Raw genomic sequence first — 144179 nt, 5'->3', positions numbered from 1 at the left:
ATTGGTGTCAAATAAGTCCAAATAAAAAGTTCAGAAGTGACTTTGGTGCATAAGAAAAAGCTTCAGTGCCAGGTTAGGGAAAGTGCAGGTGCTTTGTGCTGGGTCCTGCAGTAGTTCAACTGCTGGTACTTGTGGTATTGGCCTTGTGGAATAATGGGGGGTATGCACTCACCAGAAGTTGTGGTTCTTAGTTACCGTACGGTAGAAAGACCTTTAGAGCCTTGTGGCCTCCTGGGCCAAGATGGTGACTGCTGGGCTTTGTAGTCCCCTATAGACGGGGTCCCTCTCCTGGATAATCTGGATCAACCACTTAAATCCTGGAAATCTGCCAACTCATCGGACTTGTAACTTCACAGTTCTACATCCTGAGAATACATTTTATAAGACTCCTTGGTGACCTGAGCCCCGGCTCTGTGCAGACTGGAGGAGGAGGAGGCACAGCAATGATCAGCACTCAGCATTGACCATGCAATTGTTACTCAAAGTGCGACAGCGCTGAAAGCTGAAAATTGGCCTGGGCAGGAAGGGGGTGATAGTGCCCTGTAATAAAGTAGTTCATTCTGAATAAGCTGTCAATGCACCAAAGATCAGGACAGCATAATTTCTTTTATTGCAGCAAAAGAACAATAGTCCCAACTGTACTTGTATTTATGTAAAGCCCAAAATATCCCAGAATAACAAAAAACATTTTCTGTAACCGCTTATAAAGTGTTAGCTGGAGTTCAGCTTTAATATGTTAGTGAAGCTTAGTGAAATCTGCTGATGCATATAACACTACCCTCTCCCCAGACTGACAGTGCTGCTGTCCAAAGGTGTCTCTGTTGCTCCTCTGGTGGAGTGGAAAAACTCCCTAAGACAGGACGCGTGTTACTAGCTACATCACCAGGCGAAAAAAAAAGAGAAAAAATGCTTATAAAAAGAAATGCAGCCGCCATATTTAGGGATTAGTAAGCTGCAATATTTTACTTATTTGTTTTTGGGCTGTATATGACTGTTAATGACATTCAAAAATACTGTACAATTGAAGAACTTTTACCTGCACACACATTTGAATATCTATAAAGCTTAGAGTCTAAGGTGTATAGGTATCTCAATATGTATACAGGTAAAGCCTTGCACTGAGTATTTTAACCACTTGCCGACCGCCGCAAGTACATATACTGCGGCGGTCAGCCCCTCACAGGAAGATTTTACCCCCTTCCTGACCAGGGCCTATTTTGCGATTCGGCACTACGTGACTTTAACGGACAATTGCGCGGTCATGCGACGCTATACCTAAACGAATTTGACATCCTTTTTTTCCCACAAACAGAGCTTTCTTTTGGTGGTATTTGATCACCTGTGCGATTTTTTGATCATGGGCTATAAACAAAAAAAGAGCGTCTATTTTGCAAAAATAACAATATTTTTCACATTTTTTTATATGAAATTCCCCCCAAAAAAATGTAAAAATCAAAATTTTTTAACATTTTAGGCCAATTTGTTTTATGCTACCTATGTTTGGTAAAAAAAATCGCAGAAAGCGTATTTTGATTGGTTTGTGCAAAAGTTATTGCCTTTACTAACTAAGGGAAAGATTTTTGTCTTTTTTTTTTTTTTTTAACGAGTAATGGCGACGATCTTCAATTTTTTTTTTGCGGGACTGCAACATTGCGGCAGACAGATCGGACCCTTGACTGACATTTTTGACACTTTTGGGGTTACCAGTGACATTACTGCAGTAATCAGTGCTATACATATGCACTGTTACTGTAAAAATGATACTGGCAGTGAAGGAGTTAACTTTATTGGAGCGGGAGGGGTTAAGTGTGTCCCTAGGGGCGTGTTTCTAACTGTGATTGGCTGTGGCTACTAGTGTAAGAACAGAGATCAACGGTCCTACATAGTAGAACCGTGTGATCTCCATTCTTACACAGGGAAGAATGACAGGCGGCTTTGTTTACATTAGCCGCCTGCCTTTCTCCTGGTGTAACAGACGATGGCGAGTGCCCGGCGGACATCGGGCCCGCCCGGCACACGCGCGGGGGTGTCCGTGACCGCGCGGGAGCGCGCCTCCGGCGGCGTGCGCTCGCTCCCTAGAGCCTCACAGGCTAGCGACGTAGTCCTACGTCGTTTTGCCTGTGAGGGGCTGACCGCCGCAGTAAATAGTCGTGCGGCGGTCGTCAAGCGGTTAACATTTTCTGAAGCATTGACCTGGAACAAGTATGCAGATCAGGAGGAGTACACTGCGACTTTCTGATTTGCATGCTTATTTTTGTTATGTGAAATTGTTGAAGCTAGAAACAGGAGGTAAGTAGTATATTCTGAACGGGGTCAGCAACGGCAGACTACCTATTAGGGATGTAACGATATCAAAATCTCACGGTACGATACAATTTCGATATTGACCTCACGGTACGATATTTATTGCGATATTGTAGGAAAGCTCACGGTATTGTTAAATAGCTAAATTTAATGCAAAAAAGGGATTCTAGTAATGAAATTAAAAGCCTAATTGTTACATTTACTAATTATCGTTTGCATCAGCCTTTTTAAACTGCCATTAAACAAGTCTAATCACAAAATATTGTGCAAGACTGATTCATATGAAAGCACATTCTTTCTACATAAAGTTCTGCAGTTGTGAGTTCATTTTACCTTGCTAGTCCATTATGGGTCCATACACAGCACCATATTGCTGAAATAAACAGCCACTTCCTCCTAAAATGTTGCACAAGCTCACTTTACACGTGACATTACACTCACCGGCGGTCCGGTGTCTTGCTTTTGCCTTAGTGTAGTGGTGCTGTTTCCTGGTGCCTGCCTGCCCTGGAAGCTGCTCCGCCGAGTCCGCCGCTCTCGTGCGCTGGCTCCGCCTCCGCCCCACAAGCCCGCCCACCCACACTGCTCCAAACCAACTGGCAGCAGCTCGCCTCGGCTCGGCCAGTAGCAGTGCAGCATAGAGGTGAGTGACCGTGACAGACAGGAGCCGACGAGACACAGAGACGGCGGCCAGACCAGTCAATGAATACTCCGAGACGAGTCCCAGCCGCAACATTTACTGTGTGTGGCAATTATTATTTTTTTCTTCTAGCGGCCGCTCTGCCGCCTGCAACCGTGCACCCACCACGACGATATCGGGCCATGTTAACCACCGCGATACCGCGATAGCGGCAATATCGTTACATCCCTACTACCTATGTCTTTTAGCAATAGTTTCCTTTAATGTACAGGCAAAGAGGAGCAATAACCAAGGTACAAGGATTCCAGTTCCTGCTGAACACCTGAATGGGGCCAGCAGCTGAATTGTGAGCTCCATAGCCCAACCCTGGAAGAACTCACCTCTTCATATTTACAATACACTGTAATGTGAAAATTCTGGAAGTTTCTAAAGTATGTTCTTTAAAATCTATTTCTGAACATACCAGAAAAAAAAGGAACTGTTTAAAGCAGAACTTCAATGCTAGGTATATATTCTCATTAACAAAAACCTAAATCCTAAAACAACCCTCATGTGCAAAGAGCAAAAAGTTTAAATATAATTATAGTCAGTGAACCTGCAGTATACCCGAATGCGATAAATCTGTATACAAAAAGAAAAAACAGGTATAAGGGAATACTGCAAATAAAAACCTTTATTCCAGTTTCACATACTGTATATTACAAAATAAATAGAAATCCCCTCCAAAATATCCCACAATATAAATGTAAAAGGAAAAGTTGACAGTGAACTATAACACAGCAACACACATTCTTGCCTACATGAAAAAGACCACAAGGTGCAGTCCTGTAATACTGGTGACAAATGTCTTGTCCTAAGAAATACCTACTCTTACAGATGAATGGTTATAAGGTCAGATATTGACATTCACAACACTATGATAGTTCCATCATTTATGGATGATGAGGGGGCATTTGTGCGCAGTCATGTTGGAACAGGAAGGGGCCATCCCCAAACTGTTCCCACAAAGTTGGGAGCATGAAATTGTCCAAAATGTCTTGGTGTGCTGATGCCTTAAGGCTGCATTCACATGTCAGTGTATAATCGCGGGCAGAACCGCCGCGGTTCCGCCCGCGATTCGGAGATTTATTGCAAATCGCGGGACGCCTAGCGTTGCCTGTTGATTTGCAATAGCCCCCCAAACGCCGAGCGATGTTGCCGCGATTTACACCCGCCGAATCGCGGCAACATCGCGGAAACAAAATCGCGGGACGCAATACGCTCCAAAGAAGCTCTTGTACTTTTTTGGAGCGTATTGCGTCTCGCGATTTTGTTTGCGCGATGTTGCCGCGATTCGGCGGGCGTAAATCGCGGCAACATCGCTCGGCGTTTGGGGGGCTATTGCAAATCAACGGGCAACGCTAGGCGTCCCGCGATTTGCAATAAATCTCCGAATCGCGGGCGGAACCGCGGCGGTTCTGCCCGCGATTATAAGCTGACATGTGAATGCAGCCTAAGAGTTCCCTTCACTGGAACTAAGAGGCCAAGACCAACCTCAATAAACAACCCCACACCATAATCCCCCCTTCACCAAATGATTTGGACCAGTGCACAAAGCAAGGTCTATAAAGACATTGATAAGTGAGATTGGGGAGAAGGAACACCTTTGGGATGAATTAGAGCTGAGACTGTGAGCCAGGCCTTTTTTTCCACATCAGTGCCTGACCTTACAAATGTGTTTCTTGAAGAATGGTCAAACATTCCCATAGAACAGTGTTTCTCAACCTTTTTCCAGTCGGGGCACCCTTAAAAAGTATTTTCAGTCTTGAGGCACCCCTGTCCAAGGCTTGGTTCACGTTACTGTATGTCGCGGACACGTGCACGCTCGTTCCTGACTCACAGACAAATGCTCTGCTCTTTAGGGGTGCCAATAATCCTTAATGGTAACCCACACATTGGCAAATGTGGACAGAGTTGTATAAAGTACTCAAAACCCATGCTTGAGTAAAAGTACAAGTGCTCGATCAAAAAGTGACTTGAGTAGAAGTATAAGTGCTCGATCAAAAAGTGACTTAACCTCCCTGGCGGTATGATTCTGTCAGGAATTCTGTACCAAAAGCGGTACAATTCTTTTCATGGAAATTTGGCGTTATGTATTATAGGCCTACAATTCTTATTAATTACTGACTTAAACCTGACCAAAACAAGACTCTAGTAGACATCCCAGATGTGATAAATTTGAAACACAAACGCATGAATTATAATCGAATCAATAATATAATTTTATTATATAATATATATAATAAAATTATATTATTGATGAGATTATAATTCATGCGTTATATATTATATATATATATATATGTGTGTATATATATATGTGTGTATATATATATATATATATATATATACATATATATACATATATACACACACATATATATATATATATATATATATATATATATGCATATATATATATATATATATATATATATATATATATATATATATGCATATATATATATACATATATATATATATATATATATATATATACACATATATATATATATATATATATATATATATGCATATAATATACAGTGGGTACGGAAAGTATTCAGACCCCCTTAAATTTTTCACTCTTTGTTATATTGCAGTCATTTGCTAAAATCATTTAGGTTCATTCTTCTTCCTCATGAATGTACACATAGCACCCAATACTGACAGAAAAACACAGAATTGTTGACATTGTTGCAGATTTATTAAAAAAGAAAAACTGAAATATCACATGGTCCTAAGTATTCAGACCCTTTGCTCAGTATTTAGTAGAAGCCCCCTTTTGATCTAATACAGCCAGGAGTCTTTTTGGGAAAGATGCACAAGTCTTTCACACCTGGATTTGGGGATCCTCTGCCATTCCTTCTTGCAGATCCTCTCCAGTTCTGTCAGGTTGGATGGTAAACGTTGGTGGACAGCCATTTTTAGGTCTCTCCAGAGATGCTCAATTGGGTTTAAGTCAGGGCTCTGGCTGGGCCATTCAAGAACAGTCACGGAGTTGTTATGAAGCCACTCCTTCGTTATTTTAGCTGTGTGCTTAGGGTCATTGTCTTGTTGGAAGGTAAACCTTCGGCCCAGTCTGAGGTCCAGAGCACTCTGGAGAAGGTTTTTGTCCAGGATATCCCTGTACTTGGCCGCATTCATCTTTCCCTCGATTGCAACCAGTCGTCCTGTCCCTGCAGCTGAAAAACACCCCCACAGCATGATGCTGCCACCACCATGCTTCACTGTTGGGACTGTATTGGACAGGCGATGAGCAGTGCCTGGTTTTCTCCACACATACCGCTTAGAATTAAGGCCAAAAAGTTCTATTTTGGTCTCATCAGACCAGAGAATCTTATTTCTCACCATCTTGGAGTCCTTCAGGTGTTTTTTAGCAAACTCCATGCGGGCTTTCATGTGTCTTACACTGAGGAGAGGCTTCCGTCGGGCCACTCTGCCATAAAGCCCCGACTGGTGGAGGGCTGCAGTGATGGTTGACTTTCTACAACTTTCTCCCATCTCCTGACTGCATCTCTGGAGCTCAGCCACAGTGATCTTTGGGTTCTTCTTTACCTCTCTCACCAAGGCTCTTCTCCCCCGATAGCTCAGTTTGGCCGGACGGCCAGCTCTAGGAAGGGTTCTGGTCGTCCCAAATGTCTTCCATTTGAGGATTATGGAGGCCACTGTGCTCTTAGGAACCTTAAGTGCAGCAGAAATCTTTTTGTAACCTTAGCCAGATCTGTGCCTTGCCACAATTCTGTCTCTGAGCTCTTCAGGCAGTTCCTTTGACCTCATGATTCTCATTTGCTCTGACATGCATTGTGATCTGGAAGGTCTTATATAGACAGGTGTGTGGCTTTCCTAATCAAGTCCAATCAGTATAATCAAACACAGCTGGACTCAAATGAAGGTGTAGAACCATCTCAAGGATGATCAGAAGAAATGGAAAGCACCTGTGTTAAATATATGAGTGTCACAGCAAAGGGTCTGAATACTTAGGACCATGTGATATTTCAGTTTTTCTTTTTTAATAAATCTGCAACAATGTCAACAATTCTGTGTTTTTCCGTCAATATGGGGAGCTGTGTGTACATTTATGAGGAAGAAGAATGAACTTAAATGATTATAGCAAATGGCTGCAATATAACAAAGAGTGAAAAATGTAAGGGGGTCTGAATACTTTCCGTACCCACTGTATATAATATAAAATGTGTAATGTGTTTTGTGCAACGTTTATTTATTTATTTTTTTTTGAATTTCCCTCCCTAGTTCCGCTCCCATGCAGCATTGCTGCTGCAGGGAACGGAACTAGGAAGTCATCAGACCAACGGAGACCGACAGAAAGCGGCGGGGATCTCGGCTGGCGGTCACAGCAATGAGAGATCATCGCTGGATCGCCAGGAGAAGGTAAGAGAACACTGCTGCGCTCTCTGCACATTCACCCCGAGCGTGACTCGGGGATACCGATCCTGGTATGAAAAATCCACCCCGAGTCACGCTCGGGGTTACCGCTAGGGAGGTTAAGTAGAAGTACTAAAGTATTCAACATGTTTTGTACTTAAGTATTGCAAGTAGTTTTTTAAAAAATTTTTGCTACTCAAGTACTGAAAGTAAAAGTACCAGTAGTTTTGAAAAAAAAATTGCTACTCAAGCACTGAAAGTAAAAGTACAAGTACTGTGTTATGTAGTTATTAACCACTTACCGCCCGCCGTCATATGACGGCAGGACGGTGCGGCTATTACCCTGGGCGGACGTCATATGACGTCCGCCCATTCAAGCAGGGCAGGCGCGCGATCGCGGGCGCGCCGCCGTGCACTGCCGGTGTCGGCGTGTCCCTCGGGACACAGCCGGTCACCGGCAGGGGGGAAACAGCCAATAGGCATGGCTGTTTCCCACGTGATCGGCTGTGTTCCAATGACACAGCCGATCACAATGGAAGCGCCCGGGAGATGACCGCGCATGCGCGATCGGGAGCGCGCAGCATGGTCATGTCGGTGGCACTGTGTTCCGTAGGAACACAGCTGTCACCGGCGGTAGTGAACAGTCACTGACAGTGACTGTTTACTAAGTGATCGGCTGTGAATCCATTCACAGCCGATCACAAAATGTAAACAAAGAGCAGTAACTCAGTGTTACTAGCTCTTCTCCCCTCATACAGTTTCCAGTATGAGGGGAGAAGAGATAGAAACAGTGAGTTACTGCTCTGTACACATGTCAAAGTAAAATCACACTAATAAAGGTCCCCACACACAGTCCTCACTCCTCAGCCCCCCCCCCCCCAATGTCCCCTGTCACCCAACAGTCACCTCATCAGTGCCCAGAAATTGACACCCATAAGGCTACGTTCACATGTGAGCGTAGCGATCGTAGGCAGAATCACTGCGATTCTGCCCGCGATCCGGAAATCATTGCAAATTGCGGGGCGCCTGTGCGTTGCCCGTTTTTTGCAATAGCACCCCAAACGCTGTGCGATGTTGCCGCCATTTCCGCCTGCCGAATCGCGGTAACATCGCGCAAACATCGCATGACGCTCAAAAAAGGTACAAGAGTTTCTTTGGGGCGTCATGCGTTGTTTGCGTGATGTTACCTCGATTCGGCAGGCGGAAATCGCAGCAACATCGCACAGCGTTTGGGGTGCTATTGCAAATCACGGGCAACGCACAGGCGTCCCGCCATTTGCAATGATTTCTGGATCACGGGCAGTATCGCAGTGATTCTGCCCGCGATCGCTGCGCTCACATGTGAACGTAGCCTAAAGTTCACCGGTCACCAGAGGCTGCCATCAGTATCGCCGTGCACCATCGCCCGTCACCTGTCACCCATCAGTGACCATCGCCCGTCACCTGTCACCCCATCAATCACCGTCACCTGTCACCCCATCAGTCATCGTCACCTGTCACCCCATCAGTCACCGTCATCTGTCACTCTATCAGTCATCGTCACTTGACACCCCATCAGTGATCGTCACTTGTCACCCCATCAATCATCGTCACATATCACCCCGTCAGTGATTGTCATCTGTCACCCCATCAATCATCGTCACTTGTCACCTCATCAATCATCGTCACCTGTCACCTCATCAATCATCATCACCTGTCACCCCATCAGTCATCTTTACCTGTCACCCCATCAGTCATCGTCACCTGTCACCCCATCAGTCATTGTCACCTGTCACCCCATCAGTCATTGTCACCTGTCACCCCATCAGTCATCGTCACCTGTCACTCCATCAGTCATCGTCACCTGTTTGCCATATACATGCAATCACTTACTGACCGCCTAACGACTATATGCGTCGGCCATTAAAAGCTAAACACTGGGGTTATGGCAGCAGATAGCCCCCATAACCCCGGTATTTTTTGAAACGGCGGGCGGTCGGCTTTCAGATAAGGGTGGTCCCAGTGGCGGAGCCGCCCCCCCCCCCCCCCCCTCCTGCCGCGTCCCAGACGTTTTCCCAGCTTACCGGACCTGCCGGCAGCGGGGAAAACTATCCGGTCCCGGATCCTCAGAGACAGGAAGTCGAGTGAGGGCAAGATGGCCCTCACTCAGCTCTATGGTCTTGGAGGACCGGAGCTACGTCAAAAGACGTTGCCTAGCAACCGGTTTAAAGGGCCGCTTTTTTTTTTTGCTTTTTTTTTTTTCCTCTTTCAACAATTTTTTTTTTTTGCTTTTTTAGTGTAGTTGTGAGGTGTGAGGTCTTTTTGACCCCAGATCTCACAATAAAGAGGACCTGTCATGCCTATTTCTATTACAAGGGATGTTTACATTCCTTGTAATAGGAATAAAAATGATCAAAACATTTTTTTTTTTTAACTGTGTAAAAATAAAAAAATAATAAATAAAATAAATAGGAAACAAAAAAAAAATTAAAGCGCCCTGTCCCCATTAGCTCGCGCGCAGAAGCAAACGCATACGCAAGTCCCGCCCACATATGTAAACGGTGTTCAAACCATACATGTGAGGTATTGCCGCGATCGTTAGAGCGAGAGCAATAATTTGAGCCCTAGACCTCCTCTGTAACTCTAAGCTAGTAACCTGCAGAAATTTTTAAAATGTTGCCTATGGGGATTTTTAAGTACCAATGTTTGGCGCCATTCTGTGAGCATGCGTAATTTTGAAGCATGACATGTTGGGTATCTAATTACTCGGCGTAACATTATCTTTCACATTATGTAAAAAAATTGGGCTAAATTTACTGTTTTCTTATTTTTTAGTTCAAAAAAGTGAATTTTTTTAAAAAAAATCGCATTTGGAAGACTGCTGCGCAAATATGGTGTGATAAAAAATATTGCAATGATCTCCATTTTATTCTCTAGAGTCTCTGCTAAAAAAAAATATATAATGTTTGGGGGTTCCAAGTAGTTTTCTAGCAAAAAAAATGATTTTAGCTTGTAAACACCAAGTGTCAAAAATAGGCCCAGTCTTAAAGTGGATAAATGGACAACTTTGTGTAAAGCGCTACTTGGATGTTAGGCCTATGTATATGGCCAGGCTGTGAAAAAGTGTTACACATGTGGTATCGCCATACTCAGGAGGAATAGCAGAATGTATTTTGGGGTGCAATTTTTGCTATGTACATGCTATGTGTTAGAAATATTGCATAAATCGACAGCTTTGTGTAAAAAAAATGTGTTTTCATTTTCTTTCCACATTTTCCAAAAACTTGTGGAAAAAAATGACATATTCAAAAGATTCATTATGCCTCAAAAATTATACGTTGGGCTGTTTGCTTTCCAAAATGGGGTCATTTTATGGGGGTTTCCATTGTCCTGGTGCTCCAGGGCCTTCAAAAGTGCGATAGGTTGTCAGGAAATTATATGTGTAATTTGTGCTCCTAGAATGCCGGACGGGGCTACTTGGATGTTAGGCCTCTGTATGTGGCCAGGCTGTGAAAAAGTCTCACACATGTGGTATCGCCATACTCAGGAGGAGTAGTAGAATGTGTTTTGGGGTGTAGTTGCAAGTATACATGTGCTGTGTGAGAGAAATAACCTGTTAATACGGCAATTTGTAAAAAAAAAAAAAAAAAAAAAAAAATCTTCATTTTGCAAAGCATTGTGGGAAAAAATTACAACTTCAAAAAACTCACTATGCCCCTTATTAAATGCCTTGGAATGTCTACTTTCCAAAAAGGGGTAATTTGGGGGGTATTTGTACTTTCCTGACTTTTTAGTGTCTCAAGAAATGAGATAGGCCTTCAGTACATCAGGTGGGATCAAGTGTGATCAATTTTAAATGATTCGCACCATAGCTTGTGGACTCTATAACTTTCACAAAGACCAAATAATATACACTTACTTGGGTTATTTTTACCAAAGATAAGTAGCAGTATAAATTTTGGCCAAAATTTGTGAAGAAAAATTACTAATTTGCAAACTTTTATGACAGAAACAAAGAAAAATGCGTTTTTTCATGATATTTTCAGTCTTTTTTTATTTATAGCACAAAAAATAAAAAACCCAGTATTGATCAAATACCATCAAAAGAAAGCTCTATTTGTGTGAAAAAAGGACACAATTTTTGTATGGGTACAGTGTTGCATGACTGAGTAATTCTCAGTCAAAGTGTGAGAGCGCTGAAAGCTGAAAATCGGTCTGGGCGGGAAGGGGGTGAAAGTGCACTGTAGGCAAGTGGTTAAAGAAAGAAGTCAAAAGTTTGAACATCATATTGTTTTTTATTATTTCAAATGCAGCTTTTATTTATACATACAGTAGCATTTATTTTCGTATGCGCTGATAATACACATGTTTTGAGCTTCATGAAACCTGCCATCTACTGTTCTGGCAGTGGTAATTTTTATAATTGTAATGAGTAACTATGCAGCACAAAAAAAAATATCGGAGTAGAAGTATTGAAATCATTGAAAAAATGTAGTGAAGTAAAAGTGGAAGTAGGAGAAAAAAATTCTACTCTAGGAAAGTACAGATACCGCCTTTCGGTACTTAAGTACAGTAGTGAAGTAGTTCTACTTAGTTACTATACATCTCTGCATGTGGAGTACTTTAGGTGCAGCACAATTTTAACAAAAGGTTCAGGGACTTCTTTCCCTGCATTTCTGCGGGTAGGGAAGCCCATTGAAATGAATAGGCTGTCTTACACGCAGCAGTCAGCACGCAGCACGCAGCCACACAGATGTAAACCAATAGCTTGTTCACATGTCAGGTTGGAGGGGCAGTAAAACCACATGGTTGAGGTGTTGTTTTTTTTTACCACCCCAACTTTTCCCCCTTTAGCTGCAGAGGCAGCAGCTGGGGGTGTACATCTGCTGTGGTTGCAGCTGGAGGTATACCCACAACTACCCCACAACTGTGTGCATTGCACGGTTGCTGTTTAGTAATGCTCCACCTTCGGGCTTAAAACAGGTGGTGAGGAGACAACAATTCGCCTCTTTACTGCCTGATAAATGCGATCTGAGCATTGATTGCTTTTCAGAGGAGCAGCAGTCCTTGCTGCTATCACAAACAAGCCCTACAAAAGCTGTTTTGATGGTACAAGAATAGGGGTGTAAGGATTAAAATTAGCATACACACAAACACATACAGACACATGTATATATACACATGTATACACACATACAGACACACACACACACACACACAAAGTATACACATTCACATGTACACACATACACACATGTTCACTCATATTCACACACACACACACACACACACACACATACACACCTACACATATGCATGTACACACACACATACATATACACACACACACACACACACACAAGTACATATACACACACATGCACGCACGCACACACACACGTATAATTAGAGATTGCCTTGCGGCTCGCCCAGTGGTCGGTTCGCGTCTAACTTTGCTTGTTCGCTGTCCGCCAATCATGCGAACATATGGCAATGTTCGCGGCCGCCATATTCTTTTACATTGTGAAGAACTTTGACCCATGACACATCCATCAGGTGGTACAGGACAGCCAATTGAGACATTTCAGCACATGGACATACCCCCTACCTTATAAATAGACCTGACCTGGCTGCCATTTTACATTCTGCTTTTTGTCAGTGTAGGGAGAGGTTGCTGTGTGGAGCAAGGACAGACTGTCAGTGACACAAATCGCTTGGCAATAGGTCCACAAAAGTCCTTTTAAGGACTGGTATAGGTGTACTATTGTTTGGCCTATATTCTGTCTTTTGTCAGTGTAGGGAGAGGTTGCTGTGTGGAGCAGGGACAGACTGTCAGTGACACAAATCGCTAGGTAATAGGTCTACAAAAGTCCTTTTAAGGACTAGTATAGGTGTACTATTGTTTGGTGTGCAGTATATAGGGGTGTAATACACTTATAATATACTTTCTAATATAGAAAGCATATTATAGTGGATTTGTATTATGCAGCATTGTGACTGGTGAGAGGTTGCTGTGTGGAGCAGGGACAGACTGTCAGTGACACAAATCGCTCGGTAACAGGTCCACAAAAGTCCTTTTAAGGACTGGTATAGGTGTACTATTGTTTGGTGTGCAGTATATAGGGGTGTAATACACTTATAATATACTTTCTAATATAGAAAACATATTATATTGGATTTGAAGTGGGTGTTATATAACAATATACTTTCATAATAGTGTATTTGGGTACTGCAGATATTTTGCCTGTTTTGCTGCGTTCCCTCTGCTACACACAGTGACAAACGTTACTGGGAAAAAAGTATTATAACTGGTGTGATATAAGAGTGGCCCCCCAAAACGACAGATTAAAGCGGGGTGTTATACTTTCATAATAGCGTAATTAGGTACTGCAGAAATTGTGCCTCTTTCGCTGCGTTACCTCTGCTACACACAGTGACAAAAGTTACTGGGAAATTTTTTTTTTTATAACTGGTGTGATATACCAGTGGCCCCCAAAAACGACAGATTGAAGCGGGGTGTTATATAGCAATATACTTTCATAATAGTGTATTTGGGTACTGCAGAAATTGTGCCTCTTTCGCTGCGTTACCTCTGCTACACACAGTGACAAAAGTTACTGGGAATTTTTTTTTTTTATAACTGGTGTGATATACCAGTGGCCCCCCAAAACGACAGATTGAAGCGGGGTGTTATATAGCAATATACTTTCATAATAGTGTATTTGGGTACTGCAGAAATTTTGCCTCTTTCGCTGCGTTACCTCTGCTACACACAGTGACAAAAGTTACTGGGAAATTTTTTTTATAACTGGTGCGATATACTGTTGGCGCTATATAAATCCTGTATATTAATAATACCAGTGGCTCCCCAAAACGACAGATTGAAGCGGGGTGTTATACTTTCATAATAGTGTAATTAGGTACTGCAGAAATTGTGCCTCTTTCGCTGCGTTACCTCTGCTACACACAGTGACAAAAGTTACTGGGAAATTTTTTTTTTTATAACTGGTGTGATATACCAGTGGCCCCCCAAAATGACAGATTGAAGCGGGGTGTTATATAGCAATATACTTTCATAATAGTGTATTTGGGTACTGCAGAAATTTTGCCTCTTTCGCTGCGTTACCTCTGCTACACACAGTGACAAAAGTTACTGGGACATTTTTTTTATAACTGGTGTGATAGACCAGTGGTTTCCCAAAACAACAGATGGAAGCGGGGTGTTATATACCTTCTTCCACATATACTGCGCTTCTTCTCTAGAGACTTTTGTCATTACTATGCAGATCCCTACCTATTCTTGTCCGACCTTTGAAGAAAGGAATAAATACAGAGTGTTAAAAAAAATTACAAAAACCAGGCTTACCGGTCAGTATTTTATGTACTTGAAAATTACACCTCCCCTTGAAAAGTAGATTCTTTTATTTGAATCTTTGACATTCTGGAAGCTGGAAGATATGTTACATGTATACAGTGCCTTGAAAAGTATTCATACCCCTTGAAATTTTCCAAATGTTGACACGTTGCAACCAAAAACGTAAATGTATTTTATTGGGATTTTATGTGATAGACCAGCATAAAATGGCACATAATTGTTTAGTGGAAGGAAAATGATAAATGGTTTTCAAACTTTTTTACCAATAAATATCTAAAAATTGTGGTGTGCATTTTTATTCAGCCCCCTTTTCTCTGATACCCCTAACTAAAATCTAGTGGAACCAATTGCCTTCAGAAGTCACCTAATTAGTAAATAGAGTCCACCTGTGTGTAGTTTAATTTCAGTATAAATACAGCTGTTCTGTGAAGCCCTCAGAGGTTTGTTAAAGAAGTAGTGAACAAATAGCATCATGAAGGCCAGGGAACACACCAGACAGGTCGGGGATAAAGTTGTGGAGAAGTTTAAAGCAGTGTTAGGTTATAAAACAATATCCCAAGCTTTGAACATCTCGAAACACTGTTCAATCCAACATTCGAAAATGGAAAGCGTATGGCACAACTGCAAACCTACGAGACATGGCTGTCCACCTAAACTGACAGGCTTGGCAAGGGGAGCATTAATCAGAGAAGCAGCCAAGAGACCCATGGTAACTCTGGAGGAGCTGCAGAGATCCACAGCTCAGGTGGGAGAATCTGTCCACAGGATAACTATAAGTCGTGCACTCCACAAACCTGTCCTTTATGGAAGAGTGGCAAGAAGAAAGCCATTGCTGAAAGAAAGACATAAGAAGTCCAGTTTGCAGTTTGCAAGAAGCCATGTGGGGGACACAGCAAACATGTGGAAGAAGGTGCTCTGGTCAGATGAGACCAAAATTGAACTTTTTGGCGTAAAAACAAAACGCTAAGTGTGGCAGAAAACTAACACTGCACGTCACCCTGAACACACCATCCCCACCGTAAAGCATGGTGGTGGCAGCATCATGTTGTGGGGATGCTTTTCTTCAGCAGGGACAGGGAAGTTGGTCAGAGTTGATGGGAAGATGGATGGCGCCAAATACAGGGCAATCTTAGAAGAAACCCTGTTAGTCTGCAAAAGACTTGAGACCTTCCAGCAGGACAATGACCCTAAACACACAGCCAGAGCTGCAGAAGAAGGGTTTAGATAAAAGAATATTCATGTGTTAGAATGGCCCAGTCAAAGCCCAGACCCAAATCCAATTGAGAATCTGTGGCAAGACTTGTAAATTGCTGTTCACAGACATTCTCCACTCAATCTGACAGGGCTTGAGCTATTTTGCAAAGAAGAATGGGCAAAAATACAAATGCGCACCACACTTTTCAGATATTTATTTGTAAAGAAATTTTAACCACTTGCCTTCTGTGCACTTAAACACCCTTCCCATCCAGGCCAATTTTCAGCTTTCGGCGCTGTCACACTTTGAATGACAATTGCGCGGTCATGCTACACTGTACCCATATGAAATTTTTATAATTTTTTTCACACAAATAGAGCTTTCCTTTGGTGGTATGTAATCACCTCTGGGTTTTTTATTTTTTACAAAAAAAAGAATAAAGAATAAATAAAAGAAAATTTTGAAAAAAAAAAAAGTTTTTCTTATTTCCTGCGAGTAAATTTTGAAAATAAAATTTTCTCCTTCACTGATGTGCGCTGATGTGCGCTGATGAGGCGGCACTGATGGGCACTGATAGGCTGCACTGATGAGCACTGATAAGGTGGCACTTATGGGCACTGATGAGGAAGTACTAATATGCCGCACTGATGAGCACTGATAGGCGGCACTGATAGGCAGCACTGATAGGCGGCACTGATAGGCGGCACTGATGAGCACTGATAGGCGGCACTGATGAGCACTGATAGGCGGCACTGCTGGGCACTGAGAGGTGGCACTGCTGGGCACTGAGAGGTGGCACTGAGAGGTGGCACTGCTGGGCACTGAGAGGCGGCACTGATGGGCGGCACTGATGGGCACTGATAGGCAGCACTCATGGGCACTGGCGGATGGCACTGATGGACACTGATGGGTGGCACTGATGAGCACTGATGGGTGGCACTGATGGGCAGCACCATCAGTGCCCACACTCAGTGCCCATAGTGCTGCCAGTCAGTGTTCATCAGTGCCTAGATGAGCAGGCACTGATGGGCACTGACTGTCAGCACTATGGGCACTGATTGTGGGCATTGATGGGGACACTGATGGCGGGCACTGTGGGCACTGATGGGGGGGCAATTTGTGTATTTTTTTTACCTTTAGTAATCAGGGCACTGGTGATCAGTGCCCTGATTACATTGCTGTGTGTCCCCGGCGCTGTGAGGCTCCCCCTCCTTCCTTACACTGCAGGCTCTGTGTGAGGAAGGAGCGCCGGCGATGAGAGATGATCTCATATGTTTACATATCAGATCATCTCTCATTGGACGGTCCGATCACGTGGTGAATGGCCGCTGTGATTGGCCATTCACCACGATCTGTGATCGGCCGTGTCCAAGGGACACGGCCAACACAGATTTTCCCCAATGCGCGCTCGCGGGAGCGCGCGGGGAGCGGGTTACTGGGAGGCCGTATAAAGACGGCCTCCCGAAAATGTGAGTCCGCGCTGCAGCCGTATATAGGCTGTAGCGCGGATGGGGGGTGGTTAAAAACAATTTATCATTTTCCTTTAAATTCACAATTATGTGCCACTTTGTGTTGTTCTATCACATAAAATCCCAATAAAATACATTTATGTTTTTGTTTGTAACATGACAAAATGTGGAAAATTGCTAAGGGTATGAATTCTTTTTCAAGGCACTGTATACACATACATGCATGTAGATGCATGCACTACATGAACCATCGTGTTTTTTGTGCAAGAACCTTCTTCCAGAAAGATCCAGCATTTATACATCACTACTGTGTGCAAGGACATTATAGGGCAGGGATCTTCAAACTACAGCCCTCCAGCAGTTGCAGAACTACACATCCCATGAGGCAATGATTCTTTAAATCGCTTACTCATAACCCAGTTTGGTTATGAGTAAGTGATCTAAAGAATCGTGAAACGCGTCAGCCTGTCCCATGTCTGTGTGATGCACTGTTTGTATTCAAGTGTATGAGGAATTAAACAATTCCATTTCAGTGGCGGCTGGTGCTCAAGATTTTTTTGGGGGGGGGGGGCGCAAAAAGAAAAATGTAATAGGTATTGCTTCGCGGCAAAAAACGCGGTAAAAAAATTGCATGACTTTGAGGTCATGGTACAGACATGGCACAGGTGATGGTATAGGCATGGCACATGTGATGGTATAGGCATGGCACAGGTGATGGCACAGGTGATGGTATAGGCATGGCACAGGTGATGGTATAGGCATGGCACAGGCATGGCACAGGTGATGGCACAGGTGATGGTATAGGCATGGCACAGGTGATGGCACAGGTGATGGCATAGGCATGGCACAGGTCATGGCATAGGCATGGCACAGGTGATGGCACAGGTGATGGCATAGGCATGGCACAGGTGATGGCATAGGCATGGCACAGGTGATGGCACAGGTGATGGCATAGGCATGGCACAGGTGATGGCATAGGCATAGCACAGGTGATGGCTCAGGTGATGGCATAGGCATGGCACAGGTAATGGCATAGGCATGGCACAGGTGATGGCACAGGTGATGGTACAGGCATGGCACAGGTGAGGGCATAGGCCGGCTTCAATCACTTACCTTCTGACGGCGGTGGGATGGCGGGATTCCGGGAACCGAGACAAGCAGCGCCGTGGACGTCCTCCTCTTCAGTCTTCTGTCTTCCGGTCCGGGCGGCGGGAAGGAGATCGGGCGGTGACGGTGCGTGACTGACGCACGCACCGGCACCGCCCCCATTGCGAGTCAGCGATGTCCTGGATGATGATTGATCCAGGCTGGAGACTGGACCAATCACAGCCAGGATATCACGAAGGTGGGGGTGGCTCAGCGCTTTTTCCAGCGCCCAGGGTACGCCCCCAGAAGGCAGCCAAGCGTCGCCTCTTCTGGGTCGTAAACCCCCCCCCCCCCCATAGCCACCAGGCCCAGCGCATAGGCCTGCGAACACGATTTTTTTTTTTCAAAACTTTAATTGTTCTTTTTGTCATTTTTTTTTCTATTTTTTTTTCTTCTTTTTTTTTAGGGGGGGGGGGGGGGGGCGGCTCTCTGGCGCCCCCTATGCACAGGCCGCCACTGTTCCATTTTTATCTTCTCCTGAGTGCGGTCAAACTTTCTCTTTAATTTTTTGACTACTGGATGGCGGATCCGACCTGCACCAGAGTGCTTTGCCTCCACTGAGCAGCTTTTTTCTGTTACTACAATTGTTTCTCTATGAAGGAAGCAGCTCCATAGCAGATTATACTCTTTTACTATGGTGTCACATACTGTGTGACTGTCTTGTGACACTGATAATGGATTAATGGTAGTATAGATAATAGATGTCAATTGAAGCTGCTGGCTCCACATCTAGCTTCATAACCCCTTTAATAATGATCATTGTTACATGTGTTTTCTGTGAGGCTGGAGTAAAGAATGAATTGCAAGCTTATGGTATAGAATAGCTCAGGGCTACCATCTTATTTCTGACAATAGAGGTACTAAAATATTTTACAAGGAGTTATTGCCAAATATTAGTAATTATTATTGCTACCCATTTACATATAAATATACATTACAACTAACACACTCCATACTGTTGCAGCAATATGAAAACAGCAATGGATGACCTTTTCGACAAAAATTAGTGGCCCACATCTAAAATGTAGCAGATAGCCAAACAATGCTCCCAAAAATGTGTTTATTTTTTATATTTTGACCACTATGATCACCTTCCTATTCCATTATAATGAAGACGATGCAATAGCTGAGTGAGGAGACAAAGTAATAGGTGTCTATGTAGATAGCTGCGGGAGCACAGAGGGTGGTGGCAGAGTGGCCTTCAGGTGACTTATCTGGCAGTGTTTCTGCAGGAAGCACATGTTCAGTGAAATGAGATTACTGAAGAGAAACAGATCATGTTCAGGGTAAAATAGAACATCTGCCTCTTCCAGATCTACAGTTCAGTAAATTCAGAGGTGTAGGCGCGCACGGAGGATGTCTGTGTGTGTCTCATGTAGTCCCTTTGAACTTGCAATGTCAGTCAAGCTGGTGGATTTTAATTTGGAGAGCCCCACTGGAACATAATCCTGGAAAATTTGTCCACACAGGTATGAAAAATGAAAGGTTGAAGAACTTTTATATGGCTTTCAGTAGCATCTGCTTTTTCTTGCATTGTGGCTTTCACTAAAGCTTTTAGATTAGAGTGTATTGAAACCCAAAATATAATTTATTGGAGGTTATCAATCAACAGATGTAGTGGCTGCATTCCTTTTTATTTTTCACAATTTTATGCTTGATTTTCACTCTGGAAAGCACACGCTTTTTTGGGCTTAGATTTGCTTTATTGCTGAAAAAAGTATCACACAATTAACCCAGAGGTCTCCACCCTCCATCAGGAGAGATCTGGGAACTATTGTGAACCTGGGAAGCAAACACAACTAACTGGTTCTTTCATGACAGAGCTAAAAATGAACCAAGGTATGCTATGATGCTGCAATGATTGGTGGCCAGGGGTTGTGTTAAGAAACATGGTTTATACCATGGGTGTCCAAACTTTTGGCTTCTCTGGGCCACATTGAGTGTAGAGAAATTTTCTTGGGCCGCATATAAAATATATACTATAGTTAAGGTAGATAAGTAATAAAATGCCGCTGCACCCTTCCCGCACCACCGCACACCCCGCACTAATTTAACACAACTAGAGGATGATCAAATGAAATGGAATCAGTATACAGAGGTTTACTTCTTCTGAGAGATATTAAAGGAACACTCTAACCTATATGACCACTTCAGTGATTTGAAGTGTTCATGGTGGTAGGAGTCAAACACTGCACATGCTCCCCTCCCCTCCGAGGCAGCATCTGCCTACCTTTAGTTGGAAGCCGCTGTGGCCATGCCCCCGACCCAACTTCCTTCCTCCCCAGCAAAAAAAAATTGTCAGGGGGAAGTGGGCCGCATTGCCTGGGGTTCCGGGCCGCAGGTTGGACATGCCTAGTTTATACTAAACATAGGGCCTTGTATGAGATTAGTTGTAAATGAGGAAGTACTTTACAAGATGACCTTTGATAGTGAAAATATGTAAAATACTATGCCACCATCAATAAAAGTCCTTATCTTTAACAAATTTAGCAAATGAGCTAAAATATTCCACAATTGTTCACTTTTCTACTACTGACGTCCTTTGAAGCTCTCTGCATTTGATTGAGAACTGTTGGGAGACTTCTCTCTGCCCAGGACTGTAATCACAGGATTTAACAGGGGGCAGATAGATAAATAACACCTACCAACTGTTTCCAAAAGGTCCTGCTCCAAATGAAGTCTGCTTGGTATCTCCACTTAGGGCCACAAGCCTAGCCCAGTGCTGGGAGTTATTCTCATTTTTTTTTATATAGCTAGACACATTAAGAGTATCTATACCCAAAAATATAAAAAAGTTTAAAAAAAATATAGGGATGAGCTTGTGTTTGTTCAGAAACAGTTTAAGATCTGAACCCAGAAGCCAACTGTCATTCTTGGTCCAATGAGCGGTGTGCGAGAGATAATGGTACAAAAGGGGCGGAAACAGCCAGCCCTTTTGTAACGTCAGCTGCAGGGCGGGGCGGGGAATCCCCCACTCGCAGCTCATTGGACAAAGAATGACAGTTGGCTTTTGGGTTCAATCTAAAGCAGCTTCCACACTAACGCATGTTCCTCCCTAATTGCAGCTAACTAGGCTTTATTCAGGCCCCCTCACTGTGCTATATCTATTTACAATAAGCATTTCACAGAAGGTAGCTTCATTTCAGAGCACAGGAGGTTACAAGGACACTGGAATTCTGGCAAGATAAACAGGTATTGTTTCTTGACTGAAAATAGAAAATAAATGTAGCCAACACATCTAAGGACTGGTAAGCTCCAATACGTACATTTTTTCATTTGTTCTTGGGTTTGGAAATATTTTAGAGCCAATTACAGGTGGGATAATATTTTTTTATACCAATACTTGGTAGTGGCTGAAAATAATAAAGAGTTTTGATTTCTATACTCATCTGATCCCATTATGTGGAGCCGCTCTCTGCAGAATTTAGGACCTGCCACCACCAAAGAGGACCCAGCTGAAGATACAAAACTCTAAGAGCCGGTTCACACTACCGCGACCCATGAAGGAGCGACTTTTTAGCCTGACTTTCAGAGCCCATTCACACTAGCATGACTTGTGAAGCGACTTGTGTAGTCCCAGGTTGCCCCAGGTCGCTTGACATAACAAAAGCAATGTTAATCAATCAGTGCCGTCTTAATTGGCACTACTGAAGTCGCTCCGACTTCAGAAAAGGGTCCTGTACTACTTTGAGGCGACCTGTGATCCGACTTGTCCCATATACTTCAATGGGAGTCGCCTCCTTATCTTAATTGAAGAGACTTGTTATCAGACTTTCCAGGAAGAAGAAAGAGATTAGCCAGGCATTCCCCACAGACAAAGTCGCCTGTCTCTTCAAAGTAGTGCACAAGTCTCTTCCAAGTCTCTAAACAAGTCTCTAAACAAGTCTCTAAACAAGTCCCTTCAGTCACGGGGCGACTTTTCGCGGTTGTTTAGAGACTTGGAAGAGACTTGGAAGTGACTTGGAAGAGACTTGTGCACTACTTTGAAAAGACTTACATGATAGGCGACTTTGTCTGTGGGGAATGCCTGGCTAATCTTTTTCTTCTTCCTGGAAAGTCTGATAACAAGTAGCTTGAAAATATATAAGGATCCAACTCCCATTGAAGTCTATGTGCACAAGTCGGATAGAGGTCGCCTTGAAGTAGTACAGGAACCTTTTCTGAAGTCAGAGCAACTTCAGTAGTGCATATTAAGACGGCTCTCATTCATTTACATTGAATTTGTGATGACAAGAGACTTGGGGCGACTTGAGGGCACACAAGTCATGTCCTAAGTCGGAGTAGTGTGAACCGGCTCTAAGGCCTCTTGTACTTGGGGCCATCCAGCTGCAGTGTGTTCCACCCAACCTTTCGGACCTTATTCAGTATTCCCTGAATGCACAGGCCATAAAAGCGGGTACCGCTCAATACAAAGTTCAGCCCCATCCAGACACAGTCTGCCATAGACTTTTTCTAAATCAAGTAAAGGTTTACTGAGATGTCACAAATTTGTACAACCAGACCTTAAAAGTACATGTAGTTCACATCAGATATCAATTCAGCATACCAGTATTGTAATTCACGTCACGGGAATGCTTTAAATGCCTTTTAGAGCCGTATCTAGGGCTGTGCCCAACCGGGACACTAGAGCCACCATAGCAAAGCAGATAGACAAGCATTAAACATTTGGAAAGCAAGGGCATACAAATGTCAGCACCAATTACCAGCTAAATTGCTATAGACTTTGACTGGCTTGCCTGCAGTGGGGATGGACTCTGCATCTGTCTGTCCTGGCTACACTAAAACGCAGGGAGGGATGCACAGCAGCCAGAAGGTCCCAAGTGCAAGGGGCCTTCGTTTATAACAAAAGCAGCGTGAATTGAAATACCTCAAAATATCCTAAATCCTGAATGCCCAAAAATCTTATTGCCGGGAATTTTTTTTCCTGAATGGAGTGCTCACAGTGACATCAGATTGTGATGCATAGTGGTGCATAGTGCTGAGCAAGGTATTTGGTATACAGTAAAAAAAGGAATGTGACGATATTAAAGATTCCATTTTGATTGTAAAGAAAAGATGAGAGTGAGGCTAGGAAAGGCTATCTAATGACAGATGTCTTTATATACTATGCATAATGCAAGGCCTTTGTGTTATTTGTCAGCTTTGCTTTTGCACACAAGGACACACACCTCAGACCAGTGTCATTATGCAAACCTCGGCTTAAAAATCTCAGAAGGTTTGTGCAAATGATCAGCACTCATAAATATCAGTAATTATAGATGTATGTGTACGTGTGTATATATCAGTATATCCCCTTGAGTGTGGTGGGGGATGGGGAGTGTCCAGCTCCTTCTTCTGTATTCCTGCTTAGGCCAGTGGGAAGGAAGTTTAGGAAGCAGCTGGTGGGAAAAGGGGGTCCCCTATTGTATACAGAGAGCAGACATACACGTCTCACTTTAGTCACGTCTGTTTAACATTTTACCAGTGTCTGACTTGCCTAAATCTGAGTTTGATTAGTTCTAATCCATTGAGGAAAGAAGTATTGCAGCATGAACAAATCCTACATAGAAGTACACTATATTACCAAAAGTATTGGGACGTCTGCCTTTACACGCACATGAACTTTAATGACATCCCAGTCTAAGTCTGGGAATAGCTTCAACAGCTTCAACTCTTCTCAGAAGGCTGATGTTTGACCATTCTTCCAGAAGCACATGTGTGAGGTCAGGCACTGATGTTAGAGAGAAGGCCTGGCTCACAGTTTGCTCTCTAATTCATACCAAAGGTGTTCTATCGGGCTGAGGTCAGGACTCCGTGCAGGCCAGTCAAGTTCCTCCACTCCAAACTCGCTCATCCATGTCTTAATGGACCTTGCTTTGTGCACAGTCATGTTAGAACAGGAAGGGGCCATCCCCAAACTGTTCTCACAACATTGGGAGCATGAAATTGTCCAAAATGTCTTGCTATGCTGATGCCTTAAGAGTTCCCTTCACTGGAACTAAGGAGCCAAGCCCAACCCCTGAAAAATAACCCCACACCATATTCCGCACTCCACCAAATGATTTGGACCAGTACACAAAGCAAGGTCTGTAAAGACATGGGTGAGTGAGTTTGGGGTAAAGGGAACTTGACTGGCCTGCGTGGGGTTGTTTTTCAGGGGTTGGGCTTGGCTCCTTAGTTCCAGTGAAGGGAACTCTTAAGGTGTCAGCAAACTAAGACAATTTCGACAATTTTAAGCTTCAATTCCAACATGACTGCGCACCACTGCACAAAGCAAGGTCCATAAAGACATGGATGAGTGAGTCCTGACCCGAACCCGATAGAACACCTTTGGGATGAACTAGAACGAAGACTGCGAGCCAAGCCTTCTCCTCCACATCAATGTCTGACTTTACAAATGCACTTCTGGAAGAATGGTCAAATATTACCATAGACAACCTTCTAGACCTTGTGGACAGCCTTCCCAGAAGAGTTGAAGCTGTTATAGCTGCAATGGGTGGGCCAACTTAATAATGAACCCTACGGACTAAGACTGGGATGCCATTAATGTTCAATCAAGCGTCCTAATACTTTTGGTATTATAGTGTATATTACTCCCTGTAAAATACTGTATGCCACTGTCAATACCTTGGACTTCATGACGTGGATGTAGAGAAAAGAAATAGACATCTATAAAAAGCCAGGTATGGAAACTCTAGCCGGCCATACATGTACAGATTTTTAATGGATTCCTCCAACCACGCTAAACAGTGGGGAGAGACGAATCTCTCAGTGTTGGCTGTCAAAATACCCAAACAAGGCCAGCATCTACTTGGATATAGATGCTTTTCAGCTAACGATTTTCCTTTGATAAAAGACAACTGTTGGTCCAGGTGCTGCTGTTAACCAAATGTTGGCTGATTCAGCAGGGATTAGGTGAAACTTGATGCTTGTGAGACTATCTTAACCTTCCTATTGGTATTCCCGAGTGTGGCTCGGGGTTAAATTTCAGTGCCAAAAGCGGTAACCCCCGAGCCACACTCGGGCTACCGCTAGGAAGATCGCTGGATCCTGGAAGAGAGGGTACTCACCTTGTCCCTGGGATCCAGCGATGTATCCCGGCGGTGTGCGGCGGCCGGATCTACCTCCCGATGCTCTGTGCCCCGACTTCCGTCTCCTGTGACGTGACGCTCGCAGGGGGGTGGAACCGGCAGCAAATTCAAATAGTAAAACACACCAAATACACTGATACATTACAAAATAAAATAAATTCACATTAGTTTGCGCCCCAGTGCCCTTTCCTGCAGTTTTACTGTACTTTTTATGTATGTATATGTATGTATATATATATATGTGTATTATTATTATTTCAGGTACTTATATAGCGCTGTCAATTTACGCAGCACTTTACATATACATTGTACATTCACATCAGTCCCTGCCCTCAAGGAGCTTACAATCTAAGGTCCCTAACTCACATTCATAAATACATAGTAGGGCCAATTCTTTTTTTATACAGGATCCAATTAACGTACCAGCATGTCTTTTGGAGTGTGGGAGGAAACCGGAGTACCCGGAGGAAACCAACGCAGGCACAGGGAGAACAATAAATAGTTGGTTTGGGCTGCTCATTCTTAAGAATTACATGCAAAATAATGGTACCGCTTTCAGCACCTAAAATCGGAAAGAATTATACCGCCAGGGAGGTTAAACAACCGGACAGATATAATTTACTGATCTGTTTCCTTAAACCTAAAAAGTAATCTGAAAGGTTGCTATGGGATGCTGTACCTCATCATACCTGCCAACTTTCTGAGATGACAAAAAAGGACACCTTTGGCATAAAGACACACTCCCTGGCACGCCCCCAGAGGCACGGACCATGAAGAAGAATGCCAAAAATTATTGGTTAAACTTACACATAATTACCCATAATAACAAAATTAATTTAGGGGTGTATATAAGAGATTTAGGACAGCGTAATACTTCTGGTAGTTACAATGAGGTGTATTTATAAAAAATTGGTATAGCTACCGGTATTTGTCCAGGAAAACTGCATGTACATTCATTCTGTGCGAATAGGGGGAAAACCAAATATTATTAGACTATTTTCTCCTGGTTGAATGTTACTCATTGTTAAAGAGCGGAGAGAATCAGGGAAACTACTGCATTTTGGCCACTAGATGGAGCTGACATTCAAAGTAAATAAATACTATGATCTTCATCTAGTGACTATAATGCAGTATTTTCCTCACCTAACGTTATTCCCTCTATTCTTTGCAAATAAATAACATTAGACCTGGAGAGAAAATAGCTAAGTAGCATTCAGTTTTTCTTATAGAGGTCTATACCACAGCCGGGAGAAGGGACATTTGAGAAGTAATGAGGGACAGAGGGATTTGGTTCTAATACGGGGACTGACTTTCCAAAGCAGGCATATGGTGGGAAGGTTTGCTTCCCATTGACATAATAAAGAAATACAAAGAGTAGTGATTGTGTGCCAAACCTGGTAATCTATAACGGCCAATCAGATTTCAATGTACTGTACTTAAATCAGAAATTTTAGATTTTACTGAGTTACAGTACTTAGAATAATACCTTATTATACAAAGCTTTATGTGCAACAATCTGAAAAGGTCACCACATCAATTACTAGGATCTATAATAATCACATACTAAAGCAACCCATAGGTTTTAAGGATGGTTGAATGTACAGGTATAATCCAACTGCCATTTGTGCTCTACAAATGTATGTGCTCAGCTGTTGGAGGTGAAGACGCTGAGGTATATACTCTCCCTCAGGTAAGTGGCAGCAAAAAGTGGTTTCAAAGGCTGAAGGTTTTTACCTTCATGTATTCCTTCAGTATACAGCCCCCCTGCTGCCCCCCCTTAATGCTTACCCGAGTCTGATCCAGCGATGTACATGAGAGCGGCTGCTGTCTCAGTTCTCTGCCTCCTTATTGGCTTCCCATTGGCTCCCACTGCTGTCAATCACATCTAGTGTGGAGGGAGCAGGGGCAGGGCATAACAGAGCAGGACTCGGGAATGAGCATGCTCAAGTATTTAAGTAGCAAGCGGCTTGCTATGAGGGCACTTGCCAGGGAGGAGGAAACCAGAGGGCCTGCGAGGGACTTGAGTAGAGGAGGATCCGGGCTGCTCCATGCAAAACCACTTCACAGAGTAGGTAAGTATAACATGTTTGTTTTATTATCACTTTAATGGATTGTCTTCATTAAGGTAAAAAAAACCTTCTGAGCAGTGGCGGCTGGTGCTTGAGGATTTTGGGGGTGTGAGCGGGTCCCTCCAGGTCCGCCCCCATCCTATGGCAGAGCCTTCTAGCTGTCACGGCTCCCCTGGTGCCCGGCACTACGGCTTCTGTCTTGACCTGGGTTCTGGATCTTCCTGTCCTGATTGGCTGAAAAGCTGGAAGCCGATTCGCTGGTATCGCAGGGTGGGATGGCTTGGGGTGCAGAGCACTGAAACTGGCCAATTTGGGCCTTGGGATGTGGTCACATGCTTGTGAGAGAGGTGACAGACCTGGTAGAGACATATTGTTCCGGTGTCCCACACAGTGCATGGCCACACAGATGGTGTGGGCTCTGGGGCGGCGCCGTGGGCTGGGGGGGTGGTGCCCTTGGAGACCGGCTGCCATTGCTTCTGAGTTCCATTCCCCTTCTTTCATTTATCCAAGTCAGATATCAGATGTTGATCCAGTGAAGTGCACAAGAGCAGCGTCTTTCTCAGCTCTCTCTCTCTCTCCCTACAGGCTCAGAGAGGGGCAGCAAGAGCCAGGAGCAGGCCTTCTGCTGTGTCAATCACAGCCAATGAAAAGGGAGTCAGGAGAGTGGCCAGGTTGCACTTTTTGTGTCAATGGATACAGAGAGTGCAGCTTGAAAGCAAGACTGTAAGAGTGCCCTCACAGCAAGTGGTTTGCTATGGTGGGTACTCGGCAGGGGGGGGGGACAGAAACTGGGGGCCCAAGAAGAGGAGTATTAGTTTATTCACTTTAACCCCTTCATGACAACCATATGCAAATATGCAGCCCCACTGGACTGGGATTTTTTTCTGTGGGGCCACATATTTGCGTATCTCCCTTGCAGCGTGCTTCCATCACAGAGACCGGGTCTGACGGAGAGCCCCGGCCTCATACTGACGGTTAGGACCCCGATTCCAGGTCACCTGATCACTGTGATAGCCTCTGATTGGCTATCACATTAATCAGTCACTGTGAAGCCCGCCCACATTTTTTTTTTCTTCTGCGAATGGAGCATAAAGATGCATCGTATCTCTCTCTCTTCTTGCAGAAAAAAAAAGTGTGTGCAAAAAATAAAAAAATAAAAAATACCTAGGTCAAGGTTTTGCCCTAGGTCAGGGTTAGTGTTTGGGTCAAGGTCGGGGTAACTTTTTTTTTTTTTTTGACAGGATTTTTTTTTTTTTTTTTTTTAATATTAATCAGTGTCTAATCTAATTAGTGTCAGGGTGTTTTAGGTAGGATAAAAAAAAAAGCAAAATGGGCACTATGGTTTTGGGGCTGTACTACCGGTACAAACAACAACCAACATACACATATGTGGTATCACTGCGATTGTCAGGAGCGGGAGAATTTAATTTGGGTTGTTCTGTGGTTGAAGGTTATGGTAGTAGCAGGAAGTATACAGCTAACTTTTTTAAAAAAATATTTTTTTTTACTATTTTAGGCCAGTTTTCCTTTGATAATAAAAAAATAAAAAATCAGGAGATGTCCATTACAAGGTATAATCTACCTGGATGCACAAAGTAGTTGTGATTATATGCACAGTTTTCTTAACACATGTCAAAGTTTCAAAATTGTGCTAAGGCATTTAGATTTGTTTTACAAACGATCAGAATATCGTACAAAAATACCGCTTTCTAAGCGATTGTTCGATAATCTGATCGTTAGTACACAGCTGTCGTCCGAAATTTTCCAAAGAGACAAACAAGAAAATTTGGCTCATGCATAGTTACATAGTAGGTGAGGTTGAATAAAGACAATAGTCCATCCAGTTCAACCTGTGTAGGTGTGTGTGGCTGTAATCATCTCACATACCCCTGAATGTTCTGATCCTTGAGATGTACGTCTAATAGTCTTTTGAAAGCCACCATACTACCCGCAGAAACCACTTCTTGTGGTAGAGAATTCCACAGTCTTGTAGCCCTAACAGTAAAGCACCCCCCACGTTGCCTGAGGTTAAAACGCTTCTCCTCTAATCGCATTGTATGCCCCTGAGTCCTCATGCAATCCCTTCGACTGAACAGCTTTTTTTCTAAGCTGAGATCCCCATTGAGATATTTAAAAATTGCTATCATGTCCCCCCTCAGGCGTCTCTTCTCCAGGAAGAATAAATCAAGCGATTGGCGATACTAGATCGTACGATTTTCATTTAATCAGTACAGTTTTCGTCCGAAAATACAATACAAATACATTACTTCACTTCCGAATTTTAATTGTGTGGTATGAAAATTTTCATTTAGTTTAATTATGTATTCATTTTCAAAATGGAGACTATCATCCAAAAAAAAAAAAAAAGTTTGATCATTCATCCGATAATCTTATCATGTGTACTAGGCTTACTTTAGGGGTTAAAGAACACTACAGAAAAAAATGGCCGGCTGACAGCTACCCTTAAAGTGTATGTATACCCTAACAATGAACTTATATTATATGCTCCTTTTTGGTGTGCTAAATACACCATTGAAATGCTTTTGTTTCTTCTATTCAATAAATGCAGAAAATACCTGTTGATGATGGTTGCCAGAAATTTTGTGAGATGAGAACTTCCTATGCTCTATGCCTGTACACAAGGAGGGGTTATAAAGTAAGGGGGGGGGGGGTTGAGAAGAGCTCTGTGTTCTTTTCAAAGCATCAGAAATGAAGGAGACATGGCTGATAATATTTGCTTTGAAATTCAGAACTAAAATCATTTTGTCATGTCAAAGAAGAAGGTAGGGGCTTACTGTAATTCTGGTACATCATCAGTCATTTTTCTGTACTTGCAAGTGTTTTTAAGGGATTAAAAAATGGGGAGACTTGCATGCATTGCAGACATGTATGAAATATGTTTTTGGTTGTTTTTTTTATTATGATGCCTTGACATACTGTGTGCATTAAGGTGCCCACAGGCAAGAGGTCATTCGCCTGTCCTGGCTCATTCAAAGTCAGATTGGGAAATATTTGTGTCCAGCGACTCCTTGACTGTGGCAAGCATGCACTGTCTGCACCTTCTTGAGGGGAGAGTATATTGGATGGATGGCTGGAAAGATGGAGAGGTGAATGCATGGATGGATTGGATTTTCCCAGTCAACCAGTTTTGCTTTCCTCTAATGGCACTTTTCCACTGCAAGTACCGGCTCGGCTCCACTCGGCACTGCTTGGCCCAGCTCGGCTCAGTTTGCTTTTCCACTGCGTGGTACGAGTCGGCACCTTTCAGCACTGTATAGGCTCTATTCGGCTCGATTTGCTTTTCTACTGTTGTAGTACTTAGTACTAAGTGGGTGGGATTACAATGATTCTCTGACCAATCAGTGGCTAGTAGTGACAAACAATCAATGCTGCATGCAAAGGATTGTGGGATATGGTATCGGTATGGCCTGCTTGGAACCCCAACCGAGCTGGTACTGTTTAAGTGAGCCGTACCGACGCCGTACCTTGTAGTGGAAAAGCGCTGCTGTACCAAACCGTACCGAACCATTCTAACCCATACCATGTGGTACCATGCAGTGGAAAAGTGCCAAACCGAGCCAAACCGATCCGTACCATGCAGTGGAAAAGCGCCTTAAGAGCGACTATCACCAGGGATACCTGCACAGAGCTCCCATTCCCCGTAGGCACAACCATGCACATTTGCATTATACAAATAATTATTTTGATACCATAATCTTTTCAAAAAAAAAATGTTAGTTAGCCACCATCTAATGTCAGCAGGTGTACAGTCTAGCAGAATATCAATTTTTTTCCCAAATCTGGAGGTTTTAGCACACCTACTGTACAACCTAATTTATATGAAATTCTGCTCAATAATTAGCCATTTCCAAATGATGTTCTCAGTTCCTAACATAACACATTACGTTTCATGCTCAGTAGGTGTGAGCACAGATGACCTTTGAGTAGTCCTTGTATATACATGTGAAGGTTCTACTTCACTGCCTTTCACAGACAAACACACAATGTTCCAAGTCTCCCATCATTAAACACACACACAGTTTGATTTCCCGTTAAATCACAAAGGCTTCAGCTCTGTTCATCTGGCATGCTCTTGTAAAACATGGGACTACACAGCAAAACAATTATAGGGCCTCTCCAAATTTCATCAAACAGCCAGCTATACCATCTATGACAGCTTCCACGTCTGGCTGTTTCCAGCTGGATCAGGTGACAATCCCATGCCGATGGTTGCAGACTGACACCAGCGAGCCAAGATCTCCCATAGGGAGTATTGATCGGCCAAGTTGGGTCCCAATTGCTGTCTTTTTTCTCAATGACAGCGTTTGCCTTTGACACTAACCTCTACCTGATGACTTCTGCATATTGACTATTGATCTTGCTAGATCTGCTGATCTTGCATGTTATAGAAGCATTTTGCAGTGCTCTGAAGATTTGCCTCCCTTCAGGTACAATCCTTCCACCCTCATGTGTCTGTGAACAGCTGATATTATGTCATAACAGGTGCCTAAAAGTTAAATATCATTTAGGCTTTTTATGTAGTTATTTTTGCTATATTCATGTTATTGTTCACTAGTCCTCTGAGTGAATTGAAGCGTGATTTTTAGGAGTAACCAGAAGCGCTACAACACTTCCATTAAATTCAATGATGCCCATTCAAACCTAAGTATAGTATTGGTTGAAGCTTATTGCTCAAAAAAGTACATTAGGCTAGTTTAGGGGCAGAGTGGTGTATTTTGGCCCTTATACATTGAAGGCGTCTTATAATAGCCACTTGATGACCAGCAACGTACCGGTACATTGCTGGATTTCAAGTGGTTATACCAGGATCATGTCCACAGCTGCAGGCATTACTGTTTTTTTAGAGCCGACGACCATCTCTCTTGTAAAAGCAATCCAGTGGCTAACTAGCCACTGGATTGCTTTTACAAGAAGACGGAAGGGATGCCACTGCCGCCTTCCATGGCTTCATTCATCAGGCTGTCCCGTCCCAGCGGGACAAAGACCGGTACTGCTCTGTTCCCCTCTATGATATAGGGAACTGGAAGCGATGACCTTACAACCAGAAGGGACTTTACACAGATGTAAACAGCGCTACAGTAAACCCCCGCTCCATCACGGTTCAGTTTTTGCGGTCCCGGTATATTGCGTTTTTTTTTGTAATGTTATTTTACTATATACAGTGCCTTGCGAAAGTATTCAGCCCCCTTGAACTTTGTGACCTTTTGCCACATTTCAGGCTTCAAACATAAAGATATAAAACTGTAATTTTTTGTGAAGAATCAACAACAAGTGGGACACAATCGTGAAGTGGAACGAAATTTATTGGATATTTCAAACTTTTTTAACAAATAAAAAACTGAAAAAGTGGGCGTGCAAAATTATTCAGCCCCCTTAAGTTAATACTTTGTAGTGCCACCTTTTGCTGCGATTACAGCTGTAAGTCACTTGGGGTATGTCTCTATCAGTTTTGCACATTGAGAGACTGAAATTTTTGCCCATTCCTCCTTGCAAAGCAGCTCGAGCTCAGTGAGGTTGGATGGAGAGCGTTTGTGAACAGCAGTTTTCAGTTCTTTCCACAGATTCTCGATTGGATTCAGATCTGCACTTTGACTTGGCCATTCTAAAACCTGGATATGTTTATTTGTGAACCATTCCATTGTAGATTTTGCTTTATGTTTTGGATCATTGTAATGTTGGAAGACAAATCTCTGTCCCAGTCTCAGGTCTTTTGCAGACTCCATCAGGTTTTCTTCCAGAATGGTCCTGTATTTGGCTCCATCCATCTTCCCATCAATTTTAACCATCTTCCCTGTCCCTGCTGAAGAAAAGCAGGCCCAAACCATGATGCTGCCACCACCATGTTTGACAGTGGGGATGGTGTGTTCAGGGTGATGAGCTGTGTTGCTTTTATGCCAAACATAACGTTTTGCATTGTTGCCAAAAAGTTCGATTTTGGTTTGATCTGACCAGAGCACCTTCTTCCACATGTTTGGTGTGTCTCCCAGGTGGCTTGTGGCAAAATTTAAACAACACTTTTTATGGATATCTTTAAGAAATGGCTTTCTTCTTGCCACTCTTCCATAAAGGCCAGATTTGTGCAGTATACGACTGATTGTTGTCCTATGGACAGAGTCTCCCACCTCAGCTGTAGATCTCTGCAGTTCATCCAGAGTGATCATGGGCCAATTGGCTGCATCTCTGATCAGTCTTCTCCTTGTATGAGCTGAAAGTTTAGAGGGACGGCCAGGTCTTCGTAGATTTGCAGTGGTCTGATACTCCTTCCATTTCAATATTATCGCTTGCACAGTGCTCCTTGGGATGTTTAAAGCTTAGGAAATCTTTTTGTATCCAAATCCGGCTTTAAACTTCTCCACAACAGTATCTCGGACCTGCCTGGTGTGTTCCTTGTTCTTCATGATGCTCTCTGCGCTTTAAACGGACCTCTGAGTCAATCACAGTGCAGGTGAATTTATACAGAGACTTGATTACACACAGGTGGATTCTATTTATCATCATTAGTCATTTAGGTCAACATTGGATCATTCAGAGATCCTCACTGAACTTCTGGAGAGAGTTTGCTGCACTGAAAGTAAAGGGGCTGAATAATTTTGCACACCCAATTTTTCAGTTTTTTATTTGTTAAAAAAGTTTGAAATATCCAATAAATTTCGTTCCACTTCATGATTGTGTACTACTTGTTGTTGATTCTTCACAAAAAATTACAGTTTTATATCTTTATGTTTGAAGCCTGAAATGTGGCAAAAGGTCGCAAAGTTCAAAGGGGCCGAATACTTTCGCAAGGCACTGTAAATCATTAAAAATGAAATATTTTTGTGTTTTCCATAGCTCTTGCTATGTCTCTCAGTATCTTTTATGTGTTTAAATGAGTTTCTATTGTTTTAAAAGTGTGTTTAAAGACCTTAAAATGCTTTTACACGTACAGTGACAGTAAAAAAAAACATGCCTACAATGCATTTTAATAGGGTTTTTCTATTTCGCGGATTTTCACTTTTCACGGCTGGGTCCAGAACGTAACCCCCGCAATGGAGGGGGGTTTACTGTATTTTAAAATATGAAAGCATTTGATTACTCCAATCTTGTAGACCCCAGATCTCTCCATAAACAGTACCTGTCACATGCCTATTGCTGTCACAAGGGATGTTTACATTCCTTGTGACAGCAATAAAGTAATCAAAAAAATGAAAGTGACAGTGTAAAAATGAGAAAGAAAGAAATAATTAATAAAAAAAAATGTTTTAGGTGTCCCTGTATCCCCGTGCTTGCAGGTACTGCTGGTGAGTACTGCTCAAAAGCGTGTGTGCGGGACCAAAAGCATGCATCGGTCCTGCACACACACAAACAGCAATTGCCCCACATGTGTGAATTATCACCTTGAATGTCAGATCATGGGCAGTAATTCTGGTACCAGACCTCCTGTGTAAATCTAAAGTGGTAACCTGTAAAGGCTTTTAAAAAATCACCTACGGATAGTAAAATTGACGTTGTCTGTTGTCGTTAAATGGGCGTGCACAGTTTTAAATAGTGACATGTTTGGTATCTATTTACTCAGCGCAACATCATATTTTATAGCTTATCAAAAAATGTAGTTATGTATTGTGTGTTTTTTGCATTAAAATTCAAAAGAGTGGGGCGTGGCCAAGCAAGGCATGTGAGCGGACACGCATCACGGAGCTCCCGCTGTTACCCTGCTCATTGATCCTTCCTCCGGTATCCACCTTACCTTTCACCGGTACCGACGTCTTCCTCTCCTCCTGGGGAATCCTCCGGTATCCTCTGCGCCTCGATCCGCACAATGCTCACCCGGAATAACCGCGAGGTCCCGGCCGGCCTGGAAATCCAACATGGCGCCGCGGCCTCCATGCCGAAGGGGACGCCGCGCGCCACGGACAAGGGCAAGGATCCTGGGGGTAAGTCTGGCAAACCCCGCAAGGACGGCACCAAGGACATGTTTTATTATGCCCAGAAGCTCACGTATGCCCGGGCTGCGGGCCCGCAGGATGGTGGCGAGGGGGGAGCGGCTTTGGTTCCGGAGCCCGGCCTGGAAGCGGATCCCTCACCTAGGCTGCCTGGTACAGACGTCCCTGCTAACGTGGACCTGGGGGTGGACGAGGAGGTGGTGGATGGTGATTCTCAGCCCACCCTGGGCCAAATACTCTCAGCGGTGCAGCAGTGCACGGCCTCTGTTGGCAAAGTGGAGGAGAAGCTGGGGGGGCTCACAGAGGAGGTCTCCCTGCTCCGGCATGACCTTCAGAAAATGCGGGAGCGGACCACTGCGGTGGAGGGTCGCATAAGCGAGGTTGAGGACAGGCTGCCCTCCATTATCACGGAGACTCGGGCTACTGCATCCCTGGCCAGGGCGGTACAGGATAAAACTGATGATATTGAGAACCGGCTGAGGCGTAACAACATCAGGATTGTGGGGCTCCCAGAGAAGGCGGAGGGCAGGGACCCCACAGAGTTTGTGGAACAGTGGCTGCTGGAGATCTTTGGCAGGGATGCCTTCTCACCCTTGTTTGCTGTTGAGCGTGCCCACCGCACCCCTTCCCGGGCCATCCCGGGCAATGCACCACGTCCTATGCTGGCGCGTCTCCTGCACTACCGTGACCGTGAGAAGGCCCTTAGGCTGGCCAGGGAGAAAGCCGTCATTAAGTTTAATGGGGTCCGGGTGTCTCTGTACCCGGACTTTTCGGCGGAGGTGCAGAAGAAACGTGCTAAATTCCATGAAGTCAAACAACGCCTGCAGAAGGTCCACTTGCCCTATGCGATGCTGTACCCCGCTCGGCTGCGAGTAACCGCTGGCGGGCAAGCTCACTTTTTTCAGACCGCGGCTGAAGCTGCGGAATGGCTGGATGTTAATGAACCGTCTCTGCGGGCTCGACAGCGTGAGGGAGCGGATCCTTGAGGTTGCCTTGACTGTTGGGGTGTTCTCCTACTACCTACCTGTTGGAGGGGACTCTATTTGCCTTACCGGAGGCCTATTATCGTTAGCCTGTTATGGCTGGATGGCTCTATGTTTCCTGTGATGGTGAAGTATGCCAAAGTTATGCGATGTTTACTGTTTTCCTGGCTGGAGTGTGTGTGCACGTTGCCTGCTCCTCGGATGTCTCCTGTGCCATGTTGGCACCGTTTTGTTTTTTACCTTCTCTGTTTTTTCCCTGGACCCGGATGTCTGAACTCTGGGACAAGTTTCTCTTTTTATTTCACACACAGGCTTCGCTTTCTGTTTTGCTGCTGGCATCTACTGGAGGAGGACTGCTTCCCGTCTGCTGTGGGGCCCGTGCGGCTGAGTCCTGCTGCACCCATGTTTGCTACCCTTTCTTTTACTATTTTTCTCTCTTTTACTCCTTACCCTGACTGTAATTATGCACTCTATGGACTATGTCTAGTGTACCTTTAGTGTCCTGGAATGTCCGGGGCTTGGGAGATCCCCTCAAGCGGGCTATGGTGAGCTCTGTTCTGCGCAAGTATCACCCAGCGATTGTTGGCCTGCAGGAGACGCATCTCACTGTGGACACGGTTAGCTGTGTGCGGTATGCTTGGGCCCAACAGATCTACCATTCCACCCATTCCTCCTTCTCTAGGGGGGTCTGTATTCTGATTCATCGATCAGTGGACTATCGGGAAATTACTAAACTGTGTGACTCGGAGGGTAGATTTGTATTCTTGTATTGTACTATATATTCACGTGCTTGTGTAATTGCCATGGTGTATGTCCCGCCTCCCTTTTCGCTTCACGTGTTGAGGGAGCTGGTGAGGTTCACTTTGGACAAGCCCTGAGCGCTGCTATTTGTGCTGGGGGATTTTAATGGGGTGCTAGATCCTGCAAGGGATAGACACCCGCCTCCCGGTGTGGGGCCGGGCACCCGGGGTACCCCGTTGGCCCGTTTTTTGGGAGAGATGTCCTGGATAGATTTGTGGCGGGTCCGGCACCCTGCTGCTACACAATTTTCCTGCTACTCTAAAACGCATGGGTCATTGTCCCGCATTGACCTCTGCTTGGGTACCCCTTTCTCCTTAGCAGCGGTGTCTAAAATTCAATATGCCCCCAGGGGTGTTTCTGACCACTCTCCCCTGATCTGTTGGCTGGAGTTGGGGCCTCAATCGTCCCTATCACGGGTCCCTTGGCGCCTCAATGCCTCCTGGTTGAAACTTTTTCCCCCTGATAGTGATTTGCCTAGAGCTATGTCCCGATTCTTTTTGGATGATGACCTTTATCCTGATAGGCTGGTTCAATGGGATGCTTTTAAATGTTATCTTAGGGGGGTGTTCATTGATGTGATTAACCAGGTTAAATCTTCTACTAGGGAATGGGAGGCTCACTTGACTGCACATGTGAGGGAGCGAGAGGAGGAGTATATTGGCCAACCCACTGAAGCGTCTCGGGCGGCTTGGTTGTCTGCCCAGGATGCCCTGACTAGTTTTATCTCGCATAGAGCGGAACGCAAACGGTTTTTCTCTAAGGTTACATTCTATGAAGAGGGGAAGCAGACTGGCCGCCTTCTGGCAAAACTTGTTAATGTCCACCCTGCAGTCCCTGCTATAGGGGCCCTTAAATTGCCCTCGGGCACCCTGGTTGGTTCTCCGGAGCTGGTTATGGAGGAGTTGGTCCGCTTCTATACTGAGCTCTATGCCTCTAGGGCGTCCTATACTGCTCTGGAATTGTCGGACTACCTCCAGGGAGTAGATCTCCCTGTTTTATCTGCAGCGCATAGGCGCCGATTGGATGCCCCTCTTACCCTGGAGGAGCTTCGGGAGGCTGCCAGCTCTTTTCCCACCTTTAAGGCCCCGGGGGATGACGGATTGCCCATGGAGGTATACCAGTCCTTCCCTGACACATTGCTACCACGACTGTTGCGGGTCTTTAATGAGGCTCTGCGCGGTGGTCGCCTACCCTCGTCCATGTCTGGGGCCAGTATTACCTTAATTTTGAAGCCTGACAAGCCCCCGATAGATCCTGGTTCTTATAGACCGATATCTTTGCTACAATCTGATGTTAAGATTCTGGCCAAGGTGCTCGCACGGCGCTTGAACCTGGTGGTGGCTACCATTGTTCATGATGATCAGGCGGGATTTATGCCCAACAAATCTACAGCTGTCAATCTCCGCAGGCTATATGTGAACATGCAGAGTAGAGCGGACAATGTGGGCTCCAGGGCCCTCTTGTCCCTAGATGCTAACAAGGCCTTCGACAGTGTCGAGTGGGGGTACCTCTGGGCGGTGTTAGAGAAGTTCGGTTTTGGCCCCACGTTTATGGCATGGGTTCGCCTTCTTTACCAGGCCCCGCGTGCGGTTATAAGGGAGGGGGGCAGGCAGTCGGCACCGTTTCTCCTGGAGAGGGGGACTAGGCAGGGATGCCCTCTGTCCCCTTTACTGTTTGCTCTGGCCATAGAGCCCCTGGCAGCGAGGATTCGGGCCAGTGCCTCGGTGGTGGGCTTTCGGTATGGGACACTGCAGGAAAAGATACTTTTGTATGCCGATGATATGTTATTGCTCCTGGGTGACACAGGTCCGTCCCTACGGGCAGTGATGCGCATAATTACGGAATTTGGAGGCTTCTCGGGGCTGACCATCAACTGGTCCAAGTCGGCTTTGTTGCCGCTGGACCGGGGGGTGGATCCCCAGTTGTCTGATTTTTGCCCGGTGCAGATAGTGCAACAGTTCAAATATTTGGGGGTGGTGATTTCCGCTGTCATTACCGACTATTGTCGCCTGAACCTCTTCCCACTTTTGACGAGGTTCAGGGACAAGGTAGCCGTTTGGTCCAAACTTTGGCTTTCAGTGGCGGGTAGGGCTAATTTGGTAAAGATGATCCTTATGCCCCAACTTTTATATTTCCTACATAATTCCCCGGTGGTCATCCCTCTGAGGTTGTTCCGTCTGGTGAACTCCATCTTCCGCTCCCTGTTGTGGAGGTCCGGGGTTGCCAGAATACGCCTTGAACAACTGTACAGGCCCAAGGATAGGGGAGGCTTGGCCTTCCCGAACCCTTGGATCTATTACTTGGCGGCGCAGCTGCAGCACTTGGTGAAGGCCCTTTGTGGGGGGGACCGGGAGAATGGGGACTCTACGGTTCAGGTTATACTCCATGAGGTGGCGGCACGCGGGGTCCCGGAGGCATTAGAATCGCAGCTCTTCCTGAAGTCTAACAAATTGTTTCCTACTTATAGGTTGATGCATAAAATATGGTCGAAGGCGAAACAGTTGCAGGGGGTTACCGGTTTTACCGAATATAGTTTACTATGGGATAATCTGACGTATCCGGAGTTGGCCGGGCTGCCGTGTGCGGCGACTTGGCGAGCTCGGGGAATCACTCACCTTAAGCAGGTGTTCCTCCAGGGACGCTTGCTAGACTTTGCCCAGCTTAGTGCAGCCTACACCCTACCTCCGACTATGCAGTTTTCGTATTTACAGTTGCGGCATGCAGTCCGGGCCCAGCCCTCCTTGCTGAGCCCGGAACTGTCCCCAACTCCAGTTTTTTCTATGATGAGGCGATGTGCTACAACCAAGGGATTTATTTCGGAATTCTACTCTATGTTGTTAACAGCTTACCTGGAGAAAATTCCTAACCCTGCTAAATCTCATTGGGAGGCGGATGTAGGGGTTCTCAGTGATGATCAGTGGGACGAGGCCTTGGAGTCGGTGCGTACGTGCTCCCTGGGAGTCGCGCAGCGACTCTCTCAACTTTACATACTCCTCCGGGTCCATCGCACCCCCCTCCGCCTTTACAGGATGGGTCTTAGAGCTGACTCCTTGTGCACCAGGTGTAGTAGAGATTGTGGAGACCTCATTCACCTTCTGTGGCGCTGCCCCAAGCTCCACAGGTATTGGACGGTGGTGGTCCAGACTGTTAATGCTGCTTTTTCCCTCTCTGTGCCGGTTGATCCGAAGCCGTGCCTCCTTGGCATGGTGGAGGACTACTCGCCTGATGTCAACGTGCGTTTGGCGTTGTCGAGGTCCTTTTTTCAGGCCCGGAAGCTTATTTTGCAGCACTGGACGTCCCCGTCCCCTCCCTCGCTGGAGATGTGGGTGAAGGCAATGGGCGCTACCCTACGGTATGAACGCCTAATTTATCAACACAGAGGTGTCCCGCTAAGATATGAAAAAATATGGGCTGGGTGGCTGGCGCAACCAGGCCTGGCACCAGCTGATCTTATCATGGATCGCTTACTCCAATAGCTCCCTGTATGTTCTGTCTGCAGGTTATGGAGCAGATCTTTGATGGGTGCTCATGTTACCATGCTTGGGTGTGTAGATGTCCTTGCTTTACTGGGAATGCACTTTCTTGAAGATGCCATGTATTTGTTGGTTTATGCCTATACTCTCTTTGTAAGGGAGTCTTGTTGAATTGAAGCCTGTGAACTTTCAATTGTGTTCAATAAACTTTGTTTTTGATTTAAAAAAAAATTCAAAAGAGTGTATTTAAAAAAAAAATCAGTGTTTACAAAACTGCTGCGCAAATACCGTCTGATGTAAAAAATTGCAATGCCCACCAATTTAGTCTCTGGGGGCTCTGCTTTAAAAAAATATATAATGTTTGGGGGTTCTAAGAAATGTTCTAGCAACAAATACTGATTGTTACATGCAAACAAGAAGTGCCAGAAAAGGCCTTGTCAGTGGATAGTGTAAAAACATGCATAATGTGAGTTTTCTCACGCTTTTTCTTACCTAGTAACAAGCCTTCCATTTCCATTGGAAATTCCATTTCCAATCATTTAAAAAAAAAGTCCCCTAAGCCTGAAACGTCCGTAAAGATACTTGTACAAACACTGAGAAAGAAGAAAAATGACCAAACATGTTCAGCTCAGTTGTGAATGGAACCTAAATATAATTCCACTATCTAGCAATGGATCACACTCTAAAACTGGCCATATACTTGGCAATTTGCTAGAATAATGTTTGACTCCATTTTTTGTTGGAGCTTTGTTTTCCGGAGCTTAGTTAATGTGGTAAAGCTTCGCTTTACAAAGAACAACTAATCACATGCAAGGAAAAAAGCATTTTTGTTTGCACGTGATTGGATGATGAAAGTCAGCAGAGCTCTTCCTCATTTACTAAGCTCAGGAGCAACTGCACTTGCAAAAGTGCACACTCTATTTGCCTTTAGTAAATCAACCCCACTGTGTTTTAGGTGTACATTCAGGGCCGTCTTACCGCATGGGCACGCTAGGCAGTGGCCCAGGGGCCCACTTGCCTAGCGACGCAGCGGCCCCAGCCAAGTATTCAGATGACATCCCAAGTCTCGGTCTCCCACGAGCCTCGCATGGTGTTGGAAACTCCCGCATTTGGCCCATTGGTGCGTCTGTGACAGGAGCCATACAGGAAGCATTGGCTCTGCTCTCTACCGCCAGCATTTCCCACTAGCAGTACCCACCAGCAGTACCCACCAGCAGTACCCGCAAGCAATACTCGCCAGCAGTACCCGCCAGCAGTACCCACCAGCAGTACCAGCCAGCAGTACAAGCCAGCAGTACCCACCAGCAATACCAGTTAGTAATACAAGCCAGCAGTACCCGCCAGCAGTACCACCAGCAGTACCCGCCAGCAGTACTCCCCAGCAGCAGCTGCACAAGCAGAACCCACCAGCAGTACTCACCAGCATTACCCGCCAGCAGTAACCGCACCAACAGTACCCGCCAGCAGTACCCATCCTCAGTACTCACCAGCAGTACCCACCAGCAGTACCCATCAGCAGAACCCGCCAGCAGTACCAGCCAGCAGTAACCGCACCAGCAGTACCCACTAGCAGTACTCACCAGCAGTCCCCGCCAGCAGTAAACGCACCAGCAGTACCCGCTAATAGTACCTGCCAGCAGTACTCTCTAGCAGTACCCACCAGCAGTACTCACCAGCAGTACCCACCAGCAGTACCCGCCAGCAGTACCCATCAGCAGTACTAACCAGCAGTAACCCCACCAGCAGTACCCGCCAGCAGTATCCACCAGCAGTACTCACCAGCAGTACCTGCCAGCAGTACCCGCCAGCAGTACCCACCAGCATTACCTACCAGCAGTACGAGCCAGCAGTACCCACCAGCAGTTCATGCCAGCAGTACCCACCAGCAGTTCATGCCAGCAGTACCCACCAGCAATACCCACCAGCAGTACCAGCCAGCAGAATGCCACCTTCCTGAAATGAGTTTGCAAACCTCCCTGAAATATGTTTTTGCAGGTTGGGATGTCTGAGCATTAGTCCTGACTCCCGTGAAGTATCGCAAATTTAATAAATAATTCATAGTTGCTTTCGTACTGTGCCATTTCAGTCTGTAATTTCTTGTTTTTCAATTTCTTGTTTTTCAAGCTCGTGTTATATTGTCCAAACATTGTGTTAATGTTTAACCGGTTGCCGACTGCGCACAGTATATTTACTGCGGCAGTCAGCCCCGGCCAGCAGAGTGACGTAGATCTACGTTGCTCGCCTGTCACTGCTACTAGAGCCAATAGCGGGCGAGCGCGCGCCCGCCTCGGCTCGTTCACAGAGGAGTGCGGGCGTGTGACCGGCGGACCCGATGTCCGCCGGTCACTCTACGATCGCCGGTACAGCGGGAGAAAGACAGAGCGGCTTATGTAAACAAGCCGCCTGTCATTCTCCCCTGTGTAAAAATGAAGATCAGACGGTTTTACTATGTAGAACCGTTGATCTTTGTTTTTACACTAGGAGACCTGTCCCACTACAGTTAGAATCACGCCCCTAGGACACACTTAACCCCTCCCTCTCCAATACAGTTAACCCCTTCCCTGCCAGTGTAATTTTTGCAGTAACAGTGCATATATATAGCACTGATTACTGCAGTAATGTCACTGGTACCCCCAAAAGTGTCAAAAATGTCAGTCAAGGGTCCGATCTGTCCGTCGCAATGTCGCAGTACCGCAAAAAAAATCGCAGATCGCCGCCATTACTCGTTAAAAAAAAAACACCAAAAATGACAAAAATCTTTCCCTTTGTTAGTAAACGCGATAACTTTTGCGCAAAGCAATCAAAATAGGCTTTTTGCGATTTTTTTTACCAAACATATGTAGTGTAAAACAATTTGGCCGAAAATGTTAAAAAATTTAGATTTTTACATTTTTTTGGGGGGAATTTCATATAAAAAAAAGTGAAAAATATTGTTATTTTTGCAAAAATTACGCTCTTTTTTTGTTTATAGCGCATGATCAAAAAATCGCACAGGTGATCAAATACCACCAAAAGAAAGCTCTGTTTGTGGGAAAAAAAGGACATGAAATTCATTTAGGTACAGCGTCGCACGACCGCGCAATTGTCCGTTAAAGTCACGCAGTAAAAAATCACAAAAAACCCCCTGGTCAGGAAGGGGGTAAAATCTTCCGGGGCTTAAGTGGTTAAACCCTGATTTTGTTGGAGGTACCAATAAATATCGCCTTATCGATCATTTGCATTTTTATTCTCGTGGGTGATTGTGTAGGCAGGGCCCCAGTGCACTGCATTGCCCGGGGGCCTACAATGCTGTTAGGATGGCACTTGGTAATGAGTAAGCGACATCTCTAGTCGTGAAACGCGTCTACCTTTTTTGTCCTTGCACTCACAGTTTGATGTTTGAAGTTATGCCTATTTTTTGATGTGGAATAAATACACTCCTGTCTGATTTTACATCGGAGTGCGGTCATCTCTTTTCGCTCATACTGTGTACTTTAACACATGCTTCACCTAAAAGGTGAAGATGGTAAAATGCTGTTGTATTTTTTTGTCTAATGAGGTTGCTATGTGAAGCAGCTCAATATTACCTGGGCTCCAGTTTTTTAACACCCCCCCCCCCACCCCACCCCCCCCCCCCCCCCACCTTCCAACATGGCAATGACTAGTACCAGCCATTTATTGGACAAGAAGATCTGTACTTGTTTTTATTATAGTGTTCCTTGGAACAGAAAAAAATGTAATTATGTGAAGCTAATGAAGGGAAATATCATGAGCAATATTAAAAAATATTATTTTACCAGAGGAGCAGTCCACATGCTGGATACGGACATCACAAGTTAATAAACTTCAAATCAATTCAATTCAGGTTAATTTTATTCAGTGCCGCGTTTAGCTTGCAATTTCATACAGGACACTGTTGTTGATTTTTTACCTTCTGTGCTTTTTAACCATGGCTGCATATTGGCAGTCACATTTTGAGTATTCATCTGGGAGATGCAGTACAGCTTTAATATTATCATAAAACAAAACATAACAATGTTAGCTTTCAGCTAAAAAATTACTTAATGCCTAATGTATTTCCTTCCTCATCCACAAAATAAAAAAAATACATATTTTTTTATATTTCAAAGCTTATACTGTAATTGAATTCAAGACTAGGGTGATGTTTTAGCCTACTCCCGCAGCATCCTGGGATACCCACCTCACATATTCCAAGAGGCGACAGTTTCTATTCAATAGAGGGAATTTGTGTGATCTCATTTGACAGCATGGCAAGAAGATCTGGCGCTTTATCATAAGGTGGCAGGGTGCAAGAACCAGGAAGGGCTACAGATGAAGTGAAGAAGGAAAGACAGCAGTGTGGGGCCTGAAACCGCAGCAGAGCAGTTGATTAAAGAACCATCACTGGACTTACAAGCATATTTTTTCCGTGTAATGGGGCGTTTGCCTTGGGCGGCATTTTTCTGGGGCGGGGGGACAGTGCCGCTCCCAGGCAGGAGGGCAGAGATGGCTCTTTAACCACATTTCGGAGCTTGTTCCAGGTACATTAGGTTCTTTTAGGGGCAGAGTCGTGTATTTTGGCCCTAATACATTGAGGGCATCTTATAATAGCCACTTGACGACCAGCGACGTACCAGTACATTGCTGGACTTCAAGTGGTTATACCAGGATCATGTCTGCACCTGCAGGCATCACCCCAATACCAATTTTTAGAGCCAACGGCCGTCTCTCTTGTAAAAGCAATCCAGCGGCTAACTAGCCACTGGATTGCTTTTACAAGAAACAGGAAGGGATGCCCCTCTCTCCAGAAGCCCCCCCCCCCGCCGCCTTCCATGGCTTCATTCATCAGGCTGTCCCGTCAGCGGGACAAAGAGTGGAACTACTCTGTTCACCTCTATGATATAGGGAACTGGAAGCGATGACCTTACAACCAGAAGTGATTTTACACAGATGTAAACAGCGCCATTTTAAAATATGAAAGCATTTGATCACACCAATCTTGTAGACCCCAGATCTCTCCATAAACAGTACCTGTCACATGCCTATTGCTGTCACAAGGGATGTTTACATTCCTTGTGACAGCAATAAAGTGATTTAAGAAAATGAAAGTGACAGTGTAAAAATAAGAAAGAAAATATTTAACAAAAAAATGTTTTAGGTGTCCCTGTATCCCCGTGCTTGCACACAAGCATGTCTGCAGCTGCAGGCATCACCCTGGTACCATTTTTTAGAGCTGGTAGTCGGCTCTCTTGTAATAGCCAGCAGAGTGTTTTACTAACTGCTCGATTGCTATTAAATGCAGCGGGAGGGGACATCTTCCCCTCCCACCGCCTTCCACGGCTCTCTCGGGCTCTCCCTTCCCACCGGGAGACCCAAGCGATCAGCAGGTGTGTTCGTCCGCTGGCCGGACTGCCAAACAATGCCAGGATCGGATTAGATGGGCTGTTTGTAACACTGAACTGAAAGCGATGACATCACTTCTGGTTTACTCAGAAACCATCAGTGCCAGTTTTTAAAAATCTAAAGCATTCAAAAACACCAACGTTGGTGTTTTGAACCCTTTTAAGTACAAAGGAGGGATCTGGGGACCTTATAGACCCCAGATCTCTCCATAAAGAGTACCCATCACATGCTTATTGCTGTCACAAGGATGTTTACATTCCTTGTGACAGCAATAAAAGGGATACAAAAAAAAAAAAAGGTAAAGCAACAGAGTAAAAATAAAATAAATGAATAATTAAAAAAAAAAAAACATTTTAAGTGCCCCCGTCCTCCCGTGCAAAGGCAAACGCATGTGTCGGTTCCGCACACACGCAAACAGCAATCATCCCACACGTTAGGTATCACCGCGAACGTCAAATCATTGTCAGTAATTCTATATATGGCACTTCCACTAATCATGTCTCAGGATCTGATGAGGAAGCCACAGCTGTTCACTGTGAACGGCTGCAGCTTTCCCATCTGACCTTGAGACAAGAACGGTATACCACGGCTAGGGTGGGACAAATTTTAATAAGGGGGCGCTTGACTTAGTTTTGCCTAGGGCAGCACAAAACCAAAATATACCACTGCCTGCATGAGCTGCAGGTGATGATGGGTTCTATGTTCTGCCAAAACTCTTAAAGCTGCTCGGTCCCCACTGACACACCTGGTTTTATGTTAGAGGCTGCTCACACCTGTGTAACTTAAAGCTGCACATTTTTTCTACCCATGCAGTGGGGCAGTGCCTGCACTGCATGGGTTAACTGCTCATTTTTGTCTAGGGCAGGGATATGCAAACTGTGACCTTCCAGATGTTGCAGAACTACATGTCCCATGAGGCATAGCAAGACTCTGATAGCAACAAGCATGACACGCAGAGGCAGAAGCATGATGGGACTTGTAGTTTTGCAACAGCTGGAGGGCCACAGTTTGCATATCCCTGATCTAGGGGATTGGAGAGCCAAGATATACTTACCTAATCCTCAGATCCTCCCAGTACAAAACCAGTCCCTGTGGCTCCTGCCCCCAAACCCCCCCACCCCCACCCCAGTCAGATCCATATGATCAACCATCTGTTCCCAATACATACCCCACAAAAGAACTTGAATTTTAACAGGAGGAAAAATAAGATCCACTGCAACCAGAAAACATACGAATGCCCAACTATCCATACATTTATTTTTGTCATTATAAAAGGAGGGATGTAATAAATGAAAAGGGCAGGACGGATATAAAGCTTGAATCTTGCAGACATCAGTCCATTCAAACACTGAATGCAAGCCTGATGCATTTCCAATGTAACGGTTGCATATCCTGCACCATCAAGGGGTGAGCACCTGGGCATTTACCTCCAACACAGAGTGTGGAGGCTACCCTTCAGACTGTTTAAAGTAAACTTAATGTAGATGCCCACATGTTGAATCTCCTACTGCCCAGCCCTGGCATCCCTTTAACTGGAATATTATGCCCAGGGATGGGAAGGTCGGTCCAATTACATGACCACTGTGATTGGCTGTCACAGTGGTCACATGAATAGAAGCCAGTCCCACTGGCTCCTGGTAATTACTAGAGACCTGGCAGCTGTCTATGGGAGCGCACAGTGCAGGCTCTCAGCACAGAAACCTCTGCCGTGCATGGATACATATGCGTTACCTGGGAGACAACAGTTTAAGTAATATGGAACCCACGCAGTTAACATTTTTGGCACTGTAATAATAGTATACAGGAATAAAACCTTAAAATACTATTGTGACTTCCTATTCTATTTCCTCCAATTATTGCCTTCCCTCCCGATCATGGTCCTGTAGAATACCACTTGTTACTAAAGCACTTATGTCAAACGTAAACAAGCCTTAAAAATAAACAGGATACTATTCTAAAATACCGGCTATTAATGTGTTTGCACAGTCTCGGCAAAGATAAAAATTAGAGGACCATAAACAAAGTTACTTATTAATGTATTTGTTCTTGATTTTCACAGGATGTATATTTTTAGGTAGAATTTGTGCACAATCACTGAACTACGAGACTGCTGGTAGCCAAGCAGCAAAGTCAGGGTGACCGAGTCCACTCTCCACTGAACACTCTGCAATGTACATACTGTAGTACCACTCCATTAGTTCCCATCCCTGAAGGAGTTCCCGCAATAATCAGAGACAGACATGTATACTGGGCTTTGGTCAGAAGCCAGTTAAAGTGTTGCCAACAGGCCGCTGATAAGGCAGTACAGCCAGCCCTCCTGTACTGGGCCTGGCCCCATCAGTTTAAAAGGGGGACCTGGGTACCTGCTGAGTAGGAGGGCTGGCTGTACTGTCTTACTGCAGGCACCCATCCTTTTATACCCCCCCCCCCCAGCTTCTTCTTTCTCACTCCGGCTGCACTGCAGGGGGATTGGTTCTAGTACATGCATCACTTCCATCTGCTGTCCAGGCCCCTTTCCCTTGCAGCCCTGCTGGCTTCCCTCATTTCCTCTCCCTCTGGCAGCTGCTGCAGGCACATGGATGGATGTTTCAGGATGGAGAGTGGGGTAGGGGCTGGTAAATATGTCATTTCCGGGCCCCTTCCTTTCCTGAATGAACACAGTGATCAGTATCAATCACTCATGTGTCCAATCATCACTGAAGTATAGTAAACTGTATTTACTATGCTTCAGTTTTTGATTGAGTAGGAAGCCTCAGAGTGCTTCTTATTCATTCATCTGTGCAGGTGAGGTTGCAGAGAAAGAATATAAATAGGTGTAGCGCTAATCAAATATTATAGAGTCAGTGTCCATATCCAAAAGGGTGAAACCAGAGAAAATATCTATATATTGAGAAAATCCTCTGTAAATGGTAAAGGGACTGTCACCAGCACCCAATCATAAAGCCTCTTACCAGATCATATTGACCCTCATTACAAAGGTCAATATAGACAGCAACTCCTATGCACAGCAAATGGGGCCGTGAGGTCCTCCTAGCGTTCACCCCGTGGTTCCTCTATAATGCTCCAAGTAGTGTCATTGAGTCATGTAGGAAAAACATCTCTTACCTCAATATATTAACAATAGTTTATTGTAGAGAAGTATAGCAACTTACATTTAAAATAGCAGTCAACAGCACATCAGTCGCTTGCAAGCAGACATTTTCTATCCACAAATGCTGGTTACCAACCAACAAGATGGCCACAACAGTGTCCTCCGCCTGTGTATACGTCACACGTTGTTGGCTTCTCTCTACGCATTTCGTCACTAGATGATGTTGTCAGGGGTGTGGCCAAACATCAGTGATAACCAGTATATATACACCAGAGGATGGGCGGGACGGAATTGCGTGCCAGAAGCAGGAAATAATTTCCCATGCGTTCCAGCTGCCGGATATGAACTCTCAAAAGGAGATAAGAACAAAAACGGCCATAATTGACCCAGCTGTTTCAACCAAACATGAATAAATGAATCTGAACAGCTATTTATAAAATGAAAGTATTAATAAATACAACTAATAAAGGTCACCAAGACTCAAAACGATCTTAATGATTGAGGATACAAAAATTACAGTATATATTAACAGAACAGGGAGCGGCGCCATCTTGTGGATAAAAACCATACTGCTTATAAAAATAACTGGAAGAAAATATAATACAGTAAAACCTTGGATTGCGAGCATAATTCATTCTGGAAACATGCTTGTAATCCAAAGCACTCTTATATCAAAGCGAATTTTCCCATAAGAAATAATGGAAACTCAGATGATTCGTTCCACAACCATTTATTCATAAGTCTTTCAGTTTATAGTCTATATACAAAGATTATAGCAATGTGATAGGTTGTGTCATCATAAAATGTCCATCCACAAATGGCGCCAACACAGATTAGAAGCAAAATCCAGCAGGAGCTACAGAGTATAAAAGAGAAGAGAGGCGCCTCTAAGTGTAGCAGTATGGGGACATTTAATGAAGGTACAACATTTAGCAACTCACATGGTTGATGATTAAAGAGGCACATCTTAAGTATGCAGGCATCCGGGGTAAAGCTGTCCACATAGATCATCTTCTGAACCACTGGCTCTCACCTTTGTCAGTCTGCAATAGTGATTGGGAAGACTTCCCTGCAGTAGAGTGATCTGAAAGCAAGACTTTGAATCGCTCGTGGAGCGCAGTGTGGAAGGGTGTGATGAAGATGGCAGTGCGGAGGATGGTCTATGTGGACAGCTTTACCCCGGATGCCTGCAGACTTAGATGTTCCTGTTTTAATCATCAACCATGTGAGCTGCTAAATATTGAACCTTCATTAACTGTAACAATATTGCTACACTTAGAGGTGCCTCTCTTTTCTACCTAGTTGGGACATGACGCTACTTGTATATCAAGACATCGCTTGTATATCAAGTCAAAATTTATTTAAAAAATGTGCTTGTCTTGCAAAGCGCTCTCAAACCAAGTTACTCTCAAACCAAGGTTTTACTGTATATTCAAAAATGCTGTCAAAAATATATCTAGGATACACAAAAATAGGACTGATAAATATTCTATAAAATATATATATAGAAAAAATACATAAAAAAGTTGATAAAAATTTGCAGAGAAAGAGACTGTCATCAGTCACTTTCAGGCAGGGGGGCTCCTGTCAGGTAGGCTGTATGGGGCCCCTTGATTTCTAACCAGCCGTCAGTATTTTTACTGGCAGCCAGTAAAAAATGGGCACTTTTCTCCTGCCAGTAAATGCCAATGAGAGAAAAAGGTTGCCAGTTAAAAACATGTCTGTGATGCTCGGGTCAGAACTGCGCATGCCCAGTTCCGGCCTGGAGCCGGCAGAGACTATTTGAGTGCCTGCTAAAGTGTGTTCGGGCGGCTCCAGGGGAGGAGGGCAGTCTGGCGCAGTGTGTCGTGTTATGGCATGGTGCAAGAGAGCTGAGCGGAGCGGCCGGAGCCTCGTGTGCGGGTCTGCGGGACGGGAGCAAGGCAAGCTGGAAAAGGGATTATCAGTGCTGTTTGGACAGGAGTGGACTGAAGGGACCACCTGGCATGGAGAGAGACTGTCACTGTGACTCAGGAGGGGACGTGTCGCGTCGGCGAGGTGTCATCATCATCATCTGTGCTGCTGCACACTGCTGTCAGTTATCATTTCTTGCCCTCCTGAGCAGTGGCATAGCGTGGGTTGTCAGCACCCGGTGCAAAGCAAGTAATTTGCGCCCTCTAACCCGTGGAATTTTAGCAGTACCTGAGTCTTTTTCACTAGAACAGTATTAAACCCCTTACCTAAGCACATGTATTGTATATTAAGAAAATACTGATGTCATTTAAGTAATACAAGTGTACTCAAATTTATTCTTATTTGTTATTTTATTTTATGGAGAGAAGTGCACATAGTAGCTACCTACATTGTCAGCCCAGGGGGATTCTGTGTCCCCCAGGAGGTGCAGGAAGATGGTGGCAGGAGACGTGAAACACAGAGTGGAAGTCCTCTGGGCCTTGCACACATCACCCCAAAACCTGCATCTTCCCATCTCAGATCACCACAAATCCTGCACCTTCCCACCTTGGATCAATCTAGATCTCTTTACCATCAGACCTCAGATCAGCTTTAACTTCTGCACCTTTACTCCTCAAATCAGTCCAAATCCTGCACAACAGACCTCAGAACACCCCGATTCCTGCATCTTTACACTTCCGATCAGTCCCAATTCTTGTACCTTCACACCTCAGATCACCCCAATTCCTGCACCTTCACACCTCAGATCAGCCCCAATTCCTGCACCTTCACACCTTAGATCACCCCAATTCCTGCATCTTCACACCTCAGACCACCCCAATTCCTGCACCTTCATACCTCAGATGACCCCAATTCCTGCACCTTCACACCTCATATCACCCCAATTCCTGCACCTTCACACCTCATATCACCCCAATTCCTGCACCTTCACACCTCAGATCAGCCCCAATTCCTGCACCTTCACACCTCAGAACACCCCAATTCCTGCACATTCACCCCTATGATCACCCCAATTCCTGCACCTTCACACCTCATATCACCCCAATTCCTGCACCTTCACACCTCATATCACCCCAATTCCTGCACCTTCACACCTCAGATCAGCCCCAATTCCTGCACCTTCACACCTCAGAACACCCCAATTCCTGCACATTCACCCCTATGATCAGCCCCATTCCTGCACCTTCACACCTCAGATCGCCCCAATTCCTGCACCTTCACACCTCAGATCACCCCAATTCCTGCATCTTCACACCTCAGATCACCCCAATTCCTGCATCTTCACACCTCAGTCCACCCCAATTCCTGCATCTTCACACCTCAGACCACCCCAATTCCTGCATCTTCACACTTCAGATCACCCCAATTCATGCACCTTCACCCCTATGATCACCCCCATTCCTACACCTTCACACCTCAGATCGCCCCAATTCCTGCACCTTCACACCTCAGATCGCCCCAATTCCTGCACCTTCACACCTCAGATCGCCCCAATTCCTGCACCTTCACACCTCAGATCGCCCCAATTCCTGCACCTTCACACCTCAGATCAGCCCCAATTGCTGCACCTACACACCTCAGTTATGCCCCAATTCCTGCACCTTCATACCTCAGATGACCCCAATTCCTGCACCTTCACACCTCATATCACCCCAATTCCTGCACCTTCACACCTCATATCACCCCAATTCCTGCACCTTCACACCTTAGATCAGCCCCAATTCCTGCACCTTCACACCTCAGAACACCCCAATTCCTGCACCATCACACCTCAGATCAGCCCCAATTTCTGCACCTGCGGGAAAAGAAATAGATTGGCTGTGTGGAGGGGAAGAGCCGCTAAGCTGGATGTCCCATGGCAAGCCTGAGTGTAGTCTGAGGATGTGGAGAGGAGCTTACCAGCATTCATGCAGGGTTGCGGCATTGCACACCACCCCCTAGATCTGGTTATCTGCTGCTTCAATTTTGGCTTATGCAAGCCAAGTGAGGTGGGCTGGAACAGAGGCAGGAGGGCAATGAGTTGATCCCAGCTGTGCTCCCTCTTGTGCCTGTCAGCTTTGCTGCAGCGTGGGAGTGTGTCTCAGGGATCCCTTGCGTGCCCACAAAAATATATGCTGGGGGCCATTTCTGGCACGCATGCTGGGGGTTGCCAACCTCTGATCTAGAAGTTCCCAGTTTCCCCTAGCAGACAAGGGGTATGTTCAGATATACCATTGGAAGCCCACACTGCTCTTGGCTGGTCGCTGGTTTTCCTCCTATTCCTTCTTCAAAGGAACTAAGGTTTGGGCATGAATGCATTGTTTGTCCTTTGTGAACAGCTCTGACATGACATGGAAAGCTGTGTAACATCAGCTAGTAAGTCACAAGGTGAGAGGCTGCAGCAGGGGATGATCTGTGTCATACATTTGTGAACACAGCAAAGAACGGCACAGGCACCAGGAATTACATGATTGTGTCATCTCTGAGCTGGAATATCTGTCCGGGAAATAGATTGTGACCCTGGATGATGCCTGAACAAAGGTGGCTCTGTCCTTTCTGGAGAGAAAATCAGATGAATGCAATGTCAGGGGGGTCCTGTGATCTCTGTGAGAGGCAATAAATATCTGGATGTGTTACAATGACACAATACTTAGAAAGCTGCAATCAGTGTGAAAAAAATTCATTGCATGACAGGTTCTCTTTAGCAGTATAAAGTGACAGCAGTCTCTTCTAGTCAGAAACATGTAGAAAACCTGTCCTAAGAGAATTATGGGGGAGGCCCCCCGGAGGCCATTCCTGACTGCCTCTGAAAGTTCTCCCAGTAAATGCTCTCAATCTGGCTGTCTCTGAGTGTAACATGTTCTGCTTGTTGTTTACATGGACTCAGGAATCTAGTAAACAGCATTCTGCAGAAAAGCAAGGCCCGAAGCGAAAAAAAAAAAAAAAAAATAGCGCAGGGCAGACATGACCATGTGAAGAGGGGAGACAGGGCAGGTGTGAGTTAAATTAAATTGTTTTGAGTTGGGGGGTATTCAGGGATTGGTGTATCAGGTTTGGGAGGGGTTGAGGTACAGTTAGGAGGGGTGGCCCCTCAGATTGGAGGTCAGTGGAAGTTCAACGGACGAAGGAAGAAGAAGCTTGGTCACCCACCTTTTTCACTGCAGAGCATCTCACCTCAGCTTCCCTGGTCTGTGATGGCGGATTTGGACGTTTTGCTGGAGCAAATTAAGGCCGCTGCCGCGGTGAAGGGGACTGAGTGGCTCCGGTCCCAGGTCTCCACGTTGATGGGGGTTCAGGACTCTGCACAGGATTCGGAGGGGCTTGCGGTCCCGCGGGCTCGGCGGTCACGGCCGCCGGAGCGTTTTTCACCGGACCCTTCCCCTCGAGCTCAGCGTCATCCTAGGAGCCCCGACAGGGACCCTTCAGGGCCGCCGGCTAAGCGTACTCCTGCTGCGGCCGTGCGCGCCTCTGGGAGGAATCCTCTGCATGGACGGAGCTCTGGGGGTAGTGGGGGGAGGCGGCCTTCGGTCTCTCCCCGTCCCTCTCGCCGGGGTGCTACTGGACTGGCGGGCTCCCCTACTGGCGATGCTCCGGTCGGAGGGGTGCCTCGGCGTGGGAGCGGCTTCATGGCGGCCGGTGGCAGCAGTGATCGGCGGGACTCGGAGTCGGCCTCGGCTGGGCGCAGAGAGATGACGCGGCGGGGCAAGTCACGTGGCCGGGTCATCGGAAGTTCGGCTGGTTCACAGAGGTCTCCGTCGGGCGGAGCTGGAGTACGGGGGCGTGGACGCCTGTCGCTCGGCTCTGCAGATGGCGGGAGTGCGACACCTGGTGGACGGATGTCGGCGGTGCCCGGGGACGATCGTTCGGAAGGCGAAGTGTCCGGATCGGATGTGGAAGAGGATGTCGGTGGTCGGTCGGCGACGAGGGAGGCTGGATCGGCGGCTGGGGGCGCCCCCCCTGGGCAGACAGGTGAGGTCACAATTCCTTCTCTGGCTTTGTCTGATTTGCGGGGCTTGTTTGATGTGGGGGGTGGGAGTGCTGGAGGGGCTCGGGGGGTGGGGGTGTCCCGGCCAGTGGGGGCGGGGACCCCGGAAGGGGGTGATAATGGGGGTTTGAGGGGCTTCCTCCTGGGCTTACGGGACCTCTTGGGGCGTTTGCCCCCGGGGGACGGGGGCCGCTTGTCTCCAGCGGCGGCTTGGGTGCCTCCGGCGGGGGGCTCGGGCACGGAGCCGGGGGGGGCCCCGGGGCTGGCGGGGCCGTCTTCCACGGGGCTAGTTGCGGGGGGGGCTGGGGCCCCTCCCCAGGTTGTTGGTGCTCCGGCAGTGGTGGCGGTGACGGCCGGGGCGACGGGGGACAAGACCGGGACGGCGAAGGAGGGGAAGGCGGACGCTGTTCGCCTGGACGATTCAGCGAAAGGTGAGGTATATGTTTGTTTTGAGGGCCCGTTGGGGGCACATTTGAAGCAGGAAGTCCGGGAGAAGATCTGGAAGGGTGAGTACGTGGAAATCTTCACGCTGTTGCCCCTCGAGAAGTTTCACCTGGACAGGGTTAAACCGGAGGAGCGCAAGAAGGAGGACGAGGAGGCGCGACGCTATCGGCTTATCCCTCGGACCTTCGCCAATTGGCTGCAGGCCTTTGCCATTCTGGCGGGCGTCATAGGGGAAAAGGCGCCGGAAAACTGCTCGGCCCTGTTCTGCTACATGGACGCTGTAGGGGAAGCCTATCGGGTTTACGGGGGGTCGGCCTGGCTGCGGTACGACGAACAGTTCCGGCAGCGGAAGGCGGTTAGGCCGTCCTTGCGGTGGGACCACAAGGACATCAGCCTGTGGATGCGGCTCATGTCGTCTGCGAAGGCTCCGACTCAGTTTTTTCCAGGGGGGGCCGGTGGTTCTGCGACCCCGGGACAGCCGGCCGCAAAGAGGAGGGGTTTCTGCTGGCAATTTAATGAGGGTTTCTGTAAGTTCGGTGGCACATGTCGCTTCAAACATGAATGCTCCGGTTGCGGAGGTTCCCATTCCTTGGCTCGGTGTTTTAAGTCCGGAAAAGGGCGGTCCGGAGAGCCTTCGCACAAAGGGGACGACGCCGGTGAGGGTGGAAAGGCTGCGGCCTTTTCTAGATAGGTACCCCGATAGGGCGGCTGCTCGACTTCTGGGGGAGGGTTTTGCGGTGGGTTTTCGTATCCCTTGCTCTTTGGCCTCGGTGCCGCCGGTGGCGAGGAATTTGCGTTCGGCATTGCGCCACCCTTTGGTGGTGTCGGATACGTTGCACAAGGAAGTGGCTCTCGGTCGCATGGCGGGCCCGTTCTCGGAGGTGCCGGTGCGTGACTTGGTGGTTTCGCCGTTGGGGGTGGTTCCCAAGAAGGAACCCAACAAGTTTCGCCTCATTCACCACCTCTCCTTCCCGAAGGGTGGGTCTGTGAATGACGCCATCGACCCGGAGGCCTGTACGGTGTCTTACATTTCCTTTGACGCCGCGGTGGCCTGGGTGCGACATTATGGGCGGGGGGCCTTGATGGCCAAATCGGACATTGAGGCGGCGTTCAGGTTGCTCCCGGTTCACCCGGACAGTTTTCGATTGCTGGGCTGCCGGTGGCAAGGGGCGTATTATGTGGATCGCTGCCTTCCTATGGGCTGCTCCATATCGTGCGCGCTGTTTGAGACCTTCAGTTCCTTTGTGGAGTGGGTGGTTCGGGAGGTTTCCGGTGTGAATTCGGTGATCCACTATTTGGACGACTTTCTGTGTGTGGGCCCGCCCGCTTCCAACGGGTGCGCGATCCTGCTTGCCACGTTGCAGCATGTGGCCGGGAGCTTCGGCATTCCGTTGGCCCCCGACAAGACGGAAGGCCCGACCACGGTGCTCAGCTTCCTGGGCATTGTCGTGGATTCGGAGGCCATGGAGTGTCGCCTACCGGAGGATAAATTGGGGGCTTTGAGAGCTGAAATTGAAGGGGTGCTGGGTTTGCGCAAGATTCAGTTGCGCAGCTTGCAGTCGTTGCTGGGTACATTGAATTTTGCCTGCCGCATTATGCCCATGGGCCGGGTTTTCTGCCGACGGCTGTCGGCGGCGACTTCGGGGGTGAAGTTGCCCACTCACTTCGTCAGGCTCAACAGGGAACACAGGGATGACTTGCGTCTGTGGCACGGTTTTTTGGCCACATACAATGGTAGATCCTTGTGGATGGCCGGGCCGATCAGCAACTTTGATTTGGAACTGTTTACCGATGCTGCTGGTTCGGCGGGGTACGGGGCTTTTCACCGGGGGGCGTGGAGCGCCGCCCCTTGGCCGGGGGCATGGCAGGTAGCGGGGCTGGTCAGCAACTTGGTGTTGCTGGAACTGTTTCCGGTGGTGGTGGCCCTGGAGATTTGGGGGGCGGAGTTCAGGAACCTGAAGGTTCGCCTCCATTGCGACAATCTCGGGGTGGTTCAGGTGATCAACCGCGCGTCGGCTTCGTCTCAGCCGGTGGTGCGCCTCCTCAGGTATTTGGTTTTGCGGTGTCTACGGTTGAATGTTTTCCTGTACGCTGTGCACATTCCGGGGGTTAAGAATGATATTGCTGACGCGCTGTCTCGTTTTCAGTGGGACAGGTTCCGGGAGTTGGCACCGGCAGTGGAGCAACGCGGAGTCACGTGTCCGGAGTGGCTATGGGGGATTGCCTTGGGGTCCTCGCTGGATGGATCAGGAAGTCGGTGAGCGAGTCCACGTGGTCGGCTTCTTGCAAGGTATGGTTGGAGTGGCTCGAGGTGTTGCGGGTGGCATCGGTGGATCCTCTGGGTCCGGAGGTCAGGTGGGTGTTACTTTCTTTTGTCTCTGATCATTTTGAGAGGGGCGCGTCGGCTTCCGCTGTGGCTCGCAAGTTGTCCGGCTTGGCCTTTCTGTTTAAATTTCTGGGTTGTCAGGATTACACGAAGGACTTCGTGGTGAGACAAGCGTTACGGGGCTATTCCAGGGCTTATCGGAGGAGGGACACTAGGCGCCCGGTGTCCTTCGCTCTTTTGCAGGACGTCTGCCGGCAATTGGGGGAGCACTGCGCCTCGAGTTACGAGGTGGTGTTGTTTAAGGCGGCCTTTTCTCTCGCTTTTTTCGGGGCTTTCCGGATTGGGGAATTGGTCAGCTCCTCCCGGACGGTGCCGGGGGGCCTATTGGGTCAGGATGTCTCTGTCGGTCGGGAGGGGGTTACTATCCTCCTTCGACGGTCCAAAACGGACCGGAGTGGCAAGGGGGTCCGTGTCCGGTTGTTCGCGGTGCCGTCTTCACCGCTGTGCCCGGTAGGGGCGGTTCGGGATTACTGGGCAATCCGCCCTTCGCGGCCCGGTTAATTTTTAATGCATGCGGACGGGTCGTCGTTATCTCGTTTTCAATTTGTATCGGTGTTCAGAAGGTGTGTGGGCTCTTTGGGTTTGGATGCCAGTAGGTTTGCATCTCATTCCTTTCGGATCGGGGCGGCCACTGAGGCTGCACGCTGGGGATTGAATGACGATGCGGTCAAACGCATTGGGCGCTGGGAGTCTAGGAGGTTCTTGTTGTACGTTCGTCCACAGCTGTTGGTGTAGGGTATGTACGGGGGGTGGTTTTGTCGCTGGGGGGGTGTGGGCCCGGCTGGTTATCTGATTATTGGTTGGTTTTCTTTTCCTTTTGTCCCCTTTTCTTGTAGGTTTGGAACCCTGCCTTGTTTGGATCGTGGGACACTCGTATGTTTTCTGGGGGGCCCGGAGAGCTGATGTGCGTCCTAATGGTAGACAACTTGGTTTTTCTCGGCACGAGGCTTGTGTCAGGTGGCTGGGGGTGCCGGGGCTTACTTGGGGCAGGGTCCTTCCCGAAGTGCATCGTTTCGCCCGGTTGGACAGGCAGCCAGATGTTTTGGTGCTGCATGCCGGGGGCAACGATTTGGGGGCCAGGTCCGCGCGGGCCTTGATCAGGGACATAAAGTTGGATTTCCTTCGGCTGCGCACGGCTTTTCCGGCGCTGCTTGTAGTTTGGTCGGATATGGTGGCCCGCACGTCCTGGCGCATGGCCAGGTCGGTCGCGCGCCTTAATAAGGCTCGGATTAAGTTGAACAAGGAAGTGGGGCGCTTTGTGTGTCGGAATGGGGGGTTGGTGGTTCGCCACCTGGAGTTGGAAGTGGACACATGGCGGTATCTGCGGGATGATGGAGTCCACCTCAATGCGGTGGGTATAGATTTATGGGCCCTGGGATTACAGGATGGGATCCAGCGAGCCTTGAGGGTTTGGAGGGGCACGCAAGGGTAAGGTGTCACCCTTGGGTGCTGGTGGCGTTTTGTTGGTCTTTGCTGGCGGGGGAGGTGAACAGTTTAGGATAAGGGTATGGTTGGGACTCATCGTTGGTATGGGTCCCTATGGTGCATTCCATTTAATGTCAGTTTAAATGGAATTCAAAATGGTGGCACTGCGGGGAGTGGTTTGTCTCCGAGCCGGTGACGCGGCTGGAGGCCTATCAGGGCACAGGTCCCGCAGTGCAGGATTTGGAATTATTTGGAGGAGCCTCAAAGACCAACAGGCCTAATGACTGATTGTTTTATGTTTGTAAGGAATGTTTTTTCTCCTTATGTTAATTTTAAGGTAAAAGGGTTAATAAAATGGCTGCTGTGGCCAATTAACTCCAAGCACGGTGTGGTCTCAATTATTTAGGTAAAGGGAAAGGTTTATGGCATGGGGGTGGAGCCTTTGGCTTTAAGCAGCCTAAGAGTTTGGGGGTGACATCTATTCTACATTGGTCAAGCAAGGCCCGAAGCGAAAAAAAAATAGCGCAGGGCAGACATGACCATGTGAAGAGGGGAGACAGGGCAGGTGTGAGTTAAATTAAATTGTTTTGAGTTGGGGGGTATTCAGGGATTGGTGTATCAGGTTTGGGAGGGGTTGAGGTACAGTTAGGAGGGGTGGCCCCTCAGATTGGAGGTCAGTGGAAGTTCAACGGACGAAGGAAGAAGAAGCTTCCCACCCGCCCTCCCTAATTTCTGGGACTGTTATGGTTGATTTTGATTCATGTCTTTTGTGCTTTCTGTCCTTTCTGGGGGAATTTTATATTGTCATGGCAGCTGGGCGTTTTGTTGGTCTTTGCTGGCGGGGGAGGTGAACAGTTTAGGATAAGGGTATGGTTGGGACTCATCGTTGGTATGGGTCCCTATGGTGCATTCCATTTAATGTCAGTTTAAATGGAATTCAAAATGGTGGCACTGCGGGGAGTGGTTTGTCTCCGAGCCGGTGACGCGGCTGGAGGCCTATCAGGGCACAGGTCCCGCAGTGCAGGATTTGGAATTATTTGGAGGAGCCTCAAAGACCAACAGGCCTAATGACTGATTGTTTTATGTTTGTAAGGAATGTTTTTTCTCCTTATGTTAATTTTAAGGTAAAAGGGTTAATAAAATGGCTGCTGTGGCCAATTAACTCCAAGCACGGTGTGGTCTCAATTATTTAGGTAAAGGGAAAGGTTTATGGCATGGGGGTGGAGCCTTTGGCTTTAAGCAGCCTAAGAGTTTGGGGGTGACATCTATTCTACATTGGTCATGTAGAAAGAGTATGCCTAGTGACCAGCCACTAAAATAGGATTGTGAGAAGACATGTCTCCCCCCCCCCCCTTTTAATTCAATGTCCCAGTCATTGCCTGCTCCTCTCCATCCAGCCTGACTCCAGCATGACAGTGCACAGCCACCACTAACCTAGGCGCTTCTTTTCTCCCATGCTGAGTGCAGTGGACAAGATTTGGAGCCTGAAGCCCGCCCAGCCAGCAGGGAGTCCTGGACAGAGAGGCGGGAGCAAGAGGCTGCACCAACCACGATCACAGCCAGCTCCGCCCGCCCCCACAGCAGCACATGACAGAGTGCAGCCAATCACAGAGGGCTTCAGCTAAGCCCAGACAGGCAGGGAAGCTCGGGCAGCACTATCTTACATTATGGAGAGCGGCGGTGTCGGAGAGCACAACAGGGCACACTCTGGAGTCGGGACGGCGGGAGTGAGGACTTTTCTGCGCCCCTCTAGATATTGCGCCCGGTGCCACCCGCACCGGCCGCACCCCCCACACTACGCCACTGCTCCTGAGTCCTATCCCTGAGCTACTTACTTACTTACTGTATATCAAAAATAAAATAGGAAATATGTTTTTTGCCCTAATATCTACCATAAAACCCTTTGCTAATTGCATATTGTACTTGTTTGTAGCCTAAACACTGAAATTTGCACTTAAAATTGTAATTTTGTAACTTTTGTAAATGCCAGTGAAAACTTGGTTGTGCCAGTAAATTTTGGGTGTTGTGTCAGTAAATTTCAATCTGGTAGGCTGACAACACTGATCTATAGTGAAAATGTAAAATCAGATATGAATTTTCACAATGAATCTCAATCATTTCTAGCTTGCTCCTTTTATTCTGAACGACCGTGAAGTTTGTAAACTTACTTTGTGAAGATCCCCACACATTTACTTTTTTGAACTCTGTGACAGGTGATTCACGATGTCCTGAGTAGACATTGCTGTGTCACACATTTCACAGAGCCTGTCTGCTGAACTACAGAGGTGCTGAGAGGAGGAGTTTCAGGAGGCGGAGTCAGTACAGAAATAACAGCTTGTAGGCAGCAATGTACCATGGGATATGTAGTTCTTAGAAATTGAAAGTAAACAGCAGAGGAGATTCTGCAAAGCATGTAGGGAAACCAAGAAGGTGTGAAAACAGAAGGCCAGCAGACAGGTGTTCTATCAGAATACCGCTACCTATCAGATTCTGCAACCGGAAGTGACGTTCAGACAAGAACAACTTACTGCGCAGGCGCCATGCATTCCAACATGGCCGCCATGCGTTCCAATAGGTTTCCTAATAGTACAGAACATGAAGCAGAGGCGGACATCTTCTTACACACACACGCAAGTCTTGAATTTTACATTTATTTTAGCAGCAAACACACGTTATAGACTGAATAACAGTATTCCGTTTCTATTATTATTGTATATATTGTATAGTCAGGGCCGGTGCTAGAATATTTTGCGCCCTAGGCAAGACCAGCTACTTGCACCCACCCTAAAAAACTGTACACATTGCCCCCCTTCCTGCACATAATGCCCCCCCCCTTTAACCCTACACTCCCTTCCTGAACACACTGCCCCCCCTTCCTGCACACAGTGCCCCCCCTTTAACACTACACCTTCTTCCTGCATACACTCCTGTATACTCTGCCCTCTGTAATCCTACACCCCTCTTCCTCTACCCACTGCTCTCCTTTAACCCTACACCTCCCTTCCTGAACACACTGCCCCCCTTCCTGCACACAGTGCCCCCCCTTTAATGCTACACCCTCTCTCTGCACACGTTGCCCTCCTTTAATGCTTTACCCCCTTTAATCCTACACCCCCCCTTCCTATACACACTGCCCCCCTTTAACCCTAAACAACCCTTCCTGTACACACTGCCCCCCTCTCTAGAGGTGACATCCACTGGGGATGAGGAGGTGACAGGAGAGGAATGTGGTACTGGCCATGGCTGCGCCCTAGGTGGCAGTGCGCCCTAGGCGGCTGCCTAGTTCGCCTAGTGGTAGCACTGGCCCTGAATATAGTAAATATAGTGAGAAACCTACAGGCAGAAGGTGGTGACGTCCACCTTGGTACACCCCTCACTGCTCATCGGCAAACTGTTTAAATAGTGAAATAGACTATTTCACTCGGTCGCGGTGAAATAGTCTATTTAAATCTATAAGGTGAGTTTACTACTAAAATAAATGTAAAATTCAAGACTTACGTGGGTGTAAGAAGATGCCCGGTGCTGCTTTGTGTTCTGTCACATTAGAAAACCTAATGGAACGCATAGCGGCCATGTTGGAACGCATTGCGCATGCACAGTAAGTTGTTCTCATCCGAATGTCACTTCCAGTTGCAGAATCTGATAGGTACCGGTATTCTGAGCCTCTTCTTCTGAGCCCTCAAAACCCTTTAGCCATTTTCTGTGGATGTTTTTATCCATGTTGTGATACTGTGGACACTACAGCCATTTTAATGTGACATGCCTGTATTAAGCACTTGTTTGTGAGTGCCTTTCTTTTATTAAATTTAAAAAAAAATTATTTGGGAAAATGCACTAGGCCGGTGCACCCTTTGTCTGTTTCTTGTTTCCAGTAATTCAGACTTCCCCAGTCTTGTGAGGGTAGCAAGGCGGCATTTATCCAAATTAGCCTGGACAGAGATCCTAGAGCAAAAGTATTTTTTGGGGCCTACCTTCAGGCGCAGGAGCATTGTGTTGTGTTTCTTTCTAAACATGTGCATTAGTGACATCATCCCACAATCAAGATGGCTTAAAACTGGCATCGGGAAGAAGACGCCAGCTCCCATAAGGGCCCTCGCGGCAGTCAAGTAAAGTTTTTTTTTAAAGGTTTTTTATTAAACAAACAAAACACAGTACACCAAAAGAAAAATGGCAGTGCAACATAAAAGAGAGGATACAGAACATACAAAGCATCCTCTCCAATCATCTAACAAAATAAAACCACAGTACAGAGAATACCCAGTAATCGTGGTAAAAGGGGGGGTAACACATTATTATAAGCAATATATAACGACACATGCTGAGCAAAAGAAGGCACTGTAGACATCGCCTAGGAGGCGTCAGACACCGAGGAGGCAGTAAGATCAGAGTCTACCCAGAAGGACCAGATTTTATTGAATTTCTTCGGACATCCTCTGGCCTCATACGTCAGTTTGTACAGAGGCAGAGCCTGATTAACAATAGAGATCCAAAATGGAACGTCAGGGGGTGTGGAAGATTTCCAACGGAGAGCAATAGCTTTCCTAGCATAGAAAAAGAGCAAACGCAGAAATAGTTTCGTGCGAGCCGGAGCATCCTCATCATCCACATATCCTAGGAGACAACGAAGGGGGTTACAGACATTGGACAATTGAGAGATATCCGTTATAAAGGCCGTCACCCCTGACCAAAAGGCACGGACAGGGGGACATTCCCAAAACATGTGAAAGAAGGATCCCACACCATCAGAGCACTTAGAGCAGAGAGGGGAGGATAATGTACCAATTTTATGAAGGAACAGGGGAGTGTAGTAAGCCCTATACAGGAATTTTAATTGTATGACTCTATCCCTGGAGGAAATTACAACCGGGATTTGTTCAGGAAGGACGTCATGCCAAACCTCCTCTGTCAAGTCCGGGACGTTTTCACGCCACTGGGACTCAACCACCGCCAAGCGCTTAGACTTAGAATGCAAAAGCCTACGATAATATGTGGAGACCAGTTTCTCATGTGAAGAGTCAGAGAGGAGATATTCCAAGGGGGATGGCTCCAGCGAGACATCCCGGAGGCCGAACTGCGCAGCCGCCGCATGTCTCAGCTGGAGGTAGCGAAAATGAGCCGTAGATGGTACAGCAAAAGTGGACTGCATGTCCGCAAAGGACCGGAAGGTTCCCCGGACATACAGGTGATCAACAGACTTCACCCCAAGACGGGCCCAAAAAATACCGTCGTCCCGACCGAAAAACTCCCGAAACCGAGGATTGTGCCAAAGGGGGGCATTAGGGGAGTACGACCCCGGAGGGTCGGCCTCACCCAATGCGGTAGCCGCAAAAACCCGTAGAGTGACCGAGATAAGTGCAGTGTTCGGCCTGCCCATAGTAGATCTACGGTGCAGCAAATTTTGCAGAGATTCATAGGACGTGAAAATAGCCGCCTCCAAGGCCGCCGCAGCATGATTGTCCTCGGGATGGAACCACCAATGTGCGTGTGCCAACTGGGAGGCAAAATAATAAAGGCGTAGGTTGGGCGCTGCCAGTCCCCCCGCTAAGACAGGTAACTGCAACGCATCTCTGGCCACACGTGCCGGCCGACCCCCCCAGATAAATGAAGTAAAGAGCGAATCGATGACCTGGAAACGACGTTTGGTAACATATATCGGGGAGTGACTCAACACATACAGAAATCGGGGAAGGAACATCATTTTAAAAATATTGATCCTACCCAAAACCGTGAGAGGAAGCTGGGACCAGAGCTGCAAAGAAGATTTAAGTCGGGCAACCAAGGGATCTAAATTATTGGGGAGGAAACGAGACAAGGGAAGTTGAATGTCAACCCCCAAGTATCGAAACCGATCTACCACCTGGAGAGGGCATAATGCGAGAGAAGGGGGCAGAACCTGGGGATCCAGGGGGAACAGAGTAGATTTACTCCAGTTCACCCTGAAACCCGAGAAGTGACCGAAGCGATCAATAATGGACAATAGAGTGGGGAGGGACTGATGTGGATCCGCTAGATATATCAACATATCATCCGCATACAAGGAAACCTTTTCCTCCAAGCCATTGATCACAAAGCCCGCAACAGCCGCACACTGGCGGATCTGCGCAGCCAAAGGCTCAATGGCCAGGGCGAAAAGTAACGGGGACAGCGGGCACCCCTGCCTAGTACCCCGAAAAATGGGAAAGGAGTCAGACACGGAATTATTGACCCTGATACGGGCACGAGGGAGATAATATAGAAGTTGTACCCATTTTATGAACCCCGGTCCGAATCCAAATTTCGCCAATACCTCCAAGAGATAAGGCCACTCCACTGAATCAAAAGCCTTGTGAGTGTCCAGGGCCACCACAACCCTGGCCCCCACAGAATCATGAGTCGTCTGAAGGTTGGTAAAAAGTCTACGCAAGTTGATCGAGGTAGACCGGCCAGGAATAAACCCCGACTGGTCCGCCCCGACCAAGTCCGTGACAACCGTATTCAGCCTCCTCGCGAGGACCTTGGCCAAAATCTTCACATCTGTATTAATAAGTGAGATCGGACGGTACGATTCACAGAGAAGAGGGTCCTTGCGCGGCTTCGGGATGAGTACTATAAGGGCTTCCGTCATGGAGGGTGGCAGACGTCCCTCCCTCAGAGCACAAGTAAACACTTTCAACAAATGGGGGACCAGCAATTCCCTATAGTGAAGATACCATTCAATGGGGAAACCATCCAAGCCAGGTGTCTTATTATGTGCAAACGTAGCTATGGCCTTGTCAATCTCCTCTGTGGTCAAAGGGGAGTCTAAGAAGCGAGATTGGTCGACCGACAATGCGGGCAATTCAATATCATATAAAAAATCATCAAGTTCGATAATAGTGTAATGGGCCTGGGTGCGGTATAAAGAGGAATAAAATTCAACAAAACTATGAAGAATAGCAGGAGTTTGTTCTACAATGACACCGGCCTGGCTGGTGACCCGGGGAATGATACAAGGTTGAAAATCCGGCCTAGCCAAGTAGGCCAACAAGCGACTGTTTTTGTCCCCCATTTCAAAAATTCTTTGATTCTGATATAACAGTTTTTTCTGGGTGCGCTCAATAAGGACGAGATCCAAATCACGGGCTCTGGCCCGCCAAGCGGCGTGATTCTGAGGGGAGGGGTCGTCAGAGTATTGCCGTTCAGCCGTATGCAATGCCCGTTCGGCGTCAACCAACTTGGTCTGATGCGCCTTCCGAGCATGGCCTATGGCAGACGAGAAGGTGCCCCGCATAGTGGCCTTGAAGGCGTCCCAGGTCAGCAGTGCCGACCCCTCCCGTCCATTGAGCGCCCAGAAAGAATTCAATTCCGTGAGCCCCTGATCAGTCACCGCAGGGTCCGCCAGCCACAGAGGGCTTAGTCGCCACAATTTATAATTGGGTGGGGACCCCAAAGCAAGGTCCACCAGCAAAGGGGAGTGGTCAGATACCGCCCGAGGGAGGTACCTGATCCCCGAGAGCGGACCCAGCAGTTCCCGAGAGAGCAAACAGAGGTCAATCCTAGATAGAGTGTGGTGTGAGCTCGAATAACAAGAAAACTCAGTAATCCCCCCATGTTTCCACCTCCAGGCGTCCGTGAGGTCCAATTTGTCTAAGTAGGAGCGCAGGGGGGTATGTTGGGAAGAAGCAGCCCCAGAGCGGTCCAAAGCATTGTCGAGGACCGTGTTAAAGTCACCCGCCATAATAAGAGGGCCCTCCGCCATTTCCAAAACCAAACCCAAAACACGGTCAAAGAATGACTTAGTAAACGGCGGGGGGACATAAACATTCACCAGGGTATAAGGTTTGCCTAAATATTCAATAACAAGGATAACAAAGCACCCCGAGGGGTCCGTCTTTAAATGTTTAATAGTGACTGGAGCGGATTTGGCAATCAAAATGGACGTGCCTCGGGCATAGGAAGAGTAGGTAGAGTGTAGCGCATACGCCACGTGTGCCCGCTTAAGGGCCATAACCCTGGACCCCTGGAGGTGTGTCTCCTGTAACAAAACAACGTGAGGACTATGGCGTTTTAAATAGTCAAACATCAGAGACCGTTTCACTTTAGAATTTAGCCCCCTGACGTTCCATGAGATTATACGTAGAGTAGACATAGGAATATACCAACAATCAGCGTTAGCGCCCCGTAGGTCAGCCCAAAAACAGGCAAACCCCGAAGGGCCAAGGCACAACCAGCATCTGAGAGGAGCCCAGAAAAAGGAGTACACATAAGACATAAAAAAAGTGACCACAGTAACATAGTAAACAAAATCAACTGCATCGCATAAGGAGAGAGCATGACCCCAGAAACAAAAAAAGGAAAAACTGTACCGACTCTGTGGATCAAAATGGTGCAAACAAACAAACCAAAAAGAAAAAACCCGCCTAGACCCGCAGGGTGCGGATGGCAATAGTAACAAACACCCCCTCCCCCCACCCTAGCCCACCCGGCCCTCAAACCCCAACAATTGAGAGCTTTGTAGCCCATAACAACAAAAGGAAGTCAAATGCAGGGAAACGTGGATCTGCTCGTCCTGTAGTAGACAAACGAGAAAAAACAACAAAAAGGAAAGAGATGAGGGGGGAGCCCCCCCACCCCAAAAAATGCCCATCAGAAAAAACAGAAAAATAGGAACCCCGACCCCCAGAAAAAGGGAATAGCCATCTGTCCCAAAAAATCAATCAGGCGAGAGAGGGTCCATGAGGAGCACCAGGACGAGCCCAGAGCCCAACCATACTATCAGCAGACAAACAGTCTTTCATCTAGGAGGAGACCGCCGGTCCTGGCGGCCAGGAGAGCCACGGCCCAAGGAGTCCACCCAGTGCGCAGCCTCCCGAGGATCCTGGAAAAAATGAGCCTTGCCTTGAGAGATGATCCGGAGACGGGCAGGATAAAGCATACTATATGGTAACTGGAGATCACGCAGCCGCCTCTTAACTGCCATAAAGGAGGCCCGCTGCTTTTGGGTGGCTGCAGAGAAGTCAGGAAAGATGGAGATAGCATTATTATTGTAGGAGACACGGCCCTTCTCCCTGGAGGCCCGTAGCACAGCCTCCCTGTCCCGGAAATGCAGAAGTTTAATGAGAAGAGGACGAGGTGGCGCCCCTGGTGGCAGGGGGCGCAGCGGCACCCTGTGCGCCCGTTCAATGGCGAATAATGGAGAAAAAACATTCTTCCCAAAGGTGTCAAGGAGCCACTTTTCCATAAATGATTCGGGGGTCTTTCCCTCCGCCCCCTCAGGGAATCCCAGAAAGCGGAGGTTATTACGTCGGAGGCGATCCTCCATGTCAGTGATCTTATCAATGGTGGCCGTGTGACCCCTCTGTAAATCAGACACAGAGGCCTGCAAGGGGCGGTGTGCATCCTCCAGGTCGCCAATACGTTGCTCCGCGTTGCCCACCCTATGGCGGAGATTATGGACATCCTGCTTCAGGAATGACATCTCCATCCTCACAGACTCAATTTGAGTAGTGAGAGAGGCCTGACAATGGCGGATGGCATCCATGATGGCAGCAAGGGATGGCTCAGGCCTATCTACCCCCACCCCTGCCTCAGCAGTGGGGTCTAGGGGGGAGGAAAGAAGAAGGTCACTCACAGTCTCATGCCGGTGCAGGGAGGAAGAGTCGTCAGGCTCCGAACCACCTCCGTGGGAGAGAGAGGCGGATGGCTGCGAGGATCGTGCAGCAGCAGCTGGCTGGCTCGAGCTCCGTGGCGGGCCGGCGCCATCTTGGGACCGCTCGAGGAGGGAGGCCGACGGCCGGGATCCAGGCGCCTCCGGACCAGGGGGACCGATCTTTACCATCTCCGCTGATGCACCGAGGGATCAGGAGTACACGGGCGTCGGAATCAGGTGAGTAGCGGCTCGGGGTTCCACAGGATCACTGAAGGATCAGGGCAAGCAGGAGAGAGCTCCGGGACCGCGCTGCTCTCACATCAGTAGCCGGCCACGCCCCCAGTCAAGTAAAGTTGAATCTAGGTGTGAATTGGTAATATCTGGTAAAAGTTCCCCAAGGTGTCAGTAATTCCTCAAACATGTTAATGGTTTGGAGTCCCTCTTTAACAAGTAGTAGCTTTGATCAAGGAAAAAAATATATATAAATCTCTCCATCACTCCTTAACAGCTGCAACAAGATGACAGATCTGTGCCAAATGAACTACACAGACTAAGCTTGGGTACACATTATGGACTTGGCTGCCCTCTGCTGGAAGAAAACAATAAAACTTTTTGAATAAAAATTCTGAAGGATGTTAAAATGTACATAAAGGCACTTGAAATGCTGGGAAAAAAATATACCAGCAGGTAGGTTTTTATGGTAGAAGACATGCTGTATATTTCTTCTGCCATAAAAACATGTTACCTGCCTACTAATATTTATTTCACTAATTATATACTGAACCACACATGCGCAGCTCATTGTAAAATAATGGCATATTGTGCCGTGATGGGACAAAATGGCACGTGTTAGTGTTACATCATCCCTGGCTGGCCAATCAAGATGACTGAGAACTCAGGACTGGGAAGAAGACCTGGGGAAATGGCAGATGCTGCGACACTGAGAAAGGGGAGCGCAGATGTCGCACTGTTGGGGAAAGGAGCTTTTAAATCTAAATATAATGTGCTGTGCATATTTGCACCATATAGTAAAACACTGGGGAAACTAAGTGTATTTACTTCCAGTTTGGATGTGGTGGCTGCATTTTTACCATTTGCACGCTAAGTACATTTTCTGCAGGTGCAGAAAAATACCTGTTGATTTCTGAACTCTGGTATCCTTGTGACTTGCTGTGTACTGAACAGAGATCTTTTACAATGCTTCCAGCTGTCATCTGTAAAAAATAAAAAAATAAAAAAAACCCTCCCTATCTAATGGAGAAAAGCGAAGGAGTTTATGTAGTCCAAATCAGTAGAGCAGCCTAGAGTGACAGTGCTGCTTCCAGTGTAATTCGTGTGTTACTGAAGAATAATAATAACAAGAAGAAGAATCTCATAGAGGCTTAACTAGAACCTTCAGGGCCCCGGTGCAAGAAACCGTTAAGGGCCCCCTTAACCCCTGGGGCTACCTAGCCCCAAGCATCAACACTGTACATCTGGACAGGAGGGGTGGCATATAGAGGAACTGATCCCCTCCATTTTCTTCTTGCAGGATTGGTTCCTCTATATGCCGTCCCGCCGCTCCTCCTATCCAGGTGTACAGGGGTGAGGCATGGGCCCCCTGGAGCATTGGGTTAGAATGAGTCGCAGTGGTGGAGGTAGTGATGGAGGAATGGAATGGGATCAGTGGCAACGGGGGTTGAAGTGGTGGGGGAATGGGATGAGAGGAAGTGGTGGTAGGGGGGATGAGATCAGCGGTGGTGGTGGGGTAGATGGGATGGGATGAGTGGCAGTGGTGGTGATAGTGGTGGGGGGATGGGGTGGGATATGGGGCAGTGGTTGGGGGATGGGATGGGATGAGTGGCAGTGGTGGGATGGGATCAGTGGCAGCAGTAGTGGGATGGGATCAGTGGCAGTGGTGGTGGGGGGATGGGATGGGATGCAATGAGTGGCAGCGGTGGTGGTGGGATGGGATGAGGGGCAGCGGTGGTGGTATGGGATCGGTGGCAGCGGCGTTGGTGGTGGGATGGGATTGGTAGCAGCTGTGGTGGTGGGATAGATGGCAGCAGTGATGGGATGGGTGGCAGTGGTGTTGGTGGTGAGGGGGGGTGGTATCGGTGGCAGTGGTGGTGGTGAGGGGGGTAGGATCAGTGCCAGCGGTGGTGGTGGTGGGGGGGTGATATCAGTGCCAGCGGTGGTGGTGGGGGGTGCCATTCTCCTCCACCACCACCACCTCTGCCTCTTACTGATTCCACCCCCCCACTACCACTGCCGCTAATACCACCCCCCTCACCACCACTGCTGCCACTGATCCCACCCCCCTTCACCATCACCACCCCCGCAGCCACTGATCCCAACCCCCCTCACCACCACTGGCACTGATCCCACCCCCCTCACCACCACCACCACTGATCCCACCCCTCTCACCACCACAGGTCTCATTCCTATCCCCCCCCCATCGCCTCTGTTGCAGAGGTGATGGGGGGATAGGGATGAGATCTGTGGTAGTGGGGGGTGGGATTAGTAAGAAGTTAATCAGTTACTTGGTCAGTCAGTCGATTCCCTCTCAGTATTCGCGTGCCTCCATGTATGCCTCTGTGTCAAGGGGTCTCCTCGCAGAGGGGAGAGCTCCTCCCCCTTCACTCAATTGGTGTCAGCTGACTTTCTTCTTCAGTGTCCACCTCTCCTTCCCTTTGACTTCTCTCTATGGAGAGAAAAGACAGGGTGGTCCGGACTCCAGTAAAGTGATAGTGCTCAGCTCATCTTCCCCTTAGCCACAACCCCTCCTGCCCACCCATCCGTCTGTTCGTTCATTCCGCTGCGACGGGAGGGGGGGTTGCGGCCCCTTGGTAGCACAATCAGAACGAGCGGGCAGGCGGTCAGGCCCCCCACAGTGGCAGAACTCAAAGGCCCAGTCACAAATTTGACTGCTGTGACCCTGGTAGTTCCGCCTCTGCATAGTGATAATAAATAAAGTATAAATGGAATCTAATATAGCCACAACATTTAAAGACTGGTTAGCTGCAATAGTTTACATTTATTTTGGGTTTAGCTCATTTGGTTGTACTTCTCCCCTTGATCACAGGAGTGCATTTCGTTTTGCACTCCTGTGACCCATTTTCAGCAGACAGCGTCTTGGTGTTGGCTGACATCACTGAGCTAGGGAAACATTGTGACAATATGGTCAGGATCCACCCAAAACCCTGGACAAGCACCTGGCTCAGCCTTTTAGCAAGAAGCTGAGAGCCTGAGTCGGCTGCTCCCGCCCCCTCCACAGCCCAGCGCTCCAGTGAGCAAGGGGGGTAGAGCCGAGAACTGGTAACTGACAGTTTTGAGAACCGAGCAATCAGAGGTGTTTGATCGCTCAGTTCTCATTGTTAGAGTCGGAGGGAGACAGATGCAGCATCAAACTGATGCTGAATCCAGCTAGGTAAGGTTCTTGAGAAAAAAATCCTTAACTTCTCTTTTAAATATGCTTTAGGGCTAGGAATCATGGTGGTGATATAGTTTAAATTAGTGAATTCTAGTGTTTTCTTTTCCAATAATTTTATTAGAAAATAAAAAGTGAACATAAATAAAAAAAGTTACATTTTTGAGTGCAAATGACATAGCTTCAACAAGTCCTATAAGACTTAAGTTGCATATTTAGATAAAACAATACAAAAATAATCGCAGGTTTACCAAGAAAAATGGTATTAGTCTGTTCTTCTTAGGCAGGGCAGCCATCACGCCTAAAGGTACTGAGTGAGAATATTGGGCACATGAAGGAGGGACTGCAGTGGTTGCAGTAATATCTAGGTTCAGAAAATAGAATAGAGTAGTGAAGGGAGGGCAAGGAGGGCAAGGGAAAGGTAATAGGAAGGAAAGAAAATGGGTGGAGGAGGGAGGGAAGGGAATACGCCAGGAGACAGAATCTCTAATGGGTCAACAAGCCGAAAGTGAGCCACATAATAGGGCCTGCTACACAAGCACTAAGGACCAGGGCCAGATTAACATAGGGGCTATTGGAGCTGCAGCTCCAGGTTCCTACCTTAATATAGGCCCCGGGTTGGCCATATTCACTGTTACCGCTCTTCTGACACTTGTAAACACAGAAGTCTGGCTTCTATGCTCGCTTCCCCAGGCAGCTCCCTCAGAACCTCCCCACACAGCACGAAGGCCGGACAAGGAGGGACAGTTGCCGATGCATGGATGTGTTTATGGGCTTCAGAGACAGCATCCCATGTTGAATTAGGCCTCTTCCTCCTCTGGGTGCATGCCAAGGCACAGCCCTTAAGGCCCTTCAAAATCCTCAGCACCAAGCCCATGATGCTCTTAATCCGGCCCTGCTAAGGACTGGTATAGGTGAATACTAGTGTTTTCATGAGGAACATTACTTTTGATATGTCTTACTTTCTCCCAGACAACAACAAATAAGAAAATGTATTTATTTTGATTACACGGGTTGGCTGCAATCTATAGAATACGCATGTCCTTTCAAGTTGAATTCCGCCTTTATTTTTCACTTTAAATAGTTTGTTTAGGAGGAATTAGCTACATACAGTAAAGCCTAGTACACACGAGCCGAATGTCAGGCGGCATTGGCTCGTTCAACAGAAGCCGGCTGACGTTCAGCCCGTGTGTATGGCTGCCAGGCTGACAGAAGCAGGCTCATGACTGAAAAAGCTCTGCCAACCGGCTCCTGATCAGTGCCCTCAGCAAATGGTCAGAGTGTTCTGGCGGGGGCGTCCCCCTTTCAGAACACAATAGCTTAACAGGGGATATCGCTTTACTAACATCGGATAGTTAGTACAGAGGCTCCGACCAGAGCTGACAGGTCAACGCAGCGGGCTGAACGTAAAAAACCTAGTGGTGTGTACTAGGCTTTAGTGGAGCTGAGCTTTGGCTGCATTATGAGCAGCAATATGGGCAGCTTCCAGTCTGCTGCCACTTGTCGACAGCCTAACTGTAAATGTACGTTATTACTTTGACATTAAATATCGAGGTTATGGCAGCAGCTAGCTACCACAAACCCAGTATCTTTTTTTCAGTCAGGCATTCAGCTTTCATATAAAAGTGGTCCCAGCAATGGATTCACCACAGGGTCACTTTTATAGACATCAGGAGAGGTGCCTCCCTCCTCCTAACCACTTCCTGGTTGTCTCCGGGCTTACCAGACCTGTCGGTAAGCCCGGAGCCAATCCGATCCTTCTGCCTGGGCAGGAAGCTGAGTGAGGGCAAGATAGCCCCCATTTGGCTCTATGCCCTTGGAGGAGCCTCTTGGGCCTAAAGGGGTTTTTTTTTTCCTTCTTAAAGTCAAAATTACATTTGTTATTATTTTTTCTTTATTCTTTGCTTTTAAAGGTAAATGCGAAATCTGGGGTCTTTTTGACCCCAGATCTCTCAATAAAGAGGACCTGTCATGCTGATTTATATTACAAGGGATGTTTACATTTCTTGTAATAGGAATAAAAGTGATAAAAAATAAATAAAAAAATGACAGTTTAAAAATAAAAAGTGAAATAAATAAGAAAAAAAAAAAAAATGAAAGCGCCCTATCCCTTCGTGCTCATGCGCAGAAGCGAACGCATGCGTCAGCTTCACATGTAAGGTATCGTCATGATAGTTAAAGTTAGAGCAATAATTCTAGTGCAAGACCTCTGTAACTCTAAACGGGTAACCTGTAAACATATTTAAATAGTCGCCTATGGAGATTTTTAGGTACCGTAGTTTGTCGCCATTCCACAAGAGCTTTATGCTACAGTGTTAAATAAAATCAGTGTAAAATGTGTACTATGTCACTGCTCCAGAAGAACAGACAGGAGAGTAGGCGGATAATCATCACGGGTTCATTAACTCATTACAATTACATTTTCATGTTTAGAAGTTTATGCCTTTATCAGCCACCCATAGTCCACCTTAGTTTTCACTAATCTACACATATCATGACTGTAATTTCTGGCCTCCTGAAAATGATAGTTGCCTGGCTGTAGCTATATTCACCTACTAGGTACAAGCATGCAGATGAAGAAATTGAGTGAAATATTGGCACACTATATTTCTAGAAGGCCTCATGCTCATGGATGCTTAGCAGCTCCTGTGTGCTAAGCCGCACATGCTGTGTACGGCCACCAATACAAGTGAATGCCTGTACTCGGCACATGCGTGTACGGTGCTTATCCCAGAACGCAGATATGCTGCATACAGCCAATTGCTTTTTTGTATTTCCCTTTTTTGTAGTAGTGTTTCTTCATAGTACCCCTCTGTGCTTTACAGACCTAAGATCTTTTGATATACCAGGACCCACATGCACCCCTTTGAGCAACTTCAAACCAGGTTCAAAACGATAAATGTAACTTTACTAAAGAAATGTGGCAGAACAGTTCAATATGGACAATGTCTTTCCTCTAGCCCTAACTATAGTAGTATAGTGGCCCAGGCATACTTCAGTGAGGTGAGAATCCATTATCGCATTGTCCATGGCCGGATTTCTTCCAATAACCCCAGAGCTTTCAGTAGCACCAGACGATTCCACTCTCAGGTACTGGAACCCACAGGACCCAGAACCCCAGGACCTCAGCCTTCCCCCTTTCTTAAGTACAGATGGGCTGGCTAGGACCAAATTCCCTGGAACCGAGCTTGCAACATTGAACCCTTTCACCACAGCCTGGTCTAATGGCGCTTTTCCACTGCATAGAACCGTACCGGCTCGGAACGCTTTTGTGCTTTTCCACTGCGGTACCGCATGGTATAGGGTCGGAACGGTTCGGTACGGTACGGTATAGGTTTGCTTTTCCACTGCATGGAACCGAACGGTACGGTACGGTACGGCTCTGAAAAAACAGTACCTACTCGATTGTGGTTCCAACAGGTACCAAACTGGTACCATATCCCACAATCCTTTGCATGCAGTCACTACTAGCCACTGATTCGTCAGAGAATCACACCCACCCCGTTGTTATCCCACCCACTTAACTTTAGTACTACTTTAGTGGAAAAGCAAACCTATACAGTACCGTACCGAACCGTTCCGACACTATACCATGCGGTACCGCAGTGGAAAAGCAAACCGGGCCAAGCAGGGCCGAGTAGAGCCGAGCCGGTACTAGCCGTTACTTGCAGTGGAAAAGTGCCATAACTGCTGATTTACTAACTAAACACAGTTCAAGGTGCCTATAGGTTAGTGTCACTGCAATGGTCACTTAGTGTCTGTGTGTCGGTTAGTGTCATTGCGAAAGGCAGTAAGTGGCAGTGTTAACAGGGCTGCCATCAGCCAATACACATGTAGGGGGCCCGGGGATTCTGAGGGGCCCAGCCGCCCAGGCCCCAACAAACGAGATGGAGTTGTTGCTGTTGTAGTAACTAGCAATTGCTAAAGCAGGGTGGCCGCAGAGTAAGCCAATGCAGCTGAAGGGATGTCTCTTTGCTGCATTGGGCTCTTTGCTGAATATTTGAGGCCATCTCTTTGCTGGATTGGGATGTCTCTTTGCTGAATATTTGGGATTGGATTCCTTTTTTATATTTTAAGTTGTAGGAGTGCTAAAATAAAAGTGTGTGCACTGAAGGACTCTGGGATGGCCAGTGGACGGATTCAGTGGGATTAGTGGGAAAACTTTACACTGGCTTTTGCTGTAATTTAGAAATTAGATGAAAGATTTAGCACTGGGAAACACTTTTTAAAAGATAAATAGTGCATTTTATACACAAATATATAGATCAGACTAAAACAGACAAATGAGAAGAAAAGAGGGACAGAGGGACTTTGTTCCAAATCAGGGACAGTCCCTTGAAATCAGGGACAATTGGGAGCTTTGCATGTAGGATACCCAGTGTTAGGCAGGTCATACAGTTAGGTCCATAAATATTGGGACATCGACACAATTCTAATCTTTTTGGCTCTATAATGGATTTGAAATGAAACAAACAAGATGTGCTTTAACTGCAGTCTTTCAGCTTTAATTTGAGGGTATTTACATCCAAATCAGGTGAATGGTGTAGGGATTACAACAGTTGTAATGTGCCTCCCACTTTTTAAGGGACCAAAAGTAATGGGACAATTGGCTTCTCAGCTGTTCCATGGCCAGGTGTGTGTTATTCCCTCAGTATCCTATTTACAAGGTGCAGACAAAAGGTCCAGAGTTAATTTCAAGTGTGCTATTTGCATTTGGAATCTGTTGCTGTCAACTCTCAATATGAGATCCAAAGAGCTGTCATTATCAGTGAAGCAAGCCATCATTAGGTTGAAAAAACAAAACAAACCCATCAGAGAGATAGCAAAAACATTAGGTGTGGCCAAATCAACTGTTTGGAAAATCCTTAAAAAGAAAGAACGCACCGGTGAGCTCAGCAACACCAAAAGACCCATTAGACCACTATGGTTGATGACCGAAGAATTCTTTCCCTGTTGAAGAAAACACCCTTCACAACAGTTGGCCAGATCAAGAACACTCTCCAGGAGGTAGGTGTATGTGTGTCAAAGTCAACAATCAAGAGAAGACTTCACCAAAGTGAATACAGAGGGTTCACCACAAGATGTAAACCATTGGTGAGCCTCAAAAACAGGAAGGCCAGATTAGAGTTTGCCAAACAACATCTAAAAAGCCTTCACAGTTCTGGAATAACATCCTATGGACAGATGAGACCAAGATCAACTTGTTCCAGAGTGATGGGAAGAGAAGAGTATGGTGAAGGAAAGGAACTGCTCATGATCCAAAGCATACCACCTCATCAGTGAAGTATGGTGGTGGTAGAATCATGGCGTGGGCATGTATGGCTGCCAATGGAACTGGTTCTTTTGTATTTATTGATGATGTGACTGCTGACAAAATCAGCAGGATGAATTCTGAAGTGTTTCGGGCAATATTATCTGCTGATATTCAGCCAAATGCTTCAGAACTCATTGGATGGCGCTTCACAGTGCAGATGGACAATGACCTGAAGCATACTGCAAAAGCAACCAAAGAGTTTTTTAAAGAGAAAGAAGTGGAATGTTATGCAATGGCCAAGTCAATCAACTGACCTGAATCCGATTGAGCATGCATTTCACTTGCTGAAGACAAAGCTGAAGGGAAAATGCCCCAAGAACAAGCAGGAACTGAAGACAGTTGCAGTAGAGGCCTGCCAGAGAGGCCTGGCAGCAGAGGCCTGGCAGAGCATCACCAGGGATGAAACCCAGCGTCTGGTGATGTCTATGCATTCCAGACTTCAGGCTGTAATTGACTGTAAAGGATTTGCAACCAAGTATTAAAAAGTGAAAGTTTTATTTATGATTGTTAATCCATCCTGTTACTTTGGTCCCTTAAAAAGTGGAAGGCACAAACTGTTGTAATTCCTACACCGTTCACCTGATTTGGATGTAAATACCCTCAAATTAAAGCTGAAAGTCTGCAGTTAAAGCACATCTTGTTTGTTTAATTTCAAATCCATTGTGGTGGTGTATAGAGCCAAAAAGATTAGAATTGTGTTGATGTCCCAATATTTATGGACCTGACTGTACGTACACGGTTCGAATCTCGGTTGGTTCAGCAGCAACCAGCTGAGATTTGAACCGTGTATGAGCAGGCCAATTGTACCAAGTTGATTGATCAATCAACTTGGGTACAACCAGCATACCGAGTTTTACCTGTGATTATCACTAGTGGCTGCCATAGCCGCTAGCAATAATCACTGTCTTCTCCAGGCGGGGATGGCTTCCCCAGCCCCTCCCCCCTCTTGTATGGCCAACCCTAGAGGTGTCTTTCAATGCAAACACACCTTTGCACACTGGTACGGACTAGTATTGCAATATTTCTCTCCCTCACTCCACTATTGTGACCCTGTGCTGATGGAGGGGGGGGGGGGGGGTGAGGCAACCACTGATGCTGTGCAGGCACTCCACATTCTCCCTAACATTGGTAACTGATGAAAACCTAATCAGTACTGGGCAACAACTCCCAAACTGCTTTTATAGGGTTACCTTTTCTCCCTAGCATTTATCCTGCAACCATTAAGCAACACAAAGGGGGTCTATATATAAAAATTTGTTGGATGAATTTCTCAAGCATTCATCCATTGATCATACATTCTGACCATATTTTACTTTCAAAAGTGATTTCCTGAGATCGTATGCTCCATCTAGTGGCCATAATGTATTATTTTCCTAACTGAGGTGTTTTAGTAAAAAAAATACTGCATTGTTGCCACTAGAGGGAGCTGACGATCTTAGGAAATCCCTTTATTAAGCAAAATACAGTCAGCATTTGTGATGGCTAGGCCAATACTTGTGTGTCCCCTGCTCAGGCCATGTGGAGACATTTTTAATCTTTTAATTCACATTGCTTCTTTTTTCAATAGCTCTCTTTCCCTGTTGTAAATACCAGATTTATGGCTGCAGCTAGATGCCATAACCACGGTATCTTTTTTTCTTTAGGCAGCTGGCTTTTCGGATTCGCCTCGAGATAACTTTTTAAAGGCGGTGCCTTCTCCCTCCCACTGCTTCCTGGTAATTTTTGAGCTTACAGGAGCCATTGGTAAGCCCGGAACCGATCCAATGCGGCCAATGGTTAGGCAGGAAGTCGAGTAAGGGCAAGATAGCCCCGACTCAGCTTTATGCCCTTGGAGGATCGGAGCGACCTCTGACGTCACTTCTGATTCTTGGGCTTAAAGACATGTTTTTTTTTAAAGTCAAAGTGTCAAAAATTTATTTTTTTCTTTTGCTTTTAACCACTTGCCGACTGCCGCAAGTACATATACTGCGGCGGTCAGCCCCGTGCAGGCAAAGCGACGTATCGCTACGTCGCTCGCTCCCACCGCTCTGGGGCGTGGTCCCGCTGATGACCTGATTGGGTTCATAACCGATCAGTCGTCAGGTCCAGGCCAATGATTTTTGGCCTGGACCTGTTGATCGGTCCTACCCAATCAGATTCTGATCTGTGCCTGTGTAATGTAAACACAGGCACAGAAAAGACCTGCTCTCCCCTTCCATGATCCTTTTTGGATTCATCGAGAGGAGAGAGCAGATCTAAACTGTGAGTACTGCACCAAGCACACCCACACACACTTAGATAGGCACACTTAACCCCCTATCGCCCCCCCCCCCAGTTAACCCCTACACCCCCTGTCACAACACACACTGTATACTGTATATAGCATTTTCCTATATACAAGTATAAGTGTGACTTGTGACCACGTTTAGCGCTTGCGGCCATTCCTTTTTTACTTAGGCTACCCGCCACCCCCTAATAAAGATTTAACCCCCTGATCCCCCCTAATCCACCCCTGATCACCCCCAGTTAACCCATTCCCCCCCTGTCACATTGCACACGAATACACACGTAATATAGTGGTTTACTCTATTTTGCATTAGTGTGATTGTGACTTGAGTTAGCGCTAGCGAGTTAGTTTCTGTCCCAAGGAGATTTAGGGTCCCCGCCACCCCCCCAATAAAGATTTAACCCCCTGATCACCCCTACACCCCCTGTCACAACACACACTGTATACAGTATATAGCATTTTCTATATACCCGTATAAGTGTGACTTGTGACCAGGTTTAGCGATTGCGGCCATTCCTTTTAGGTTTAGGATCCCCGCCACCCCCCCATAAAGATTTAACCCCCTGATCCCCCCTGATCACCCCCAGTTAACCCCTTCCCCCTGTCACATTGCACATTATACACACGTAATATAGTGGTTTACTGTATTTTTGTATTAGTGTGATTGTGACTTGAGTTAGCGCTCGCAAATTATTTTCTGTCCCAAGTAGGTTTAGCGCAGATCCCCGGCGCATAGTTAGAAATAACTCCTTGATTACCACATACACACACACACACACTTCCATTACTAGTATAGTGTTTGAACAGATCAATATCTGATCTGATCAGAACTATACTAGCGTCCCCATAGTTTAGGGTTCCCAAAACGCAGTGTTTGCACGATCAGCACTGATTCCTGCCAGCACCTGCGTTTAACTCCTCCGCCCAGCCCACCCAGGCAAGTGTAGTAATCAATAGATTACTGTCACTTACAAAAAACACAACACACAAAACCGCTGTGTTAGCAGAGTCAGGCCTGATCCCTGCTAGCATTAGCAGTTTTTTTTGGTAGCGGTTGAAATAGTCCTCGACAACCAGGTGCTTTTTTTACTTGTGAGTCACACTACTGTACCGGTAAATTTAGTTAATAAAATGACCAAACGTTGGTACAGTAGTGCAGAGGCTTACAGTATACTGACCATGTTAGATGAGAGCGATGGGGAAGCCTCACTGGCAGAATCAGGGTCAGTATACGAACCTGAAGTGAGCAGCAGCTCTCTGACAGATAGCTCAGACGACGGATGGGTCCTTGTTAGAATCAGACGTACCCGACCCCATTCTGGAGTTGCTGAGATGCAGAAATTGCAGCGTGCTCGTATGGAGCAGAGTGTCGGTACTAGTGCCGCTCATCCTTCTGGTGGCCTGGCAAGCGCCAGCGGCCTAGTACACCCTGGACCTAGTACAACCAGCACTGCAGTAACACTTGGTGACGTGGCGAGTCCCATAAGTGCATTTGAAGCTGGTGCGGTGGCTAGCACGAGTAGTGGCCCGCAGCCACCGCGTATTCGAATACAGGCCCGTGGAGCCCATAGTGCCCTCCCTGATGCGCTGGCATATCCTAATTGGCAACCCACTGATACTACAGCGCCAGTACTTCCCCCATTCACTGCCCAACCTGGAATCCACGTGGAAACAGCCAATTTTACGCCCCTAGATTTTTATGAGCTGTTCTTCACGGAAGATCTTTTCAGATCTTTTGTGGATCAATCAAATTTATATGCACGCCAATTAATCGCCGCCAACCCAAATTCTCCACTTGCCAGACCATCCGGCTGGAAACCTTTAACGGTTCCCGATTTTAAAATCTTTCTGGGCCTTTCCCTGAACATAGGCATAACCAAAAAGAGTGAATTGCGGCTATATTGGTCCACTAGCCCAATTCACCATATGCGCCTTTACTCTGCCTCCATGTCCAGGGCGAGATACGAGCAAATTCTGTGATTTATGCATTTCAACGACAATGAAATCCGTCGTCCTCGGGGAGACCCTGAATATGATCGGCTCCACAAAATTCGGCCCCTCATAGACCACTTCAATCAGCGGTTTGCAGCCTTGTTTACCCCCAAACAAGTTGTCTGCATTGACGAGTCCCTGATTGAGTTTACTAGCCGCCTTGCTATAAAACAGTACCTCCCCAGCAAGTGTGCCAGATATGGGGTCAAGCTGTACAAGCTCTGTGACAGGGCCACAGGCTATACAGTTAGTTTCTGGGTCTATGAGGGAAAAGATAGCTCTGTGGAGCCCCCAACTGGCCAGACTACATAGGGAGCAGCGGCAAGATAGTTTGGAACTTGGTGTCACCCTTATCCGGAAAAGGGTACCATTTGTACGTGGACAATTTTTACACAAGCGTGCCACTATTTAGTCACCTACTCGAATTACAAATTGGCGCATGTGGCACCGTGCGACCTAATCACCGGGGCTTCCCCCAACGGCTTGTAAATTTCCGTCTTAGTCGGGGGGAGAGAGCCTGCTTGAAAACAGACAAATTGCTTGCATTGAAGTGGGGGAGGGATACACGGGATGTTTTCGTTCTGTCCTCCCTTCACGCAGACACAACGATCGAAATTTCTACGGCAACTGGCGTTATGGAGAAACCCCTCTGTGTCCACGACTACAACCTTAATATGGGAGGGGTAGACCTTAACGACCAGCTTTTGGCGCCGTATTTAGTTGCCCGTAAAGCCAGACGCTGGTACAAAAAAGTGTTTGTTTATTTATTCCAACTGGCTATGCTGAACGCCTTTGTCCTATATAGGGCGTCAGGACGAACCGGATCCTTTCTAGAATTCCAGGAAGCGATCATCAATGCCTACCTGTACCCAGGGGGTATTCCTGTCCAACTTCCCCTTCCAGATGCAGTGAGCCGGCTGCATGAGAGGCATTTTTCACATGTCCTCCTGAGTTCCCCTACCCAAAGATGCCCCCAAAGAAGATGTCGTGTCTGTAGCAGGCGCGGATTTAGGCGTGACACCCGCTATTATTGTCCCAAATGTCCTGACCAACCTGGTCTCTGCATCGGGGAATGTTTTGAGCGCTACCACACACTAGTAGAGTATTAGTGTAGGGTACAGCACAACATAGTGTAGGGCACACAAACACAGGGTCTCGAAAGATGTTCGATGGCTATCAACATTTTGAGAGACCCAAGCTTGAAAATTGCAGTTTATAGAAAAAACTGTGTTAAAAAAATAAATAAAAAAGCCAAAAACAGTTGTCGTGTCAGTTATTTTTATGTTCTTCTACTCTTCCTACTGTACTTTTACTGTACTTTGTATGTTTTTCATTCTTTTCTTAACCTGTTTCTCTTGCAGGTACCCGTCAGCTGCCACACTTATTTTATATATTCTGACACAAACAGCGTTTGCGCTCAGCGTATATGGATACCTCTGATGGCAGCTCTGTGGTAGGTTGATTTCACCACTGCAGTTAAAATACCTTTAGGTATAGGTGGACTATTGTCATGTATACCCACCATTAAATCAGTGGGTTTGGTTTTTGGGCGGTTAATGGTGTGTAATACTACACAATATTCCTGTGGTGATTTCTGTTAGGTTCTCTTTTTTTCGTTCAGCCCACAGGCTGCATGAAAAAAAAAAAAACCTACACTATATGCCAAACAAGGACCAGCAATGTACTGGTACGTTGCTGGACTTTGGGTGGTTATACCAGGATGATGCCTGCAGATTTAGGCATCACCTTGGTATTGTTTTTTACAGCCAGTGGTCGGGTTACATGTAAAAGCAATCCTAGTGGATAATTGGCCGCTAGACTGCTTTTACATGCTCCCCCCCTCCCGCCTCCTTCCGCCGCCTTCCGTGGTTGTTCTCGGCTCTCCTGTCCCACCGGTTAACCCGAGAGTGCAGCCGGTGGTTCAATTATCTAACCATAGAGCTGATTGGAGATGAGAATGGCTCCAATCATCTCTGTGGCCTAAGATACCGGAAGCTACAACCATTTCATGACTTCTGTTTCACCAGAAATAAACAGCGCCATTGGGAAATTGGGAAAGCATCTTATCACACCAATTTTGGTGTGGTCAGATGCGTTAAGGTCAGAGGAGAGATCTAGAGTCTAAAAGACCCCAATTTTTCTAAAAAAGAGTACCTGTCACTACAGATTGCTATCATAGGGGATATTTAAATTCACTGTGATTACAATAAAAATGATTAAAAAAAAAAAATGAAAGGAAAGGTGAAAAAATAACATAAAAAAGCAAAATAAAAAAAATCAAGCCCCCCTGTCCCCCCCGTGCTTGCGCGCAAAGGCGCACGCAAGCTTTTTTCTAGTGTCATATGTAAACCCCAATTGCAGCATGCATGTGAGATATCACCACGAACGCCGGGTCGAGGACAGTAATTCTTGCAGTAGACATCCTCTGTAAGTCTAAAGTGGTAACCTGTAAAGACTTTTAAAGGCTTTTAAAAACGTACATAAATTGTTGCCGCTGCACAGGCCTGCGCAATTTGTAAAGCCTGTCATGTTTGGTGTCTATGTACTCGGCATAAGATCATCTTTTAAATTGTACCAAACAATTTGGAATTGTATATTGTATTTGTGCATTATCCACCATTTTGTTCTGTAGGGCCTCTGCTTTAAAGAAATATATAATGTTTGGGGGTTCAAAGTCATTTTCTAGTAAAAAAAAATATATTTTTTCATGTAAACAAAAAGTCACAAAAAAGGCTTAGTTTTCAAGTGGTTAGAAGAGTGGGTGATGTGTGGCTAAGATTGAGCATAAAATGCTGGGACAGTTCAAACACCCCCCAAATGACCCCTTTTTGAAAAGTAGACACCCAAAGCTATTTGCTGAGAGTCCATGGAGTATTTTATATTTTGCCCTAAGTTTCGGGAAGGTGACAATTTGTTTTCTTTTTTTTTTTTACACAAAGTTCTCACTAAATGATATATTGCCCACGCATGCCATGGATATATGGGAAATGACACCCCAAAATACATTCTGCTGCTTCTCCTGAGGACAGGGATACCACATGTGTGAGACTTTTTGGGAGCCTAGCTGTGTACGGGACCCCGAAAACCAATCCCCACCTTCAGGTTTTTTAATGGCGTAAATTGTGTATTTTACCTCCACACAGTTTCAGAGGCCCTGAAATTTCAAGATAGCACAACCCCCCCCCCCAAATTACCCCATTTTGCAAAGTAGACACTCCAAGCTATTAGCTGAGAGGCATGGTGAGTCCATGGAATAGTTTATATTTTGCCACAAGTTTTGGGAAAATTATTATTTTTCTTTTTTTTTACACAAAGTTGTCACTAAATGATATATTGCTCACACATGCCATGGGTATATGTGGAATGACACCCCCAAATACATTCTGCTGCTTCTCCTGAGTACAGGGATACCCCATGTGTGAGACTTTTTGGCAGTCTAGCCACGTACAGGACCCCGAAAACCAATCCCCACCTTCAGGCTTTCTAAGGGCGTAAATTGTTGATTTCACTCCATACTACCTATCACACTTTTGAAGGCCATGAAATGCCAAGATGGCATAAAACCCCCCCAAATGACCCCATTTTGCAAAGTAGACACTTCAAGCTATTTGCTGAGAGGCATGGTGAGTATTTTGCAGCTCTCATTTTTTTGGGAAAATGAAGAAAAAACAGGAAATGCATTTTTTTCCCTCTTTTTTCAATTTCAAAAACTTTGTGACAAAAAGTGAGATCTGCAAAACACTCAAAATGCCTCTCTGCAAATAGCTTAGGGTGTCTACTTTCCGAAAAGGGGTCATTTTTTTTTGGGGGGGGGGGGTTGTGCTGTCTTGGCATTTCATGGCCTCCGAAACTGTGATAGGTAGTCAGGAGTGAAATCAACAATTTACGCCCTTGGAAAGCCTGAAAGTGGTGATTGAATTTCGGGGTTCTGTACTCGGCTAGACTGCAAAAAAGTTTCACACATGGGGTATCCCTGTACTCAGGAGAAGCAGTAGAATATATTTTGGGGTGTCATTTCACATATACCCATGGCATGTGTGAGCAATATATCATTTAGCGCCGGTTCACACTGCGGCGACGCTACTTCGCACCGCGACCTCCGAGGTCGCGGTGCGAGCAGCGCGCCGCTACCTCGGAGCGGCCGCCACGGACTTCATAACATTGAAGTCTATGGCGGTCGCCTCCGGGTCGCCCCAAAGAAGCTCCGGACCCTTTTTCTAGGTCGGAGCGACTTGTGTCGCTCCTATTAGAACGGGTCCGCAAATTCCCTATGGGAGGTGACCTGCAGCGACCTGTGAGGCGACCAGGTCGCCTCACAGGTCGCCCTAGTGTGAACCGGCACTTAGTGACAACTTTGTAAAAAAACAAAACAAAAAAAAATAATATATTTCCAGGAACTTGTGGCAAAATATAAAATATTCCACGGACTCACCATGCCTCTCAGCAAATAACTTTGCGTGTCTACTTTGCAAAATGGGGTCATTTGGGGGGGGGGGTTTTGTGCTATCTTGAAATTTTAGGGCCTCCGAAACTGTGACAGGAGGTGAAATGCACAATTTACGGCATTAGAAATGGTGATTGGTTTTCGGGGTCCTGTACACAGCTAGGCTCCCAAAAAGTCTCACACATGTGGTATCCCTGTACTCAGGAGAAGCAGCAGAATGTATTTTGGGGTGTCATTCCACATATACCCATGGCATGTGTGAGCAATTTATCTTTTAGTGACAACTTTGTGTTAATAAAAAATTAAAATAAAATAAAAAAAAAATAAATGTAATTTTTTCCCGAAACTTGTGGCAAAATATAAAATATTCCATGGACTCACCATGCCTCTCAGCAAATAGCTTGGGGTGTCTACTTGCAAAATGGGATCATTTGGGGGAGTTTTGTGCTATCTTGAAGTTTCAGGGCCTCCGAAACTGTGATGGGTAGTGAGGAGTAAAATCAAAAATTTACGCCATTAGAAAGCCTGAAGATGGTGATTGATTTTTGGGGTCCCGTACACAGCTAGGCTCCCAAAAAGTCTCACACATGTGGCATCCCCATGTCACGTGTGAGAAATGTATCTTTTAGTGACAAAAAAATATTCCATGGACTCACCATGCCTCTCAGCAAACAGCTTGGGGTGTCTACTTTCCAAAATAGGGTCACTTGGGGGGGGGGGGGTTGTGGTATCTTGACATTTCAGGGCCTCCTAAACCGTTATAGGTAGTGAGAAAATGCAATGAAAAATGTGCGCCTGTTAGGAACCTGTCAGGAAGGCTCTGGCAGTGGATGAGTTAAGTCTCACAGGCTATTCCAGCTCCACCCCTCTCATCTAGAAAGAGCTCTATTTAAGCTGGATCAGCACACAGGTTCAGTGCTGTCTTGTCTTCAGCTCCTGCCGTTGTTCCTGAACCTGTGACCTGTTTGCTGCTGATTTCCTGTTGACCTTTTGGCTTATTCCTGACTCCGCTCGTCTGCTGCCTGTCCTGACCCCGGCTTGTTTGACCATTCTCTCGGATCTCCCTTGTCTGTTTACCCGCCTTCGGACCTTGATCAGTTCACTCCTGGTGGGGCGACCCTGAGGACCGCGACCTGGTATCCACACGCAGCGAACTCCATCCTCACCACTAGAGGCTCTGGCGAAAACCGGTGGATACTTAGACTCCGCACCTCAGGCTAGCCTGTGTCACTTACCTTGGGGGTTCCGTCCAAGCTCCGCCCTCTAGCGGACATCGGGGCCTATCTCTGTCGCCAGGTTACCACCAGCACCCTAACAGTACAAGACAGCCATGTCGGAACCTGCAAGAGAGGCTTCACCGTTAGAGGAGATCTGCCAACATCTAGCAGCCCTGTCTCAAGCCGTGAGGACGCTTCAGGATGGCTATACACAGTTAGAGGGACGATTACGCTCTGTAACCCTCACGGCAGATTCCACTGCGCCATCTGCTCCCTCCTCCACTGCCGCAACCGCAGCACCGGCCTCCAGCCCCACAGTAGTGATGCTGCCACCGGAACCTCGGGTCCCTACCCCTGAAAAATATTCCGGAGATCGGGGTAAATTCCGAGCGTTTCGCAATGCCTGCCAGCTCTACTTCTCCTTGCAACCCCGGACCTTCTCCCTGGAGGCCACCAAGTGGGGTTTGTTATTTCATTGCTACTATGCGGACCCCAGTCCTGGGCCCATCGGCTCCTTGAAGAGGGTAGCCCCCATTTAAACTCTCTATTGTCATTTTTTGAGGCTATGGCCCAACTCTATGACGATCCACAGCGATCTTCCACCGCAGAAGCTGCGCTACACGTTCTCCAGCAGGGGCGCAGACCCGTAGAAGACTATGTCACGGACTTCCGTCGCCTGAGTTCCGACACTTCCTGGAACGAGGCTGCACTCCGGTACCAGTTCCGTCTAGGCTTGTCCGAAGCACTGAAGGACGAATTGGCCCGGGTGGGCATCCCCGACGCACTAGAGGATTTGATCTCCCAGGCCATTCAAATCGACCGTCGGCTCTGAGAACGCCGGGCGGAACGATCAACGCAGCAGTTTCGGCCAGCCTGGATGTTGCCACGAGTAGCACCTCCTGTACACTTCCCTTCCGCTGGGGCAGTCTCTCCCAGCCCTCCTCCCGCCAGAGCCATGCCTGATGCTCCTGAATCCACGCAACTTGGGGTCATGCGGCCTGTCTTGTCTCCGGAGGAGAGACGTTGCCGCCAGCTGGGTAATCTTTGCCTGTATTGCGGAGAAGCTGGCCATTATGTGCGCTCTTGCGCAGCAAAACACCATAAGTCTGTGCCAGTCTCGCCCTCCAGTTGTGTGGCATCAGTTACCTCCACCTCCCACTTAGCCTTTCCTGTGTCTTTACAACTCCCAGAAGGACCCGTCCAGGTTACAGCAATCATTGACTCGGGAGCCTGCAGTTGTTTCATTGACCGTTCCTTTGCGGGGCAGCAAGGCATACCTCTCCAGACCAAGACCCAGGACCTCACTATCTTCCTGGCCGATGGCTCCCACATCAAGTCTGGACCCGTGACCCAAGAAACCCTTCCTCTTCCAATGGTCTCTCCATCTGGCCATAAGGAATTGATACGTTTGGATGTCATCGCATCTCCCTTATTTCCCATTATCCTGGGATTGCCATGGTTGCAGGCACACAACCCGCAAATCAACTGGATCACAGGAGCCGTCCAGTTCCCGTCTCCTTACTGCAGGAACTCCTGTCTACCCGCTCCATCCAAGTCCCCCCAAACTCTGTTCTGTCTCGAATCTGAGCCTGATTTATGTTCTGTTGTACCCAAGGCATATCACGACTTCCTGGATGTTTTCAGTAAGCGGGGAGCTGAGACCTTACCTCCTCACCGTTCATATGATTGCCCCTTCGACTTGCTCCCGGGAGCCGAGATCCCATTTGGCCGAATTTACCCACTATCTGAACGTGAGCTGGACGTTTTAAAGGACTATGTGGATGAAAGTCTGAAGAAGGGGTTTATCCGTCCTTCCACCTCTCCGGCAGGGGCAGGTATCTTTTTTGTAGAAAAGAAGGATCACTCCCTTCGACCTTGTATCGATTACAGAGACTTGAATAAAGTTACCATTAAGAACCGCTACCCTCTCCCTCTGGTTCCCGAGCTCTTTCAGCGGCTCAGATCTGCTGTCCTGTTCACTAAGTTGGATCTCCGCGGGGCCTACAACTTAGTCCGTATTAGAGAAGGCGATGAGTGGAAGACAGCTTTTCGTACCAGGTTCGGGCATTTCGAATATCTTGTGATGCCTTTTGGCCTCTGCAATGCCCCAGCTACGTTCCAACACTTTGTGAACGATATTTTCCGGGATTGGCTTGATATCTTTGTCATAGTTTACCTAGATGACATCCTAATCTTCTCTACATCCCTGGAGCAACATCGCGAGCATGTTCGAAATGTCCTCGGCCGCCTCCGTCAGCATGGTCTCTATGTTAAGGCCGAGAAGTGTGAATTCGAGCGGAGCAGCATCCCGTTTCTGGGGTTAATAATTTCTACAGAGGGTATAGAGATGGATCCCCAGAAAGTCTCTGCCATCCTGGATTGGCCACCTCCATCTGACAAAAAGGGAGTGCAGCGATTCGTTGGCTTAGCCAACTTCTATAGAAAGTTCATTAAGGGTTTCTCTCATATCATCACTCCCATTAGCTCACCAAGAAGAGTGTTTGCTTTCAATGGACCCCCGAAGCCCAGTCCGCCTTCTTGGTCCTTAAGAAGCTCTTCACGTCAGCCCCTGTGTTGAGTCACCCGGATCCCACCTTACCCTACCTCCTCGAGGTTGACGCTTCTGAAGTTGCTGTCGGGGCAGTCCTCTCCCAAAGACAGGGAACCAAGGACTTGATACACCCGATAGCCTTCTTTTCCCGGAAACTCTCCTCTGCAGAGAGGAATTATGATGTTGGGGACCGGGAACTTCTGGCGATCAAAGCCGCACTTGAAGAGTGGCGGTATTTGCTTGAGGGGGCTGTACACCCTATTCTTATTTTTACGGATCACAAAAACCTTGAGTATCTGAGATCTGCAAAACGTTTGAGACCCCGTCAGGCACGGTGGGCACTTTTTTTTTCAAGGTTTTCATTTCATATCATCTATCGGCCTGGGTCTAAAAATGTTAAACCGGATGCCCTGTCCCGGATGTTTGATAGCCCGAAGGAAACTTCAGTACCTGACACCATCCTATCCGAAAAGAACTTCCTACTTTTATTCACAAATCTGAAGGCCCGTCTTGAGCAAGCCTCTGCCCACATTCCTGGTCCACCCGGAATACCCCTGGTGCACAAAAATGGCTTGTTATGGGTTAAAGACAAGATCTTCGTCCCGGAAGAGGTCAGAACAGCAATTCTGGCTGCCTGTCATGATCACCCTCTGGCCGGTCATTTTGGCGTCCATAGAACCCTTGACCTCCTGCAGCGTTCTTTTTGGTGGCCTGACATGGAAGAGAGCTGCAGGAGTTATGTACTCTCCTGTACCACCTGTTCCCGGTGTAAAACCGCCAGAAGTAAGGCATGGGGCCTTCTCAGACCTCTTCCCATCCCTGATCGGCCCTGGCAAACAATTGCCATGGATTTTATTGTGGAACTTCCACCTTCTGCAGGGTGCTCTGCCATTTTTGTGGTGGTAGATCGACTCTCTAAAATGGCCCATTTTTTGCCCCTCAAGGGTACTCCCTCTGCAAGGGAAACTGCAGAGATCTTCATTAAGGAGATCATAAGACTCCATGGGATTCCCAGGAACATCATCTCTGACAGAGGGGTACAATTTACGTCCCGCTTCTGGAAGGCTTTATGTAAACTGTTAAAGATCGAGCTGTCTATGTCCTCAGCCTACCACCCACAGACCAACGGACAAACTGAGAGGACAAACCAAACCCTGGAGCAGTACCTGCGGTGCTTTACCACCTTTGTCCAGGACGACTGGGTAGCCCTGTTACCATTTGCAGAATTCTCCTACAACAATTCCAAGCACTCTGTTACTGGCCAATCTCCCTTCTTCGCTAATTACGGATTTCATCCCTCCTTCTTACCAGATATTCCATGTGAATCCGGAGTTCCTGCAGTCCAAGACACTGTCAACTTCTTTTCCCGGAATAATAACCTTCTGCGGGAGACCTTAGCCAAGGCCCAAACTGCGTCCAAAAGGATCTTTGACAAGAGAAAGAAGGGAGAGTTGATTCTTCAACCTGATGATCGGGTCTGGCTTTCCACGGCTAATCTCCGCCTAGCCTGTCCGTCCAAGAAACTGGCTCCCAGATTTATTGGTCCATTTCCAGTTAAAAGGAAACTCAATGATGTGTCCTATGAACTATCCCTACCCGATACCCTTCGGATCCATCCCATATTTCATGTTTCCTTACTGAAGCCCGTGATCCCCGATAACTTCCCTGGTAGAAGTTCAGGTACCCCAGAACCTGTGTTCGTGGATGGAGATGTGGAGTATGAGGTTGAGGCTGTGGTGGACTGTCGAAAGAGAGGCAACCAGCTACAGTTTCTCATCAAATGGAAGGGTTATGGTCCGGAAGAGAACTCCTGGGAGCCTGAACGGAACGTCCATGCTGCGGACCTAATCCAAGCATTTTTTCGTGCTCATCCACAAAAAAGGAGCTTGTTGGGCACCCGGAGGTTGCCCTTAAGGGGGGGGCAATGTTAGGAACCTGTCAGGAAGGCTCTGGCAGTGGATGAGTTAAGTCTCACAGGCTATTCCAGCTCCACCCCTCTCATCTAGAAAGAGCTCTATTTAAGCTGGATCAGCACACAGGTTCAGTGCTGTCTTGTCTTCAGCTCCTGCCGTTGTTCCTGAACCTGTGACCTGTTTGCTGCTGATTTCCTGTTGACCTTTTGGCTTATTCCTGACTCCGCTCGTCTGCTGCCTGTCCTGACCCCGGCTTGTTTGACCATTCTCTCGGATCTCCCTTGTCTGTTTACCCGCCTTCGGACCTTGATCGGTTCACTCCTGGTGGGGCGACCCTGAGGACCGCGACCTGGTATCCACACGCAGCGAACTCCATCCTCACCACTAGAGGCTCTGGCGAAAACCGGTGGATACTTAGACTCCGCACCTCAGGCTAGCCTGTGTCACTTACCTTGGGGGTTCCGTCCAAGCTCCGCCCTCTAGCGGACATCGGGGCCTATCTCTGTCGCCAGGTTACCACCAGCACCCTAACAGCGCCCTTTGGAATTCTGAAAAAGTCTCACATATGTGGTATCCCTGTACTCAGGAGAAGCAGCATAATATATTTTGGAGTGTAACTACACATATACCCATGGCATGTGTGAGCAATATATCATTTCAATGACAACTTTGTGTAAAAAAAAAAAATTTTTTTTTTTTTAGTCATTTTTTAAACACCTGTGACAAAAAAATGAAATATACAATGAGCTCAACAGGACATTCCTTAGGATGTCTACTTTTCAAAAAGGGGTAATTTGGGGGGGGGGTTGTACTGCCCTGCCATTTTAGCACTTCATGAAATGAGATAGGCAGTCAGAAATTAAAGCTGCGTAAATTCCAGTATTTACACCATAGTTTGTAGACGCTATAACTTTTGAGCAAACTAATAAAGATAAGCTCATTGAGATTTTTTTTTGTCAAAGACATGTAGCTAAATACATTTTGGCCAAAACATATGACATAAATTGAGTATATTGGATTTTTTTTAAAAGAAAGTTGAAAATGTAATTTTTTCTCAAACTTTCACTCTTTTTTTATTAATATTGCAAAAAATAAAAAGCACAGAAGTGATCAAATACCACCAAAAGAAAGCTCTGTTTGTGGGAAAAAAAGGACGTAAATTTCGTTTGGGTACAGCATTGCATGACCGCGCAATTGTCAGTTAAAGTCACGCAGTGCCAAGTTGAAAAAAGGGCCCTGGTCTTTGAGCAGCCAAATCCTCCGGGGCTTAAGCGGTTAAATGTAAATGAGAGATCTGGATTTTTGACAACAGATCTCTCAATAAAGAGGACCTGTCATGCCTATTTCTATTACAAGGGATGTTTACATTCCTTGTAATAGGAATAAAAGTGATAAAAAAAGAAATAAAATGAAGAGACAAAAAAATAAGACAAAAAAAGTAAAGCGCCCCCATCCCTCTGTGCTCGCGTGCACAAGCGAACGCATATATTTGCGCCCCATATGTAAATGGTGTTTAACGCCCATCAGTGCCGCCTATCAGTGCCACTTATCAGTGCCCATCAGTGCTGCATATCAGTGCCGCCTATCAGTGTTGCATATTAGTGCCACCCCATCAGTGCCTGTTCATCAGTGCCTGTTCATCAGTGCCTGTCAGTGTGGCCTCAGTGCAAAAAACAATTTTTTTTTTCAAACTTTTCGGTCTTTTTTTTATTTGTTTAGCAAAAAAGGAAAACCTTGCGGTGATCAAATACCACCAAAAGAAAGCTCTATTTGTGGGAAAAAAATGACATAAATTTGGTTTAGGTACAGGGTTGCATGACCACGCAATTGTCATTCAAAATGCAACAGCGCTAAAAGCTATAAATTGGCCTGGGCAGGAAGGGGGTGAAAGTGCCCGGTATTAAAGTGGTTAAACCACACATGTGAGGTATCGCCACGAACATTAAAGTGAGAGCAATAATTCTAGCACAGGACCTACTCTGTAACTCTAAGCAGGTAGCCTGTAAAGAATTTAAAACAGTGGTGTCCAAACTTTTTTCAAAGAGGGCCAGATTTGATGAAGTGAACGTGCGTGAGGGCCGACCATTTTGCCTGACATTTGAACCATTAAAATTAAATACACACACACACATATACATACATACATACATACATACACACACACACACACACACATATATATATATATATATATATACAGGGCTAAAAATTTCAAGTCATCAGCTACTAGCCAGGCCTTAAGAGTTACTCGCCACTTGTTGCCCCACCCAAACCCTACCCTGCTCCGCCCCTAAACACGCCCTCGCCAGAGTGACCACAGCATGCCCCCTTTCAATGCAGAGTGCCCACAGCGTGCCCCCTTAAATGCAGAGTGCCCACAGCATGCCCCCTTAAATGCAGAGTGCCCACAGCGTGCCCCCTTTCAATGCAGAGTGACCACAGCGTGCCCCCTTTCAATGCAGAGTGACCACAGCGTGCCCCCTTTCAATACAGACTGACCACTGAGTGCCCCCTTTCAATGCAGAGTGACCACAGCGTGCCCCCTTTCAATGCAGAGTGCCCACAGCGTGCCGCCTTAAATGCCGAGTGCCCACAGCATGCCCCCTTAAATGCAGAGTGCCCACAGTGTGCCCCCTTTCAATGCAGACTGACCACAGCGTGCCCACTTTCAATGCAGACTGACCACAGCGTGCCCCCTTTCAATGCAGAGTGCCCACAGCGTGCCCCCTTTCAATGCAGAGTGCCCACAGTGTACCCCCTTAAATTCAGAGTGCCCACAGTGTGCCCCCTTAAATAAAAGGGCCGTATAAAACTAAAGGATGGACCGCAACTAGCCCGCAGGCCGGACTTTGGACATGACTGATTTAAAACATCGCCTATGGAAATTTTTAAATACCGTAGTCTGTCACCATTTCTAGAGCGTGAGCAATATTATAGCATGGCAGTTTCACATTATACAAAACAATTGAGTTAACGTTACTTTTTTTTTTTTAAATCATTAAAGTGTATTTTTTTCCCCGTTTGAAAGACCACTGCCCAAATACAGTGTGACACAAAATATTGTAATGACTGCTATTTTATTCTGTAGGGCATACAGTATATATATATATATATATATATATATATATGCACAGTATCTCACAAACGTAAGTACACCCCTCACATTTTTGTACATATTATATATATATATATATATATATATATATATATATATATATATATATATATATATATACAGTGGTGGGATTCAGCCGGTTCGCACCGGTTCTATGGAACCGGTTGCAAACTTTCTGCAAGTTTGCAGAACCGGCTGAATCCCTCTAAGCTGGCGGCCAGGGAGCAGCAGAGCAGTGCGCCCCGAGGCAGAGCCCGCCCGTTCTGTGACAATAGCGAATGAAAATTCGCTATTGTCACATGGATCCTCCTCCTGGCCAATCAGGGAACGGGTCCTCCTGCTTCCTGATTGGCCGAAAGGCAAACGCCGTGCCATTCGACCGAGGAGGCGGGGGGACTGAGGAGACGCGGGGGGGGGGGGCGCCGGCGACCGAAGAGAAGCTGCTGTGATGATCGCCCTTGAGGTAAGTAAAGGGGTCTCGCGGGGGGGAACGCTGGCACTCTGCAATGATTGCGGGCAATGCTGTGGGCACTCTGCATGATCATTGGGGGCAATGCTGTGGGCACTCTGCAATTATTGGGGGCAATGCTGTGGGCACTCTGCAATGATCATTGGGGGCAATGCTGTGGGCACTCTGCAATGATCATTGGGGGCAATGCTGTGGGCACTCTGCAATGGTTGGGGGCAATGCTGTGGCGCTCTGCAATTATTGGGGGCAATGCTGTGGGCACTCTGCAATTATTGGGGGCAATGCTGTGGGCACTCTGCAATAATTGCGGGCAATGCTGTGGGCACTCTGCAATAATTGCGGGCAATGCTGTGGGCACTCTGCAATGATTGTGGACAATGCTGTGGGCACTCTACAATGATTGCGGGCAATGCTGTGGCACTCGGCAATGGTTGGAGGCAATGCTGTGGGCACTCTGCAATGATTGCGGGCAATGCTGTGGGCACTCTGCAATGATTGGGGGCAATGCTGTGGGCACTCTGCAGTGATTGGGGGCAATGCTGTGGGCACTCTGCAATGATTGCGGGCAATACTGTGGGCACTCTGCAATGATTGCGGGCAATGCTGTGGCACTCTGCAATGGTTGGGGGCAATGCTGTGGGCACTCTGCAATGATTGCGGGCAATACTGTGGCACTCTGCAATGGTTGGGGGCAATGCTGTGGGCACTCTGCAATGATTGGGGGCAATGCTGTGACTGGCACTCTGCAATGATTGGGGGCAATGCTGTGGGCACTCTGCAATGGTTGGGGGCAATGCTGTGGGCACTCTGCAATGATTGGGGGCAATGCTGTGGGCACTCTGCAGTGATTGGGGGCAATGCTGTGGGCACTCTGCAATGATTGCGGGCAATACTGTGGCACTCTGCAATGGTTGGGGGCAATGCTGTGGGCACTCTGCAATGATTGGGGGCAATGCTGTGGGCACTCTGGAATGATTGGGGGCAATGCTGTGGACACTCTGCAATGGTTGGGGGCAATGCTGTGGCGCTCTGCAATTATTGGGGGCAATGCTGTGTGCACTCTGCAATTATTGGGGGCAATGCTGTGGGCTCTCTTAAATTATTGGGGGCAATGCTGTGGGCACTCTGCAATTATTGGGGGCAATGCTGAGGCGCTCTGCAATTATTGGGGGCAATGCTGTGGGCACTCTGCAATTATTGGGGGCAATGCTGTGGGCACTCTGCAATGATTGGGGGCAATGCTGTGGGCACTCTGCAATGATTGCGGGCAATGCTGTGGGCACTCTGCAATGATTGCGGGCAATGCTGTGGCACTCTGCAATGGTTGGGGGCAATGCTGTGGGCACTCTGCAATGATTGCGGGCAATGCTGTGGCACTCTGCAATGATTGCGGGCAATGCTGTGGGCACTCTGCAATGATTGGGGGCAATGCTGTGGGCACTCTGCAATGATTGCGGGCAATGCTGTGGGCACTCTGCAATGATTGCGGGCAATGCTGTGGCACTCTGCAATGGTTGGGGGCAATGCTGTGGGCACTCTGCAATGATTGCGGGCAATGCTGTGGCACTCTGCAATGATTGCGGGCAATGCTGTGGGCACTCTGCAATGATTGGGGGCAATGCTGTGGGCACTCTGCAATGATTGCGGGCAATACTGTGGCACTCTGCAATGATTGGGGGCAATGCTGTGGGCACTCTGCAGTGATTGGGGGCAATGCTGTGGGCACTCTGCAATGATTGGGGGCAATGCTGTGGGCACTCTGCAATGATTGGGGGCAATGCTGTGGTCACTGTGCATTGAAAGGGGGGCACGCTGGTCTCTCTGCATTGAAAGGGGGGCACGCTGGTCTCTCTGCATTGAAAGGGGGGCACGCTGGTCCCTCTGCATTGAAAGGGGGGCACGCTGGTCTCTCTGCATTGAAAGGGGGGCACGCTGGTCTCTCTGCATTGAAAGGGGGGCATGCTGCGCTGGTCACTGTGCATTGAAAGGGGGCACGCTGGTCTCTCTGCATTGAAAGGGGGCACGCTGGTCCCTCTGCATTGAAAGGAGGCACGCTGGTCTCTCTGCATTGAAAGGAGGCACGCTGGTCTCTCTGCATTGAAAGGGGGCACGCTGGTCATTCTGCTGGGAAAGTCGGAACTGGTTACTAAAATTTTTGAATCCCACCACTGTATATATATATATATATATATATATATATATACATACCTTTTCATGTAACAACACTGAAGAAATTACACTTTGCTACAATGTAAAGTAGTGAGTGTACAGCTTGTATAACAATGTTGTCACATGAAAAGATATAATAAAATATTTATAAAAATGTGAGGGGTGTACTCACTTTTGTGAGATACTGTATATATATATATATATATATATATATATATCAGAAAAGGCCTGGTCTTTAAAGCAGAACTACACTGTATCTGAGCACCACAAACCACTATTTAATTAATTTTTAATATTCAAAGAAAACTCATCCATCCATCCATCCATCCATGTCTCCATGCTTTATTTCACTGAAAAATCACTTGGAAAAATCAAGCCAAGTGATTGCTTTTCAAAAATCGGCAGCACTGTTATACTTTGTGAAGACAGATTGTGAGATTTCACGGTGGAGATAGAGATGTGCTCGATAATTACCTCGCATGTGTGACATATCAGTTGAATGGGTTGTCAGCTATATAGGTCAGTTATCCCTATCTGATCAGCAAAAGAAACTGATCATTAATCGAAGCGTGTATGGCCATCAATAAACCTGATTGTATAGTAAATGGTCACCCTAACGTCTTTGGAGTGTGGAAGGGGAATGTAATGCCATTCGCAGCCCCCTGATCTCAGCTCTGACAGTAGATAAATATATTATCAGCTCTGAGATCTGATCTCTTCCCCTCTCACCACAGCGGCCAGCCCCGACCGGGAACAAACCAATCCCGTGCTGGGGGAGGGCAGTAGAAGGGGGCTCGTCTCCCCACCCCTCCTCTACATGTCCTGAGCTCTGGGATCCAGCTGTCATCATCATCATCATGTCCGGCCAGTTGGTGTCTATGGAGGGGCTCCTGGGGAAACTTCTCCCGGCCGAGGAGCTGAGCGAGGTGTGGAGGATCCTGTACGGGAAGGAGCTCAGGTGAGATCATGTGATCCCCATACAGGACTCTGTATAGAAGAAATCATAGGGATCAGCCTGGTGTCACATGTCATTTCCTAGTAAGGGACAGACAGCTACAGGACTCTGTATAGAAGAAATCATAGGGATCAGCCTGGTGTCACCTGTCATTTCCTAGTAAGGGACAGACAGCTACAGGAATCTGTATAGAAGAAATCATAGGGATCAGCCTGGTGTCACATGTCATTTCCTAGGAAGGGACAGACAGCTACAGGACTCTGTATAGAAGAAATCATAGGGATCAGGCTGGTGTCACCTGTCATTTCCTAGTAAGGGACAGACAGCTACAGGACTCTGTATAGAAGAAATCATAGGGATCAGCCTGGTGTCGCATGTCATTTCCTAGGAAGGGACAGACAGCTACAGGACTCTGTATAGAAGAAATCATAGGGATCAGCCTGGTGTCACATGTCATTTCCTAGGAAGGGACAGACAGCTACAGGACTCTGTATAGAAGAAATCATAGGGATCAGCCTGGTGTCACCTGTCATTTCCTAGGAAGGGACAGACAGCTACAGGACTCTGTATAGAAGAAATCATAGGGATCAGCCTGGTGTCGCATGTCATTTCCTAGGAAGGGACTGACAGCTACAGGACTCTGTATAGAAGAAATCATAGGGATCAGGCTGGTGTCACCTGTCATTTCCTAGGAAGGGACTGACAGCTACAGGACTCTGTATAGAAGAAATCATAGGGATCAGGCTGGTGTCACCTGTCATTTCCTAGTAAGGGACAGACAGCTACAGGACTCTGTATAGAAGAAATCATAGGGATCAGCCTGGTGTCACCTGTCATTTCCTAGGAAGGGACAGACAGCTACAGGACTCTGTATAGAAGAAATCATAGGGATCAGGCTGGTGTCACCTGTCATTTCCTAGTAAGGGACAGACAGCTACAGGACTCTGTATAGAAGAAATCATAGGGATCAGCCTGGTGTCACATGTCATTTCCTAGTAAGGGACTGACAGCTACAGGACTCTGTATAGAAGAAATCATAGGGATCAGCCTGGTGTCACCTGTCATTTCCTAGGAAGGGACAGACAGCTACAGGACTCTGTATAGAAGAAATCATAGGGATCAGGCTGGTGTCACCTGTCATTTCCTAGTAAGGGACAGACAGCTACAGGACTCTGTATAGAAGAAATCATAGGGATCAGCCTGGTGTCACATGTCATTTCCTAGTAAGGGACTGACAGCTACAGGACTCTGTATAGAAGAAATCATAGGGATCAGGCTGGTGTCACATGTCATTTCCTAGTAAGGGACTGACAGCTACAGGACTCTGTATAGAAGAAATCATAGGGATCAGCCTGGTGTCGCATGTCATTTCCTAGGAAGGGACAGACAGCTACAGGACTCTGTATAGAAGAAATCATAGGGATCAGCCTGGTGTCACATGTCATTTCATAGTAAGTGACTGACAGCTACAGGACTCTGTATAGAAGAAATCATAGGGATCAGCCTGGTGTCGCATGTCATTTCCTAGGAAGGGACAGACAGCTACAGGACTCTGTATAGAAGAAATTGTAGGGATCAGCCTGGTGTCACCTGTCATTTCCTAGGAAGGGACAGACAGCTACAGGACTCTGTATAGAAGAAATCATAGGGATCAGGCTGGTGTCACCTGTCATTTCCTAGTAAGGGACAGACAGCTACAGGACTCTGTATAGAAGAAATTATAGGGATCAGCCTGGTGTCACCTGTCATTTCCTAGGAAGGGACAGACAGCTACAGGACTCTGTATAGAAGAAATCATAGGGATCAGCCTGGTGTCACCTGTCATTTCCTAGTAAGGGACTGACAGCTACAGGACTCTGTATAGAAGATATCATAGGGATCAGCCTGGTGTCGCATGTCATTTCCTAGGAAGGGACAGACAGCTGACATTACACTGATTTCTAAGGTCATCAGCAATAATATAGGAAGACACTTTGTTGTTTGGTGTGTGTTATATCAATAAAACCATCTTCTGTATCATAAGTATGGCTTTGAAATATGGGAATCATTTTCCCAGGAAACTAAGCAGTTAATCTGATTCTTTTTTACATTTTAGGTAAATAGAATTTAGATATTACTAAATTGCAAAAAACCCTCACAGGGGCGTAACGACAGATCATCTGACCCCATAGCTAAACACTGATGGCCCCACCCTAGTGACCTATCCGCTCTTATTACTGTTAAAGGGCTCGGCTCATTCCCACCACAACGCATGTCTTAACACATACGCACTGCATTGAATTGTGCTTTTTGTAATGCACTGGCATGCATTTTAAAGTAAACCCTCCTCTACAACTTTTACCTATAGGTAAGCCTATGATAAATAAAAGAAGTGCTCACAAGGCCTGCCCCAATAAAAAAGTGAACAACCCCAAGCGCTCCAGGACAACCCAACTGCCAATCCCTAATGCTGCTACTTAAAAAAATATAACATATAAAAACGGCAACAAAGTGATATGTAAATACATATAAGTGTGACCCCCTGTGACGAAGTCGGAAGGACGAAACTAGTCAGGGCGTGACCTGACGGCGTCAACTAATCAACTTACTACACAGTACTACTGTTAGGAGCGATAGCAGACCCGGAAGGAGCACGGACCACGGCTTGGAGCCTGGGAAATGTCCCCGAACTGTGCATTATATCCTCCGTGATGGTGTACATGCTTTTGTGAATCTGTTCAAATGTGAGTGGCTTTTTAAAAGTGGATGCAATAAATAAAGTGTTTATACAGTATTGCACTAGTGGGGCTTTGTGCTTTGTTTCTTCCACATGGTACGGAGTACACTGATCCCCCCCCCCCTCATCTTGACAAGCATTTGGGTTTATCCATGGTGGTAATTGCTGACATTTGGCGTGTTTGCTTATCCACGAGAGTGGCTGAGCCATTAGTGTCGGTGAGTGTGATCTACTCCCCCTTGCTTGCACGGTGGTGGTGTTAGGAGGTGACCCACTATATCCACTTATCTAATCTACATCCTATCAAGTTCACATGTTTGGATACACTCATTTATGGATGGACATTCTGATGTTATGATGGACTCTTACTGAAGATTATTTCTTAATGTGGTCTCATGTGTAACTACTGAATAGAAGGACTATTCACTCTTGTGGTGGTGTGAGTTTACCACCATTTTTTGCGCTACTGGTCACACTTCTATGCATTTACATATCGCTTTGTTGCCGTTTTTATAAGCCTATGATAAGGCTTACCTATAGGTACTGTAAATATCTCCTAAACATGCACCGTTTAGGAGATACTTACCTTACATGCAGCCAGTGACGTCACTGGCACATGCGCTCTGAAGGAACGGCCGCTGGTCCCGTTCCTTCAGAGCCCCGTGCCGTGACCGTCAGCTCCCGCGTGCATGCGTGGGAATGACATCATCGTGGCTCCAGCCAATCAGATGGCCAGATTCCGCAAACCCGGAAGAAGGGCGACAGAACATGTCGCCCATGGACAGGTAAGCGGTCGGCACTGCGGGGGCTTCGTTCTTGGGTAAGTATTTCATAATGAGCTAGTATGCGATGCATACTAGCTCATTATGTGTTTTTCTTTCAGGTGTTCTTTTTAAAAAAAAAAAAAAATCGGAGGTTTACAACCTCTCTAAATTTTTATTTTTTTGCATTGATTTTTTTTGCAGTGCTTTGCGCATATGTGCGTTTGTGTACATTTATTTGAACATGTTGTATTTGCACTGAGCTGAAAAAAAGTAGTGCTTGCCATTTTTTATTTTATTTTTTTTTAGCATCGGCAGCTGGTATGCACTGCATGCATAGGGAACCTCTTCTTTTTTTTTTGCCATGCATTAGGCATTTTGCCATGCACACCCAGTGCTAATAGGAGCGACACAAGTCGCTCCGACTTAGAAAAAGGGTCCGGAGCTTCTTTGGGGCGACCCGGAGCGACCTGCATTGACTTCAATGTTATGAAGTCCATGCCGGCCGCTCCGAGGTTGCGGTGCGAGCTGTGCACCGCGACTTGTGAGGTCGCCCCGGCAAGTCGGATCGCTCTAATGTGAACCGGCTCTAAAGCAACTCCAGTTATGTGATTGTTACAAAGCTGAAACACAGTGAGAGTTTGTTTACATTTGCCAAAGCCCTTGCAGCCCTATGAAAAGTGGTCAGTGGTGGATCGCTTTTCAGGGGGCAGTTGACAGGTGGCTGGGAGACAATACAGCCGTGGCCAAAAAATTTGAGAATGACACAAATATTAATTTTCACAAAGTCTGCTGCCTCAGTTTGTATGATGCCAATTTGCATATACTCCAGAATGGTATGAAGACTGATCGGATGAATTGCAAATAATTACAAAGTCCCTCTTTGCCATGAAAATGAACTTAATCCCATAAAAAAACATTTCCACTGCATTTGTTAAAAAGGCTTCAGGGCACCCAAGAAAGTCCAGCAAGCGCCAGGACCGTCTTCTACAACTGATTCAGCTGAGGGATCGGGGCACCACCAGTGCAGTGCTTGCTCAGGAATGGCAGCAGGCAGGTGTGCATCTGCATGCAAGGTGAGGTGAAGACTTTTGGAGGATGGCCTGGTGTCAAGAAATGCAGCAAAGAAGCCACTTCTCTCCAGGAAAAACATCAGGGACAGACTGATATTCTGCAAAAGGTACAGGGATTGGACTGCTGCAGGGTCGGACTAGCCTACCGGGATACTAGGAAATTTCCTGGTAGGTCGGCAAGTCCCCCTGCCCTGGTGCTTGCTGAAGATCAGTGGCACCTGTAAAAAAAAAAATGGCCGGCGGCCAGCCCGACACACTGCACATGCGCTGCTGCCGCTCAGGAAGGCCTGGCGGTCGGCGCCATTTTAAAATGTAAGGCACCTTGCCGATGGGTAAGTTAGACCCCCTCCGCAGCCCCTGCATCTCCTCAGGAGATGCAGTGCTGCTGGCATGGTACAGGAGAATCTCTTAGTCTCTCCCTTATTTACAGCGCCGCTGGGCGCTCACATGACCCGAGGTAGGTATTCTCCTCTCCACCCAGTTGACGTCAGCGGCTCCTCACTCTGCAGTGCTGAAAGCGGGGAAGAAGATGTCCGCTCTCATCTGATCCGATCCACTGGACGGATGGAAAATAAGGTTTCCATCCATCCGGATTTCACAGACAGGATCGGATCAGATAGCAGCGGGTGTCAGCGGACATGTCTCCGCTGACATCCGCTGCCCTATAGGGATGCACAGAGCATCCAATCCGATCCACCTGAAAAACTGACAGGCGGATCGGGTCGAATCGCCTGTGTGAAAGGGGCCTAAGACGGCTAAGAAAATTGTTCTCGCTGCACAGCCTGCAAAGGGGAATCTGTGACTAGTGGCATCAATTCACCTCCCATGTATCTGACATCAGCTCATCTTGGTTGGAACTCTCAGAGGGGGTACAAAAACAGTGTCAACAGCAGCCTCAGCAATCCTTCACTATACAGTGATGGATTTGTGTTATCTTCACATGCAAACAGATTTTCAATGTTTATGTAGCACTGCCCCCGCAGGGACTGCTGGATATTAACTCTGCAGGCTCCCCTGGCTACCAACACACTGTTATAAGTAAATAAAGTTCTTGAATCCCTCCTTACTCCTGCTGGCTCTTCCTGGAAATAACAGTCTTGGGGTGTTGGTTTTTTGTTGTTCATTTTATAATTGGGATAGGAGAAGGGAATAGTGGGATACTCCAACTGAATTATTCACATAAATGAAGACTTCTACCTTCGGAACTTCTTTAGTGATCAGGAACAGCCAGGCTGTAAATCCACACCTGCCATAAGTGTAGATGGGGTTAAGCCTCTTGCTCCCTTTACTCTCTGACAAGGCGACTTGGTGATTGATATCTTATCTTCAGGACACTCTCACTAGCATCTTCTTTCTGCTGACACCCGTCCACTGACTATCCTAGGAACAGGGGTGGCTCCCCTCAGGTCAGGCCCTTTGACACGAGTTCCTGTACTCGCGATACTGCAGAAACAGCACCTCCAGTGTCTCCCCTTTCAGCCAGCTTCCCAGGGCCTCTGGGTTCAGCTCCTCTCCGCTACTCTTCCGGCCCTCAGGATGACCCCCTGAGGCTGCATGGCGCCTCTACAGAGGAGGAGGCTGCAGCCGCCCCTACCCTCTGGGACTCTGCTCCCCAACGAAAGACCTCAAGCACATGTGCTCCTGGCTTTTATACAGTATCCCAACATGCATTGAGGCAACTTTCTCTTTGCCAATCATCAGGACTGTATCAAAAGCCCATGCACCAATTCATCAGGTTTCCTCCCACTGTCCAACATGCCTCCCTATTGGACCAGTGTGAAACATTCTCTAGACAGAATGCATGCTGAGCACAATGAGCAGACCTCACTAACAGATCCTGCTCTCTGGTAGGCAGAGAACCATATAGATTTACCTGCAGCTCTTCTGGTAAGCTCAAAACTACACTTTATCACTAACACCTACCTAGGAGGGTGCTACATTTACATTGCTTTAAGCGCCCTCCTTCTGGGGACCCCCTTCCCTGCCAGGCCCCATAGCAGCTGCACTAGCTGCTATGGCTATTGTTACACCAATGCTGGTAGCGCAGACTTTCTGCTAAGTGATATGATTAGTAAGTATATTATTATGTGCAGGTCACAAGTTACAATATTTGTGGGCTTGATTTAAGACTGAAAAGCAGTGACAGTGCCATTGATCTCTCCTAGGAAATTGGATCTTCCCAGCTGTGCTGTCAATGCTGCATCACAGGGGAATTTTGAACTGAAAGGATATGTCTTTGAAGCTGCCTTAGAACAACTACGAAAGCCTCGAACTGTTCGTGTGGGACTGATCCAGAATAAAATCCAGTTGCCAACTACTAGTCCAGTGGCAGAACAGGTATGTTAATCAAATATATCAGATCAGTAGCTTTCAGTGCCAGAATCTTGGCATGGAACTGCAAGGGTTTGGTGCTGATGCCTTCTGGACTCTTGGAGGTTTTCCCTCTCTTGCTGTCCCAAAGACAACATTGTGCCATTACAGAAAATCTGGGGAAGTTCATTTTTTTTCTCTCTTTACCTCCCCTTAAACAGATACGATGCCTATCACCAGCAATAGGTGCCTACACTATCATGCAGCAAAATAATACTTGGGCACAGGTTTGCATTCTCTGGTAGCTTGCAGGTCATAGGTGTGCACAGCCTATTGCATTAGGGTGTGCACCTCAAAGCTCAAACACATACATGTGTAAATATATATTGATGGTGTCAGTAGAGCAATGGACAGTGTCAGTAGGGCAGAGAGTGGTGTCAGGGCAGTGGATGGTGTCAGTAGTTTTTATTTTTTATTATACTTTACAATTTTATTATTTTTTATAAAAATTGTAGGAGCCATTAGAGGGCTTTTGCTGAAATATCAAGGGGGAATCTGCGCCACACAGGGTGATTAGGGTGTGCCCAGGCACACCTGGCACATCCTGTGCGCACGCCTATGTTGTAGGTTAATGGGTAAAAGGACATGTGCACTTTAAAGGCGTGCATTCTGCAGACCCTTCTCCATTTGCTTTTATCTTTCAGGACCCCCCTCCCCCTTGCCTTTGCATGTATCCATCATGAGCGCTCTCCACTTGCATGTGACCTTCAGGACTCCCTTCCCTTTGCATTTGTCCCCCCATTCTTTGCTTGTCTCTTTCACGACCCCCCCTTCCCTTTTGCATGTGTCTTTCAGGATTCTCCTCTTTGCATGTGTCCTTTAGGACCCCTCCCCTCTTCGCATGTATCTTTCAGGAACCCACTCTCTTTGCATGCGTCCTTTAGGACCCCTCCCCTCTTCGCATGTATCTTTCAGGAACCCACTCTCTTTGCATGTGTCCTTTAGGACCCCTCCCGTCTTTGCATGTATCTTTCAGGAACCCACTCTCTTTGCATGCGTCCTTTAGGACCCCTCCCGTCTTTGCATGTATCTTTCAGGAACCCACTCTCTTTGCATGCGTCCTTTAGGACCCCTCCCCTCTTCGCATGTATCTTTCAGGAACCCACTCTCTTTGCGTGTGTCCTTCAAGAACCCCTCCTATTTCTCCCTTCTAACTTGCAGCTCTGGGGTCCTATGTTTAGGTCACAGTCAGGACACTATCTGCAGTTCCCATTTTTCCCCATGTGCTGGCTTGGGATCTCTCGGGGAACTCTGGTTTCCTACCACAATCCAAAGACATGCTGGCAGGTGCATTGGCCCCTGTCCACAATCAGTCCCAGTATGATATTCTTTTTTCTTTTTATTTATTTAAGATATGCAATAGAACATAACAATATGACATGACAAATCCCAGTCAATGATATCCAAGTATAAGCAACAATACAACCACAAAAGGCAGCAATGGATATCAATGAGATAACAGACAAGGTTCCATCACCACAATAAAAAGAATCCTTGAACTGTGAGCCGTAGCCTCCCAGTCTGATATTCTAATGAGCACACCCAATGTAGTTGCCTCAATAGCAGATAAAAGTGCTTTGAATCCCAGAGAGAAAAGCACTATAGAAATATAAATAAATTAGACATGTAAGACATGTAGAGAAATGTCACCATTCCAAGCCAATAAAAAAAATCCCTCGTCTCTGAAACTCGAGTGCTAACCAAAGTTGGAGGTGATTTGACATTCTCACTGTGCGACTTCCAAATAATATACCAGCATAAACTGTATGGCCCCAGTGATCCACTGAAATGAATGTGATCTGCGGCATACATGTGCAGGGAAGATGCACTGGCTGAGCAGGCCACACCATGAAGATAAATGCAACCATGTGGTTTAGGGAAGCATTTAAGTTTGGCAACAATGGAGGTGATGGGGGCAGCTGAAAAGTAAGTGCGCTCATTTCAGGTGATGGGTAAATAGCTATGCCTCTTTCATGCAGGCTTTTCGATCAGATCTGCCTGTCATTTGTTCAGGTGGACCTGATCGAAAGTTCGATGCAGCTTTATGGGCAGGTGGATGTAAATGGACATGTGTCTGTTTACATCAACCTACCTCCGAGTCCATATAGGTCTAGAAAAGGACTGTATCCTTTATCCTTTTCTATTTTTGCAGACCTAAACTTGACAGATCTGAGGTAGCCTGATGTACACAATTCAGTTTTCATCTGGCCGCCCAGGGAGCCATCATGGATTCCAACCAGAGTCTGCTGTCAAAATGTGGACACCAACTGGTCAGGTACGGATGTCACAAAACTGACTTCCATTCTGGTCACCTCTGATCCAGTAGAGGGTCTGCTTACCAATCCCCTGCTGAATGGAGCTGACATAGCATGTGCGAAAGGACCCTTGGGGTTTTGGTAAGGGTAAAGTGAAGTCTTGGGTTCAAATGAACAATTGGTGAGAGGCTTAAGGCCTGGGACATTAATATCTGACTTAATATACATTTCTACAGCTCCCCACTGAAAAACAGTGCCGGGACAAGGTCATCTAGAGCCCAGGGCAGACATACCAGACTGCGCTCCCAAGACGTATGAGCATTATGTGTCGGCAAAAATTCCCCCCCAAAAAGAAAAAACAATCAAGCACTAATCTGCATGCTTGCCCCCTAAGCATAAATTCCCCTGCCACCCATGACAAATCTGCCCCCCTGCAGAAATCCCCCCCTGCCAGCCCAAATCTTTCCCCCCCCCCTCCATGCTCAAATCCTCTCTCTCCAAAACCCTCATCACAACCCTTCCCAAACCCCCCCCCCCCCCCCCAAAAAAAAAAACACCCCTTCTAGCACAAAATAGTTACTCCTCAAATTTCCCCTCCTAGCGCAAATTCCACCCCCCCCACCCCCACCATATCACTTCTTTTAGCATAAATCCCCCAATTTCCATTCATAGCACAGATCCTCTTCCCCCATCCCCCCCTCCCAACACAAATCTCCTTAAATCACTATTCCTAGCACACACCCCTAATTTTCCCTCCTAGAAATATTTGTATCCCCCTCCCTACACAAATCCACCTCTCCCTTAATCTCCCCGAGGTGCCCCCCACCTCAGATGATACCACAGTGCCCTGGGCAGCCGTTCCTTCTGCCCACCCCTTGTCCCAGCCCTGCTGAAAACTAACATAGCAGTCTACAGCTGCAAGAAAAAGTATGTGAACCCTTTGGAATGATATGGATTTCTGAACAAATTGGTCATAAAATGTGATCTGATCATCATCATCTAAGTCCCAACAATAGACAATCACAGTCTGCTTAAACTAATAACACACAAAGAATGAAGTGTTGCCATGTTTTTATTGAACACACCATGTAAACATTCACAGTGCAGATGGAGTGCAGATGGATATATAACATTCCCCCAAAAAAATTTACAAATCAAAATTTTTTAACATTTTAGGCCAATTTTTTTTCTGCTACATACTTTTGGTAAAAAAAAATCACAATAAGCGCATTTACTAACTATGGGAAATATTTGTCATTTTTATTGTTTATTTTTTTTTTACTAGTAATGGCGGCGATCTGCGATTTTTTTTTTTTTTTTTGCGGGACTGCAACATTGCGGCAGACACATCGGACCCCTAACTGACATTTTTGACACTTTTGGGGGGACCAGTGACATTACTACAGTAATCAGTGCTATAAATATGCACTGTTACTGTAATAATGACACTGGCAGGGAGGGGGTTAACACTGTTGGTGATCAAGGGGTTAAATGTGTGCCTCATGCTTACTGACGTGTGTGGGGGTAAGGGGTTGTGTGACACAGACACAGATCGCAGGTTCAGCTATGCTGAATCCTGTGATCTGTCCCTGTCTGTCACAGAGGAGATCCGCCCGCTTTGTTTACACAAGCGGGCGGATTTCCTCAGTCTTTCCCCGACGATCGGGGAAGAGAGGCGGTGATCACCGCCTCTCCTCCCCTGCCCTGATTCCCGCTGTGTCTAAACACAGCGGGAGCGAGCCAACGGCGGCGCATGCGCACCGCCGAAAGAGGGTCGCCACTCGCCAGACCCAGCCGAGCCGCTCTGCTGCAGTAGCAGCAACGTAAGCGGTCGGCAAGTGGTTAAGTTCTCCTGCAAAATGTCTCGATAAACTTGGGAATTAATTTTTCCTTCGATGATAACAATCCGTCCAGGCCCTGACGCAGCAAAGCAGCCCCAAACCATGATGCCCCCACCACCATACTTCACAGTTGGGATGAGGTTTTGATGTTGGTGTGCTGTGCCTCTTTTTCGCCACACATAGTGTTGTGTGTTTCTTCCAAACAACTCAACTTTAGTTTCATCTGTCCACAGAATATTCTGCCAGTACTGCTGTGGAACATCTAGGTGCTCCTGTGCAAACTGTAAACATGCAGCAATGTTTTGTTTGGACAGCAGTGGCTTCCTCTGTGATATCCTCCCATAAAATCCATTTGTGTTTAGTGTTTTACGTATTGTAGATTCACTAACAGGGATGTTAGCATTTGCCAGTGACTTTTGTAAGTCTTTAGCTGACACTCTAGGATTCTTCTTCACCTCATTGAGCAGTCTGTGCTGTGCTCTTGCAGTCATCTTTACAGGATGGCCACTCCTAGGGAGAGTAGCAGCAGTGCTGAACTTTCTCCAACTTTCTCCAGTTATAGACAATTTGTTTTACCGTGGACTGATGAACAGCAAGGCTTTTGGAGATACTTTTATAACCCTTTCCAGCTATATGCAAGTCAACAATTCTTAATCGTAGGTCTTCTGAGAACTCTTTTGTGCGAGGCATCATTTACATCAGGCAATGCTTCTTGTGAAAAGTAAACTCAGAACTGGTGTGTGTTTTTTATAGGGCAGGGCAGCTGTAACCAACACCTCCAATCTCATCTCATTGATTGGACTCCAGTTGGCTGACATCTCACTCCAATTAGCTCTAGGAGATGTCATTAGTCTAGGGCAGAGATCCTCAAACTATGGCCCTCCAGCTGTTGCGGAACAACACATCCCATGAGGCATTGTAAAACTCTGACATTCACAGACACGACTAGGCATGATGGGAATTGTAGTTCCTGAACAACTGGAGGGCCATAGTTTGAAGACCCCTGGTCTAGGGGTTCACATACTTTTTCCACCTGCACTGTGAATGTTTACATGGTGTGTTCAATAAAAACATGGCAACATTTCATTCTTTGTGTGTTATTAGTTTAAGCAGACTGTGATTGTCTATTGTTGTGACTTAGATGATGATGATCAGATCACATTTTATGACCAATTTGTGCAGAAATCCATATCATTCCAAAGGGTTCACATACTTTTTCTTGCAGCTGTATTTATGTCTGTATACTGTATGTGTCACAGTGATGTGTTTTAGTTATGTGTTGGTCTTTAGCAGGGAGGGGAGTTGGTGCCTGAGGAAAGTCCAATGTTCACAATACTGCCAAGATTACAAAAAACAGGAAGAGGTAGAAGAACAGCTCACTGAAGCATGGCGTTTATTTTTCAAACCCCTCCCCCCCCCCTTTTTTTTTTTTTTTTTTGTAACATTTCTCAACCTTATAGTAACACCATATAAAGGAGAGTAATAAAATTGTAGGATTTCTTGGTAGCATCACATAAAGTAGTCAAAATAATAGTTTTGGTGCTGCGCTGTCGAGTCACAACTAAGAAAGGTGATTAATAAACAATATTATCCGTGACAAAATGTGCCTTTTTGGTGCCTAGTGTCCTGTGATAAGCTTCGGTGACACTTGGTAAGTGATAACCTTCTCTTATAACAAATTGTGATTGGATGAGTTGGAGTATTTCTTTTTAATGCTGTATTGTTTTTTTGAACATGAGAGGTTAGCTCTACCTTCCTAAGTCTTAACACATGTATGCATGTTATGAATAGGAGAGTTTATGGAGAAAAAGAGTTAGGATATGTAGCACTGCCCCCTTGAGGGCTGCTGGATAACACACTTTTGGGTCCCCCTGGGTTACCGTTCGCGACTCTGGTATTCACAATTTAACATTTTACTTCTTGGCTCAGTCAATGATCAGTCCAGGGGTTTGTAGTAGTTTTTGGTGTTTTATTCTAAATAGGCATGGGAGAAGGGAATAGTGGGATACTCCAGATTAACTATTCACAAGATATGAGGACACCTGTCTGATGATGCAGCCAGGCTGCTGATTCACCCTGCCACTAGGTGAATTTGGATTTAGTCTCTATCGAGAAGACTTGATTAACCAATTCTCTTCAGGATACTCTCCTAGTATCCCCTTTCACTTGACACACTGACACCGGTCCTCTGACTATCCTACTCCGGGTTGGCCCCCCTCAGGTCAGGCCCCTTGACACGATCCCCTGTACTCACTATGCTGTTTTTCAAGGATCTCCAGTGTCTCTCTCCCTTTAGTCAGTTCTCCTGGACCTCTGGGTTCAGTTTTGTTCCTTTGATCCCCAGGCTGACCGCCTGTGACTACGTACCACCACTACAGAGGAGGAGGCAGCTGCCACCTTCCCTCCGGGACTCTGCTCACCAGCCAAAGACCCTGCAGCACATGTGCTCCTGAATTTTATACAGTATCCCATAATGCACCGAGACAGCTAATCTCTGCATCAAAGCCTGTGGACCCATTGGTCAGGTTTCCTCCCACTGTCCAACATGCCTCCCTATTGGATCAGTGTGAAACACTATCTAGACCCAATGAATCACACACTGAGTAGACCTAACTCACAGATCCTGCTGTCTGGTAGGCAGAAAGCAATATAGATTTACCTGCTGCTCCTCTGATAGGCAGACAGAACCAAAAATTATACTCTCTCACTAGCACCTACCTATGAGGTTGCTACAGATATAATGGTTAAATGAGAAGTTCACCTTTACAGAAAAAAATAATAAGTGCACATACAGTATTTTTGCAGAAAAAAAAATGTGTATTTATTATTTTATGCTGCAGGAGCCTGGAAAGCTTGCACCAGTGATCAGTAGTTTACGGGTGAATTGTGGGCTCCTGCAGACATTTCCTCTGGCTTTCAGACATGTTAGTGGACTGCGAGAGCTCTTTTCAGTTTCCCCGCAACCCATTGAAGCTACAAGTTTGTTTTCCGTGGTTTGTAGTGTATTCATTTGCAGGAATCTGTTAATGCATGACGCGGATGTGTGAGCGGAGGTGCGCTGATTTAAAAACGTTAGAGTGGGGCGGGGAAGATGAACCACCGTCCGCTGTCAGAGGGATGGGGGGATCAGGGGGAAAAGAGGCAGGATCTGGAACATGTTGCATGTTCCTCTCTTACTACTTTTTATCTGCAGATATTGTTTATAGCCAGTGTAATATTCAGGACATAGGGATCAACAGAAGCAAAATTTTAACATATTTGAAGTAAGTAAAATGACACTAAACCCCAGAAAAAAAATCTATTTGAGTATCTAAACCTCAGTTGTAAACCTCAGTCATGGAATTTAGGCAAAGCATATATTTGTAGTGTTTACTTGTCTCTCTCCAAAGCTCCAAGTGTAGTTTCTCTCTGGTGCTTCATTCCTCTGTTCTCAGCATGAGTAGGGATGGACCGAACACCCCCCTGTTCGATTCACAGCAGAACTCCCGAACAGGGGAAATAATCTAACCCGAACAGCAAACCCTATTGAAGTCTATGGGAGCCAAACTGAAAAAATCAAAAGCGCCCATTTTGAAGGCTTATATGCAAGTAATTGGCTATATAAGGGGTATGGGGGTCCGGGTACTGCCCTGAGAGACATGTAATAATAAAAAAAAATGTAAAAACAATGATTTTTTCAGGAGCAGTAATATTTAATCAAGCTTAAAGTGCAACAACAAGGAGGGGGTGGCAGGATGTGAAGACCCGCTGTTGACAGCTCCAGGTCTCTTGCCTGCTAATCCTGCAGATGAGCCATCCTGCTCAGTAAACATCTGCCACCAGGCCGGGGTGATCTCCCCGTCCCATCTATGCCACCCAAGGGCTGCTCCAGCAAGAAACAGCCGCTGCTCAAGCATCGGAGCTCCCTGGCCGAACAACGTGGCGTGGCCATCTTGCCCCAGTCTCCAGGAGTCGGACGGACCTACGGGCTGCTGCTTGATATGGAGCCGATTAGTGAGGGTTCCTCACTGCCTCTGGTTGCAGTTCCTACTCCGGAGACCTCCTCCACCTCTGTTATCCTGGCTGCAATAGAGGCAAGCATAACCACACTGATTAGCCGGAATGACACTTTGGCGCTAGAATGTGGCCTCATCCAGAAAGATAAAACTAGAGGCCGCCTCTCCTCTGCTGAATCCCACATCTCAGAGGTTGTGGACAATGTTGTTGCCACCATGCATGAGGTTACAGAGCTGCAGCGCACTGTAAAGATCCTTATGGCCAGGTCGGAGGATGCAGAGAACAGACTCCGCTGCAATAATGTGAGGGTGGTGGGGCTCTCTGAGGGTGCATCCCTCACCAGCTTTGCAGAATCCCTCTTCAAGACCATCCTCAACCTAACACAGGTATCAGCAGCATATATAGTGGAGAAAGCTCACAGAGTCCCAACAGGCCCCAGGCCACAGGGATCTCCACAAAGACCATTCCTAGTACGTCTCCTTATCTACAGGGATCGGGACCTCATCCTAGCAGAAGCCAGGAAGCATGCTCAGCTCCAGTATGAAAATACCACCCTTCTCTCCTGAGTTACAGAAGTGTTGGCATTCTTTTGTCAATGTCAGGAAGCAGCTTTGCGAGAAGAGGCTTACTTATGGCATGCTCTATCCTAGCAAACTACACGTGGAACATCTTGGATCAGTTAAATTCTTTGAATCTCCATCTGCTGCCTTGGAATGGCTGGATACCTTGGCAAAATTATCCTTGGAGATGCCTATAAAAATTAAGGGCAGCACTAGTTGCTGCTCCTGCTTTCCGTAGGGATATACAGTTCGCTTCAGTACTCCTTTTTAAACAAAGATCAAAACAGATTTTTGTATCCAGCCCTACCACATATCTACAGAGATCTACAGTTTACTTCGTCCATTCTCTTCCAACAAAAGGTTGGCTGGCACTCATTAGGATCAGAGACCTGTTGGTATGCTTCAAAGTTGCTATTTTTTTATTTTCTTATTAGTCAAAATGTACTTTTTTTCCCCTATTCTAACACCTATTGCAAGGACCAGAGCCCTCTCTCAAGGTTTTTGTTTTTGAGCTTGGAAAACTAAGTTGCCTTCTCTACCACGTCTCTCTAGACATTGCACAAACGTAGCCTTTGGCTATTAATAGTCGTTTATTTATTTTTTCTTTTCTTCTGGGTACAGGCCTCCCAGGTTGCATGGGAGGAGAGCTGGCGAAGGCAGGGTACGCGCAGTTGTGCATGGGAATATGTTTGGTTCTATTCTGTTTTATGTAGTTCAGCCATGTACTTGGTGTTGACCGATGATCATTTTGCTGCTCCTATGATGTCCCTTTACACGTCACTCTGCTATGATTTTTATGTACTATATTTATGGCATCTTTGGACTTTAAAGCCTTTAAGGTATTGTCATGGAATGTTCATAGCCTAAATTCCAAATTTAAGAGGGCTCTGCTCTTCCAGTATTTGAAATCCCACAAGCCCCACCTTTTATTACTCCAAGAAACACATCTTATGCGCAGCAAATTATTAGCTTTGAAAAAACCCTGGATCCAAAAAGCATATTATGCCACGTATTCCACTTTTGCTAGGGGGGGTGTCTATATATTTATCAACATAAGTCTAATTTGTGTGGTGGAATCCATCTCTACTGACCCCCAGGGGAAATTCGTTATTGTGGTATTTACATTATGGAACTGCAGATATATAGTCTTTAATGTTTACCCCCTTCCTCCCTTCTCACGGACAGTATTAGATGCTGTCTTAGAGAAAATTGCCCCCCCATTCCCCAACTAAAATATTAATAATGGGTGATTTCAACGCCATATTGTCTCCAGAATTAGACAGGCCCATCCAACCAAAGCAGTTTAATGGAGATCTTTGTGTGTAGGCACAGGCGGCAGGGTTGGAGGTGGAAGCACCCCTCTTCCAAAGCTTACTCCTGTTTTTCTGCATAAATCCTCCTCTCATATAGATTTAGCCTTTGTGACCCTAGATATGTAATATCTGATGTGGTGACTGATGTGGTGACTGCATCGTATTTGCCGAGTGGCTTGTCTGATCACAGCCCCCTGGAGGTAGTCTTCCATACTCCTGCCTCACGCAACGCCTCTTTGTGGCGACTGGCTCCCTATTGGATCTCTCATACTGAGATGACCAAAACTATTCCACCCCGTCTAGCAGAATATTGGTACATAAATAGGGGTTCGTCCCCACCACCTTGGGATGCCTTCAAGGCCTACACCAGGGGACAATACATTTCCAGCATTGCTGCCCTTAAATCAGACCTAAATTCCACCACCTGCTCTTTGCAGGATTCAGTGACGGAGTGTACAGAGGCATATCATTTAGGTGACACAAACTGTATTCACTTACAGGCCTCTCAACGAGAACTTGATTTGCACTTGGCTGAACTCACCCGCCTCGCGCAATACAGTTCAAAACAAAACTTCTTTGAACTAGGAGAAAAAAAATTATTGATTATTAGCATTACTGGCACAACATGAACATCCTAATACCACTATCTCCAAAATTAGACTCTTTACTGGAGACACGGCCTCCACTCGTGAAGAAGTTTTGGAAGCTATTCGTAATTACTACCATGACCTCTATACCTTCAAGCTCCCATCAGATTTCTGCTCGCATTCCCTGACCTCTACTTTAGACCAGGTGGCCTTGGAATGGCTATCGGATATGGAGCGGTCAACCTTAGTAACCCCATTAATTGCAGATGAAATGGCGAAAGCCATTAGCTCCTTTTCGTCGGGCAAGGCACCAAGCCCAGATGGTCTCCCAATAGATTTTTATAAAATGCATGCAGAGATACTAGCTCCCATTTTGGGCTCTTTGCATTCTCACTGTCTTGCTGTGGGCGAGTTGCCGGGTTCTATGTGCCATGCTCATATTGTTTTGATTTATAAATCTCTTAAAGATCCCAGTTTGTACGCTTTGTATTGCGTTATTAAATAATGATGTCAAAATCCTAACTAAACTCATTACTCTACGGTTGCAGAAATTGCTGCAGTAATTGACCCAGACCAAACTGGTTTTATGACAAACAAATCTACAAACCTAAATCTCTGCAGATTTTTCACAAACATACATGCTCCACATGCCAACCAGGGCTCTAGGGTGGTGGCCTCTCTGGACAAAGAATAGGCCTTCGACACAGTCTAGTGGCCTTTTCTGTGTGAGGTTCTTAGGAGGATGAGTTTTCCTTTATGATTTTTAGAATGGCCTAAGATAAAAAAATACAACTGCCTTGGTTAGACTGAGTGGTGGCTTTTCACTTCCCTTTTCTCTGTCAGGGTTGCCCTCTTTTTCCCGTCTCTATTTGCAAATGAAGTTGAGCCAGTGGCAAAGGCACTTTGTACATCTCCACACATTAAGGGCCTTCGTGTAGGAAGAGAGGGTAGCCCTGTACGCTGACGACCTACTGTTGTTCCTAAATGAAGCTGGACCCTCCTTACATAGTTACATAGTTTGTGAGGTTGAAAAAAGACATCAGTCCATCCAGTTCAATCTATAATCCATCCAGTTCAACCTATCAAGGACCATTACAAGTGTTGAACACCTATTCCGTCCTCATGGCATTAAAAGGTAACTGTACCAATTCCTTACTATTCCCTATTGACCCTGAGACCAAGGCGTCTGCTCCTTTAAATCTCCTGCTTCAGTGGGTAGACCATTTTAAATATTTTGGAGATTGGGTTTCTCGACAGTCCTCGAAGTATGTCAATTGAAGGCGTGGGAATTGCTGCCACTTTTCCTGTTGGGTCGGTTCAATTTGCTAAAAATGAAAGCCCTACCTAAACTTACCTACTTCTTCCACCATTCTCCATCTTGGATTCCTAAATCTTTTTTTACCCACCCGAACCAAACCTTTTCCACCTTCTTGTGGGGCCCTCGCCCTCCAAGATACAAACTGTCCACACTTATGAGACCCTCCTCTCAGGGGGAAATGGCTCTCCCAGGCTCCCATAAATATTATATGGCCACCCAGTTGGTTACTGCCACCTGGTGGCTCTCTCAGGACCAAAATATCCCATCTAATATGCTGAAGATGGCCTTTGTTGGATCCCTGGAGGCCTTGCAGGCTCTTATATTTTGTGGTCTCAAGGCTCCGTATCCCCTAACTCCATCTATGTACAGCTATAAGAGCGTGGAGGTTTGGATTGGCTTGTGAAAAATAACCTGTCACTGCAGTGTCACCCAATCCACCACTCTGGAAGAACCCCTCCCTACCTCATTTCTTTATGCTACTGGAGCCGGTTGTGGACTAAATACAAAATAAAACGTATCACTCAGATAGTGGATCAGGGCTTGTTACAACCTTTTAGCCCGCCTATCTGAAGATTTTAATGTTCCTTTTTATGCACAGTTTTAACTACAGGCAGCTCTCCCACGCCTTCCATATACAATTTCCATGGATCTCTCTGAGTATAGTGGAGTCGAAGCTTGAGCAACTGCTCAGAACTGACTGTATTGAAAAACCCACATCGCGCATTTATGCCAGATCTGGTGTTGCTTGCCTTACCTCCACTAGACAAACTGAGGGACAAATGGTAAAGGATGCACCACACTTAGATACTGAAGATTGGGATGACATTTGGGATCTACCATATCTTTACGTGATATTCCAGTTTAAAATGGTACATAGAGCCTATTTTACCCCCTCTAGACTGCATATGATGAATCCCTCTCACTCTTTGGAGTGTTGGAGGTGTGGCGACCATTAGGGTGACTATTTCCACATCTTCTGGTCCTGCTCTCACATTACAGGTTTTTGGGCAGAGGTGCTAACCAGCATTAATACTTACACGTCGATATAGGTCCCAAGAGCCATTGAAACCTGTATATTAGGCCTTGTTGACAATCTCCTTCATACCAGGGAAGGAAAAACCCTTGTCAGCCTCCTTCTTTTCTATTCAGGGAAATCTATCACCTTGCATTGGAAGAAACGGGCTCCTCCTTCCATTTCCTTCTGGAAACGCCTGATCAATAACAATCTCCTATTATATAAAGATACTTATGCAAATAGGGGATGTCTTGCTAATTATAACAAAGTGTGTTCGAAATGTTTGGCAGACCCTGCTACCGCTTCCTAGACATTAACCACTTCTGGACCGGAAGGATTTACCCCCTAATGACCAGGCCATTTTTTGTGACTCGGCACTGCGCTCCCGGCCCCTAGCTGCAGGCGCACGACCGACATATACCTACGATGGTTCGCATTGGAGGGCCGGCCTGCCGCAGTATTTCTGCGGCGGGCGGTCCGAAAGCGGTTAAATAAGAAATCTTGGCCCAGAGACGCCTAACAAAACTTTTGTCTGTGTTGTGCAATGTGCAGGAAACTGGGTCAGCTAGCATTTATTTAGATTACGTTTTGGCACTTGGGAGGTGCAGGTTACACGGTCACATCATTATCAATCTAATGTTGACCTATCTTAGAGATCTTGTACCATGTGATTTTAATCGTATGTCCCCTGAGTGGGCAACGCAAGTTTATTCACTGTGTTGTGTTGTTGTACGTGTTTTGTTCATGAAAACTTTAATAAACAGATTTGAAGAAAAAAAAAAAGTGTAACAACAAAAATGAAAAATTCCTTAAGAGCCCATTCAGACTAGCGTGACTTGTCAGGCGACTTGTCAGCCTGACAAGTCCATTGAGTAGTACAGGACCCGTTCTAATAGGAGCGACACAAGTCGCTCCGACTTAGAAAAGGGGTCCTGTACTGCTTTGGGGCGACCTGGGAGCGACTTGCATAGACTTCCATTATGTGAAGTCCCTGCAAGTCGCGCCGAAGTCGCGGTGCACGCGATTTCACAGGTCGCCCCCCGAAGTCGGATCGCCTCAGTGTGTACCGGCTCTTAAAAATAGTGCCCTTCATTTGTTTCAACCACTTTTGGATCGGAAGGTTCTACCCCCCTTAAAAGTAGAAGGAGCAAAAATTGAAGTCTCAAACAATTAATCAGATACCGCGGACATATCATTCACCCAACTTCCCCAAACCTTATCGAACTTGTCTGGCACACCTCTACTGACATAAGTAGCCTTATATAAAGCTAACGTTTTGTTAATTAAGGCCTTCTAGGCAGGTATTGACGGAGCCATAGGTTTCTTCCATGATAAAATAATAATTTACCTGGCATAATAAAATAGCAAGGAAAGTAAGGTACATATCACTTTCTTAGAGGCTATGGCGTCCATCAGGCCCAATAAACGAATTGCAAGTGCTGTCATAGTTTAACAGCTACTCGCTCATGCAACACCGATGGCCAATTAATTTTATATACAGTGGGTACGGAAAGTATTCAGACCCCCTTAAATTTTTCACTTTTTGTTATATTGCAGCCATTTGCTAAAATCATTTAAGTTCATTCTTCTTCCTCATGAATGTACACACAGCACCCCATACTGACAGAAAAACACAGAATTGTTGACATTGTTGCAGATTTATTAAAAAAGAAAAACTGAAGTATCACATGGTCCTAAGTATTCAGACCCTTTGCTGTGACACTCATATATTTAACTCAGGTGCTTTCCATTTCTTCTGATCATCCTTGAGATGGTTCTACACCTTCATTTGAGTCCAGCTGTGTTTGATTATACTGATTGGACTTGATTAGGAAAGCCACACACCTGTCTATATAAGACCTTCCAGATCACAATGCATGTCAGAGCAAATGAGAATCATGAGGTCAAAGGAACTGCCTGAAGAGCTTAGAGACAGAATTGTGGCAAGGCACAGATCTGGCCAAGGTTACAAAAAGATTTCTGCTGCCCTTAAGGTTCCTAAGAGCACAGTGGCCTCCATAATCCTCAAATGGAAGACGTTTGGGACGACCAGAACCCTTCCTAGAGCTGGCCGTCCGGCCAAACTGAGCTATCGGGGGAGAAGAGCCTTGGTGAGAGAGGTAAAGAAGAACCCAAAGATCACTGTGGCTGAGCTCCAGAGATGCAGTCAGGAGATGGGAGAAAGTTGTAGAAAGTCAACCATCACTGCAGCCCTCCACCAGTCGGGGCTTTATGGCAGAGTGGCCCGACGGAAGCCTCTCCTCAGTGTAAGACACATGAAAGCCCGCATGGAGTTTGCTAAAAAACACCTGAAGGTGAGAAATAAGATTCTCTGGTCTGATGAGACCAAAATAGAACTTTTTGGCCTTAATTCTAAGCGGTATGTGTGGAGAAAACCAGGCACTGCTCATCACCTGTCCAATACAGTCCCAACAGTGAAGCATGGTGGTGGCAGCATCATGCTGTGGGGGTGTTTTTCAGCTGCAGGGACAGGACGACTGGTTGCAATCGAGGGAAAGATGAATGCGGCCAAGTACAGGGATATCCTGGACAAAAACCTTCTCCAGAGTGCTCTGGACCTCAGACTGGGCCGAAGGTTTACCTTCCAACAAGACAATGACCCTAAGCACACAGTTAAAATAACGAAGGAGTGGCTTCACAACAACTCCGTGACTGTTCTTGAATGGCCCAGCCAGAGCCCTGACTTAAACCCAATTGAGCATCTCTGGAGAGACCTAAAAATGGCTGTCCACCAACGTTTACCATCCAACCTGACAGAACTGGAGAGGATCTGCAAGGAGGAATGGCAGAGGATCCCCAAATCCAGGTGTGAAAGACTTGTTGCATCTTTCCCAAAAAGACTCCTGGCTGTATTAGATCAAAAGGGGGCTTCTACTAAATACTGAGCAAAGGGTCTGAATACTTAGGACCATGTGATATTTCAGTTTTTCTTTTTTAATAAATCTGCAACAATGTCAACAATTCTGTGTTTTTCTGTCAGTATGGGGTGCTATGTGTACATTCATGAGGAAGAAGAATGAACCTAAATGATTTTAGCAAATGGCTGCAATATAACAAAGAGTGAAAAATTGAAGGGGGTCTGAATACTTTCCGTACCCACTGTAATTTTCCGAGACAGATAGAGCTTTCTTTTGTTGGCATTTAAAGCCTAATGCCTCGTACACACGTACTGATCGTCGGCCGACCGATCGGCCGTCTTTTGTCCAGGGATGTCCTGTCCGCTGAAAAGTGCAAAAGACTGCACACGAATTTTGTCGGCCAACAACAGCCGACTGCAGAAGTGATGTCATGTGATGGTTAACTTTCCTTGTCTTTTTTTCTTTTCTGAGCATGCCCAGTCTTGCAAATCTGCTGTCTGTCGGCCAAAATCTGTACTGACTGGCGAACAATCGGCCGTTCTGGTATTGGCCAACAAAAATTTTAATGCCTGCACGACAGATTCTGTTGATTGATCAACTTGGTACATTCAGCCTTGCTACATTCAGCCTGCTGAATCGGCCGAGAACCGTGTAATGTCCCTTTTGCTGATTATTTTATTTTTTAATTTTGAAGGAAAACGCGTAGGATTTAATACCCACTACTTTTTTTTTTTTCTAAAGTAGATACCTCAAGGTAATCTAATTTTTATTCCACAATTTTTTGGACATGAAGACATTTGCTGGCATTGGGGTGGTTAAAAGATGGCACTTGGGAATGGTGGACTAGATACATTAGGTGCATAGAATCCATAGATCATACACAGAGGGAGAAGAAGGTAAATGGGGTAATGTATAGGTCACCTGCAGTGGCAGAATGGAGATAGGGCTAATCAGGTCACATACAAAGACAAGCTGTAGATCAGAAGTTTGGAAAAGGGGGAGGGAGGGTTAAAAAAAAAAAAAAAAAAAACAGTATTACAGTCAGTGAAAGTGAATGAATCCTGCTGCAGAAGATCCATTCATTCATGAATTATTACAATGTAGTGTCCATAAACTGACCTGTCTAATGGAATCTGGGTTCACAGCTTCTAACGGGCGCAACAGCCACCCATGGGTAACTTGGAGTCCAGTACCCAGTCCAGGAGCTGAATCCATGGGCTTCTGGGTTTCTGATCCTGCTACAGAGTGCTCCATGGCAAAAAAAGTTCTAAAAACACTTTAGCCCTTAACCCAGGGGGAAGAATTAAGCTGTTGGGCCTCAAGAGGATGCAGGTTGTGTCTTTGTTGTATAGAATGCTTTAGCACTTATATACTCAATGTCACACAAGATATAATTAGAAATAGAAAGAACTAACCCTCCTCCTAAATCCATGGCTGCTAGGAAGTGTAGTCCTGTGCCCGCTGCTGTGAGTCCTGGCTGGGAAGGAGCCGACCTATGCTCCAGACAATGACCGATAAGAGATGAAGATCCCAGGAGCTGCACATCAGAACAAGACCTGCTGTGTATTGACAAGTGGCAGTCTCAGCCTGAACCCCTACGCGTTTCACTCTGCTCACTGGAGCTTATTCATAAAGATTGAGGCTTGGGGGGCGTGGTCCAGGCTGAGACTGCCATATGTTCATACACAGTGGGTCTTGTTCTGATGTGAAGCTCCCGGGGCCTTCAGTTCTTATCCTCCTCCTAAATCATTGATGCATATTAGCGCTGTAGGCAATATTGGTGATGAGTGTCATAGGCTCTGTGTACACACGAGGCCTAGATGTGTGAATATGTCATATCTGCTAATCATAAATTTATAAGATACAAAGTAATGAAATATTATAGCTTAAAAGATTTGTGGGGAATGCAAGGCTGGGAATGCATTGCCCAGGTTGGATACATAACTGAAATCCATGCATGGCAATGCTACCAAAGAGACATTGGGTGGAAGTCATCTACCTCACTCCTGTTCCATTTGTTCTAACAGGTTAATGCCCTTCACAGACGTATCGCAGAGATTGTGGATGTAGCGGCTATGTGTGATGTGAACGTTGTCTGTTTCCAGGAAGCATGGAGTGAGTCTACCCATAATGTACAAAACCAGCAGCTAAAGTATACCTGTCACAAATGTATGCAATTCATAAGATGTATATGATGAAAACAGAAGAATCCATAGAATCAGAGACACAGGCTGCTCGAAGTGGTATGCAAATGACCACATTTCTTGAATTGGCCAATCTTGCTCCTACTGTTAGCTGGCCATACATGGATCGAAATTCATTAGGTTCAGCAAGGACTGGTCGAATTTTGATCCATGTATGGATAGGCTGGCTGTACAGCTACCAATCAATTTCTGTACAACAACTCTGTCAGGTTTTTCCTGATCGATCAGTGACGCCAGCTATAGCTAGCAGCACTGGTCACAGTGCTGCCAACCCCCTGAAGTTAAATTTACTGGCAGGACACCAAAATTTACAAACGGCACCAATTTTTTTACTGGTAAAAATCATGAAATATACTGACAGAGCAGCATTTTTTACTGGCACTGCAAAAAAATACCTAAAATTACAATTTTCAGTGCTAAACAGTGCAAATATCAATATTTAACTATAAACATATAGCTAGTGCTATTAGCAATGTGTCTAAGTTAAACAAAAGTCAAAAAACATATTTCTCAGTTTACATTAAGGTCAGGTTACTATAACCCAGACAGCACAGAGTTCCCCTTTACATCAAAGTCTGCAGGAATCCCCCTTACAGTGGAAGGGAACTCTTATGTAAAGGTGAATGCTGCAGATCATGATCTAAGGGGGGAACTCTGATGTAAGGGGGGCTCTGGTGACCAGAGACCACCTTATATCAGAGTTCCCACTTACATCAGGGTCCGTAGAGTTAGCCCTTTCACCCTTGAATCCTGCAGACTCTGATGTAAAAGGGAACGCCAGGAACTCTGATTGGGGGGGGGGGGGGCACTCTGGTGACCTGAGACCACCTTCCGCAGAGTGAATACACTAAGGTAAGGGGGGGATTACTAATATAGGGGGGGGACCTTTATATCAGGGCCCGCTTACATTATTGTATTCACTGCCCCCTTACATCAGTGACCCCCCCCCCCATCAGACTGGCCTGGCGGTGCTGTCACTGACCTTCTCTCAGGTGCACCATGCAGAGCTCAGTCAGACAGCTCCAGCTTGGTGGCTCTGGATTTATCCTATAGTCTTCTCTCCACAGTCCACACACATCTGACTTCTCCCCTGAGCCCCATACCGGTGGCGCTCTCACTCTTGACTCCTCTCCAGACTCCCTCTCAGAGACTGCTGACATGATAAAAGACAAGAGATCGTTAGAGGCTGCGGACATGGTACAGGAGATGGTCAGAGACCGTTGACATGGTACAGGAGATGGTCAGAGACTGTGGACATGATACAAGAGATGGTCAGAGACTGCGGACATGGTACAGGAGGTGGTCAGAGACCATTGACATGGTACATGAGGTGGTCAGAGACCATTGACATGGTACAGGAGATGGTCAGAGACTGTGGACATGGCACAGGAGATGGTCAGAGACTGCAGACATGTTACAGGAGATGGTCAGAGACTGCAGACATGATACAAGAGATGGTCAGAGACTGCGGACATTTCACAGGAGGTGGTCAGAGACTGCAGACATGGTACAGGAGATGGTTAAAGACTGCAGACATGATACAAGAGATGGTTAGAGACTGCGGTCATGGTACAGGAGATGGTCAGAGACTGTGGTCATGGTACAGGAGGTGGTCAGAGACTGAGGATATGGTACGTATAGCAGGTGGTCAGAGACTGCTGACATGTTACAGGAGGTGGCCAGAGGCTGCGCTGACATGGTAGTTTCCTTCTCTGTCCCCCTTCATGTTACCTGTCGACATCAGTGTCCTCCTGGGCCCCTTTCACCCCTCCACATCAGTGTACTGTCCTCCTGTGCCCTTTCATCCCTCTATAGGCACATCAGTGTGTCCTTCTCTGCCCCCTTCATGGCATCACCCTGCATCATTGCCCCCTCACTCACATGAGTGTTCGTCCTCACTCCGAGTCCTCCTCGACTCCTCCTCTGCAGTGGCGACGAGGCGCTGCAGAGATTGGGTGCCTTTCATTTAAAAATGGCGCCATTGGGGCTCTCTCGGGATGCTGCATTCCATTTCTGTATTGTGTGCTCCCTATGCAAAATGTTATGTCCTGTCGACACACATTGTCTTGATTATATCTGTATGCACTGTCCTAGTTGACACTGGTTGTTCTTATGCAATCATTTCTGTAAACTTTGTTTATCCTCCTTTTTTTGTTCAATAAACTCACTGGTTTAAAAAAAAAAAAAAATGGCGCCATTACGTAACTGCCTGCCCGGCCCAGCTTGTACGAGCTTTTCGAACCCGACAGGCGTCAGAACGACACATGCCCAGTTACAATGTCGGGCTGCAACTATCTTTTTTAAAGGCACAGCTGCCCATAATGGGCATTTAGGGCAGTCCGAAAATGGACTGAAATTTACAGGCTGCCCGTAAATTAACGGGTGGTTGGCAACACTGACTGGTCAGCGTATTCTGATAACAGTGAAATCTCTCCACCGTCAGATACAATAGCGCAGTCATAGCAATTCCCCTATCCACACTGAGTGTTTGGATTTGGGTCATTTTTTTTTCTTCAACCTGGACAAATGTATGGGCTGCCTTAGCTTTCCAAGTCTCCCTTTTGCACTTTGAGGCCACTCGCACAAAGTGGAACTTCACTCTCCTAATCAACATTGATTACTTTTAATCCTCATGCTGCTAGCATTAGTAAATAGATAGGAAGGTATATCATTTTTACTTGTTGGTTTTCTGTTTTCTGTTCAAGCAAATGATGTCATACAACCCAGGAGTCTTCAGGGGGGGAGGAGGGGGGAGGAGAGGAGGCTGTTTTTTTTTTTTTTTCCAGCTAAGCACACTCTCCTGCATGCTTACTTGAGCTAAGGGCAGGAAGTAAATGCTACATGAATCATTTGCCCTTGCTCAAGATGGCCACAGCAAAAAATGCTAGGGGGTGTTTTCCGAAGTGATTTCTCACCAAAATAAAGCATGGAGACATGGGTGAATAGGGGAGTTTGCCTTGAATAATAAAAATGAATGAAATAATGTTTTTGGTATTTGTTGCTTAGATGCAGTGAAGATCCGCTCTAAAAAAGCAACAGGAAGCTCGGGAAGCATGAAGGGGTGGGTGGGGGGCTGTGAGTAAGCTAGACTTATAGGTAGGAGCTAAACTTTTCAAATAATTTTAGCTGCTTACATCATTAGATCTACTAACATTCAGTTATAACTGGAAGCAACCTAATGTAGCTTATGTAGATTTGTTTAACTTTCTGAATTTTTTAAATACCCAGTTATTTTTACACTAACCACTTCGACACCACCATATGTTTTTAAAATGGTGGAGTGGTTGACCTGTATTTCTGGAGTGCTGCTTATAAACATCCTTTTAGAAAACAAACACAGGCGGCTCTCTAGCTGTTGCAAAACTACAAGTCCCAAGTGAATTAAAAGCCTGACAATTACAAGTCAAGTATGACTCGCAGAGGCATGATAGGACTTGTAGTTCTGCAACAGCTTGAGGGCCGCAGTTTGACCCTCCAGTATTAGAATCATTGAATGGCTCAGATTACAGACCCAATGTACAGATCTGATCCAAGCAGCTCTGTACCTTGTGATGGTAATGGCCAAGTACAGCCATCACCGATATAAACACTTTGGTGTATACATTTGAGAACCCTCCCCTCTTTCTAAAAATGGAGGAAGTGAGAATGGATCAATGAAGGGGTCATAGGCAGCATCAGATTCATGGGGAGGAGTTTTAATTAATTGTGGAATTTTTTTAACACCTTCATTACCCTCCTCTCCTGTACCTCTACTTCATCTGGTCTCTCGATGTGACTTGTTTATTAACCCTTATCCTGCACATTAACCCCTTCATCTCGATCCTCCCATTGTGGTGTGACCTGTACATTAACTCCTTCACCTTCTCCTCCCTCTGTGTGTGATCTGTACATGAATGATACACTGTATATATTTCCCTATTACCAAGCTCCATGTTTTAAACACCACAATAACAGCATGTATCTTCACTTCCAAAAAATTGTGGAAAAAATGTGAGATCACCTTGGGGTCTACTTTCCAAAAGGGCCCTTTCAGTGGTGTTCTTGTCATTATTATTTGATGTGTTTATAAAAAAAAAAAAGTAAGAATTTTTTTTATTTATATAGTAAAAAAAAATCCAGTTAAAATTGCATATCACCAAAGAAGCTCTGTCTGAAACAGTCACTTAACATTAACTTGGGTAAATATTAATGAAATGTAGGGAACCAAGAGCCCCCCCAAATTTTATAAATAAGGGAATACCATTCCCAATAAGTGAGGCAGGTCCCTGCACCCAATCACTATTTATAAATGATATAACAAAGAAATAGGTGATAACCATGGTTAGCATCTATTTCTTCTTTATATACCGTAATTTGGATTACTGTGCCTGTAATTCATATTTCCTGAAATGTACATGCAAGTATGATCTGCTATGGAGAACTGTACATCTGAGCGGCATTTCAGTGTCACTGTAGATGTTAAAGTAGGCATTGATTTTAGATCAGGTCTAGGCAATTATTAATGTTAGCACACAGCTGTATTTGACCCCGATGCAAAGGAAAACATAAAGGCGGGCTGTGGTCAAGGTTACTGGACTCCAAGTTATTATGGGTGCATTTCACATGCATTTTCTTCTTTATCTCTTACTGGCAATAGGAAAGCCACCCCTTGAAAAGAGAATTTGAATTATCTAGGTTAGAGGTAGCCAAGTGTAAGCAAAGTAAATGTGTAACAGGCTGTTATACTGTAACAGGATGACCGCCATGTGAATACAGCTCAGGTTCAAGGACAGGCAGAGGATTCTGCTTTTGTGTAGTCAGAGGCTGTAAAAAAAAAAAAAACTGTTATAAGGGCTGATGTTGATCAGCATTTGTACCTGTTGATCTGCCTTCCTTGGAGCATCAGCTACTAGGGTGACAACGCTCACATGCAGTCCACTGTAGAAGCAGTGTTGTCACACTGGGCCATACACTCCTGCTGCAAAGCTTGTAGATTTGCACCTGTGGCTGTTACAGCAGGCCATGGCTCATAATCCAGCAGTAGACATAGAGAGCCTGGTAGCTGTGCCGGTATAATGCTCAAACAAGCAAACAGTACATAAGTTTGAAAAACAAATTTGGGGAGCGATTCATAATGATTTAACAGCACATTCTAAAAATGTTTTCAGGGACACTTCCTCCCTATTTACAATTATTTACAACTAACAGTCTATTGTCATTTCAGCAATGGCCCATAACAGGCAGGAACTCTGTCCCTTTAGCAAAGTAGCACATAAGGAGTGAACAGCTTAACACATCACCCTCTGCTTCTCTGTGGCCACTGATCCCAGGTACACTGCTTGCAGAAGTTGCTAGCCCGCCTGACTGCCAGCAGCCTTACATGGCTGCCTTCCTCTTCCCAGTCCCTCTGACTGACATGTACATGGAGATTCCCCAGGGCAAGGTTTGATGAAGACTACTACTCACTATGTCTCCTTGCTCTCGCCGCTGCCTCTCCAGCTTGAATCCCTCCAACTGCTACCTGTGGTGGGATCCTTCCAGGCTAGCCTCCCGAGCTCTGGCCCGAGTTAATTCTCCGAGTTAATTCACCCTCTGGTAAGGGATCCCTCAAGGGCCACTGACAGCCTCCCTCAGCACTGCTTCTCCATCTTCCACCCGACTCTCTTCCCAGCATGCCTCATTCCTATTTACGAGCTCCTGCTGGGGATTGGCTAAGGCCCCTCCTGACATCTACCCACTAGTTCCAAAATGTTTTCCAACTTTCCAGATACCAGGGGGAGGCACCAGAGACCCAGATTCAATGACTCAGGTTTAGCCCAGAGTCAAACTATATTTTGTCTGTACTAACACTAGTAGCACACACTAGAGGGTGCTACACATGTATAACCAAGAACATTTTTTAGGTTAACCTATGTCCCATTTTTTTTTTTTTTTTTGTCTTGTCTCATTACACTAAATAGGCCACGTTTGGCGGCTTTACCACCCACCAGATGCATCATGCTGTTTCATTTTTGATCCAGCCTTGAAGCAAAGCATCGCAGCTGCGGCATGTATACAGCCCTTAGACAGTTGTCACTGGAAAGATGTCCCCATGAGAAGATTTATCCCCACCTCTTACTCTGGTGACAACTGTAAAAGTTTGGATTTCCCATCATTTTCTTAGTTACAGTGATCACCAGGACAAACAGAGAGGTCAAATATACCCAGAGAATACACAGATATTAACAAAAACCAGAGAGAGGTTTTAACCCCTCCCTCCCCTCTACTTTATCCAAAACGTAAAAAAACAAAAAAAACAAAAAAAAAAGGTTTATGGCTATACATACCCCTTACTTACACTTTAATGTGCAGTTTTGACTGTAGCATTTCTTATCTTCCTATTTTATTACCTCTGTACCTGAACCAGACATATTACTTTTTTTTCTTACAGCAATGCCATTTGCTTTCTGCACCAGAGAGAGGTTGCCATGGACTGAGTTTGCTGAATCAGCTGAGAATGGAGCCACTACCAAATTCTGCCAGGAGGTAACAATAGAGCAGATTACCACTGATAAACCTTTACAGGTGTTTGTTTAATGACTGCCTGGACATTTAGGTTTGGTGCCACTCATAAGCATATGAGGCCAAGCTGACTTTAGACTTATAACTCCCAGGTACATAAACTAAAGCCGGCCATAGAAGGCTCCAATTTCAGCCCGTTTAGCAGGGACAGGCTGAGATTCGAACCATATATGGGCAGGCTGAATGTACCTAAGTTGATCGCTCAACTTGGGTACAACCAGCTTGTTGGATTTAACATGTGATTATAACAGCCACTAGCAGCAATGACTGTGTCCTTCCGGCGGGACAGCTTTGCCTGTCCCCCCGCCGAGAGAACACAATGGCTCAGTGGGAAGGATTCCCCCATCAACACTGACCCAAGGTTGCAGGAAACAAAAATTGCTCCATTTATGGCCAACTTAAGGAAAGTTTTTTTTTTTTTTTTTTTTTTTTTTTTTTTTTTTTGTGATACTTACAAATTCTAGTAGCCTATAAAAAAGTGTAATGTATGGAATGTAGATACAAAGGAATGGAGGAACTTCACAAGCATTCGTGCAAGCTGGAGGAAAATTCTCAATATGTTCTGTAATGGAATAATTCCTATGATTGCTGACTCCATCTAGTGGCTAAAATGCAGTATAGTTTTCTGAAAAACCTAGATGAGAAAATATACCACATTTTGACAGCTAGATTCTTTTATATGTGATTATTTTATATGCAAGATGTTCTTTACCATTAAATATAGCATGTGTGTTCAATTACCAAAATATTCTGTGAATGTCCAACTTTGAAAATTGTTTACAATTAGTGCAGAGCCACTTGATTTACAATGTCACATTTTCTTTAAAATCAAAATGCAATTAAGTAATTTCTTATAATAGATAGCAACTGCACTCTATTTTGGTGCACACTTGTGCAGATGTTATTGATTTTTATGGAATGGTGCATTGTCTGTTAATGTTTTCAGCTTGCAAAGAAGCACAACATGGTAATTGTTTCTCCAATTCTGGAGAGGGATGAGAGCCATGGAGATACACTATGGAATACCGCTGTGGTCATATCAAACAAAGGTGCCGTTCTGGGGAAGACCCGTAAAAATCACATCCCAAGAGTGGGAGACTTTAATGAGGTGAGATCATTAAATATACTGGCAAAGGATTTCTCCCAGCCTTCCCAAACTGGAATGGGAATGTGCTTACTGGCAGAACATTTCCCTAAAGTGGAACCACATGTATACATTAAAACAATTATAAAATAGCCTACATAGTGCTATTGCTCAAAGTAAATACAAAATATGGTTCTAAAACCTGATTTTAGTTGTTGAATATGTCTTAGCACAGTGCCATGATAAAGACTCGCAGGAATAAAGGGGTTGCTAATATACTGTAGGTGGGGATGGACCCCAGTAAGTGCTTCCCTTGTACTTGCTGGTGAGTCCCTCACCTGTAGGGAGAGGGGAGTTATTCTCAAGTAGGTAGCTAAAAGGTACCGATTCGCTGTGTATGGGTGAAGGAAACATAAAATGTGGTCATGCCAGTGAGACAATTCTAGAAAAAGGACCTTTGGAATACATGGGCTGCTTTATTATATATTTTTTGAGCTCAGAGTTAAGCTTTAAACTGAACCATGCAATTTTTCTTACTATCCCCTCGAAGGTCCGGTTCGCGTATGTGCGGCTGCGGTTTAGAGTCCGAGGTCCAGTTCGTTTCTGTTCACCGGTTCAGGTGAGATTCAGGTGTGAATTTTTGCCTGAATTCGCATCTGAACTGGACTCAAAAATGCACCGGGCCCTTTTTGAAACAGCGGCCACCCCAGACATGTGTGAACCGGCTCCATTGAGAGATGGTCACATTCACGTTATGTAAATTGGATGCGGTTTAAAACGCATCCAATTTGCATGTGAACCCAGCCTTAAAGTACCTATGCATAATGGCTGTTTAAGGCTGTGTATTGCTCCCTTTATATCACGGCTCTCTTGAAATTCTTTACTTACTTTGCCACCCGTTATGCCTCCGCTCTCTATGTGAAAAAGAGGAAGCTGAATGAATAATTATTAGTTTTTTCCTTTTAGCTGATCTCCACAAATAAAAAAAATAATAGATCCAGCCAATTGAGAAAAGAAAGGCAATGTTATTCTATTAAGTAAAATAAGTGCAGCGCTAGTTAGTTCTAGAAAAAGTCCACATCCAAGGAGAGAACATAGGTGCAATCTTCTATTAGTGTTGTGAAGACCACCACTGACACCCAATCACACACCCTTTTACCAATTATCACAGACCCTCACTACAAAGGTCTATGGAAGCGGTAGACATTGCAATAGGCACAGGTGACAATGGAATCCTTTCAACATTCCTTCTCAGTACTCCTCTCCATCATTCTCCATAATCAAAATGTATTATGTGGAGATAAACAGGACTCTTCTCATAGTGTAAACGTCACAAAACCGCTTTATTACAAGCAAGAATCACTTACATTAAGGTAAAGACTTTCAGCATGTCCAGAATATCCAGTGTGTCCACAGTATATACACATGCAATTGTTTCAAACCGACAGGATGGCTGCCATGTCCCAGTCTGTGAGAGAGTCGTGCATCATTGGCTCCTCCCTACAAGTTTCGTCATCATATGACGTTATTTTATTAGTGTTGAACCTGAACTCCAGGAAACCTAAAAACCCTTAAACTGCTAATATATGTCTAGGGGGCTTGGTAAAGCAGTTTTACTTGCATGATTCTTTGCTACTGAAGGCTCCTGTGCCCTGCTGGACCAGTCCCTGAAGCCTTTTCTCCTCTATGCTCCAGCAGTCCTCTGACATCATCAAGACCAATGCAGGGACCATAGCTTTGCACTGGACATAAGGATGCTGAGGCATAGGGGAACATGAGTGGGTGCAACCTGCTAGGGGAGCAGAGGATCGGATAAGTAAAATTCCTTTTGCATCTCTTAAACATAAACAAGCAGTTGGAGTTTTTAAGTTTCCTGGACTTGGGCAGTAAATTCAATTTTAATTCAACTTATCTGAATAAAGGATAAACTCACCTTTGGAAACATGTTACATGTTCCACCCATTGTTAGGATGGAACACGTAACATGTTCCCACTTCTGCAGCCGCTGTGCAATTTCCCCCCCCCCCCTCCCCCGTACCAGCTGTCACTTTTTGAAATTTGGCACGCCCATGCGGGGCTCTGCCCCCAAGGCCGCATCATTCATTCACACTGCTCTTGGGTGTGAATGAACTACAAGCGCCAATGTCCTTTCTGGATGTCAGCTTGTAGTTCTCAATGAACTACTAATGCACTGTGGAGCGCCGTGGTAGTTCATTGATTCTTCCTGTCAGATTGTATCTGCCTGCCTATACGTGATTTATGGGCCCATAGATACACTGACAGATCTGGAGGAGACCTGCATGGCATCAGTGATCTGCTGATTACTGGTGCAATGCTTTACAGGCTCAGGCTTTCTAATTCACCATTCAGTTAGTATCCCCACTACTTGCCTTTCCCTGTTTTTCCACTGTCAGTATTCTGATTTCCTTCTTTCTCCTTTTCCTTTCTGCACAGCTTTCTCTTTCTAGTCTTTTCACTTTCTACTCAGTCAATACCTGTTACAACATCTTTGCCCCACCACTATCCTGGCTGCTCCCCTTGCTCCTCTTTCTCTTCTAGTGCATATCCAGCACCATTCCTCTGCACCCTCTGTTGCCTGAATGCACCTCAAAAAGCTTCTGCTGCTGTCAGCACTGGCAGGGCTGTGTGATTTGCCTGCTGATAGTATACATACAGTTATTGGTAACTGAGGATATCAAATGTTTACTAGCCCTGCCATGTCTGACTGTAGCAGTGTATTTTGTATAACTTTCTCCTCGGTATTCTTGGTTGCCCGGAAGCACGTTGGGTAAGTAATAAACTTTTTTTTGCAACAGTTAGACCTGGCAGGGCAAGCTGGAACACTGCAAACATTTTTTTTTTTTTTTTTTTTTTTACTGAGAGAGGGGATGGTGGTTACAGTGCTGGCTGTAGCTCCCACATTGGAACAAATTGGGCTTCAGCCTGGGGTGGAGCTCTACAGCCAGCATTGACAGAAATAAAAAGGTGTTTTTAATCCACAACAGGCCAACAGATCGGGACAGAGCCAAATGCTATATGCACGTGGTCCCCAGGGAATCCAAAAAAATGATTTTTAATGTTGGGGGGGCTCTTCTCTTTTTTACAGTAGAAGTGAAGCCCTTTTGACTCCTAGCCATCTGCTATAAATACCCCCTATGTTTTCTTAGAGAACCAAGTTTCTTACTTATTTGTTCTAGTCCACCTATTATATGGAGGGGAATACAGGACATCGAGTGTTCCAGACTGCATTTGGGAGGATTGCTGTGAATATCTGCTATGGAAGACATCATCCATTAAACTGGCTCATGTATAGCATTAATGGAGCAGAAATTATTTTCAACCCTTCAGCCACAATTGGGGAACTAAGGTAATGAAAATAGATGATGGGCAACAGGAATAGAAAAAAAAATGTGAAGTATATATGTGTATAACAGATGATTTTAAATATTAACTCTAATCAGGTATAAAAGACGTATCAATACAACTATGTAATCACTAATAAATCATTAAAGTATAACTAAAGTCAAAACTTTTTTTTCTAAGTGTTGGATGGAGTTGAGAGGGATTAGAACACCTGTCAGTTTTTATTGCTGTCTGTGCCCCTGTTAAGGAGATTTACCCACTCTATTTGTCCTGTTTAACTTCATCACCGAAAGTGAAAGTAAAACAAAATCCCAAATTATGGGTTGTCCCAGAAAAGTAATAGAGGGGACATCTTCCAATGGGGGCACTAGATCTGGGGACCCCAAGGAAATCCATTAACCACTTCAATACCGGGCACTTTCAATCCCTTTCCTGCCCAGGCCAATTTTCAGCTTTCAGCGTTGGCGCAATTTGCGTGACAACTGCGCGGTCATGCAGCATTAAACTCCAATGAAATATGTAAAAAAAATTTAAACAAATTGAGCTTTTTTTCTGTGGTACTTTATCACCACTGTTTTTTTTTTTTATTTCATGCTAAAGACATGGAAAAAAGACTGACAATTTTGAAAAAAAGTTTTTATAAGTTTCTGTTTTAAAATTTTGCAAATGAATAATTTTTCCTCCTCAATGGTGTGCGCTGATGATCAATGTCCTAATTATCAGTATAAAGAATGTAGTCACGGTGCGCTGTCAGCTTTGCCAGTGTTCTATCAGATTTCCCCACCCCGTCAGATTTCCCAACCTACGTCATTTCCGGGTTGAGATCAGATGTGGATTCGTCATGCAGCAGCTTGTAGCCGCGTCACACGTCCTATTGGGCATGCGCAGAATAGGTAGGGAATTTTGATAACATTGTAGGGATCAGGCAAAAGTCCTAGTGTGCATGCGCCGGCGCATGCGCACCAATGGGTCAGGCAGCGGGGGATCTCTTATAACAAACATCCATCCGATCTCCATGGCCCACACTGCGCTGACCCAACTATGAGACAGTGGGCGTGCGCATGTGGGTAGGGAATAGGATTGCCCCATTGTCGGCTCGGCGCAGTGTGGGCCATGGAGATCGGATTTATGTCAGTAGGACTTATTAGGGAATTTTGATAACATTGTAAGGATCAGGCAAAAGTCCTAGTGTGCATGCGCCGGCGCATGCGCACCAACGGGTCAGGCAGCGGGGGATCTCTTATAACAAACATCCATCCAATCTCCATGGCCCACACTGCGCTGACCCGACTATGAGACAGTGGGCGTGCGCATGTGGGTAGGGAATAGGATTGCCCCATTGTCGGCTCGGCGCAGTGTGGTCCATGGAGATCGGATTTATGTCAGTAGGACTTTTGCCTCACCCCTTACGATGTTATCAAAATTCCCTACCTATTCCGCGCATGCGCAGTAGGACGTGTGACGCGGCTACAGCTGGTGCATGACGAACCCGCACCGGAAATGACGTAGGTAGGGAAATCTGATGGGGTATGGTTTTCTGATAGAACACCGGTTATTGGTTCTCCTTTCCTCACACAGAGACAGCATGCGAAAAAGGGACTGCCGATAACCGGCAAGTCTGTTTACATGTTTGGACACAGCTGATCACATGGTAAAGGGCCGCTGGGATTTGCCCTTTACCGCAATCTGTGATCAGCTATGTTCAAAGGACACAGCGGTCACAGAGCACGCCCCCTGGGGAGGCGCTGTTCTGGGAGGACATCCTGGACGTCCTCCCAGAACTGGAGAGCCGTGGTTAATTTCCAAAGATTTCCTCACTTTCTGTTTGGTTTTGGGACAGGAAGTGTAGGTAAATCTCCGCAATGGGCACAGATGGCGAAAACAAAAATCTTACAAGGGTTACAACTAGTGATTGACTGATATCGTTTTTTTATTGCCGATACCGATATTTTGGTTATCGCATATCGGTATCGGCCGATATTTTCGTACATTTAAAAATTTTTAGGGGAAAGCAAAGTTACCCTGTTATACATGCTTTTTATTTTACAGGTACTCTTGTGGAGGGATCTGGGGGTCTAAAAGACCCCAAACCCCTCCTCTGCACTTAAAAGCATTCAAAACGCCAAGTTTGGCTGTTTTGAATGCTGGTTTTTTTTTGAGTTTGGCGCCGAGTACCCGGAAGTGATGTCATGACATCACTTCCGGGTTTTTACATGGACCCCCGATCAGAGCCGAATGCGTCTCTCTCCGGCGGCCGTGCAGGATGGTTGCCTGGGAGGCGGCGGGAGGGGAGGGGAGGGGGGGGAGATGTCCTCTCCCGCTCCTTGTAATGACAGCCAAGCACCTTCTCAGCCGCATCGGTTGTCATTACAAGACAGCCGACCATCGGCTATGGACGCTGGTACCGGGGTGATGCCTCTAGTTGCAGGCATCACTCCGTTACAAGCACTTTCCCGAAATATCGGTCACCTTGGTTCCCAAATCCGATATAACGGGGGAAAGTGCAGATCAGCCCTCGATATATCGGCTTTGCCAATAATCGGTCGATCTCTAGTTACAACCCTCCCTTGCTCTATCCAAAAAGCCTATAGTTCTACTTTACATGCAAGCAGTTTGACTACCTAAATTTGACTCGGCAGCCTCTTGCAATCTATTGTACAGTACAGCTCAGAGAGGAGTAGCAGCACAAAGAGCCAGAATGGGGTGCTGCAGTGCAATGAGCATGCAGAAAGGAGAGATAGAGAGCAGAGTGTGACAGAGAGATGAGCTCACGAGTCTGCTGCTTCTCCTTTCACTGTCCAGTCACAGCATGACAGCATGGTGGAGGGGAGGAGACCTGTAAATATAAATTAAACTGGGGCAGAGAAAGGTTAGGTCCCCTATCCTGCTAGAAGGGACTGTACTGTGGGGTAGAGCTGTGTAAATCTCAGGACAGAATGAACAGAAATACAACTCTTTTGGCAGGTAAAACAGCAGTCCTATACTGTAAGTATTTAATCTGTGTAGCTGTTTGCCTAATGTTCAGCTTTATAGACAGGGAGTGTGCCAGGACATTCTTTTTAGAGGAAATGTAATGAGGGCATTAGGTCCTTTTATTTAGATTTTTTTGGGCAAATTGGAAACTTTTGTGTAAAATATTGTTTTCTGAACCATTTTGTTTTAAAAACTGACAGTTTGAACATCGGTTAAGCAGAGCTCAAGTGGACAAAGACTGGACAAATTGAATAAAAACTGCGCTTTTTGTGTTTTGCTATCTAAAATTGTGTATGACAGAGCAGTATAAATTTCTACATATACCGTTAACAATTTTCACAAAGTTTCTGAGCATTGGCGGCTGCTAATATGCAAATACATCATTGTGCATGCTGTTCACTAGGAAAATCCTGTTATGTGTACATCACTACATGTCACAGCAAGTTTTAGGTTATGTGAAAAGAATAATGGGTATTTTTATTTCCTTTTTAGTGAGTCGTTGTGGCCAATAGAGGCAAGGAATGCTGCCATTGCCAATCACTGCTTCACGTGTGCCATCAATCGTGTGGGAACTGTAAGTGTGAAATTCCATCCATTTGTCTTAAAAAATATATATATTATTTTGGTTCTACTTTTGTGATCACTTTAACAAAGTAACCACATCTATTGTGCCTTCAGTAATTTTCCCTGGCTCTTTATTTTTAGGAGCACTTTGAAAACGAATTCACATCTGGAGATGGCAAGAAAGGTGATAAAATATACTTGTATATATTTGCCATGTAGTAGGATTTATTGAAATATTTATAAATTAACCACAAATCCTGCAACAGCTCATCCTGTCTATTAACCAGTTCAAATTCCTATATTGTCACAGTTATAAGTATACATTTTTTCTAAACTTTATTTGAGATCCTAAAGTATTAGACTGGGTTCACGCTAGTGCGAATTTAATGTGGGTTTGTCCCCATCCAATTCGCACGACAGGAGACTGTGACTGGCTCTCAATGGAGCCAGTGCACACATCTCCGTGGCGGCTGCAGGGCGGATTGCATAGGGGTCCTTTGAGTCTTTGGCCCTGTTTTAGGACTGAATTCAGGCCTCATTCATCCCTGAGCCCAGGGACGCACCAGACCCCTGTTGTGAGCCGCATCCGATTTAGTGTGAACCCAGCCTTAATCCTTGTCAACTTCTGTCACTGTTGCAGTCACACTGAATGTATGTGTCTGTCTTTTTTGCAGCCCATCACGACTTTGGGCATTTCTATGGATCTAGTTATGTTTCAGCTCCAGATGGGAGCCGATCTCCTGGCCTAAGTAGAGTTAGTGAAGGACTTTTGATTGCGGAAATGGACCTTAATCTGTGCCGCCAAACCTGCGACAAATGGAATTTCAAGGTGGGTGTCGTCATAGTTCACCCACAGTGGCCAACACAATCGTTCATACAGATACAACTTCACTTTTATTGTAATCCTAGGTAAAAATGATCCAGCAGAAGGTTACAAAGCATAGGCTCCAAAGACATGCTGGTAGGGTAATTGGCTCCTATCTAAATTAGTCTTAGTACACACTAATCATTTTTTTTTCAGGCAGGGCTTAACTAAAAGAAACTGACAGCTCAGGAGGAGCCACTGTACTAACTATATGACATTAGTACACTGATCGCCCCTGCTGTGCTATTGTGCTCCAACAGGGGGATATCCCCCCCCCCGAACCAGAACACTCCGGTTAGCGCGCTCAGCCATTGGGATCAGGAGCCTTTTTTGGTCATGAGCCCTTCGACGGACCGACTCCTGTACACACGGGACAAATGTCGGCCCGTTTCTATTGAACCGGCCAATGCCGCCTGACATTTGGTTTGTGTATACTAGGCTTTAGTATAAAGTGAGTTAGGCCCCTTTCACACAGGCGATCCGATCCGCCTGTCAGTTTTTCAGGTGGACCTGATCGGATGCTCCATGCATCCCTATGGGGCAGCGGATGTCAACGGTGACATGTCCGCTGACACCTGCTGCTCTCCGATCCGATCCGTGGAATCCAGACAGATGGAAACCCTATTTTCCATCCGTCTGGAGGATCAGATCGGATGAGATCTGATTCTTTGTGAGTATTACTTATGCTGTGTAAGCAGCCTCTGTTGGTTTGTTTTACAATGCATTACAAAAAAGTGAAGTTTCATCTGTAAGAGTGGATGTAATGATCATGGTATATAAAGTTTGCAAAAGGATGTGGCAGCTGCCGATCATGCACTTGCCAATCCTCATTGACTGGGGGTCTCAGAAGTGAAGGGTTGATATGTCTTAATTGGAACTCATGATAGAATACAAAATGTCCATAGACACATATCCAAAATTTTTTCTTTCTTAATATTGAATAATCAATAGGAGAAAAGTAGCAGAAGTGTTCCATGCGACAGGTACTCTTTGGTAAACCTAAAGGACCACCAATCACACTTTTTTATTTTTTACATCAGTCATTTTAATATACCAAGTATATCATGTTTGTTTTTAGGCTTCTTTAATGTCATGTGCACACTCCCTACCCTCCACTGATGCCCCTCACTGTGACTATGGTGGAGCAAGCAGTGCTGTTATTTCTGGTCACATGATCCACTCCATGTGTACTACAAATCCCATAGTGCTAAATGCATTTGCAGATAGAGCTACAGTTCACCTTAGGTGAGCAGGAAATGGTGTCTCTATTCAAATACACAAGGGGAACCCCTTGTTAGGGTTGCCACCTCATCCCTTTAAACCAGGACACCTATTAATTACACAGCTTCTGAGGCTGCTATAATGTACATAAAGCACCAAGTGAGTTTAATTATCACCTTAATCAGCCACAGAACCTGTGTAATTAATGTGTGTCCTGATTTAAAGGGATGAGGTGGCAACCCTAACAAGGGGCCATGGAAAACCAACATAGCCACCCCGGAACAGGAAGTTTGAGAATACCAAAAACAAAAAAGCTTGCATTTGAGAGATGAAACAAAGGAAGAGAGAGATAGAAGGGTACCTTTTTACTTACCGACAGGTTAGGTTTAGGTTATTCCGTGTTCTGTGTTTTATAAGACCTCCTTCACATATGCAATTAGTGGCATACACCAGATTCTAGCAGCAAGAATCAGCAGATTCTTGTGGCTGGGATAACAGGTGTATGCAAACAGTGGCAGCCATTGAGCCTGTACAAGGCAATGACAGGCTGAGAATAGCCATCTCTTTTCACATGTATCCGCACATGGACCTGCAGTTAGGGATAGATATCGAACCCTGAATGAAATGGCAATCATCTATCCCTAACCGCAGGTAACCACTCCATGGGGGTTATTTACTAAAGTTGGAGAGCGCAAAATCTGGTGCAACTCTGCATAGAAACCAATCAGCTTTCAGGTTTTATTGCCAAAGCTTCATTGAACAAGCTGAAATTGGAAGCTGCACCAGATTCTGAGTGCACTAGCTTTAATAAATCTCCCTCATGGGTCTTTACCTGCAGACAGTCATGTAAGCTCATAATTCATTCACACAAGCAGAGTGGACGTAGCTAGGGTCACCACCTCATCCCTTTAATCCAAGACACATATTACACAGGTTCTGAGGGTGATATAATGCACGGAGTTTAATTACCACCTTAATCAGTCACAGAACCTGTGAAATTAATGTGGGTCCTGGTTTAAGGCCCCTTTCACACGGGCAATCCAATCCGCCTGTCCGTTTTTCAGGCGGACCTGATCGGATCCTCCATGCATCCCTATGGGGCAGCAGATGTCAGCGGAGACATGTCCGCTGACATCCGCTGCTATCTGATCCTGTCCGTGAAATCCAGACGGATGGAAACCCTATTTTCATCCGTCTGGAGGATCGGATGGGATGAAAACAGACAGGCGGTCCGTTCTCATCCGATCTCCCCATAGAGGACAGCAGGGATCTGACAGCTCTGTCTCTGCACACAGAGCGGAGATTGAGCTGGCATCCACCTGCTCAGCGGGGATCTGCGGATTGATTCCCCGCTGAGCAGAACAGACTCCGTCGCCGTGTGAAAGAGGCTTTCAGGGATGAGGTGGCAACCCTAGCCATAGGTAAACCTAAACGCCTGTGATTCTGGCTGCAAGAAGTTTCTGCTTTTTTTCCTGTCAGAATTCACAGATCAGCCCTAGTCACCCATGTAAAGGAGGCCTAATGCCTTTCATTTTCTTTATGCTACAACTGCAGATGGTTTTTGTTTGCATACTGAGTTCTGGAATTCTGATTTTTCAAAATAGAGATTGATAAAGCATTTAGGAGTGGTCCACCACTGTTTGGTTCAATTATTAATGATTTTACAAACCATTATTGTTGTTTTTTTTATCTTATTGCACTACAGTTACCAGGCCAAGTCATATATATACATTTTATATTGTTCCCACAGATGACCGGACGTTATGAAATGTATGCTGAGGAGCTGGCACGAGCTATAAGACCAGATTTCAAATCTGACATTGTAAGAGAATAAAAAAAAAAAAAAAAAAAAAATTCACAAGAGGATGTTACTATAATGCAAAGCACACAAATGACAACCAGTGTGCACTGCCTTCATTGTTGTCAACATTCTGTAGTTATTGAACACTTTCCATATCTTGAATAAAAACATACAAAAAAAGTGCACTTTTGTGAAGCAGTTCCAGTTACGTGATGATTACAAAGCTGAAACACATCAAGGGTTTTTACATAAAATGTGGATCATCCTGAGTTTTACTCCCTCTCAACTGTTTTACCCCCTCCCCCCAATCGCTTCCCCTTAAGCTGTGAAGGCAGTGTCAGGGCGGTGGACACATGCTATGGATGGTATTATACCCCCTATTGCTCTGCAAGCATTTCACAACCATATGCATATTGCTTGCTAGTGTAGGGTTCAAGGGGTTGAATCAGGTAGAGAGGAGGTAATACAAAGCCTCCTCACCGGTCACCACCTGTCAAAGGCTCTCTAATGAGTTATCTATCTAAACACGGGAGTTGTAAAGCATCCCTTGCCACCCCTCTGAAGTCAGCCACAGTGAATCCCTTTTCAGAATGCGTGTCAGTGTTTAACCCTGTAATCCCACATCACCACGCTCCAACCACCTGCATTGCACAAGGTTGCATTGAACTCATTCTATTGAATGAATCGCATTGGCAATACTATATCCCCCTTTACCGTTTGCTTGTTGTAAACGAAAAGTGTAATTTTAAGAATTGTTTAGCAGTGACAGCCCTTGTACTGTAAATAAATCTAAAAAAAACACGTAAAAGATTTTTGGACCCACCTTAATTAGATGAATTTTTTTTCTTTTCTTCTGGTCATTAAGAAAAGAAATCTAAGGGGTATTCTTGGCCACTTCTCGATTTTACACATGAAAGCCATGGTGTGAATAAAATGTAATTTGTTGCGGGGAATTAAGCCTTCTCTGTAAAGCTGGCCATACATTATACAATTTTCTTGTTCAATTTCCTTTTAGATTTACCTTCAACTATGTAGTGCAATGATCTGCCTGACTGCATACAAATTGAAAGTGTTTAGGATTGACCTTGTATTACATGGTTTTGGTAAATCTAAAGGAAAGTTGAACAAGACAATTGTATAATAATGTATGGCCAGCCTTAGTTTTGTACAGGAAAACAAGCACTAGATACAATCCTCTTCGATCAAATGGATATACCACCTTTTGGAAGCTTCCACAAACCTTGTATACACATTAATAATGAAGGCTCATTGATATATTAACCCTTTTGTATGTACTACCAACACTGTCTATTAGTACATAATACTAATCTAGAGAAGCCGTGGAGAACAGTATGCTGCCTGTAACATCGTTCAACATAACCGGTTTGGGGATAGGTCAGTGATGGTCTGAGGAGGCATATCCATGGAAGGACGCACAGACCTCTACAGTTAGACAATGGCACACTAACTGCAATTAGGTATTGGGATGAAATCCTTGGACCTATTGAGAGACCCTATGATGGTGCAGTGGGTTCTAGGTTCCTCCTGGTGCACGACAATGCCCGGCCTCATGTGGTGAGAGTATGCAGCCAGTTCCTGGAGGATGAAGGAATTGATAACATTGACTGGCCCCACGCTCGCCTGACCTACATCCAATAGAACACCTCTGGGACATTAGGTTTCGATCCATCCCAACGCCGCCAGGTTGCACCGCAGTTTGTTCAGGACCTCACTGATGCCCTGGTCCAGATCTGGGAGGAAATAGCCCAGAACACCAACCGTCGTCTCATTAGGAGCATGCCCTGATGTTGTCAGACATACAGAACAAGCATGTAGGGGGGACATACAAACTGCTGAGTACCATTTTGAGTTGCTGCAATGAAATTACTGCAAAATAGACTAGCCTGCTGCATCATTTTTTCACTTTGATTTTCGGGGGGCCTTGGAA

At 46.0% G+C, this 144179-nt stretch overlaps 1 protein-coding gene across 1 annotated transcript; it reads left to right on the top strand.

Moving 5' to 3' along the window:
• Positions 1-98773: 98773 nt before the first annotated feature.
• On the top strand, positions 98774-142264 carry UPB1 (beta-ureidopropionase 1; the record flags this gene model as incomplete). The annotated part of the gene is made up of 10 exons (XM_082243349.1): positions 98774-98935; positions 105648-105819; positions 123644-123731; positions 130230-130324; positions 131307-131468; positions 134642-134811; positions 138273-138354; positions 138486-138528; positions 139019-139173; positions 142181-142264. Exons 1-10 carry the CDS (start codon positions 98835-98837, stop codon positions 142262-142264), a joined length of 1152 nt encoding a protein of 383 aa, XP_082099475.1. The 5' UTR covers positions 98774-98834.
• Positions 142265-144179: the final 1915 nt, after the last annotated feature.

The sequence above is a fragment of the Pelophylax lessonae genome, assembly GCF_965119305.1.
Source record: "Pelophylax lessonae genome assembly, chromosome: 1".
Taxonomy (NCBI): domain Eukaryota; kingdom Metazoa; phylum Chordata; class Amphibia; order Anura; family Ranidae; genus Pelophylax; species Pelophylax lessonae.
This window is presented reverse-complemented; position numbering and strand designations above follow the sequence as displayed.